General features: G+C 37.5%; 3 protein-coding genes and 1 long non-coding RNA gene across 19 annotated transcripts; 2 read left to right on the top strand and 2 right to left on the bottom strand.

Moving 5' to 3' along the window:
• The first annotated feature begins 16122 nt into the window (after nucleotides 1-16122).
• On the top strand, nucleotides 16123-54211 carry CPT1A (carnitine palmitoyltransferase 1A). 8 transcript variants are annotated; one of them, XM_084520480.1, is made up of 20 exons: nucleotides 16123-16248; nucleotides 19245-19433; nucleotides 28655-28807; nucleotides 29918-30104; nucleotides 30499-30670; nucleotides 33862-33963; nucleotides 34813-34950; nucleotides 35802-35879; nucleotides 36524-36631; nucleotides 37975-38062; nucleotides 40137-40332; nucleotides 41338-41526; nucleotides 41755-41860; nucleotides 43625-43741; nucleotides 44515-44679; nucleotides 45899-46033; nucleotides 48335-48487; nucleotides 49427-49531; nucleotides 50453-50545; nucleotides 51961-54211. In XM_084520480.1, the coding sequence occupies exons 3-20, from the start codon at nucleotides 28780-28782 to the stop codon at nucleotides 52045-52047; spliced, it is 2247 nt and encodes a 748-aa protein (XP_084376606.1). In that variant the 5' UTR covers nucleotides 16123-16248; nucleotides 19245-19433; nucleotides 28655-28779; the 3' UTR covers nucleotides 52048-54211. The 8 variants fall into 8 exon arrangements, with proteins under 8 accessions (XP_084376606.1, XP_084376602.1, XP_084376608.1 ...); XM_084520476.1 differs by having other exon boundaries at nucleotides 29965-30104; XM_084520482.1 differs by lacking the exon at nucleotides 16123-16248 and adding an exon at nucleotides 16895-17101.
• A 2431-nt stretch (nucleotides 54212-56642) lies between these two features.
• Nucleotides 56643-71651, top strand: TESMIN (testis expressed metallothionein like protein). 8 transcript variants are annotated; one of them, XM_084522337.1, is made up of 11 exons: nucleotides 56643-57893; nucleotides 59653-59770; nucleotides 60902-60960; nucleotides 61748-61868; nucleotides 63036-63112; nucleotides 65452-65537; nucleotides 66220-66291; nucleotides 66929-67031; nucleotides 68452-68589; nucleotides 69442-69617; nucleotides 70340-71651. In XM_084522337.1, exons 1-11 carry the CDS (start codon nucleotides 57411-57413, stop codon nucleotides 70494-70496), a joined length of 1590 nt encoding a protein of 529 aa, XP_084378463.1. In that variant the 5' UTR covers nucleotides 56643-57410; the 3' UTR covers nucleotides 70497-71651. The 8 variants fall into 8 exon arrangements, with proteins under 8 accessions (XP_084378463.1, XP_084378464.1, XP_084378468.1 ...); XM_084522338.1 differs by having other exon boundaries at nucleotides 56643-57878; XM_084522342.1 differs by having other exon boundaries at nucleotides 56643-57367.
• Nucleotides 71652-93290: 21639 nt separating this feature from the next.
• GAL (galanin and GMAP prepropeptide) lies at nucleotides 93291-100606 on the bottom strand. 2 transcript variants are annotated; one of them, XM_084520239.1, is made up of 7 exons: nucleotides 100386-100606; nucleotides 100133-100213; nucleotides 99389-99443; nucleotides 98262-98333; nucleotides 97732-97818; nucleotides 94464-94541; nucleotides 93291-93570 (listed from the first exon to the last, which is right to left on the bottom strand). In XM_084520239.1, the coding sequence occupies exons 2-7, from the start codon at nucleotides 100211-100213 to the stop codon at nucleotides 93518-93520; spliced, it is 426 nt and encodes a 141-aa protein (XP_084376365.1). In that variant the 5' UTR covers nucleotides 100386-100606; the 3' UTR covers nucleotides 93291-93517. The 2 variants fall into 2 exon arrangements, with proteins under 2 accessions (XP_084376365.1, XP_084376366.1); XM_084520240.1 differs by lacking the exon at nucleotides 98262-98333.
• On the bottom strand, nucleotides 100601-101117 carry LOC311437241. Its single transcript, XR_014693389.1, has 3 exons — nucleotides 101015-101117; nucleotides 100775-100885; nucleotides 100601-100680 (listed from the first exon to the last, which is right to left on the bottom strand). It is a non-coding gene; the product is annotated as an uncharacterized lncRNA (long non-coding RNA).
• Between the last annotated feature and the right edge of the window lie 27924 nt (nucleotides 101118-129041).

Raw genomic sequence — 129041 nt, forward strand, 5'->3', positions numbered from 1 at the left:
TTCAGTTCTGTTTGTGGGAAGTCAGCTGAGAATTTCTTGTAGTAGATAAGAATTGGATACATGCCCTGTAAGTCCTCAAACTGGCACTGGTTTGAGAAATCTAAATGAACCTTCATTTAGGGGTGTGGTAATGATGGTAAAAATATAATAAAGGTATGGGCTAATTGAAAACATGGAAAATAAAATTTTTCCTAGTTTTTGGAAAAAAAGCATGATTAGCTTAGACAAAAAAAAAATCTATAAATCAACTCTGCCTTCTGAATGGATTGCCTTCCACTCAGCTTTCCGCATTGGACTGAAGAGAAGAGGTTTGTATTACAGACAAAGGACTTTGGAAAAAACATGAGGTACAGAGATCGTCTGTTCACCAATCTTACTGCAACTCTGAGGATGTACAGGGGCTAACAAGGGGGGGGCACACTGAAGGCCATAGAGTATGTGAAAAGGTACATGGGTGGCTCTTAGGTGCATCAAAAGGCAAATCAACCTCTCTGGTTTAGACCACCAGGCAAAACAAAGACTCTGGGGAGCCAATAAAAGAGAGATTCTGGGATCCTAACCCAAGACTTACCAGAACCTTGGCTGAGGACCACCCCCTACCCTGATAGCATAGGGAAAAAAACACTTGGGGAAGAAACTTCCTTGCAGCCTTGCCCTTCTTCTGGTAGCTCCTTTGCAGCTACACATCAGTGGGTGCTCTAACCCCAACCCTTGGCTGAGCTTTGTCCAGTAGTAGAAAAGAACTAGCTGGGATAAAAGATTTTGCAGTTTATCCTGTACTTTGGTAACTTGCAGATGGCTCCAGAGTCTCAAAGAGCTGTAAAGGACAGCACAAGGCAAAAATATGTCTGGGGTAAACTAGAAACTGCACAGAGGACTCTGGGTCTCTGCTGCTTTACCTGCATCCTCAGGGACAGGCTACCAGCACCTGCTGGCAGTACTGGTCAAGCAGGGCCAGAAGAGCTGCAAAAAAAAGTGGTGGAAAATGCCTAAAGAGTTGAAGTGGCCAAAGGAAGAAGAGGCAGCAGTGACATTGCTGGGGGATGGAAAAAATACAGGTGGTGCTGGCTGAAGGGAAACAGCTACCTAGGCTCCCTGCAGAGATAAAGCTCTTTGTGCCCCAAGTAGCAGAGGCGTGAGGGCTCCTGGTAGGCAGCAGCAGGACCAGAGATGTCCTGCTTAGATTGTTCAGCCCAGAGCAGGCTGAGGGGAGGCCTCATGGCGGCCTGCAGCTCCCTCATGAGGGGAGCGGAGGGGCAGGCGCTGAGCTCTGCTCTCTGGGGACAGTGACAGGACCGAGGGAATGGCATGGAGCTGGGACAGGGGAGGGTCAGATTGGATATGAGGAAAATGTTCTTCACAGAAAGTGGTCAGGCACTGGAACAGGGTCCTCAGGGAAGCAGTCACAGCAGCAAGCCTGACAGAGATCAAAAAGCATTCAGACAACACTATCAAACATATGATTTGATTTTTGGGTTGTCCTGTGTGGAGCCAGAAGTTAGACGCAATAATCATTTTGTGAATCCCTTCCAGCTTTGGACATTCTGTGATTCTATACGTTTCTTGCACTTCAAACAAATATTGGATCTTCTGCACAGCAAATTACTCACAAGGCCATGGAGAACATCTGAAGGAACTTGTGAACAACTGCAAGTGGGTTAGTGTTAGGATAAGAATGGTGGTTAAAGTTAGGATAATGGGTTAAGATTTAGGGTAGGGAATAGGATTAGGGATGGTGTTTGGTTTAGGATTAAGGTTAGGGTATGGGTTATGACTGAGTTTTGAATTTGGGTTAGAGTTTCAAATGAACATTAAAATGGGACTGGAGTGCACCAAAGGCATTCAGGGTGCCACAGTGCTGCACAGAAGGCCCTTGTAGAAGACTGGGTCTTGGTTATTTTCAGTCTGTGAGTCAGGGTAAGCACTGGGTATAGTGAAAAGGCTTCATATTAGGATAGGGGTTTTACAGTTGGAGTCAGGCATTGGCACTCAGAGGGACCTGGCACCCACCAAAGACATGCAAAACCATGCTGATCTGGAGCAGATACTTGTAAACCATCGTGGAGGGCAGAAATGTGCACAGATGCCCCTCCTGCAGTTCAGTGCCCTCTCACAGTCATGTGAAGCATACAAGAAAAATACTCAGAGGGCCACAGATGGCACTTAATCCACTGGAAGTGGATCAGTGGCCTAGTTTGGGATTAGGTTAAGGGTTTAGAAGTAATTATATTTGAGATTTTACATAGTATTTGGATTAGTGTTAGGGATATAGTTAGGATAAATTATAGGACTGGATATAGGTACTCTGAGGCACCTGGGGTGTATCAAAGGCACTTCCAGATTCCTTACTTCCGATAAAAGATATACAGAGCCCTGTTGGCATACCTAAATGCATTTGGAGATTCCTGGCATGCCCAGAAAGTCACCTGAGATCCTGGTGCACATTAGAAAGCACCAGCAGACCTCTCTGGAGCACAGAAAAACCCTATAAGGCCACACGTGCATCAAAAGATTCTGGTTGATCACAGTCCCCTTGCTGCAATTCAGAGCTCTCTCAGATTCAGGTAAAGCACACCTAAAAGCAATCAGAGGCCATGGTGCTCATGATAGAGATGAGGCACCTGGATTTGGTTTAGGTTTAGGGTTTGCAGTTTAAGGTTAGCATTAGTTGGGTTAAATTTAGTTTAAGTATCAGAGTTTAGTGTTCCCATTGAAGTTTAGGCTAAATTTTAGTATCAATTTAGGCTTAAAATAATTGTCGGGATTAGGTTTTGAAGTCCAAGGCACCTGAGCAATACCAAAGGCATTTCAGGGCTCTTTAATTCTAATGAAAGACAAACAGAGGGCTCTGTTCCCATACCTAATTTTAGATTCCTGGCATGCCCAGAACATTACTTTAGCTCCTTGTGAGCATCAACAAGTACTCATAGGCCTCTCTGGAGCACAGAATGTCCTTCCAAGTCTGCAGGTGCACATCACAAGGCACTTATCTGTAGCAGAGAATCAAAACAGATATAGATACCTCTGCTGCTCTTCACAGCCCTCTCAGATTCAGGTGAAGCACACCGAAAAGCACTTGGATGTCCACAGTGCTCATCAGAGGACACTTGAAAATTATTGTAAGTAGGTCAGTTTCTTGGACGCAGTTAGGTTTAGTAGACATTAAGGGTTTTATTTAGTAACTCATCTATTTTTAGGGTTAGGATAAATAGTAGGAGTAGGGATTAGTACTCTGAGGCACCTGGGGTTTACCAAAGGCACTTCCACATTCTTAAGTTCTAACAAAAGACAAAGAGAGGCCCCTGCTGGTATCCAAACTGCATTCAAAGTTCTGGTATGCCCTTAAAGTCACCTCTGCTGCACGTCAAAATCTCTCCAAGGCTCCTGGTGTCCACCAGAGGGCTCACCTTGACAAAAACAGAGAGACGTGAACACAGATTCTCCTGTTGCTCTTCAGTGCTCTCAGCTTCAGAAAGCACTCGGAGGGTCGCTGTGCTCATCAGATGGCACTTGAAGACTCCCAAAAGTGGGTCCATGTCTGGATTAGGATTAGGTTAGGGGTTTAGAAGTAGTTGGGTATTTGAGTCTCATTTAGGATTAGGGCTAGAGTTAGGGTTATGATTAATGACAGGACTAGGGTTTAGCACTCTAAGGCACCTGATTTTGGTTTAGGGGTAGAGTTTAGAGTTAGTGTTGAGTGTTAAGGCTAGTGCTTTGGGTTAGGGTAAATTTTAGGGTCAGGGAAAGTTTAGGGTAGTTGTCAAGAATGGGCTTTGGCATCTGGGAAATGCCAAATGCACTTCCAGGTCTTTTTCATCCAAACAAAAGCACACCAAAAGGTGCTCAGAGGACCATCACACTCATCAGAAGGCACTCAAAGACATCTGGAGTTGGTATCTCTCAGGTTACGTTGCTGAATGCAAGAACATGTGTATGCTGCTGCAGGTGAGGTGTCCAAGCTCCTGTCTCCTTGCCCTTGCAGCAGTGCTGAGGAGGCTGGTGTGTGGAATCCCCATGCCCAGGCCCTGCATCTGCACTGAGCGCACTGCAGAGGACGATGTTTCCACAGACACGCCTCTCACACAAGGCTGGGTATGTTACTGTGTCCGTTCAGGTGCTTTTCTGTGCAGTTCAGAGACTTCCCAGGCTTTCCAGTGAGGCCTCCAAGGCTCCTTGTGCCTTTCTGTGCTTCCCAAGGGCCCCCGAGTGTGTTTTGGTGCATCCCTGAGGACTCCAAGTGCCTTACTTTGCAGCCTAGGGGTTGTCCAAGGAAATTTCTCTTCACCTTTTAGTCGTTGGTGTTACTTTCTTTGTGGTCCCAGACCGTTCATATACCTTCCAGTGAGACCCATGAGCCTCCTTGGCCTTTCCTGTGTGGCCCAGTGGTTGTTGTATGCATCTCAGTGAGGTCCTGTGGCCTCCAAGTGCCTCCTGGTGCCTGTCAAGAACCTCCAAATGCTATTTGCTTGTCAGCAGCCCCTGAGTGCCTTTGTGTGTGGCCTGGGGACCTTCATGTGCCTTCCTGGGTAGCCCCTGGGACCTCTGTGCTCCTGTGTGTCCCAGGGGCCTCCAAGTGTGTTTCTGAGTGGCCCAAAGGCCTCCAAGTTCATGTTTGTTTGACCCATGATCCTCACTCAGAGTTTCCTAGGACAAGACTTTTGAATGGGAAGCACTGAGCATTTGGGCTGCTTGTGAGGACAAGCTGGGCATGCAGCTTGAGACTGCTGCAGAGTTGGCTCTAGCAATTTGATTCACATGCCAGTCTTGCTCTTCTCTTTTCTGAAGCTTATTTTGTCTTTAAACTGTTGGATTTTTCTGTTACAGTCAACTGAGTTTAGTTAAAGTAAACTAAATATTTCTGGGAAAACTTAAGTACTTCCAATAAGTAGATGTGCTACTAACTACCACCTGTAGTCCATAAGCACACCTTAGTTTACAAGAGATTCTTGCACAATTTTGTGCCTTTGGTGCTGACTATGGTTTGCTCAGCAATCTGCTCTGTAACTTACGCTGTGTTACTTCTTATCCCCATACCTTAATAATACATAAATTTGAGGAGAGGATTGTAATGGTTTTGACCAGGCTAGAGTTAATGAGTTCACACACTTTTACCTTTCTGATTCTCTCACTCATCCCACCTGGGTAGAGTGAGCAAGTGGCTGTGTGATGCTTAGCTGCTTGCCAGTGTTAAAATACAACAGTGAATTTTGAGAACTATCTGGTGGCAGCATCTATGAGAGAAGGGTATTTCAAATACTAGACATGCACCAAAAATACACTGTCTTGGACTTTCCTGTTTTATTTGTCACTCCTGCTTAGGTGGTCTTGGAGATTGAGCCCTAGATCACATTATTTGTGGCTGTGGAACACAGTAGGCTGCAAAACCTAGAAGCAATTTTTAATATAAAAGCTACTACTGAGTATGAATTCTTGAATTCTGGCAGGCTTGGTGCCATGACCACTTCCCTGGGGAGCCTGTTCCAGTGCCTGACCAACCTGTTGGTGAAGAATCTTTTCCTGATATCCAGCCTGAACCTCCCTTGTCACAGCTTCAAGCCGTTCCCTTGGGTCCATTTCAGCGGGTATCAAAACACTTCTGCCATGTCAATGGATAGTATTTGGTGGGATTCTGCTGAACAAGATGTGATTGAGCCACACTTGCCCACCCCCTCTGTCAGAAGTCTGGAGTGTAAACACCAGAATAGGTGATAGTGTCCTAGCACCAGTATTTACAGAGGGAGAGATAAATACATTGCTAAACCTTGAACCATATGTCTTGTCCAGTTCAGGAGTCCATTCTGGGCAAGGATACGAAGTGTTTTTGTGCCTGTGTCCTTTTTCAAAAGGACAGGCTATTTGAGAAAGACTTCCTCTCTCTATTTGTTCCTGCCATTTGCTTTCAAGGTCAGACTCAAAGGTATCCACCAACTCTTGACTGCAGCAAGCAAGTTTGGTAGGGAGGAGCAGGAATGGGAGACATACCTAATTTTACTCAGTAAAATCAGGTCGTGCAGCCCTATACCAACTATTTACCCTACACTTATACTACCTTATGCGTACCACACCTGCACAGGCCACATGCATTAATTAACATCCCTCCTTCAGCTAAGGAGGGTGGACAACTGACAGCACCCTACATGCATAATTCCAGGCAAGAACAGCCTTGCTCTGTGCAACGAGATGCAATACTGGCATCTCATTACACTACAGGGTGATATTTCCACTTGGAGGCTGCAGGTACAATGTGGGAAGGCCAATCATGAATTCACAGGGCTGGTAGTGTCCTCAGTGTAACCACCCCATCAAAAGAGGATTGTGAAAGCATGCACCCAATAGAAGAAAAACAGAGATTGTGCAAGCTCATCTGTGTTTCATTATTGTTATAGCTGTTGAAAAGTAGTGATGGATGTGGCCAGGAGCCCCTCTACAAAGCCTAGCAATGAAAGGGGTGAGAGATGTTACCAAATCTCCAAATATTCCAATCACTTCTGCATATATATTCATGTATTTTGGATACTTTCACAGGAGGTTCAGCAGAACCACACAATTTTCTCTTTGTAAGGCATGTCCAGCCCAAATCCTGGGGTGGGGTTGGGGAGAATGGGCAGTGGTTACTGCAGATATCTCTGGGGAACCTGCAATCTGTAGGAGTTTGTACAAAAATAAATGCAAACAAACAAAAACCTTAAACTTTCAAAGGGCCTAAGAGAAGTACCTTGCGAATAAGGACAAGAGAAGATCTCTGCATTTAGCTAGTTTCTCAAATACAATAATCAAAAACTGCTTAAATAAATTTCAGGCTGGTCTTTTTAAGAACATTGACCTTCCTAAAAGTAGTTCTGAGCAAATTAAGAAATAACAAAAGATTAGTCAGAGAAAACATTGGATGAAAAAAATGAATCCACAATTTGCTTCCTCTCTACAAACAGAGGAGCTAAATACCACCTCAGATTTAGAAGAGCACAGAAATATGCAATATAAAATTGCTGGGCCATCCAGTCAAGAGCTAGGGTACGACAAATCACAGCTGCTTCAAAGGCAAGATCAGGAAGTTTCACAATGAGAAAAATGCGCAGTCTGTGCTTTGTGAATGCATGCTTCTATTAGTTATGTTGGATTCAGTCCTGGAAAATAAATTTTCCAAGGCCCTTTTTTTTATCAATAGCCACACGAGGGCAGTAAGCTCTATTTTCTATTGCAGAAAGATTCTTCCCAGCTCGGGTACTGAACATGTTGCACAAAACGCTTGTTCAATAAAATAAGTAGCTGATATCTGTTCACTAAGGACCTACTGTGAAACAGTGAAATAACTCACTAAGTTTTCACAGTGATAATTTCAGTGCCTTGAAATTTTCTGACATTAAATTCAGCATTCATGAAAATTAAAATATTGACGAAAGACCTAATATTATGGCCTTTTAAAAAACTGCACTGTTTTAGCTGTACATGTAATTTTCCCACATGTGTTCTTTCCAAAAAGTCATTTTCATGTATTTGTTTCTAAAACCAAAATCTTCCTGCATAAAACTCACGATTCAAATCGCATTAACTTCCTAGAAAAGCCGCCTAAGATCAGTCACTAGCAGAGTCATTAACACTTTGCTACAAATATTAGGATTGCATTAAGAAATCCTGAGAAACACTGCCATTTTCATGCAATTTGGTAGACAGTAGTCAGTTCTTGTATTCTGTGATGTATAGAAATATTACTTTTCTCCACTCTTTGTCATTTAAAATCATTCTAAAAATATACTTTTTGGAGGAGAGGTTTAATTTCAGTCCCGTCTCTGACCAATTCAATAACTCGTATATTGTCATATAGGAGAACACTAAGACTTTTTTGCACTCTGTGCTTTTAATAATTCTTCACTCTAATGGCTTTCTAATCTTAGTGATTTTTCCCTTGTTACTTCTGTTCCTTCATTAAGGTACAGGAACATATTTATGTGTGGTGGTATTCTACTTATCCAGCATGTCATCTGTGCACTTCCTAAATTCATTAGCTTCCCAGGCACAAATGCAAGCAAAACTAATTCTCACAGATGATGGGAGTGCAAAGGCTCCAGCATGCAGAACAAGGGGCTTTGCAATAGTAATTCCCTGGCTGACAGTATTTTGAAAAGCAGCCTGGCAGATACAGCTTAGGTAGGAAGCTGACCTGCCTGCAGGTCAGTAAATAGCCTACAAAGTCATGTATATTATTTTTCCTTAGGTTCTGAAAAGCTTGTTTTCAAAACATGTTGATGATCTTTGCTTTCATTCACCTTTCTTTATTGTCCTCAGCTCTTCTAGTGATTTGGATGTGTATTTTAGATATGTATAGGTAGAATTTGTGCTTGGTGCATGATCACAAAACTCAGCAGTTCTACACTGAATTGAACTATTCAGTCACAAATACGGACAAAGTCCACTGGATGCTTACATCACTTCGAAAAATTAGCCAAACAGCACAGGAGTACTTCTACACTGCTTGGTTTACTTTCTGTTGCCCATCTTGATAGGAGCTGTAGTTAATGTTTTTAAATAGGTCAACCACTTTGCTTTCTGTAGCAGTTTTTATTACTTATTAGAATGGTTTGATGAACACAACAAGACTGTTAAACATGACTAAATACTTTGATGCCTTCGGAAACTGAAAAATATTAAGGTGCTTTTCTTAGCTATTTACCCACAAAGCCAATCTTTCACCAAAGATTACAGAGATTGGCCTCACAATCATGTCTGCCAGCTCCCTTAGCACCCATGGGTGCAACCCACCAAGGCCCATGCACTTATATATGTTCAGTTTGCTCAAGCATTCCCTGATCTGATTCTCTTTGGCACATTTTCCTTGCTCCAGCGTTTCACTCTGGTCTTGATTAACACCGCGAATCCACAAATCAGTAGTGATATTTGCTTACACAACAAGCACACGGGATGACCAGGGAAGCTAAGGCTGTGTCCCAACAGCTGTGGCACAGCCAACACACAGAGTATTATGGCACGTTGCTGCAGGTGAGGAGCTGTGTCTGTAACCTGGATGTGCAACATCTAGGTTAACTAAGCAGGGAGACTTTAAGCTGCTTTTCTTCCAACGCAAACATTGCCAATACTTATCTTAGCCAGAGTTTCTGTCTATTTCAAATAATTGAAGGCTTCTCCCTTCTGGGGCTGCCAGTGGAACTTCCTTTGAAAACTCAAAGCTTGGAGCTGTGCTGTTGCAATGCTGCTATCATTGGCTTCACCTGTTGCCTCTTCTATAAGCTGTCTGGCACTTGCTTTCTCCCATCTTCCTCCAACTACTGAAGGTTTCACCCCCCCACTTCTTACCACTCAGTACTCTGCTTCATTTAAGTTGGTGGTACTACAGAAGGTAAAGGAAGCATGTGGCAAGTACACTATGTTTTATTATGGCTGCAGGTATAGAAAGATAAGGAAATTCAATAGAAAAGGTACAAAGGTAGATTTTAATTGTATGTGTGCACTCAGCCTTGACTGAAGATGAGACTTGCATATGCTGCAAATCTACAGGGCTTGAAAATCTCTTGGCTATGCATTATACATCTGAAACAAGGGCTGTGGAATTGAGTTCATATTGAAGCCTGTTTATGGAAGCCTACTGGTGCAACAAGAGAGCAACTAAAGCACAGATAGTTTTTATGCTGGCATAAATACTATAATGAAATGGAGATGTCTTTGGGGACTATGCATAGTAAGAATATCCTTTTCTTTCCTGAAAGAGCGGTTGGTGAACAATCCTTGTAAAGGGCAGCACTGTGAATTTTAGTTGCTGACTGTGACTATGGTGTTCAGTACAGGATATTTTCTCTGGCTCAGTTTGCAAATATCACTGGCACTGGTAATAGATGCCAAAAGAGGCTTGATGGGAGGTGGGGTTGTCCTGGTCCACATTTCCTTTATTTTCTGGGAGGTATTCTGAAATGTAGAGCAATACAGTCACAAAGCAATGGGCAGAATGATAAAATGTGTCCTCACAAAGCTCTACTGGTCATTAAAGAAGACATACCTGAGTAGGCATGATAATTCATAAGGAAAATGACATGAGGAATTGTGGACGTGCTTCAGTTGCCTATGGATGAACTGCAAGCATTTAAAGGGAAAAGACTTAGACTGATATAGCCATGCTACGTAAGCAATAGTGGTCTACTGAGTGTTGCAATGCATTTTTTTTATTTTTTTTTTTCCAAAAGCTATAAACAAAGTGAAAGAATAATCTAATCCATTCATCTGGAGGCAAGTAGTCTGCATTTTTTTATCCTGTCTAAAATGGTATGATCATGGGAAATAAAGGAGTCTTTCTTCCCTGCTCCTCAGCTGCACAGATTATTATTATTGTTTTTTTGTTTTGTTTTGTTTTGTTTTGTTTTTGCACGGTGTTCCCATGGGCTCTGCTTACCTTGAACCATGAATAACATTGAGGAACTGAGCTGATGTGCTTTGTCCCTAAAGTCCAAAGTGCAGCAAGGAATTGAACTCCCTTCCTTTGATTTTGGCCTGGACTCTAAACAGCAGATCAATCTCTTTCAGTCTCTGGACACAGTCTGGGAATTACTGTAAGGCATATAACTGGTATACTAGAAATGAAGCAAATATTCACAGATACTTGACAATGCCATTGTCCTCCCAGACCTATGTGGGTAGCAAACAAGTAGAAAATAGTACATACAGTATCTCTTACCCTATGAGCCCCAGAAATCTGCAGTACAAACCCCTCAAGGTATGCCTAGTATTTGAAACTGTTAAAGGAAATTATGCTATTAATTTGCGGGTGAATGTTAGTCTGAGAGACAGATTTTCTATTGACAGTGGATTACTTTAAATGTTTTACAAGTGGACCTGATGTCTTCCAAAATGTACCTGCCAGATTCTTCAATTTGAACAAATAAACTTCTAAATAAAATTCCAAATAACCTCTAAATAAACTTCAAATTTTGCTAGAAATAATGGTATGTATTTTCAGGCCAGATGATTTTCTTTCTCAGAATTTTGCAGAATTTAGGGAGTGTCCCAAACACAACCACTATTAGGTTGCAACATTCACTAAAGCTTTTTCTAATTAATATACATGGACCTTTGGTATTGTGTTTTTGACTTTTCCCTTACTTTAGAAAATGCCTGCCTACATGCTTCCCTTTCAAAACTTGGCCAGGCTCCATTTTGCTACTGTCAACATAACCTTAGGCACATGCTGTAAGTAATGCCCTTTATACCTGGGATGCCATCCATTTTCTCACATCAAAGATGATATCAGGTGATCCATATTCCTCACCCAATGTGACTGTGGAGGACAAGTACTCAAATTCAGGGAAAAGAACTGAAACATCAGAAGGAGAGTTATGGAAAAACAGATAGTTTAAAAATTTCTGTGTGTGGCAGATCTAACACGTGCTGTCAATTCCTTCCAAATAGGCTCTTTACATATTTTTCTGAGCAGAGGAACACCTATGAGCTTGTCTAAAAGGACAGTCTCATCTGTATGGCACTGCAGTGCTGTTCATTTTGCTCTTACTGTTCAATATGTATTAAAAATATATTAGAGAAGCAGTGCAGTGCTTGGAATGTTGTGTTTTAAGCATGCAGATGCCACAATTCCTTTTGGACTTTTTCTCAAGTATGTTCAGGCACTTTTAAAAAAAAAATCTCAGTGGATTCTATCATCATTATTTGATCATAAATTTAACCCTTTCTGTAAAACTTCTCTAACTGACCTGCTAAGTTTAAGGACAATTCAGTCAGCAACATGTTAGGCTTATATTTATACACTTCTCAGTGGGTATTGATTAGTTTTTCTGTTCACTTGGTCCAGGTCATATCTTTGGAGGTTGTGTTGCAAAAGGTAGGAATATCTCATGTACAAAACAATAAGTCCAGGCACTGGGAGCATAACCCTGGCCATGGAGAATTCTTGGGTCAAATCTGGGGAAATTAGGTGGGTTTTCACCACCTGAAGTTATTATGAAATTTCTAAAGCAACACTGTATTGCTCGCTAGTTGAGCGGCATCTGTGAGTGTTGACTTTCCAAAGATGCCCTAAAGCCTAGTTTGACAGCCTAAACCAGGGGTTTAGAGTAGTTACTGGAAAGGTACACTAAACAAAACCTGTCATGTGTTCTGACCAACCATTTCACAGTTTGAATGATTGTAAAATCAGAATGCTCATTCCACTCCAGAATAACTAATACAATAGAAGTTCAGTTCAAACAGTGGTAATGTTTAAGAGAAGAACGTATTTATTTTCTTAGAACTTCTGCTGTTGAAGTCACAGATACACACAGCATGCCTTCCGCTAGGTCTGAATGTCACAGGATAGGCTGATATCCCTGTTGACAATGCAGTCAAGCCATGTCAGTAGTGACCTGTATCTGTTTTTGTTTTTAAAAAAAAAAGACAGGGTAAGACATGACAACTCTCTTTTCTGTTTAAATATCAATTGGACTGCTTCTATATCCTCATGAGAAAGTATTTAAGAATGAAGGAAAAAAACAAGCCAGATCAAAGTCTTCCTTTCCATTACTCTGCTGGTACATTTTGGCGTTAGTCAGTATTAACAACGGTGGCTAAGATGGTTGACTCATAGCAGTAAGGGCCTGGGAGTCAGGAGTGGTCTGAAACATGTAAGAAAAGAAGGATGTGGCAATGCATGGGTATTATTTCTGGTAGGCAAAATCATCCAGGGATTTTCACCAGTAAGTATATGTGCTGACTGGTGAATGCAGTTTTGCAATGGTTCTTTTTTGATTTTTGACATAAATTTGATTCTTGACATAAAATCCTGTACCTTTTGGCTATTGGGTTTTGTAAAGATCTCCGCTTTTCCTACAGATAAATGCATCTATTCTGTGAGTGTGCACATGTGTATGTGTGTATACTGTCAGGACCCTGAGCAGGCTCCTCAATGCCTCCGTGGCTTTTGGGTGCAAGGCCTCAGATACAGGGTGCAGCTTTCTAGCCTTGATAAGAGCTGTTAGGGGAGGATCTAAGGGCCTCAGCGGGGCTCCCTGCTTCACTTGGAAGGAGCTTTTCAGCTGAGGCTTTTGTCCTTGATGCCCTGGCCTTGCAGCCAGTCCCCCACCTGGCCACGCTCCCTGTTGATCTGGACCCTGACCCTGACTCAGTTTTCCAGCTTGACAACCTTGGACTTCCTCATTGCTGCAGACGTGTCAAATGATCCGGCTGACCCTGTTTACTGACACTGGACCTATTCTGCTCCCCTTGCTCAGGTGCCAAGGGATGGTGCCCTTGTCAGGGAGGGCACTGCCTTGCCTGCCTTGCTCTCACCCTTGACTCCTGGCATACAAACATGCGTGCACTTAGCTGTCTACAAAAGGTGTATTTTGGAGCTGTTCTTCAATTCACTTACTACAGATGTGTTTTGCCACTCAAATTATCAGTGATAAATTGCTGAGGGATGCTGGGTTACCAGTGGCTATGTGTCCTAATTATGAAACGGAAACCTTCATGTTCAGATATCACAGGAGATAATACAAAGGAAAATAAAATAAACTGTCTTGGTGATGTTTAAAATGAAACTGTCTGACTAGTAAGCAAACTGGGACAATAGCTGGTGAAGCAACTAAGACTACATCGAACAATTGTGTGCTGAAAATCCTGAACAATTCAATTCCAATAAGCAGAATAAATCAGTTTCAACACAATTCAAGATAGTTGGTTGTCTATATTAAAATTGCTTGACTTCAGCTATTTGAGAAACTGAATCAATGTAATAATAATAAAAACACCAAAAGAGAACAATGCAAAATCATGTTGAGGATAACGAGTTTCCATTGAGGATAACCAACTTCCAAACATGATCCAGGCTTAAGGTTTAGTGATGTGACATCATTAAAATCTGTCAAAAATAGACAAAAGCAAAAATAATGAGCAGTACTGGAGAAGAAAAGCTGCTGCAAAGAAGCCATGTTGCATGTACAGAAGAGAAGAAATCTTGAAGAACTGGGGTAAGCTGACCAGAAGGATTTAATTCAAGAGGTACATATCTATAATGCTACACTTAAACTATTTCAGTCTGCATAGTTGTCATTGATTATTTTGATTTCTTTGGATTGTAAGAATCAGAATTAATTACTAGGAGGTCTTATAGTACCAAGCACATATTCAGTATGTGAATTACGGTGGAAAAAATGACTTATCTTTGCTGGGCAGTGAAAGGTTAGAATTCCAGGCCACATTGCAGGCTTGCAGCTGACTACAGTTCCAGTCATGAGAAGCAGAATCACCTTATGTCCCTAGATGAAGAGAAAGCGTACTTAGCAGAGAGAATGGAGCAGTAGCCACAGTAAAAGGTGGTCCATGTTCTGATTAGGACGATCTTACTCGAGGAAGTATTTGACTTGTTTCACCTGGGTTAATGGGTGAATAGAGCCTGACCTAGGTGATAGTGGCAGGACCACTGGCAACTAGTCACAGGACTATCTGTAATGTTATGTTTACATCTGCCAGCAAAACAGAGCCAAGTCAAGTTTGGCTAAGACACAATCACACAACCTCATGTAATGCAATGCTTTTCATGTCCTTATGGAGGTTAGTTGCAGGGGGCTTAGAATCACAAGTTTATCTGGGTGTTCCCTAATTCATGAGAAGAAAATAAACAACACCAACAACTGTTCCCAGCTGACTGATTCCTTCCTGATTACCGTGTAGATGAACATGTTGGCTGGGGAGAAAGATATGAGGAAACTCCTGGTAGAGTGAGAGAAAGCAGACTTGCGTTGGTGTAAATCTGTGGTTTTTGCTTGTTTAATATTTCAAAGGTAAAAAGCACCCGGAAGAAAAAACATTCAACAACAAACATCAAGACATTTTAGGTTGTCTTTGTGCATAATGAAAAATATGCAGATGATTTTTTATTTTTAATCTCCTTGTAGAACACATACACCAAAGAGACAAAACTTATTAATTACTTTCTTCTAACTCTTCAAGTTACATTATACATTATTTAGCCATACCTGTTATGGCTAAATACATGTAAACATGGATGCTGCTGAACTTGGGCGCATAAATGGGTTTGTGGTGATTTATTTATTTTTATTTTTTTCCCCCCCTCTTACTAATACTAATAGACCTAAGCCTCCTCTCCTTGTTTTCTTCTGGGCTTTATGCTTCTTCCTGGAGTAGTAACATCTTAAAATCACATCATTAGGCATGGAACACTGGAGGTGAAAATTCTGACCAGTAGCGTTTCGTTTTATTGACGTTGCATGATCTTAAGGATGTGGGAGAGGCTCAGTCTGTAGTGTCCATGCTTCTGGATTTCATCATATGTTTGTGTGCTTTGGAGCCTTCAGGCACATCCTGGAAATTCCAGCTGGCAGGACTGTGGGGTTGGGTGGATCTGCCCACAAGGGAAAGATTATGAATCCCAAATTGTCCTAGTTCAGAACTGTCGTGTCGACACCACCGTAGTCTGACGTCATTTCAGACAGGACAGAGACTTCCTGCACCTGTCATACTGAAGTCAGAAGGTGCATCAGAGATATTCAAACTCCAAGATCTTGACACCCAAAGGCGACTGGCCCATTGCAAGCATAATATTTAAGCATTTCAACTTTTGCATGCTCTGGGACTGACACTTTTATTTAGATTGCTTCCATGATTTTGCATTTTTGGAAGCCTGCAATTACTTTTGGGAAGCACCGAGCGCACCTCCTTCGTCAGCCCCCTCCCTGCATTCGTTGCACCCTCGCAGGTCCCCCATGTGCTACATTACCCCAATTTACACCCATATCCCAACAACTCTACACCCCCACTGCCTCTCCTCGCAATCCCTGGGGCTTTATCGCCCGGGAGCGGCCACTTCCATGCCTCAGGAGCCCTGTGCGCCCCTTGACACCGCTCCCCTTCACCCCCACAGCCCCATCCCACCTCAGCTCCATCCCCCCTCCCCAACTCCCCTCAGGCCGCCATAACTCCCCCCCTTCAAACCCCGCCCCCCTGGGCGCTGCCCACCAATCACCCCTCAGCACCCCCCACCGCTGACCTATCAGCGCCCTCCTCCCTTCCCGCTCCTCCGCCCCGCCGGCGAATCCCCGCCCCCTTTCCCACCGGCAGCCAATGGCGGGGCGGGCGGCAAGCGCGGCTCCGGCGGGGCGTGTGAGGGGAGCGGCCGCCGCCCTCCTTCGCTCGCTCCCTCCCTGGCCGCCTCCCAGCTCCGGCGCCGGTCTCCTGCGCTCGGCCGGCTCCGGGCCGCCCCTGGTGGAGCCGCTGAGCGGCGGCGGCGGCCCTCAGCAGGTGGGTGGCGGCCGGCCGGGCCGGGGGAGCCTCCCGGAGCGGGGCTGAGCCGCCGGCGTGCCCCGTGAGGTGTCCCCGGTGCGGGAGGCGGCGGTGGGGACGGGGTTGTGGGGAGGGGGGCACCTGAGGGGAGCCTGTGGGGCTGCTGCCCCCTGGTTTGGGCTCCAGAAGCTTCCCCCCCCAGGGTTTTTATCCCTGCTGCCGAGCTCTGCGTGACATCGGGGCTAAAAGCTGTGAAACTTGCACGAAAATAGCGCAGTCACCGTAAAAAAGTGGTTTTTGAGGTGTGCTTGGGCTCGTTGCGGCAGGGAGAGGCGAGGGCTGGCAGCAGCTGCTGGTCCCCGGTTGCTCGCCGCGTTTTTACGCACCGTGAAGGTTTTGTGCCGCGTCTTGGGTTTTCAATGGGAAAAAGCAGCGTTAGGCGTGACTTTGGTTGTTTATTATAGCTGTGGTGCTGGTGGCGGAGCTGCAGCGTCAGGTGCCTTTTTTGGGGGGAAAGGAAAAAGTGCAAAGCGGGATGGAGAGAAGCGGCCCATTGCGCCTCTCACCTGGCAATTTGTCAGCGCTTGAAGGACGATTGTGTTGAAACTCCGCAGCGTAGAGGAAATTACTGTACGGAGGACTACTCATTTCCTTATCACGTGTGTAGGAGTGCAGCAGTGGGGCTGGGGAAGATGTTTTGTGCTGGGTTTCTCAATTCTATTTTCCTGCCTGCCCTCCTCAGTTTCTAGATCCATGTGCTCGGCTAACGCGGTCGCGTGTCCTCAGCCCAACGTGAGTTGTACAGTAGGCACCGGGAACGTGCTCTTGGTTCGTTGATACAACTAATAATTACTGAGCTGTGATGTTGTAGGTGAGTGAGGTGGCTCTCCATTAATTAACGCAGAAGCGCAGCTTCACCTGCTCACACAGAAACAAGGCTCCGACAGAGCCGTGACCTGCTGGGAGCTCGGGGATGTTCTGGGGGTGCGACAGCCTCAATCCGAGCATCCTGCTGCAAGGAAAAGCTACTCCTAGCTTAAAAAAGGACCGTGACATCCCACAGCTGAGGCGTGTGAGCTGAGGGCGCTGCGCTGCCTTCGGGGCAGCCCTTGGCTCGGGCTCGGCGCCGCGACCTTTCACCCACTTCCCGGCAGCGGTCACGTGGGCGGGGGGCGTGGCCTGGGTGGCGGTGGGTGTGGTTACGGGGCTTGGCCCCGCCCACTGGGGGGGCGTGGTCAGGGTGCGGGCTCCGGGCGCCCTGCGGCGGGGAGCGGAGCGGAGTGGGTCGGGACAAACCGGATCGAGGGGAACCGGATCAAAGGGAACCGGATCGAGCCGGCAGCGCGTGGAGCGGCTGGAGGTCTGGTGCGTGCGTGGAGGAGGGGTGTTCGCGTTGGCTGCACGCAGGGGTGGCCGGAGCGCTGCATCCCCAGCGTGGTGCGTGGCCGGTTCTGGAAAGTCTTGTGTAAAAAGTGACCTAAGTGGAAGCTTTTATTTAAGGGAAATACACTTTTCTCTCTCTCTTTTTTTTTTTTTTTTTTTTTTTTTGTATATATTCTGAAGATACTGACTTTGCCCTGCACTGTGCTGTATCATAGTCCCAAACTCCAGAAAGACAAGCTATATGGCTGAAAAGCATCCCTCTTTCCTGTGTCTGGATTAGCTTTAATTTGAATGGTTGGCTTAAATATTAGGAATATGCTTAGATGTGGCTCTTCGGTATTCCAGACTTTCATCCTTACACAGTAAATAATCATTGAACTACTGTGATAGTAATTCCTTCATTTTGTCCTTGGTCACCTGACATTGTGGTCATGTTTTTGGACTTCAGAGACGCTGGAAGATGGACATCTTGTAGGGCTGCTGAAAGGCCTGCAGTTCTAGAAACGTTTGTTACCACAGAGGGGATAAACATAATTCTTTACTGCATGAGCTTAGAAGCTAATTAGTGCAAAGGGATAAAGAAGGGAGACAACTACTGTAATTAAATGCCTAAGTGATGGCTTTTATAGCAGTATTTAAAGTAACCAGATCCTAGTGCTTAGGTTTTTGAGGGGGGAGTGAGGTTTCTGCGTAGTACAGTAGCTGTTCAGTGTTTTTTTTGTGTGTGTGTGCTTATCTCTTACTCAGCAAGATTATTGTGAATTTTGAGAAGGTCAGAAGAGGTGGCTTGCTGGAATGTGTACTGTGTAACGTATTGCAGTGGAGACTAGAATTATCTAAAATACCTAGGAACAGTGCAGTATGTGCAAACCTGTAATGAAAATGTTGTAAATAATGACAGCTATAAGAGTTTCGGTTTTGATTACAGTTGTGGAGTGTAGCAGTGGAGTTTTTGTTGTAGTTGTTTTTGATGGAGTGTACATTACAGAACCATGTTGTATAGCAACATGCTATTCAGGAGGAGGAGACAGGCTGTATGATCCATAAGCTGTAGGGATTAGCCTGGTAATTAGCGCATTGTTTGATATACTTTCCCGTCTTTGCCTGGCTGTTTGCTAGGTGAGAAGCCAGCTTACTATCTGTGGTCTTTCTCCTGGAGGTGTCAGTGAAAGCAATCTGTTCTGTGAACGTGTCTCCAAAACATCTTGATAGTATCTGGTTTGACTGTAATGGGAGATTAAAGCCTATAAGCAAACACTTGCATTTACTTGTCTTAAACTGCAAGATGAAACTAGCCTTGGAGTCAGGCACCCAAGATCACCTCTCTTACTGCAGCTAGCCAGCAACCACTAATTTCATCCCCCAGAAATAACCGGGAGGGTAGCAGAGTAGTGGATGAACTTTGTTCATCCCACGGTTCTTTGCCATCTTGGACCTGTTACATGCAGACAGATCAGGCCAGTGTATTCATCCAGTGTAGTAAAAACCACTGTATCAAAGCTGCTGTTTGTGACAATTTTCTCCTTTGGCATCAGTTCTCCCTAAATGGTTCCAGTCTGATCCAGTCCTGAGCCATTGAAAGCTGCGTGTGACTCAAAGTTCAAACTGTTTTTCTTGACTTTCTGTTTCAGAGCTGCAGTTAACTGTTTGCCATTGCTGTAGCTTAATGGATATTAGCAGCTGACAGCATTGGAATGAATCTGGCTCTGAGCGTGTCCTGACCTACCCAAGAGTCCAGCTGCAGTGAGCCTGTGGGGCGGAAGACTTCTGTGTGACAAGCAGGTTTCAAGTCCTTTTTTGAAGCAGACAGAGCTGTTCAGGTATGTTCACATTTCATTCATTGGTCTGTTTGTTTGTCTGTGGGTGTTTTGTTGTTATCTCATCCTTTCACATATGCCTGTCATTCCAGTTTCCTTCTTGGGAAGGGGATAAAGAAATTGGGCCAAGATTCCAAAGAAGTTGCCTGCAGAGAGTAGCTAATCTATACCCAGAAGTGATCTTGGAAAATGCTGGACAGGTCACAAACTGATAGCTTGGTCAGTGGGGCAGTACTGCTGAGGTGTTCTGATTTCAGTGTGCTATGGGTGAGGTTTGCAGTGTTGCTGTACCTGTAGAAGCACGTGTACTCAGGTCTTCTGCTAGGGTTAAACCATAACATTTGTTCATTTTTAGATGTAAGTAATTCTTTAAAACATTGCAGTGTAAGGGGACCTCAGCCATAAGTGAGGATGAGAGCGATCAGAGCCAATGATTAGCAATAACAAAAAAAAAAAAAAAAAAAAACAACAAAAAAACCCACCCACAACCACCAAAAACCACCCTGCAAAACTTTCATAATGGGTAGTGAGGGAAAAGCTCCTTTCTCTTTGATGCTTTGGTTAAGCCACTTCACACATTGGCCTACTAGTCATATTTTGGGAACTTTGAGAGAACTCATGCATAAATAAATATCACCTTCAGCTTCTAGGAGACTTAAGGTGATTTTAGCTTGTTTCAGTCACAACTAACAAGGTATGAGAGAGCCCGTCAGTTTAACTTATAGATTAACATCACATTCAGTCGATCATCATTTAATGCAAATTTTAAAGGGGAGTGATTGCTTGGTTTGTTTTATTTCTATGCTGTAGTCACCAGCTTCACCTGAGATGCCCTATTGAGTGACTTAAATCCTCGTGACTGTTTATTGCAAAGGCATGGCTTGGCTTTACTCCTCAGATTTCTCTTAATGATTTTGTGTCTGTAGACCCGTTAGAGTATGCTTAATCACTGTAAGGTGAGTTGTTGGTAAGACTAGGGCAGCAGCCTCAAGCATGATTTTTTATTACTGAAAATTGGTATGCAAGGAAGCTAGTTAGAAATAGAGATTCTTAAGTGAATAACACTGTTGGTTAATCTTTACAGCAAGTTCAGAAGTCAGCTACTTGCAAAATATCACATGGTTTATGAATAAGCCCTATACTCTTTCTGAGCTATCTTGTTACATTTTTGCAGAACTCTAATCTACACTGCAAGAAAGTGGCATTAGCTAGTAAAATATTCAACAAACAAATGTCTTTTTGGTCACGATTAAATGTTTCGGCTGTATATTTGATGCTGTTTACTGAAGATAATTATAGATCAAAAACAGTTTCCTTTGGGAGGCGTAGTGACCTTTTTGGAAACTTTAATGCATGTACATTCAGACAACTTTGATCTTTGTTTGGATTTCTGTTGAACTGGATGCTTTACGTGTTGGTTTGAGCTTTGTTCAGCTGTGCATCACAGGAGCACCAGATGCTTGTGAGTAAAAGTGTCTTTGGCATCCTCTGGTTAGCTGCCTGCCCTACCAAAATTCTGCCCTAATGCTAGAGGATAGGCTGTGTCAGGTACTGGTACAGAGGCACTCACATAAGAGCAGATTTGACTGAGTTACTGCATCGGTGCTGGATACTGCTGTACAGCCTATACTTCAGTGACTAAATCTGCTGTACTTGTAGCAAACTGTGAAAATGCCTTACTGAAGTCACATCAGCTTTGTTATTGAACACAGGCTCTTGGTTTGATAGGGCCAGTCGCTGTTTTCCTTTCCTCTAGCTATATACATGCAACAGTAAGTTCCAAGGGCTCACTTTGTAGTAGGAGTTAGTATTGTATCCCACCACTTGTATCAGAAATCTACCTGCTCTAGACTAGCTAGCTTTCATGCAACCACGTAGTAGTGTTCAAAATGACTACGTAAGTCCATAAACCTTGTATACTAACACACTGGTGCTTTCAGAGAGGACAAAGTTACTGGAATAATGTTTAAAAAAATCAGGTGAAGAATTGTCTGAAAAGTTCATGTAAAATCTACAAATGTACAAATCCTACTGCAAAATCCAGCTGCTTTTATTCTCCAAACTAAGGGTATTCTTTTGTCGGTTGCAGAGAACTTGTTCCACTTAAACATCTGTTCCCAATTTGACTTCCAAGGTGTGCTGTTCTTTTAAAGCAATTGAATTGTTTATGCCTAAGATTTCTTGTTCAGGCCTTATTTTTTTTGAAGTAGATCTACTTAAAAAAAAAAATTCAGGAAGAATCTGTGGTAGCTATGCAGTTAAATACAAAACCTTTCTCAAAAACAGAGCTTTATGTTCAACATGAGCAGCACTAATGATAAACTGGGAATTTTGGTCTACGTGCAGGCTCTACTGTAAATCTACAGATACTGACTGCTGGAGTTTGGATGCTTTGTGTTGCACTCAGGCCATCCCGAGGGACTTTTTGAAGGGGATAATGAACTTTGCACGGCTCAACTGAGAACTTTATTCTTCTTCTGTATTGATGTTTTGGTTTTTTTCTTCTGAACCCAGCATTGAAATTCTAAACTTTGTCATTCATTCCATGCCTTTGAAGGCATTCTTCCAGCTCTCCATGTATTCTTTCCTGAAATGTTATGCCTGGTACATAAATATGTAAAAGGAAGATTAAAGAAGAAAAGCATGCTGTTTGTAAGGCACTTTGTGCAATTGCTTCTTTTTTCTATTCTGCTCTGTGTGTAGCACTTGTTTTCTTCTCCCTGATTGCAGGACTCAAGATCCTTGAATGCCAAGTGTCCCCTTGCTAAAATAATACAGGATTTTTGTTTTATTTAGCTCTTATACCAACAGTCCCAGAATGGTTGAGGCTGGAAGGGACCTCTGGAGGTCATCTTATCCAGCTGCCCCACCACTCAAGCAAGATCACCTAGAACTGGTTGTCCAAAATCATATCCAGATAGCTCTTGAATATCCAAGGGACAGAGACTCCACAGTCTTTCTGGATAGGTAGTGCTGGGCCCCATCACATTATAAAATAAAAAATCCTCACATTCAGATGGACCCTCCTGTGTTTCAGTGCGTGTCCAGTGCCTCTTGTTCTGGTACGGGGCACCGCTGAAAAGAGCCCTCCTCCGTCCTCTTTGCACCCTACCTTTCCGATATTTATACCCTTTGATAAGATCCTTCCTGAGCAAGCCTCTTCTCCAGGCTGAACAGCCGTAGCTCTTTCAGCCTGCCTTCACAGGAGAGGTGTTTCAAGTCCTCTTAATCGCTCTTCACTTAATTACTACTCTCTCCAGTAGCTTCATCTCTGGTACTGGGGAGCCTAAAACAGAATTCCAGATGGGGCCTCAGCGGCCCTGAGGGCAGGATTACCTCCCTTGACCTGTTGGCAAGGCTCTTCCTGATGCGTCCCAGGGCTCTGTGAACCTCCTCTGCTGCAAGGGGCCCCTTGCTGGCTCCTTGTGCAACTCGCAGGGTTGATTTCCAGCAGGTCTCCAGCGTGTGGTAATGCACCGGGTTGTGATGCAGGACTTTGCACTTCTCTTTGTTGACCTTAATGAGGTTTTAACCTGCCCACTTCTTCAGCCCATCTGAGTGGCAATACAACCCCCGGTCTGTCAGCCACTCCCACCTGTATGTCCATCTGCTGAATGGTGGTTCCTTCTTTTTTTTTTTTTTTTTTTTTTTTATTTCATGCTTATTTAAAAGGTTGGAAAGATACTACTTTTTCTGCTAAACATCTGAGAGGGTGCCAGTTTGATAAGACCTGAGAACTTCTGCAGAATTCAAATAGGCAAAGACATCCTTGATGACTGTTGCCCAGCTATACTTAAAGTCTTGCAAAAAATGTCTTTATGTTTGTGTAAGAAGAAATCCTGCTGCCTAATGTAAGTGTAACTGACAGAGGAACATCAATGGCAGAAATCTGAAGAGAAATAAGGAATATTCCAGGAAGAGAATTAGGCACCTCAGTGCTCATGATTATCTTACTTTTAGTATCTGGTATGAAGTGATCAGTTTCGGTCACGAGCAATTATTGGTTTATATAAACAAAATGCACTCATAGTTTTGACTTTCCAAGGAAGTCGAAAATGCATATTTATATATTAGAGCTTAACTGGGAGAGACAAAATACTTGATTTGTCTTTTAAAACAAACACAGTGCAGGTGTTTTAGTGTTTTAACCCAGGGCTCTGATTCATTAAGTCTGTCCTTAGACTTGGCATTCAGTGATCTATCCTAAACCACCAAAATAATGTTAACAAATGAAGATGCAAATGGGATTTTTTTTTTTTTTTTTTTTTTGGATGACCATTTCTTCTAAAAGCTGTGGCAAGCTCATCTCCTGAAGGAAGTTCAAATTGTTTTTCTTCCTTAGAGATGTGTGCATCTGTGTGAGGTTTCCAGGTTCTGCTGAATCCAGTAGCATATTTTAACTCTTAGCACAGGGCTATGTGATGCTGCAAGTCTGCCCACCACCAACGAACAACAGTTTGGGTGTCAGAGATGTCTGTCTGAGAACTGTGGTAGTATTAAACCTCGCGCAGGGTGGTATGTGATGGCATTCCCAGCAGTCACTGTTCTTCAAGAAAAGAGTCAACCATTGACTGCCAAAGTAGAATCATTGAAGAGATTTGTTGGATGAACTGAGTTTGATTCTTGACAGATATATGCACCATATATAAAAGCTAATATACAAGTAGATGTCAAAATAGTATGAAGAGAGCCTCAGACTAAATTAATATTGCTTGAAGTGGGAGTCACAGAATTCTTTCACCCAGATTTTAGCTGTTCAGGGCTGTATGAATAAGATTTCTCTGTTTTTACTCTGCACTTGTTAATTTCCTTCCTTTGCAGGAGAAGGATCTGTGGATGTGAAAACTGCATTTAAGTAACGTCTCTTCCTGGTGACTGGACTATATCCAAGGAGAGATGGCTGGATTTTCCCTATTGCAAGAGGAGTAGGAATTAGAGAAAATGTATGAGTTGAGCAGGGGGCTAGGATGAGCTCTGAGATTAGAGGCAATATGGATATGGAGAGGAGTTGCTTTTTGTGATGAGGAGGTGCTGGCTTTCCTTAGCTTTTTTTAAACACTCTCGTTTTATCCATATAAAGCCTATGAAATCTGCAGAAACATATTAAGGCTTATACTCAATAGCATTTCCAAAAGTATCTGATTCAGGAATTAATAACTTATTTCGTTCAATGCACACTAATACGTTTAACTCTTTTGTATGATGGCCTGGTGCTTTTTAAGATACACATGAAAATTCTTTCACTGTCTTTTTAGACATTGTGTTCTGTATTGTATCTCTCAGAGAGGTTACCAACCAGAAGTGTCTTCTTGCATGTCTGACTAAATGTTTCCTGGACATGGGATCTTTTTTAGCTTCAGATTTCCCAGAGCTGAGACCAACATCTCCTTGGAAATAGGAACATGTAGGCCCTAATATAAAGCTGGCTGTTTGGGGGTTTCACCCTGAAATCACTAGGACTGTGGGCATGAGAATCTAAAAAGTTAAACCTTGGTCTTTGTCGTGACAATGTCCTGAAATTGCAGAAACAGCACAATGAGGAGGTTTTATGTGTAGTAGACAAACCAACATAGATTTTACATTTTACCATTTTCAGACCATTAGATCTATCAGGGCTTGAGCCTCACAGCATGTTTTGTGTTTTCTTGACCAAAAAATCTGACTTCCAACCTAGCAGTATTTTGTTTATAACAATGGAAAAATAATGTGGTAAGTTTTGATTGGCTCAAGATGCAGTATGAGAAGGGAGGAGGAGAAGCATTTGCAGCTGTTACAGCACGTTCAAATTGAACTAAAACCAGAAGAGAGCAGAGAACAGCTTTCTCCTTCAATAAAATAAAATTGAACCAAGTTAGGGGGCAAACGTGTCTGTCAGATATGTTAATTCTATAAAGGAACGCTCAAAAGTATGAAAATAACTGTTTAAGTTTACTTGTAGAAATTGTGTTCATCTTTCTCTTTTTTTCCTTTAAGACTTGGCCAAGCTGCTAAGGCCGTAAGCTCTTCGTTATGGCTCGCTGCTGGGAATAGGGCTAATTAACATATGCTGTACAGAAATATTTTGCTGACCAAAACGCCTGAAGTTAAAAGAAGTTATTGTTTCAGTCTTTGCTAGCTGATTGATGTGGGCTCTGCCTTACCAACAGTGGTAAGTGAAGTCTAAAATCTCGCGCATGCTCCTGCAGCCTGTGCTCTTTCACCTACTTTGTGAGCAAGCACGTGATGGCAGAGGAATGCAAAGGAGGGGAAGTGTACAGCAGCTTATGATTGAATTGGCCTTTAAGAGCTAAAAGAAGTGTTCAAAGAAAGGCACTCCAGGAAGTCTCTTTGGTACTTCGCCATCATAACTCAGAACAAACAAACTAGTCTTAAAGACTTATTTTCCTTCGGTAAAGGAAAAGGATATGAAAAGAAACAAGCCGTTTGGTTTTATATCTTTCAGGGTCAAGTAATACAGTCCTATAACCAAACCTGTCTTTGTTTTCAGGGCTTGTTTAATTGATTCAGGATTAGTTTTCACTTTTGCTTCATTTGGTAATAAGGAATATTTTCCCTATTGAAGCATATTTAATGATCATGCTAAATTTAGTGTCGTTAATATATCAGGTTGACGGTTTCTGATGAATGCTATTTATAACTTTTTCTACATTGGACAATAGAAACACATGCACTTCAGAGGGAGGGTTTACTGAAATCCTTTCTCTTCGCAAACCAGGAGGAGGATTTCCAGGTTGAGAAGCCATAGGGGACTTGAAGAGTAACAGAAACTAGTTCATCTGTTACTTTTATGTTCTGGGATGCCAGTGTCTTATTCTATGTGTGATCTGGAGAGCCAGATGGCTCTTTCGAAATGAGTCTGTGGGCCTGATTCTCCACATAGGGATATGGTGTGTGTGTGTGTCTCTTTGTTTTTTTGTTTTTTTTTTTTTGTTTGTTTTTAACCCTGGTCTTAATAATAGCACTAAACTTACGATGAATTCTCTGATTGCTCTCTCCTTTTTTGAGCCCTGTTGTGTCCAGGGTGTGCCATGTATTACTATTGCCTATTTCATCACTCTCACAATTTTGGCCTCAATGTAGAGCTGATGCACAGTTTACATGAATGAATACCCAGCTGACTGACTTCCTGATGCTTGCCAACAGCACGGCCCTTGCAAATGAGCGGTTGTTAGTGACTGAGTCATGAAGTGCTACAGATTGCAGTTGTTGCTACAGCATGCAGGACTTAAAGGTCCTGAGACTCATGTTAAAAGCTGATTTTGTTTCTTCATTGTCTTAATGAAATGCTGTACAAGCGTAGATCCAACTGCATTCTATCTGTACGGCATTGTGAGCTTTAGCTACTCTTCTGGAAGCCAAAAGTCTGATTCACCAGGATTTTGAGCCTCTAACACTTGAGCAGTGACTGACGGATTTGGGAGATCTCTGAATTACCATCAGCTGCTGTAGGAGCAGTTGTATTGCAGAGGCGGATCATTAGAGGCTGGCTGAGGGACAGGTACTTTACATATATTGCAGTCACTACTTGTTGGTCAACTGCCTTACTAGATATTGGGCAACAGCACTTATCTTGTTCTTCTGCCTAGTGCTCCTTCTCTTCCTATATTTATTTCCTAGGCCTGTTATTAATGTAGCATTCCCTTATAATCCTTACCATACACAGACCTTTTTACACCTTCTGTCCTCCAGATGGTTTTCACATTATAGGATATTTCCAGCAAAGAGGAGGAGCATTATAGCATAATAGACTGCTTTTGAATTGCCCAGCTAAACTGCACTGGTTAGCTCTGACTTACTGTTTTACAAGGGATGAAGGTCAAGCAGAACTTAAGTTTTGCTAAGCAGTTTAAGCTTCAGATTTGTGGAAGAAATGTAAATTTAAGCATTTAGGATTCAAAAGGTATGAAGCAGTTGTACTTTTCTGTTTAAAGACAAATGCCAGTGCTACTTTAGAGCGCTTAGTGTTGATTACATTGTATTTTGTACCAGTAAAATGTGAAGTTAAAACCTGCCCTTGAATCCTGACCTACAAATGGGAATACGGATTCCTTTACCTCCTTGCTGTACTTCTAAGGGGATGATGGTTTTAAGTTTATGCACAGAATTTCTGGTAAGCTAATAAATGCGTGTGTACAACAGACTTTGTTATCACAGTGGTCTCCTCAGGAATATATGGACTAAACAACTTCAATGCTATTCATAGAGCCTGCCTAGAAAAATCTGTGTTTTGTAGACCATCTATGATTGTAGATGCTCAAACAACATTACTGTGGTGATGAGTAGGGGTAACTTCCAGGGTATCTGTGTGGAAATGCTGCTTATGGAAAGAAAGAAGCTATGAAGATAAGTTGATAAAGAACAACTTAAAAGTTCAATTCAAATTGACAGTATCCTCAGAGAGAGTTAAGACATGTATGTGAACTGGATCTCAGTTGGGTTTCTATTCTAACTGCTGGTGGATTTTATTTTAGCCTGGTATGCCTGCCCGTTATGATGGTCTTTCTTCTGTACTTGTGTTATTGTTGATTTGTTATGTTGGCATAATTAGTTCAATTAAATTTCCTCTTTACTTAATTTCAGATTTGTTTATATGAAGGTTACTTTTCTGATAGTTGTGTTTTTTTTCCCTGCTTGGCTTTAATTTTTGCATTTATTTGCTGGTGAGAACTGGGGCTGTGCTGTCGTATTGTTTTGACCTCTCAGCTTAAAAGTCAGGGAAGGAGACTATTTCAGAAGAAGGCATGGCCCAAAGCTGCTTTGTTTTGCTAGCTGAGTTGAAGACTTTAAATACCTTTTGTTTCTAAAATTATGGAAGAAAAAAAATCCCTTTATTATAGCAGAATGAGGTGCTACTTACCTGCAATACACTTCTTCTAAATATTATATCTTTAACTTCCTGCTCTGTGCTGGGGATTTATATATTATGTGTATGCACGATATTCAGCTTACTGAAGGCCTGCCAAAACGCTGAAATTATATATGAGTGTTTTGTCTCCATTTTCAGCAGCTGTGGTTAGAAGTAGTACCTTAATTAACATACCGAAGGCTCAGAATGAAGTGCAAGCATAGCCTGTGAAGAAGAGGGAAGTTCTATGTGTAAATTTGTCATACTTTGAAATGTTTTCCAAAATGACTGTGGACAAGACTTCTTGACAGAAATGGGCTAGTTCCCAGTACCTTCGAACAAAGTCTAATTTTTTTAATCATTTTTTTTTTTTTGACAGAACTCTTCAAAAATGGCGGAAGCCCATCAAGCGGTAGCATTTCAATTTACAGTAACTCCAGATGGGATCGACCTGCGGATGAGCCATGAGGCACTCAAACAAATTTATCTGTCTGGTGTCCATTCATGGAAGAAAAAGTTCATCAGATTCAAGGTACTTAAAATTAGTCAAGCCTACTAAATGTGAAGGTTATTCAGTGTTTCATAGATTTATCGAAGTTTTGTTTAAGCACAACTTAATTTTTATGCCTCTGTGGCAAATAAAGTTCCTTATTGTGAATGACTTGTATGGATTTTAGTTAACAAGAGATAGTAAGGAAGGTAGCACTGGCTGATGCTGTGCTAAAATGACAGTGTCAAGACTGCAAGGATACATCTTTTTGATCTGTTCTGTGGAAAGCAAGACAAAGCAGGTGTAGAAATTAATAGTAGTTTTAGTTTACTTATCTTCATAAGAGATGATGTAATTATGTAACCTTTTAGCACAGGTCAAAAATATAATTGTGACTTTAAAAGTCATGTCGCTTAAAAAAAGAAAAAAAAAAAAACAAAAAACACACAAACAACTGTACTCTTGATTTACATCTTTACCAAAATTAAATTTTTCAAATTACAGAAAATGTGGGGTATATTCAAGGCAGATCTTCAGGTAATTTTTGAAAGAGTTATACTATGTAATAATGTTTCTGATCTGTATTATGGATATAAATGAAACTGATATTTGATACAGATTTCTATGAATTTATTTGTTCATGGGATCCTAAATGTATCTATCTTATTAATAAAAAGCTAGGTAAACTACTGGTTAATTTCAGCATCTTCTTAACACTCAAATTTATATATTTTAAAGTAGTCTTAATAAAGATTTCTTAAAGCTTTGAGGACTGCTTCCATGACAGAAATTTTCCAGTTTTCAGTGTATTGTTTAGTAGAATATTTTCTGCCATTTATTCATTTAGAGAGGCCTGATCCAGAGCTAAGTGAGAATTATTGAAGTGCCATTTGCTCCAAGGAAGTTTGCTGACTTCAGTATTTTTAGTAAGACTTGAAGCACTGTCCGTATCATCTGCAAAGAAACTTTTGAAGTTCCTTTAATTATTGGTATTGTTGTGACAATATTCAGTAGCAGTTAAACTTCACTAAAATCCATTCCTTACTCATGAGTTAAGCACGTGTAAGAAAATGCTGGATAATCTTAACTTCTTGTTTAAAACTAAATGACTTAAATGTGTTGATTTTTGTTTCTTTCCATGGTAATATGAAGTCAACCACTTTGGTATGAAAAAATTATGTGAAGGCTTTTCTTTCCAGAATGGAATTATCACTGGTGTTTACCCTGCTAGCCCATCTAGCTGGCTTATTGTAGTTGTGGGTGTGATGTCAACAATGTATGCCAAAATTGATCCTTCTTTAGGAATAATAGCTAAAATCAACCGAACCCTTGATACAACGTAAGTAGCCTGAAAACTTACTGTTCTCTAAACCAAATCAGTTTGACAGGATTTAGATTAAGAGTATTTATATATAACTGTGTAAGTTTTTGAACAGTATGTTTGTGATAGAGTAAGCATAAATCTTAAAGCAAAAGGGTATGAAACATGTAGGTTGTTGTACCAGTATTACTGCATTGTTTTATGAGTGTTTGGGAAGCACAGTTGGTAACTTCTGTTGCCTTTGTTCTTCGTGTATGAGAGGATGTTTGTAAAGGAGTTTAATGAAAAGGGGCAAACAGGCTTCTGTAATGTCTGCCTGTAGTACCACGGGACTTAGGTTTGCAATATTAAGTTCTCTCTAAAACTTAAACTGCTGTTAACTGACAGATACTGCCTTTTTTTCTTAAAATAGTGGCTATATGTCAAATCAAACACAGAACATCGTCAGTGGAATACTTTTTGGCACAGGGCTTTGGGTTGCCCTTATTGTCACAATGCGGTACTCTCTCAAAATGCTGCTTTCCTACCATGGTTGGATGTTTGCTGAACACGGCAAACTTTCTGCAGGCACCAAGCTTTGGATGGTAAGGATATATTGTCTTTCTGTTTTATCTTAGTGTGCATCTGATTTGTTTTCAAGGCCCTAAAAAGTATAACTTTGTAGGTTTTTTTCATTCTCGCTTGCATTTCTGTATCCTAAGATGGGAGGCTGTTAAATATTTCTAATTACTATCATCTTCTTGATGCTATAATTAAACTGTTCAGTATGGCCTTGTAGAAGGAAGAGTAAACACTTTAAAAATAACTTCTAAATTTGCCAATGTCTTGGGATTCTGTGACTCAAATACCTACTTCTCTTGGCACGTGGCACCAAAAAATCTTGTTTTCCCCACAAAGTGCTACCCTAATACTTTGTTGAAGGTGAATGTTGGTGTTTCTAGTCATCCATTCCAAACTTAATCCCACGTTTGAAGAAAATAACATTAAATGTCCCTTCAATCAATTTTAGTGGTATGACTCCAAAAAGAGTTGGAGCAAAAACATGAGGTAGGTAGCTTGTCACACAATTTACACAAGATTTGAGTGATTTGGCTCCTCTCGATAATTGAGGTGCTTTGGAAAAGGATCTAAGAGGCTGTCATCTCCCTGAAAGGCAGTGATGAGTGTCAAGTGAGGGAATATACATATAGGTGCTCCAAAAATGAAGCGACTTTTGTTACTCAGACTTGGTTGTTTTAACTCTCTTTCCAATATTAATGTAGAAATAATTAAAGTGCTCTACTAAGATAAAATAAGTGTCTCTAGCCTCAAAAATTAACAGTTATGTTTAACAATATGTAATGATTTATTATGGAAGGTAATCAACAACATCCAGAATATAGATTAAAATAAAATTTCATTTGTAACAGATGAATATTAAATTTCTAATCACTAGTTTCTCCTGGAAGCACTGTCAAGAGCCTCATGACTCGAATTTGTACAGTACAGGCTCTGAATGGTAAGGCTTTCTGTCAGTTGCTTGAAGCTCCCACTGTCAGGGTTTTCAGCATGTCTTACCAAATAGATGTGTTAAAGCTCTTAATCTTAGCTTATAATGCCAGCCTTCAATAGTGTGAACTGTAATGCTACTTACCATGCCTTGTTGTGTATTATATTTATATACTTCCCTATATTATAGGTTGCATATATTTTTTTCTATTTTCTTGTGCGTTACATATGCTTTAGAAACAAGTCTCTATATAAATATATGCCCAACAGTGTCCCATCTCTCCTTAATATGAATCTTTATTTTAATTCCTTACCTTTTCTTCAGCTAGTTCCAACAAAAGAGAAGACTGGTTTCCCTAATGAAAGTACCAAGTACCTTAGCTTTCTAGATTTTTATCATCCAGGAGAGGTTTCTATGTGTATGTTTGGGGTTTTTGATTTTTTTTCAGCTGCTTTTCATGCTCATTAACTGCATGAAAATATTAGCATGGGTATATTGTTCTCTGTTCAAATAGTCATGCAGATAGAAAACTTGAGCTGTGATTCAGTCACTGTATAAATTGATTTGCAGGCTGGATGAAAATTCCAGCCTCTAAATAAGTCAAATTTTCTGATCAGCATGAGGGGAAATTCCAAGTATTAGTTGCAGTTTAAAAATAACAAAAGACAAACATTCTTGGAACAGATGCAACATGTGCAAGAATGAGATCATTTGCTGTGTCTGGATATGAAAGTAGAGAAGTAATTATGGATATGTGTCTGTCAGTTCAATTTAATGGTCTCAAACTGTTAAATTCTCATTGAGTTTAAGAGAAATACTGTGAAATGTTTTCTGTCTGTCAGTTGAGCAGGTACTTTCTTTCTGTCTGAAGAAAGTGTCAGCCTTGCCTGAGTTCTGGAATAAAATTGTCTTCATGTAAGGAAAGTAGGTTTTTCTGTGAAAAGCTGAGTGTTTTTCTCATTCAGCTTTAAATTTCTCATCATGAAGCACATTCATCATGAAGGAATTCATATTTCATTGGGCTGATCACTTTGGCACATCTAACAGATCCGTTTGTTGCAGGGAGGTCTTCTTTGTTGCTAACACTGAAACTCTTAATGTCTGTGCTGCCTGAAACAACCTCCTGACCAAGGAAATTGAGAGGAGTGAATATTTTAATAATTAGCCTTGTCAGTTGTTTGTAATTTGGGTATAGAGGGCAAGTTCTTGCAATTAAACAGTGAAAGGAAATCCTCAGTTTTCTTCTGTCTTCAGACTATTAGACCATTTAGTATGTTGAACTGTGTGCAATGTGCTGTGTAGTCTGTTGGGCCCAGATTGGATTTCACAATAAAGGTTCCACTGGATCAGTGGTTTAATGCTTGTTTTTACTTTCATGCTGAAATGGGGTGATGGTTCCAATATCTTTCTGTGTATAATCTAGAAGCTGCATGGTCTAGACTTCCAGCCTAGTGCATGTCACAGCTCAGAGGCAGTCACAGATAGAAATGCTGCTTCTGTCTTCAATCTCATGGAAAAGTAGGGACTGCTCTGAAATCTGAAGCTGAAATGGTAACTGTTGGCTTTTGTCTGTTTTGTTTGGTTGTGGTTTGTTTTTTTTTGATAACAGAAGGACTGAGTATAACACCGGCATGCTCACACAACTTGATGTGTTCAAATTGTGCAGTAGATTACCTGGGACAGTCTCATGCTTAAAGAAACTCCCTGTAAATCTATAATACTGATACTGAGCTCTAACTGTGGAAAATACCAAATCATGATTCCAAACCATTATTATTATTTTTAATGATGCCTGTAGTTATCTAAGATCCTTAGCTGAATGAGAGGCTTGATAATGAATCCTGTTTTAAAGTACAATGTAGGGTGTTTCTTTTTACTGCCTATTATAAAAGTGAAATATCAACAGGTAGACTCGCTTCTTTAGCCTTCGCAGAGGAAATGTATGAAGAAACAAAGCACTAAGTAACCATCTCTGTTTTTCTTTGAGATCAAAGTGTGCCACACAAGAACAACAGTATTGCTTAACAACTAAAAGATTGTGTGGGAAGACAGGAAGACTCCATGACACAATTTCTGCAACTGACACAATGTTTTAACCTTTAGGAAGTTAGTTTCTGTCAGTGCCTTTTTAACTTTGTGAAACAATGATAAAGGTGGTAGTTTGCTAAATGTATCGCTTACTGATGAAAGGAACTCAGAGCTATGTTATTCCTTATTACTCTTGTCACTTTCCTTTGTGGAATCTAATAATTTGGGGTGTGTATTTTGGTTTTGTTTTTTCTTCAGTCACTTGTAAAGCTCTTCTCGGGACGTAAGCCCATGTTGTACAGTTTCCAGACATCTTTACCACGACTGCCAGTTCCAGCTGTCAAAGACACAGTCAATAGGGTATGTTGAACTTAATTCACTTTCCTTAGTAAGGTTTAATCAGTATTTAGATACCATTGTGATTTTGTTTGACTGTTTGGTTTTGTTTTGTTTTCCCATGTCTTTTAAAATCATTGCATGGTAGTATTAATGTTGTCTAATGGATTAAAATGTCTCCATAGAAATTAAAACAAGGCCTATGACAAATCACTAAAACCAACGACAGTTTGAAGCTGGCTTGCTTCATGTTGAACAATATGATATCAACTTACATAACGCTGTCCAATGAAATGTGACTTCCAGGGCTTCTGATACATCTTGGTTTTGTTGCATTCCCTAACGCATACAGAAAAGTGTTTTATGAAACAAAAGTCTTGCAGCAAAGTAGGGCAGTATGTCATAGAAGCTGAAGATTTGATTTTCTTGTTTTTGAGACAAAAAAAAAAAAATAATTCTCTGCATCATGCTAAAGAAGCAGAATCATTTAATTTCTAAGGAAGAAAAACAATTCCAAAAGTTTCCAACTTATTTTGAAAAAGGAAAAAAGAAACAAGTTAACGCTTATATACTGAGTTCTTCAATACAATAAGTACTTTAAGATATGTTCTGCTCTTGAGGGGAGAATGTATGTTAGAAAAGTGACCTTTTTCACTTGCAGTTTGCTGACAAATATGTAGAAAAGATCTAATTTTTGTACTTCACAGGCAAATATTTAGAATAGAGTATAGTCTTAACTGTAACAACATAACATTTGAAACCTTATGTATTCAGTCTGAATACCCTGTCTACTGTTCAAATATTTTGTGTAGAAATGATAAGAAGCTACATGTTGGTGACTACACTGATGCTGATTCTTTTCCTGTGTTCTAGTATCTGGAATCAGTCCGGCCACTTATGAATGATGAAGAGTTCAAAAGAATGGAAGGTCTTGCCAAAGACTTCGCATTTAATTTGGGACCAAGGCTTCAGTGGTATTTGAAGCTAAAATCCTGGTGGGCCACAAACTATGTAAGTAGATAAACAGGAGACTTAACTATTCAACTGACCTTATTTTATTTTTTCTTTGTTGCATTTTTGGCTTAACATTTAAAAAGGAATGAATGTTGCAGAAAGCAACTGAAATTGACTAATATTTGTGTAAAGTGGAGACCACTTGATTTGCACAGAAATGATTTGATCTGGGATTTAGTAAACAGTGTCGCAAATGGAACTTGAAAGAGCGGATCTTCATTTCTATGTTTATTCTTCTGGAGCTGGTAATTTAGCTGTAATGATTGCTTTTAAGCTGTTCATTACCGTGTTAAGATTTATAATTCAACACTGGGTGTGGCTGACCAGATAGAAGAGGGATTTAGGACAATTTTTTTATATAGAACAGGTAAAGCATGTGAAAGTGAAGTAAAGAATCATAACAAATATGTAGTTTTTTATCAAAAAGAAAATCCAGACTCCAATACCATAGTGAGAACTGTGCAGCATAATTCCTTCCTGAGGTATTATCTAAAATCTAGCTGTACGAATTAGTCTGAGGTAAATTATGATGTTCTACAGTTACCCTGGCATACTTCACATTCAGGAGATCTGATGCATTTTAAACATTATATGAAGATGATGCCTTCAGAAGCTTATGATCAGTGAGCTAGAGCTGAATTTATTTTTTTCAACCTTTGTTGTTGTTTTCCCCTAAATATTAACAGAATTTAGTGGAGGATTTTGGTTTGTTTGCGTGTTCCCTAAGTGAAAGGGCAAGCTAACAGTTTTCATGCTGCTTCTGTGTGGAGTGTTGTCGAGTCATTAACATAAACACAAACTATGGAAGTGATGAGGTCTTACTCATTTTCTTGTTCTTCATGCTGCAGGTTAGTGATTGGTGGGAAGAATATATCTACCTTAGAGGACGTGGACCAATTATGGTTAATAGTAACTATTTTGCAATGGTAGGTAAATGCTGTGAACATCTTGTCTGCCATAGAACCACTGTAAAATTTCTGCCAGTGATTTTTTTCATTTTTTCTGTTTTGGAACTCCAGTATGTGGTGATTTTCTTTCTTGAGTATAACCTGAAACTAATATCTTAAGTACAGTGCTATTTTCATAATAAACTTAGCACATCTGTCATTTAAGCAGACTCATGCAGTAATGAGTTGTTATCCAGTTCTGTACTTATTGCCACAAGCAATCTTTAAAATCTCAATGTAAAACTTTCATTAGTAACACAGCTGTATGTTCTTATTTACAAGTTTACTTTCTGTACAGACATTTGCAAAAGACCCTTATGTTAAAAACAAAATTAGGAAATACTGTAGTCTTGAATTTAACTTTTTAGTAATAGTATTTGGAATGACTAATAGCTGTCATGTAGGTTTTCAGACTGATGCTGTTTAAGGAGACTTTGACTACTGAAGAAATTTTAAATTTGAAGTCGTCAAGTCACTGCACTAGCATACTTCATTATATTTTAAAGCCTCTTCTTTACTGACCAGAATAAACTGTAAGAAAAAAATGAATGAGAAGTACTGAGTATTTTTTTTCCCAGTGTAGTATGGTGATAATTAACTTAAAATTCTTATTTGTTCTACAGGACTTCCTTTATTTAACACCCACAACCCTACAGGCAGCTAGAGCTGGTAATGTTATCCATGCCATCTTGCTCTACCGGAAAAAACTGGACAGACAAGAAATCAAGCCAGTATGTATATAAGTTTAAATGGCTTTTGATCTCTTCCAGCACAGCCAGTAAGAAGTTGATCTGTTTTTCTGGAGCAGGAAAGGAGAGGAATATCTTATGCCAGAACAATAAGTAAGGTGCAGCTAGATCTGTGATCTTAAAACATTTTGGTTGTCACCTGAATTGCATGTAGGCAGAAAGTACCAGCTATCAGAAACACAGACTTCAGTGTTCAAAACTGACGTACCTATTTGCCCAAAAGAAAATAGGATCTTCCACTTGTGTATGTTAATCGTACCACCTCACAAATTATTGGTATGTACCAAGCACGTAATGGTACTTCCAAGCCACTGAAGTCTGAAAATCTCATAGGAAAACATTTCCATATTTCTTGCTAATACTGGCTTTAAGGATGGATTTTAAGTGGAGTAGCATATGAAAGTTGTATGCTACACTGAATGCCATAATGCTTGCTATATTTTCATGTTGTTCTTTTGGATTTATGCTCATAATTATCTAGCTTAGTAGGTCCACCAAATATGATGAATGTATTTACTTAATTTATCAAGATGGGAAATAAAAATCTGCAGTGTATAGCTGAATTTATTCATTTCTTAACCTGATGAAACAATGATGCTAGAGAAACTAAAAAAAAAAAAAGTCTTTGAACAGAAGTGTAGAAACACTTGATTTCCACTAGATATGTACCTCATACCATTCTGACTCTGCACTCGCTGCCTGATGCAAGGAGTGGACCCTGAGGTTAAGAGTGGGCCAGTGGTAGCCTAAGTGTAGATGACATGAAAATCCTATGGAGAGTTGTGCTGAATTGTAGGCAGCAGAGATAGGCAAGATGAATCCCATTCTGAATTTCTATCCCGCTCTGTGACTGTGTGTTGTAGTGAACAAATATTGTTAAAGCAATTAAGGAGTTCTGTTGAAGATCATGGCAGGGGTGTAATTAGTTGTATGCAACTGCATGTCTGAGAAATTGGAACTTTTTAAACCTCCTTCTGGCTGTTTAGGAACAAAAAAAGAAGTGAAGAGGTAATGCTTGCTGCATGTGTATCTTTTGCATCCAGACTGACCATAGAGAGATCCTTGGATTTCTGATGCTAACTAGTTTTAGTTATGCCTCCTGAAGGGAGAGCTTTGGTAAGGTGAGGGGGTATGTGGAAATGCAGCTACTGGAATGTCAATGAAACTTTCCACATGTAGTTGAAGTCAAGATGAGGACCACAAAAAAACAGATGCATTATAAATCCCATTGTTCTACAGCCTGTTTTTTAACCAGACTGTTTTTCTTTCCTTGTTAATATTCTAACTGTATACAAATTACAATTTAATGTGTATTTGTGGTGCAGATTCTTCTGATGGGATCAACTGTTCCGCTCTGCTCAGCTCAGTGGGAGCGGATGTTTAACACATCCCGTATTCCAGGGGTGGAATCAGGTAAGCAGGACCATCCAAGGAGAAAAAAACATCATGGAATTTACAGTTTAGGGAGAATTTTCTGCTAAAATCGTATTTTCCCATGTAAGGATCTGAAAGACAGGACACCAATAGTGTTGTTTCTGAAGAAGTAATGAATTGCCATAAAGTGTATAGATGACTTCTCTTTCAGAGTAATTTTGAAAGTTTAGTGGTTTTCTGTCTCTTTCTTTATAAGATGACTTCAAGAAATTGTTTGCCCCATATTTTTAATGTGTACATAACCTTTACTTTTTTTCCATTCTGCTCTTTCAGGTTCCTTTTTGATATCTGTTTTTTTGTGAAAGTTGTGTTCCTTTATCAAAGTTATTTTAAAATATGTCATCTCTTGTTTTTTTTCCTTTCTGTTTATTATTCACAATAACATCATAATGTATTTTTCTCAATATGAGCAACAGTATTGTTTACGTGGTTTACAGGCAGTCTTAGTCCTGTCAGTTTCTTTCAATGCCAGTATTGCCTTGACACTTGGTATGCACTGTAAGATACCAGATAAGTGAAATCACCTGTAATAAGGAGATTGTCCAAAACTTTCTCTGTAATGCATTAAGAAAATGTATACAGTGTTGGTGGTGGTGAGCTCCTGTCCTACCCTAACTCTAGTAATGGTCTGATTATCCTAAGTGATGAGTAACTAAATTTTCACATCTTAGTGTTGAATAAAGGCAGGCAGCTGTTGAATTACAGTAGGGTCATTTTCATCTCAGTCTGCTTCTGCAACTTCTACGTACTGCGGAACATTACAAATACGTTTATATGATCACCACAAGCAATCATATTAGCTCAGCCCCAAAAACATTTGTATCTGCAAGTTAGTTCAAGTTAGTTACAAGATAGTTCATGTGTACATTCTCATTGTAGGTGTAAACATGCTCTCATTACAGACAACAGAAGTTGAATACATCTTGAGGGAACGCAGATGTGTGCATTCGTTAATAATGCCTATAGATAGAAAAGCAGGGTTTGTCACATTCTACTTTCGGTCCTCTCTCATTTAGGTCCTCTCATTTTCACTTTAGGTCCTATGCCTGTTGAAGTTAGTCATGTAACTCTGGGGTAACTCCAGCTCCTCAATTTTTATTTTTATTTTAAAATGCCTTCCATGATGTGATGAATCTGCATGTTCGATTGCGCTTTCCAAGTGATAGTGGTGCTCTTTAATAGTATAATAGGCTCACAGAAGCATGAAAATGCTTCTGATCAATGGATGGAGCATACCTGTCTAAACTTCATTAAGTGCTCTATACTTTATTAAGAGTTCTATACTTTGAGTGCTCTGAGCACTCTTTCCTGATGCAACAGTTCTCAAGTTCTCAGATTTCTCAGAATCATGACTTAGGCTTTTTTTCTTTACCATCTCGTTAACTGGTCTCCTCAGATGCATAAGAATGAAAACAGTTCTTTGGAGTAGTGAAAGAACTGAACAGTTTTCATCAAATGAGGACTTTTCCTGGCTGCTTACAAACCTTCACTTGAGGTTTGACACAATGCCTTCATGACATAAGTTTAGGCTTATCCCAATTGGATTTATATTTGTAAATAAAGTGAGGACAAACTTGCGGCCTAGGTTTCTTCTTCACTGACTACTGTAATGTGACACTTCATGCCTATAGAGGTAGTATTCTGTCTGCATGTGCCAGGGTAAGCATGAAAAAAAGCTTATGAACATGGATGTACCTTCTGCCAGACTTACCCAGCATGTTCTCTTGCTGACTGCTTCATCAGGCTACACTGGTACTGCTTACTTTTTGGATACAGAAATGCAGATGTAGTTGCTTTAGTTGTCTCCACCGTGGAACTGTTACGTGATTACCAAATCTGGGTATTTGACTGTTTCATGCAGCAATCTTTGTGTACTAAAATCCTGAATTAACGTGTGGGAGTGGTACCTCTTATTCTACATTTTATTTCTTTGTTAAAATAAGCAAGCTGTGGCTAACTGGTAATACATACAGCAGGCGTTTGATGTTATATACTGTGTTATTGGTATTTTGAAACTTCAGCTTTCTTCTCACGTAAGTGATTACAATTCTAGATACTCTCCAGCATGTGAAAGACAGCAAGCACATTGTTGTGTACCATAAGGGGCGTTACTTCAAAGTGTGGCTGTACCATGATGGTAGACTGTTGAAACCTCGAGAAATTGAACAGCAGATGCAAAGAATTCTTGATGATGATTCAGAGCCTCAGGCTGGTGAAGCAAAACTTGCAGCTCTTACTGCAGGAGATAGGTATGGTTATTATCATTTTTTTTTTAATTAATATATTAAGAAGTATATTGCTGACATGTAACGGCTGTACGGCCCTTTGTAATAACAGGGAGTTAAAAGTAATTTTGCAGTGTCAGTGCTGTATACAGGCTCCTTATACTTAGCTGAAAAGCTGGGGAACTCTGCTTTAATTGTTTGCTGTAAGAATAGTAATTTGAAGCTTTTCAGTGTTAAGCATATTGAACTAAAGCTTAAATCTGCTCTGAGGCTTCCTGGCATCTTAAAGAATATCCTAAAATTTAAGGTAGAGAATGTTAATTCAGTAACTGCTGTTCTATATTTATGACTTGCACCTACAAAATAAAGCAGCATATACTCAGTTCTAGGTGCAAGATCAGTTATTTGTTCAGTTACTAAATGTAGATCTATGCTATACGTTTGGGGTGCAGCAGACATGTTGAACTTCTGAAGAGTAAGGTGTGCATGTGTGATGATATCATTGGATGGTTTGGCTTGGAAAGGACTTCACAAGTTCATCAAGTTCCAACCTCGGTGCCATGGGTAGGGACACCTTCCTCTACACCAGGTTGCTCAAAGCCACATCCAGAGACAGAACATAAACTTCTCTGGGAAACCTGTTCCAGTGTCTCAGTGCCCTCTGAATAAAGAATTTCGTGCTGACGTCTAATCAAAATCTACTCTCTTTTAGTTTCTTTTAGTTTGAAACCATTACAATTGTCCTATCGCTATGCTCCCTGATCAGGAGTCCCTCTCTAGCTTTCTGTAGGCCCCCTTTAAGTACTGGAAGGGTGCTATAAGATCACTTTGGAATTGATAATGAATTGCTTCCTAGCTTTGCATTATATCTGTGTTCTTAGAATTTCCCCTTCTGATGTAGTTTAAACATAGTGAAAGTAGTAGCTTTGAATTTGATAAAAGTAGGAGAAATGTTGCGTAGTGATTTTAAGGGTAATAAAATATTGACTGATTTTTGTAACTTGGCTGTAAACCAAATTCTTTCTGCAGAATACCATGGGCTAAGGCTCGACAGACTTATTTTAGCCGTGGAAAGAACAAACAGTCTCTAGATGCTGTTGAAAAAGCAGCATTTTTTGTGACGTTGGATGACATCGAGCAAGGGTACAAGAAGGAAGATCCAGGGAAGTCACTGGATGCATATGCAAAGTCCCTAATACATGGCAAATGTTATGACAGGTACAGTATCGATTCTGTGGAAAACATCTTATTTTTAGAATTTTGCTAATACATGAGTTAGTGACTTCTAAGCCAATAAGTTTGTCTGTTTATTTAAAAAAAATAAAAATCAAACCCAAACAAAAAAGCATTGTGCATTTGAATGTCTTTTTGATAGAGATGAAGATACAGTGTAAAAATGTTCTTAAAGTATAAAAATCCATAACATAATCTCAATTTCTTTTGTAGGTGGTTTGATAAAACATTTACTCTTGTAGTATTCAAAAATGGCAGAATGGGTCTGAATGCAGAGCATTCTTGGGCAGATGCGCCTATTGTTGGACACCTGTGGGAGGTAAGTGTTTTATTTAAAAAAAAAAAAAAAAAAAAAAGGAACGTAAAAAATAACATTATTTGGTCCTCTGAAGATCATTGGATTTGTCTTCAGTCCCCTGCATTTATTGAGCTGATGAGGATTTACGGACCTCTTTCAGTTTTGTCTATTTTCGGTTTTACACAGCAACTACAGAATTTTTTTAAAAATGCTTAGGAAGTTGCTATGCCTTAAATTTAAGTCTTAATTGTATTTTAATGACAACAGATGCATTCACAGAAAAGTGATACAGCATTCCATCCCACTTGTTTATAGTATTCAGTATAAATACACTGTTGCCTGTTTAACACGGCATTTTATGGTGCATATATGCATGCTTCTGAAGCATTTAAGCTTCCTTGTGCTATCCAAACCCCGTGCTTATTTTTAAAATTTAGATATAGGCTGGAGTATAACTTTTCCTCTAAGCCATTTTTTATGAGGTGTAGACTGATATGTTGTTTTAATTAGCTCGTTTCACTGCAGTGAATGGGATGAAGGCACTTTTTAACAGATTTCTCCATCATGAGCATAGTTTATTGCCTGAAATCCTATTTGAATGTTTTTTTTTTTTCTCTCAAAGCTTAAGCCTATAAACAGTTATGTCTCAATCACTCATAAATATTAGCTAATTCTAATTTCATTATGTATTTGTGCAAATGGGACTCAGGCCTGAATGATGCCCCCAAGTCATGTCCTGATTTTATTATCTGAGAGCATCTATTTGTAAGAACAAGAAGTCCTAATTGCATTCGCTAACCAGGGGAGAATGTCAAAACTTGTTTGAGGTTGACTGGACTGTCTAGTTCAGACCAGCTGTTCTGGGTAATGGAAAAGTTACTTTTCAGTGAATATACTAAGATATACTTAGTTCATTTGTTTGTTCTTACTCTTAGATTTTCCCTTTTCTGCGAAGAATTACAAAGCTCAAAACAAACTGAGAAGAATTCAGTTTCCTAGGAAATTATCTATTGTTAGGTGTTTATACATGGTGTGTTTTGTAGATATGATTTTTTTCATAGTTGGCATGTTCTGTCATCTAAGTGAGAAAGTTAAATTAAGAGACTGGAAATATGTATGTATGTGTAACAGACTTTTGTCAAGTTTTTTTCTTTCCATGTTGAGCAGATTGAAATCTGCTTTGTGTTTTTACATTGAGGATGTCATTTGAAATCATGTGAGGTAGAAATTTTTTATCCTGTCGTTCAGGTTGTATTGTCCATCCTGAAAACATTCCACTTCCTCACACAAGAAGTCTAATGCACATATATAAACACTGAATAGGATGCAAATCTTAAAGAGAATTAAATATTTCTGATAAAATTTTTGCAAGGATATGCACTTAATCTGAAATAAACTTTTTTTACAAACAAATTTAGACAGATGATAACCTTGCAGAAACTCTTCAGAATCAAAATTGAACAAAGTTTGTGAAATATAAGACTCTAAGACTTTTTGTTACTACTGCTAAGTTGGAGGTGGGATTTTAATTAAAACACTGATTATTTCGGTACCATGTAACAAAATGTACTGCAGCAGTCAGGTATTTTGTACGTATCTCACGTTTTCCTGTGAAGAAGACAGACAAAAATCCCTTAAAGTAGTAGGAAAGCATCTATCCTCACTCTTTGAAAACAGACCGTGTACTATACTTCACTATCTATTGAAATTGTATTATGCTGACTTCAAAATTCTAATTTCATAGCAATATGTTATATTTACAATTTTGAAAATGTATCTTTGCAGAATGTAATGGCAACTGAGTACCTTGAACTGGGCTATTCAGAGGATGGACACTGCAAAGGAGATACCAATCAAAATATTCCTATGCCTACCAAACTACAGTGGGAAATTCCAGAAGAAGTAAGTACAGAGCAGATAATGCTCTGGGGAAGGAGGTCCTTAGGAGGTCCTTTTTTTTTTTTTTTTTTTTCTTTTCCCTGAGCAGTCAAATCAGTTTAGTAATTACTGATAACTTCATAAATAGCTTGAATTTCCTTGACCCCTGTAAGATATTATTTCACCTTACCCAGTTCACTTAAAATGATGTCAGGGTTTTTAACACCCGCTTTTTAAAATCCTGGTTAGGAAATTTCAACTTCTTACTAGAAACGTTCTTGCTTGGCAACATATCAAAAACAAGTGGCCATCCATTGTAAATAGAAACTGTACGGCTATAGAGTTTTTTGCTATGGTTTCATTATTGTGCTTGTGTAACATCTCCTTTTGATTAGCTGTCTTTAAGTATTAAAAGTTCTGTACAGAAGGCTTTTTTATTTTTTTCATGAGTTCAAGACAAACTGCCATAACCCTATTTCATTTTAATTTAAAATGTAATGGCTGGTGATACATTTAATTAAGTATGTTGTGTGTTTTTTTAAGCCCAGTTTTGGGCTCTAAATGAGTATTGGCTTAAAACTCTTTTAAAGCTCTTTGAATCTCAACTTTCAGGCAAAGATAGCTTCTCCAAAGGAAGAGTAATTAGACAATGATGTTCATGGCACACAGAAAGGCAACATTTTTTATGTGTCAGTTAAAAATGCGTGCTCTTCTTCAACATTACTCTTAGATGCCTTCTAATGCATGCATATGTATATATTTGCATATTAGTAAGCAATTTCTTTTTTTTATTATAGTGCCAAGAAGTGATTGAGAGGTCTCTGAGCACTGCCACGGCTCTGGCAGATGATGTGGACTTCTGTTCGTTTTATTTTGACGTTTTTGGGAAGGGACTAATAAAGAAAGCAAAAACTAGCCCTGATGCCTTCGTTCAACTTGCCCTGCAGCTTGCTCACTATCGGGTAAGAACAGACTGCTTCTGGCTTATAGAATCATAGAATCGTTCAACTTAGAAAAGACCTCCAAGATCATCTAGTCCAACTGTCAAGAATGGTCATCTAGATTATAGAATCTCATTAAATTGGGAATAGTATGTTTGCGTACTATTAGTACGCAACTGTTTGTTGTGGTTAAAACACGTGGCTGTGTAAAGTACGCTGTACTTTAACTTTGCACTGCTTGTGCAAGGTCATTCCTTGGAAGTTAATAGAAATGCGGAACAGATTACTTGCTGGAAATTCAGTGTCCAAAGGTTGGCTTATTGATGCTAATGCAGCTTTTTCTTTTCCCGTTAGTTGTTCTATCTCTGGATACTTCGTAGATATGAAAATTCTAGCATGTGTGTTTTCCAGTAGTGTTATTATCTAAATGGTATTAAACTTATCTTTTAGTTGGAAGTTCCCCTTAATTGGGTAGTCAGGGACATTCCCAAAGAAGATTAATAGAAGTGCCTGCCTGTTTTTTTTTCTTGTAGCTCACTTTTTCTGCAGTCTGTTTTCAGAAAGCACCAATATAACGAAATTTTAATTTCTTTTCCCTCCTTCCCCCCTTTTTCTTTCTTCTAACCACCTATCCTCTTTATTTTAAGCTGAACAGACTTGTGATCTGTTCTGATGTATATTTTGATCAGGAAGAGTTGCTAATGTGTTAGATAAGCTTTTACAACTTTTTTTTTTTCACTTTCAGTTTTCATATCCTTGAATCACATTCTTTCACATGCTTTCCATCCCCATGCTTCCATGCATCTTCATCCTATTAAACTTGGGGTTGAAAATATTCTTAAGGATGTCACAGTCTTCTAGGATGTCATAATCTTCTATGGATTATGTGCCATAGTTGTATTAATTAGGAAGCCACTGAACATTCTTACAGGTTTTTGGTAGTTTTTTAATTGGTTTCTGTTTATAACAGACTGAAAAAGACTGGATATAAAATGCATGGTGTAGTCCTTGTTAGTCCTTTCTTGTTTGGTTGTTCAACTAGTATTTATCAAATCCCATTATTAATCTTGTTTTTTTTTAATCATCTGTAGATAAGACTGTTAACGGTGGGCTACTAAAAACTTAACATTTAATTTGTGGAGTGATTCGTATCCTGTGTGCTTACCTTGAACCTTACTGTTGATTAAGAAAGGGGCTATGTTCGAATAAACCTTTAAGTCCTTATTTTTCAAATTTAAAGGACATGGGAAAATTTTCTTTGACATATGAAGCCTCTATGACGCGCTTGTTCAGAGAAGGCAGGACTGAAACTGTCCGTTCATGTACTGTTGAATCATGCAATTTTGTTCGAACCATGGAAGATCCAACTGAAAGCGTAAGTTTACTGTGTTGTTTCCTAATACAATTCGTAAGTCATATGGCTATCGCTACTTATTCATACAAACTCCTGAATTGTTTTAAAAGATTTAAGGAAAGATCTATGCCTTTGTTTTGAGGAATGAAGTGTAGCATCAGATGATTGTCTGCATCCTTCACTAGTATGACAGGAATTGAAGGCTATACCAAAGGTGAATGGCAGTAACCACCAGAATACCAACTTCTACAGACCCTGAATTCCAGAAAACCGAGATGATTTGTGACTTTTTATTATGTGTACAAGTAATGCCATGTCAGTTAGGCTTTCCTCCCTGATAGGGAAGCTTACATTATTCATAAGAAATAAGTAGTTGCTGTCATATCTTGATTTCAGTGGGCTTTTTAGTCTTTCTTGTGATCTGATGAGCAAACAAATGAAGTATGGCCTAGGGGAAAGCTGCTTGGTTTTGAAAACTTGGGCAATGCTGTTAAAGATGTTTGCTGTCAAAATGGAAGGATGCAGGACAGTCAGCGTGGAGGATGGTCATCTTGATGGCAGTCTGTTCTTCATTCTACTGATAGTCATGGTTTTCACTGGTAGAGTAGGCTAAATAAATCATTGCGTTTGCAGGTTTTTCTAAGCTAAAGGGAGTTTCCATCTGCATGGGTAGAGGTTCTAATGAAAAAGATGTAGGACTATAATAATCAGTAACTCAGCACTGATGTAGCACGCTCAGTGTTACACCATTGTGAAAGTGTCAGCACTCAGTTTAGTTTGTCTTGCCCTATTATTTTTATTAGTCCTTTTTCCCCTGTATTTTTTCCTTCCCCTACTATGGCCTTAGCTGGCAGGGTATGCCCAGCTTTGGACACCACACTTGAGGTATGGATGGACTGGAGAGAGTCATAACGAAAGTAACAAAGATCCAAACAGGATCTGTGAGGAGAACTTGAACTTCTTTATTCTTGCCTAGTCTAAAGAAGTGAACTTAGTGTAGTGAGAAGAGGTAGGAAGCCAGGTTGTCCTCAAGTGGGGGGAAAAAAAAGCTGATGGAAAGATGATGGGAACAATCTGTTCTCTTTCCCAAGAGGTAATGGACTTAAGTTTTGGCACGAAACACATTAGGGAAACATTTTCTGCTACTAAGGATAGATAATGAGTAGAAAAGTAAATAGTCAGAAGCCTCAAACAGATATTTTTTTTCTCTTAAAGTAAGTTACATAATGGTTCTTCAGGAACGACCTTTAGTTGATCTGATCTTAGGGAAGAGAAGAAGTCTAAGTAGATGAACAGTTCTGGTTCTTTCCAGCTCGGTGATTCTATGAATAAACGTTCATGCAGGAAAACACTATATTGTAGTTCAACTTTATTTTTTCTGATTAGCTGATGTGTATATATTTAGAAGTGAGTATTTCGAAATGACTGTTATACGTTGTCAACATTGGTAATAGCCAAAAATTACATGGTCATATACCACTTCATTAGAAAATTAATTTAAGAAATGCCAATTATTGCTACTGTGGACCTGGAATAAAAATAGTGATCCTGGATGATCTTCAATATGTAACTGTTCCTTTAAAATGAAATGAAAACACTATTTATTTATTTTGAATTTTAAGTTACTATGTATAATGTCCAGCTTATTGCTAGCAACCTACAGGTTTATGCTAATTGTTTTCAGGTAATTGTGGTATCACTTGGAACCTAAACTCTTGATTCCCATTAAGGAACTTTACTGGGAAGGGGGGGGGGGGGAGCGGGGTGAGGGTTGAATGGCTTGTGGCATAAAATACAGTGATGCTAGACATAAGAAGTGACAGGTTGCCATATTTTCAGCATTGCATTCCATATTATAAAAATCTTAAAATAGCTATCCAAAAATGAGCTTGGAACTAATAATTTCTGTCAGCCTCTGCATTACGTTCATATGTTGTTGTCAGTTAGCCTTCTAAAATAGCTGTTGAAGTTCCTGCTTTTCTTAAGTCATGTTGAGACTTGCTTTTCTGTAGCTAAGAAGCTAAATATACAAAGTAATAAACTACAGTTGTAATCATGTTTGTTTCTGTGGTTATATCACATTTAAAATATTGTTTTGTTTTCATTTTGCACTATTTACAGCAGGTAATAGCTAATACTGAAAGAAAATATGTGAGGTTGCAAAGTGAGTGAATTCTAGTATTTGGTCTTAGTTGCCTGCCTTGTCTTGTACTTTGTCCTTAAATGCTCTAGGCTCAGGAGCCATTGCTGTAACTTAGTTATTGTACCTCCCACCCTCAATCCAGTTCATTACCTGATTTTCTTCTTTATTTCATTTTTTAGAATGAAAATAAGCTTAAGTTCTTCCGGCTTGCAGCTACCAAACATCAGCACTTATATCGTCTTGCCATGACTGGTGCTGGCATTGACCGCCATCTGTTCTGCCTCTATGTTGTTTCCAAGTACCTTTCTGTAGATTCTCCTTTCCTTAAGGAAGTAAGTGATCTTTATTGGTGTCTATTGATTACAGGAAATAATCTGTGTTTACTTAGTGTCTTCTGGTATCTGCTTACATACTTACGTAATTACAATTTTCCTCAGAAAAAAAGGTAAGTGTTTAGGTAGCACTGCTTAACATTTACTGGTAGATTACAACTTGGTTTTGTTTTGCTTTATATCTACACTTACTAATGGGCATTTTAGTAATGTTATGTACAGGTTATAGAGGTTTACAAGAGAGATGTAATATGTATTAAAAAAAATACTGGCTACTTGTGGCTCTTAGCATATTTTCAAGGTATTACAGCCTTTCTCTTAAGAATGCTCTACTGGAATTGTGGCAAAAAAAAAAAAACTTTGTTATAAGTTAATGTGAGCTAAATCACTAATTATGATTTTTTTCCACGGCTTGTTACAGTGACAAATGCTTTATTAAACCAGGTTTTAAGGCTAGGATTTATTTTTAAAAAATTGTACATCTTTTGAAAATAAGAGTGTATTCCTGCTTTAAGTTAAGAATAAAACAGCCTTGTACAACTTCTGTAACCTTGCAAGAAACTTCTGTATATTGTTAGAGATTTTTCAAACTTAATGACTTACCACAGTATTTCACTGGGATTTGAATGCTGCCTTTCTTGGTCTTATTAACAAGACCTGGTATGCAGGGTTTACCAGGTTATAGACCAGATTTATCTGTTTTGAAATAACATTTCTTGCAGCAGAAATGCTATTTTTTGAGAAATTAACATCAAGACCTCATATATGGCCTGCATATCGGGATAGGTTCAGCTGTTTCTTTTAACCTGATTGATTGTTCCATTAACATGAACTGGAGTTATCTTTAATAATTGCTTATTGAATGTTTAATAACTTACCTTGATTATGTTCTTAAGCAGTATGTTGTACTTGATTGCATCCCTTTCTTGTCTAACAAAGGTGTTGTCGGAGCCTTGGAGGCTGTCAACGAGTCAGACACCACAGCAACACATTGATCTGAAGAAGAACCCTGAAATGCTCTCCAGTGGTGGAGGATTTGGACCAGTATGTTTGCTAAGTACAAGTGTCTATTTTGAAAACAGTTTCAGACTAAAAATTTCAGAGGTGTAATACCTTAGTGTTGCACATTAAAAGCACGTGCTGCACTTTTAAATGTATGTGTTTAATGTTTTCCAAGATATGGATGTGCTTAGAGGAAACATCATGTTTTTTGCCTTGTCCCAAGGGATTATGGAATGGATTATTCCTAAGGAAATGCACAGTTGCCAAATGTGCTACAGGGTTCCATGTTCTGATAAGCTGGGGGCTTTTATCACATCAGTTATGCCCAGAGATTGATTATGCCAGGCTATTATTACAGACAAATGCTTTATTACTTAATCTAGATTTTAAGGTTGGCATTTGTAGAAGTAATTTCACTTTTTTTTATTATTTCCTGATTAATTAAAAACATGTTCATGCTTTCTTTTTTTCCAAATTAAGCTAATTAAACTGGTATGCTAGCCCTCCTAAATGTGAGTAGTGGCTAGATTTAGGAAAAAAAAAAAAATCAAACTTTGTACAACTTTCATAGCCTTTAAAGAAACTAGTATGTTTTTAGAAATGTAAAGAGCTGCTGACTTTGCTGTAGTATTTTTTACCAGGATTTGAATGTGATAGTTGATAATATGTGTCAGCACTGTCTGTTAAGTAGATTTTACCAAGCGATAGACTAGATTTATCTGTTTCCAAAAGCATTTGTATTAAACGAACAGTCAGAGGGACTACAGGACTGCTCCTAGAAATTAGGATAGTTAGTCTATTTTGGTTGGTTTGTCAAGATGGAAGCTTACAGAAAGCTTATTTTTTGCTTCAGGAAAAACTGCAAGGGATGTTAAAAACTGCACAGTGAGAGTTGTGTAATTATGTACAAGATCGTGTAGAAAATGAAGGAAAAAAATAGCACTTGTTTTTGTCTTTCTTTAGGTGGCTGATGATGGTTATGGTGTTTCTTACATTATCTTGGATGAAAACTCTATCCATTTCCATGTCTCCAGCAAAATCTCCTGTTCTGAGACAGTAAGGGACAATTCTTTCCTGTATTTTAATAAATTTGACGAATATCTGCTTGTAAAACTGTTCTACTAAATTTTTTAGACAATGAGTAGGACTTACGATGTTGTTACACTGTGGGTTTTGACGCCTGTTACACCTGGTGTTGTGGATGACGTATGCTGTATGTTAATTTTTTTCTCAACTTCTATAAACTTAATAGCTTTATGAATCATGGAAACCATATGCTACTTCACTTAGGCTTTCAGGCATAAGGAAGGCCGTCTTTATGCAGGTATAGTTCCTGGAATTTATGTGAAATGACTCATACCTGTCCCATAAACAGTAAGATAGGAATCTCCTGGTTTTTGTTTTATATTTTCAGTTTGATTTGCCTCTGACTGTAGTTGTAAAGATAATGAAATGTGTGCTCTTTATTCTTTGAATTTGCTTGGTCTAAGTAGTTCTGAAAGGAAGTTGACCTATAAATTGTAACCTGTGCTTGGGAAACATAATTATCATAATTTATCAGAGTAACACCCAACTATTAGAATGTCGCATCTGTTCACTATCCTGCTGATTCAGAAGCGTTTATTGAGTGAGCTTTGATTCATCCTTCCTCTTTGTCTTATGACACGCTCAGTTTTGGCAGGATCACATAGCTGAACTAGTTTTCCTCTTTTGACCTTAACTTGTCCGAGAGATCTCGATGCCTTCAGTTAATCATTAAATATTAGAAAATACGACTTTGTTCTTACATAGGCACTTGAAAAACAATTTCAACTTTTAGTTTATACATTAGATTTCCCTGTAATTTTACTTATCAGTCAAGGCAAAAGTCCATACAGGGAAGGCAGCACTTCATGTGCTTGGCCTTGATACTAAGCTGTCTCTGCAGTAGGTTTTATAATGTAGCTAATGATTTATATTTGTAATTTTAGTTTCTTCCTTGTACCATTCATCTGACAGCATGAAGACTTTGTTTGCACTTAAGGAAATGTAATTTTCATTTTCAATACTTCATGTAATTCTTCAATACTAATAGTTTCAGGATTCTGGTAGAAACTCAACTGAAAAATGTTTTTATGCTTTTTCACAACTACTAAGTTGTCATACAATTTCTGAACATTCTTCTGTCTTCTAAAAATCAGCTTTTACAAAATCTTCATGTATAAAATAGTCGTCTTTTTTTTGAAGTCGTAATACATAGTTATAAGCACATGTTCTGAAAAGGAGATTCTCCCTTCTCTGTACGGAAACAAATACATAATGAAGAACTCATCAGTTAGTAACAGCATATACCTGGATTAATTTATATAGCATTAGAATTTCTGTGGTTTATATCCCAAAGTTTGAAAATTTTAATGTTAAAATTCCTTCTTTTGCTTAAAAGACAACCGTTGCCTGACTGTGCTCATAGTTCTTGTTTGTTTGTTTTTAAGGATTCTCATCGCTTTGGAAAGAACATCCAAAAAGCAATGGTTGACATCATGGGTTTATTTAACCACAGTAAAAACTGTACAAAGTGATTTGCCGTATTGGTGCAAAGCAACCTCCTGTTGTCGGAATGGGGACTCTTCTGAACAGTGAATGAAAGCAAGGCTTGTCAAACAATAGCTGGTGAAGAAGCTGAGTCACAATCTTATTGATCATCTATGAAAACCTTAGCAGTGGCTTGAATGTTTCATGATTTTTTTTTCCAATATTTTGGAAGAATTTATTTCCACAAAGGGTGTCTTTTGAAATCTTGTATGTTTCTAGGGATGAAGTATAGCATTATTGCATGAAGGTATGTGTATTCTAACTCCTGCAGTTTTCCCTTAATCTGTATACCCCTGTTCTTTTTTTTTTTTTTTTTTTTTCCCTTTCTTATAATTGAGTCTACTTCCCTCCCTGAATGGAAGGGATAAAACATATCAAGTCTTAAACTCAAGTCCTACGAAAGGTTTGATTTGGTATATATTGATAGTAGAATGTTCTTCAAAGTATCTGCTGCTTTATGTCAATGAATGACAAAACTTGTGGCTATTTACCTTCATTGACTTCCTTAAAACTAATTTCTTAAAAATGTTAAAAAAAATAAATATATTTATATATATACGCACACACAGTGAATCACACCTCACTATTGTAATATAAACCAGTGCATCACACTCAACTAGTGTAGTGGATTTTTTTCTTTTTTTTTTTTTTTTGGAAAGTATGTGCTACATTGAGTAGTAAAATACTATGTAAATTAGAAGGTATCACATTTTTCTTACTACTTACAAGCACGTTTGCCACATTGTTGATTTTTGTTTCCATATAAATGGACCTGTGTGCTTGTTCATGCCAGTGCCTTTAAAAAAAAAAAAAAAAAATCTAAACCCAGGAAAAAAATCTTATGCTGGGAGTCAGTTTTACATTATTTTAGTGATGGGTGAGGGGAAGTAGTAATGCATATCTAGTTCTGAAATTATAACTAGGTGGGTATGACATAAGTAGACTTGAATATCTTTGTGTATGGTGCAGCTAGGTTCAAAGCCCTAATGAAATAATTTCATATTAAATAGCAAAGATCATTCTCTATGAAATGTAGGAGTAACTGTTTCAGAGCTACAGATACTCATCAGCTTATTTTGCTGAATAGTGTCGGTGCTCAGCTGAGGTAAGTTTGAATCCCAGGGAATTGTAAAAATTATTTAAATGCAAGCCTGTTGGATTGTCTGGGAATCAGGGCTGCCTGTAGAGGTTGAGCAATTGCAGTCTTCCTTCTTTCAGCCTGGAAGGACCAATACTATGTATGGCCAGCTATCTACATGAGAAAAGCTGTGAAGGCAGTAGAAATCAACTCTAGAATGGGGAAATCCTAGCCTTATCAAATCCTTCCTGGGAGATGCCCTTGATCAAGCAGTTTCTGGAGGATACAACAAGAAATTAGGGTAGGGGAGTAGGGTGGACAATTTCACTGAAAAGGGGGCATAATATTCCCAAGTGCAGAAGTAAAATGGTTACTACAAAACCGAAGTAACTTGGTATGTGATGCTTCACTTCCGCGGGCTTTATTGGTGTCATTACTTTTTAGATCATGCAATGCAGTGTACCTGGTAGGGCAACAAATTTATTTTTCTGGGAATGTAAAGTACACGATGTTTAGTAATACAGTAAGTGCTGCTCCAGAGCTGTGCTAATTTTGAAAGCACTCTGGGGAATGATACAAAACTTCTCATTAGATTTTTGGATGTTTTCTGGCCAGTATTTCTAACTTTATATGCCTTTTCCTGTTTTTTGTTTTGTTTTGTTTTGTTTTTTTTCAATGTTCTAGATATTAAAACACTTCTGTGTGTATGTTTGAGGTAGGAAACCTTAACAAAGATCCAGTATGCATACTTAAGCAAATATATGCTTACATAAAGGACCCCCCATAGAAATTGGCCAAAGACTCATTATTCGATTGGGTACAGTGTGTGGGAAAGGAGACTTTGAAATAAGCCTTACTGCAGCTGACAGGCCTGGCATTTATCAGACTACTGCAACAACATTATTAGCGATATATTCCTTTGGAGCTGCAGAAATAATGCACTGTTTTTGTATTGACCACTGACCAATCCATACTTAAATTAACATAGGGCATATTAGCTTGTAGGTTTTCAAAAAAAAAAAAAAAAGTTTAGATTTGACTCTCAGGTGTTAAATGTTTTAAGTCTAATTATAGTTAGTGCAGTTATCAATGCAATTTTACATTCTTAGAGTAAGCATAATTGGCACAAAGTTGTTTTTGTAATTGTAAATGTTTAAAAGTGGTGTTAAATGTATCTTTTTTTTTTTTTAATTTGGGATAGATCATAATTCCTAAACAGATAGGATTTTATTTCATTCCTTAAAAACATCAACAGCGTGTAAATAAAATATGCTTTTTGGATGTAAATCTTAGCAATCCACAGTGAATGTAGGCTATTAATAAATAATTAATTTAAATCTTGATGTTTGATATGTGTACATACAGTAAAACTTACTTGCTTCTTTGCTCAAAAGCCATAGGAATGTAATTGAAATTACTTAGAGTTGAATGAACTTTATAGTACAATGTACTTTATTGTTGAAGTAAAATGTTTTGGAAAAATGATTCATCCATAACTAAACCTTGAATCCCTTGAATCACTTCTTGATGAGTGATAAGAGTTCAGGTTAGGATTGACTAGGTAGTAAAAGTCAGGTTGAATGATGATAAATTAACCTGTTTATTAAATAGCAGTGTGGAATTGATTGAATACCTCGAATATGCATTTTCAGAATTTCTTGATTCAGCTATTTAATGCAACAGAGTAGGAGAGCTTTGGTGCATTTAGAGGCTACCATTGTCCAGAATTAACACCACTCAAACTGAATATTCTTTTAAGGGTTGATCTTCTGAAGGACAAAAGAGGTGTGTGCCTGACCTTGAAAATCATGATTCTAATTCACCCTTTGTACCAATTGCTTTCTTGTATAAAATGTATTAAGCTGTTTTTTTATCTTGTTCACTTACTCTATTGTGGTTGGTTATTTACATTCAACACTGTGTCAATGTTCTACCCTCTTCTGTGACTTCAAAAAATAAAGTTTCACAATTACCACTACTTAGTAAAATGTTTTTGTGTCTTTTTTATCTTTTTTTGCTGGCTCCCTTGCTCCCATTTCTGGGCTTGTGAAATAATTGCTGTTAAATCCAGTTAGGAATGGTAGTAGGAGACTACTCAGCGTATTTTAGTAGTTACAGGGATGTTTTAGAAGTTCTGTAGATATTTTGCTGGGTAATGAACAATTTTTCAGGGTCAGTAGAAAGAAACAACATAAGTTTTTAGTGCAGATTTTTTTTTATGAGGTACAAATAGCTGCTGGAAAGTTTCTGTGAAACTGCCTGCAAGCCAATAAACAGCACTGTTTTTTGCTTTACAGTTAATAGTAATCCAGTATAGTAGTGAGTTGTAGAAAGGGCTTTAGGAGCAGAAGTTGGAAGCCAGCTATTTCACAGAATCACACAATCACAGGATAGTTGAGGTGGGATAGGGCCTCTGGGCCCATCTGGTCCCAACCCTACTCAAGCAGGATCACCCAGAGCAGGTTGCTGAGGACCATGTCCAGGTAGGTTTTGAAGATCTTCAAAGTGGAGACCCCACACAGCCTCTGAGCAGCCTGTGCCAGGGCTCTATGCACAGTACAGAAGGACTTCCTGATGTTTAGAGAGAACCCCCTCGTGTTCCAGTTCGGGCCCATTGCTTCTTGTCCTTGCATTGGGCACCACTGAAAAGAGCCTGGTTCTGACCTCTGCACCATCCCTCAGGTATTTATAGACGCTGGTAAAATCCTCCAAGCTATCTCCATACTGAACAGGCCCAGCTCTCAGTCTCCCCTCTAGGAGGGACGCTCCACTCCCTCCATCACTTGTGGCTGTTCTTCAGGCACTCTCCAGTAGCTCAATTGTAGCTCTTGTATGGGGCAGCCCAGAACTAGAGCCAGTATTCCAAGTGTGGTCTCACCACTGATCAGCAGCAGTCTTCTGCATAACAAATTATACCATAACAAATTATACCTTTTGGCTATAACAAACAATAGCTTATCTAGCACCAGGGCTTTGGGACTCTGACTTATTGTAATGTGAGATAATTTCCAAGAGGGGAGGTAGAGCAACTCCCATCTGAGAGCCTCTGGCTCCGCATTGAAGGATCAACTCTGAAACAAGAGTTGAAATTTAAATAGAACTGCCACCAATTAAAGTGACAGCCTTTGCTGTTCCCCCATATTTAACAACTTATTTCTTTTTAAAAGGTAAAGAAGAGCAATCTCTAATGTTTATGCAGTGTATAGTGGAAGGAAATGCAGTTGCTGGGTCATAATTTGTACAGCGGGAGAGTAACTACTGCTTTTCTCAGGACACAGTGGGAAATTGTAATGTGCCTGCTGTGTTTTGGTACCAGCTGCCCTAACAGTAGTGAACTAAGATTTACTCTTTCGGCATCTGCCTGGAAATACTCAATAGTTTTGGTTTGTTTTTCATTTCAAGCTGCCTTGGGCGCCCTGTGAGGGGAGGGAGGTTTCCCTGTGTGGAGAGCCAGCGGCCGTTGCCCCCGGGCGGGGCGTTATGGCGCGTGCGCGGCCTCCGGTAACGGCCGGGGGAGGCCGTGTGTGCCCTGCTCACTGAGGGGGCGGCGGCGGCCCCCGGGGAGGTGAAGTCCCTGGGGAAGGGGCAGGGGGCTCCCACGGCCCTGCAGGTGGAGTGAGGGGCGAGTCCTGCCCCGGGGGTGTGCCCGAGGGGGTCGTGATGGGTGCGTGTGGAGCTGAGAGACCTCAGCCGTCCCTGTCTGGCGTGTCCTAACGCTTGAGCCTCCCCGCGTTGGTATGGTCTGAATCCAGAAATAGGAGCGATGGCAGCTTAACGTTGGCACTGTGGTACTTAAAGGGCAGGGAGGAGCCTGGTCTGCCTCTGGCAGTAGTGGCACGGAGAGCATTTGGTCTCACCGGGCTGCTTAGGGCTATGAACCTGAAGCAGGATAATTATTGCTCTGCAAGCAACACCTCTGTCCAGGCTCTGTGCTAGGACAGATTCGATTGCTATTAAAAAAAAAAAAAAATGATTCTGATTTAAGCCTGAATGCTGTTAACATATTTAAAAGTTACAAGGGCACGTTCTTATGGTAACAAGCAGCTGTTTGCGTTGGAGTGGTGGCCTGTGTTTTCTAAAAAGCAGATTCAGGACCCTAACGACCACTTGCAGTGTTATATTTTTCAGTTTCATGTTAATTGAATCAATCTTTAGTATTGTGTGTACTTAGTCTATTTCATTCACTTCTAGATATAAAAGCTGTTCAGAAGAATACTGAAATAGAAAATGTAATTATCTTCAAATAAATGAGAAGGAGCTGATGGTCTGTCTATGACTATGGAGAATCAGATATTGCTCGATATAAGATCAGTTATAGATGGTGGACTTGTAACTGAAATATTTAGTCAAAATAATCCTTTTATTTCTGAAAATTTTAATCTGGAAACTGCAGTAATAAATAATCAATTTGAAGAAGGATTGTCATCTAGTCAAGGCAATCATTTATGCACTGTAAATGCGGGAGAGACTCTGTTGGATCACTTTAAGTATTCTCCTACCGCTGAAAATCAGAATGCAATAGCAAAAGTTGAAATATATCCACATGGAAACAACAGCTGTGGCAATGAAGATCTTGGAAATTACAAGGAATTAAATCTTCCAGAAGAAGATGAACATACATGTTCACCTTATCTGCCTTCAGATGGTGTCCATTTTCTTTCTTCTGTCATGACACAGCATAAAAATTGCAGTGTTCCAAATTCAAGCGTTTTCTCAGCAGAAGAAACAGTCGATCAAAATGTCAGAACTGTACCAGTAAGATTAAGTGAAATAGGAATTTTGTATGTGCTTATTTGTGCTTGAAATGTGGGGAACTACCACATTAAAACTTACATGAGATCCACATTATGTCTAAAGTTACATCATAAATTTTATACTATAACAAAATTCGTAGTAAATACAGCAATAAATTTATGTTTTGTATTACCATAAATAACATGAAGTGAACAAGTAGTTCTGACTGTTGTTTTATATACTACCATTGGTATTAGCAAGTATTAGGTAGTTGTACAAATTACAAATATTGTATTAATTTCTAGTTCTACAGGTGAGTCAGTACACATCTTAAAAAGTATGGTCCAAATGAGCTAACAATTAATTAATTTGCAACAGTAAATTGTGGCCTATATTGTTAAATCTCTGTAGAGAAAGTAGTTTTGTATGTGGTGTACTTTCTACATTTGGCAAAGTTTTTCTGTGTATTTTGAAGGTAATACCTCTGTTGCTTCAGTTACTATCTATAAAGTATTATCTATCATTAAACTTTCTGTGATGCTCACAGGACCAAATCCATGTGCTTTATGCAGACTAATCATATTTAGAATACTTTTGTGTGCTTCTATATTTCTTTATGGTTGTACAGTATCTTCTGCAGAAATCCCCTCATTTTGTTTTTGCTCTGTGGGCTGCTATTAGAGGAGCACCAAAGCTTAGTCTGAGAAACTATTTTGAAATCCCAGCAAGGTGCTAGGCTGAAGTCATGTGGCAGCTGTGAGGCTACCTGTGCAGGAAACCTCTCATCACAGAACCTATTGCTTACATTACCCAGCCCTTTGCATTTCACAGTGGCATTTCATCTTGAGATGCTCAAAGTCTACCATGATATTTACCTTATTTACCTTACATGTTTTAGGTTTCTTTCTGATTTCGGGTTATGGTTTAAAAGGATCTCTGGCTTGGGAGTTTCTCTATGCTCATGCTCAATATTATCAGTAGTTCTTTAATAATCAAAATAATCATCTTAAGTCTTTTGACCTTTTGATAAGATTCAAATTTCTCCAGAAAATAGAGATATCAGTAAGGCACAATGGTTCCTTTATTCAAAATCAAGCTGCAGGTAACAAACATTTGTTAGCCTTGGGTCTTCTATACAAAGGGTCTAAAAATAAGATTTAGAAAAAATCTTTCAGACCAGCTGCCTTCCTATTACCCTCAGAGTTTACCACACTAAATCTGTGTTTCCTTAATCAGTCCCGTTTCTTGAAGGTATTAGAACAAAATTATAATTGGGTTACGCATACTTTTAGTAAAATAAAAAAGCTGATTGGCTGTGTCTGTGCTGCTTACTTACCGTTCCAAACTGCTGTCTATATTATGTGGAGGAAGTAGGGAACATAAAGACTGAGAGCAAATTGTCCAATTCAAACAATCTCAATCCTAATTTGAGACTAAGAAATAGTTGGTTTTTATCTTTTCCATTTTCTCTTAATTTGCTTTATTATTGAAAATACAAAAGTAGATGTTAGGTATGATGCTATTATAGTTACAGGTATATTAGATCTGAACCATTACTACATGTTGAACAGAAAATGGAGAAATAATGTTCACATTTCAGTGGTATCTGGTAATGCTGTTTGCAGCATTTATGTGCTTAATTGTATCTTGAAAATGTAAATAATTTATAATTTTGAAGGCCACTATAAATCATTTTTGTTTATTTGTTTGGCTTTTTAAAAATGAGACATTTAATATATAAAAGTTATAAATTAAACATATTAAACATTCTGTTCTTCAGGTGTTTAGACCATTAATACCTCCAGTTGCAGGTGAGAATAACTGTATTTGTTATGACCAATATAAGGGAATCGAAACCAGCCCTATGCAGTCAAAAAACTTGCCAGATTGCTTAAATGGTAAGTGCCTCAAGTGGCTGAGTGGAATTTTTTTTTTTTCAATAACCTTAGAAAAGCATTTAAATAGCTAAATAACATACTTTCTAGATTTGGAAAATTGCATTATGAGCCATTGAGCCATTTCTGAAAACATTAGTAGAGCTAAGAAGGCTTGGAAGGAAACAAGGTTTGAAATGGATCACCATTTCTTTGTGTATGTTCATGTTGCTTCAACCATGTAGTTGTCTTACTTTTGATTTTTTTTTCCTTGCTCCTATACCCCTTCTCCATTCATTCAGGAGAGTGTGAAGAAAATATTCCTTCTTGCAAAAAAATTTCCCCTTTGGATTTTGTCAAACAATGTTTTTATTTCACTTTGAAGTCTGACAAGAGGTGTTAAAACTGTGGTTTGCACTGATACTACTGATGATAGTAAGCTCTTGAGTTGGTGTATTCTGCCTGTTCACAACCATGCTCAGGGTTAAACCGACTGCTAGATTTGGTCTGAAAGGATAGTTTTTCCTGAAGTCTGAGTGGACCAAGAGCACTGAAGAAAGTTGCCTTCTTTTTTGATGTGGAATGTAGTCTGCTCTCTCTAATGGTATTGAGGAGACTTATTTAACAAATATTCTGTATTTGCAGGGTGATACTTCGTGGCCCATGTTGTTTTTTGTATCCCTCAAAAGAATGATTGAGTTTCCTTTTTGTGTACCAAGCCTTGTATGTCAGTCAGTGTTAAACAGACAGCCTACTATCATGTAGATGCTATCTAGCAAAGCAAGTGTTCTCAAGTTGTTCTTTCTGGCATATAACGTCCCTTATAATGCATTTAGTCCCGCAGCCATCCTTTGTATGTTAGCAATATACAGTCTTTACAATGGAAGCTGACATATTCATCTGCCTTGCTAACGTAATGTCATTGCTAAATGAATTTTACCAGATGGGCACAATAAACCTTTTAGAGACATCAAACAAACCCATACTGAAGTCTGTTTTTCCCAAGTCTGTCACAAGAGAATATTAAATATTCTTTCATAAGACTGTAATGCCATAGTGACATGAAAATCTGCCTTTATTAACACTATAAATGATCTCTTGGTATAAAAACACTGATCTCTTAGTAAACAAAATATTCTTTATTTTATATACTAGAATCTTCCAGCGGTATTTGTGGCTTACCTCAGACTAATGCTTCTGCCTATGATGAAATAGTAAGTATGCATTTATTTTTTTTTAATTTATTGTATTTGTTTGGAATTCAAAGTAGATTTTAAAGCATGGCTACTAAGATGCAATACTTGATGTTTCAGGCTGAGGTAAGAGAGGCAATTAGAAATGTTATTGAGAATTACCAAGACAGAACAATTTTTCAGAGTTCAAATGTTGGCGAATCTGGCTGCAAGTTATTAGCATTGCATGGTGTAGTGGAGGAACCCAGATGTTTACACAGAAATGATACCAACCCTGTGGTGATTATATTCTGTAACTGATAGCAGAATTGTATGCTAAAGAAAAGGAATTCTTAGAAAGGATTCACAAAGGAATCACTTCTAAATAAGTGAAATGAAACCTTGAAACAGAATGTGGTGTTTTATGGTTAGGGAACTGAATCTTAGACCAGCATAGTAGAAAACTAGAGTAAAACAAAACAAAACAAAAACAAACAAACAAACAAAAAAAAAAAAACACACGCACAACAAAAACAAAAATGCATAACATGCAAAACACTCCCCATGCAACAATTTAGAGAACCAGGAGTCCATCTCAACTAGATTGAGGAGATACAGTACGGTACCTCAAGAACTGCTTCCAGAACCAAACAAAGTGAAAGGGTCAAAAAGCAAACAACTTAATGCATAATAATGAGTTTGTCTGAAAGACTCCAGTCTGTGATTATGCAGCTTTATGAAACGCATTGCCCTTATGAAAACCTTTATATCTTCATGTTAAGAATTAAAGTTTCTTAGACGAAAGCTAATCATTAGTTATTTATTCCAGGTAATCTGTCAGTTGGAAGGAGGTACTCAAATACTCTGCATAAACAACTCTGCCACACAGGAACTAAAACCAGTTTATCTATTGCCCCAGTATCAAGACCAACATAATTATCTTCAATCTGGTAAAATGAAAGTTAAAATTATCTCTAACATGTCAGATAGCAAGCACATCATGGTTAATGTGCAACTGCATGTGTTTATATTCTTACGCAGCGACAGTGGGAGATGAGCCACAGTTAGCATAGCTATCACAAGTTATTACATTATTTTATAACTGAAAAATGCTAGGCACTTCAATGTAATAAGAAAGATGAAATGAATATGTAGAATACAATGCAAGCATAAATATTTGCATACATTTGCATTTACCATAGCTTGCCACCAAGTGTCACTGTTTCTGTATAAAACAAGAGCAGCTTCGAGGGCTCTCAGGTATACTTTAGCCTTGGGATTTAAAATGTCCCACTGATTTTTGCATCATTTGGTGAACTTGAATTACCATCCATTTTTAAGGAAGGTGCTTTCTGAGGCCCTAAAATTAATGGTTTAGCTATTCTGATGTTTGGTGGAGTAATACATTTTCATCTTAGAAGCAATACAACACTTGAGAGAATATTTCTTTACTGAAATATAGCTTCCTCAGAAAGATAAACATGGCATATTTCATTATTTATCACTGTCATTTTATTTATTTAAATTGTTAATAATTATGTATTATTTTATTAACTTCATTACAGTGCTGTATGTTGATGTCAATGTGAAAAGAAAGCCTTTTAATATTAAGCACCATACATAAACACGTTTCAGACATTTTTATCTTATCAAAATATTATAACTCTATGCCATTATGCCATTTGTTTTTTAATGTTCTTGGTGTCATAGAGTAAAAACAACCTGTGCTCAAATTCCTAGCTTACAAATTGGCGATTTATTCTTCTTTAAGTTTTTGGTGGTGGTAGTTTTGCTTTTGTTTTGTGTGTGTGTGTGATCAGCTTTTTATTCTTGTTCTTTGCAATGAAAAAAAAAACATTCCTGGAGAGAGAACTTCTAGGCCACAATTCATTCATTCATTCATTGACACAATTGTAGAGTAAGTTTGGTTTCTAAAGTAGATTGTAACAGGAGGTGAAGAAAGAAGACAGACAGTGTCAGGGAAGTAATTTCTTTGTCAGTATAAGAAGTTCAAGCTACCTATTTGCAGGTATGCTTAATTAAAAAAAAAAAATGCAAAAAATAAACTGTATACATGTAGTAGTTCTGCAGTCTTCAGGTAAATATCTTCTTTTCAGATGTGGGCAACCCTGTAACAGCTGTACTGGGGCAGTATTTGCCTGTTTCAGGTAAACTGGATCTTAATGAGCAAGAGGTAAAGAAGCTTTATTCTTTGCATTTATCAAGTAGCAGCATACATTCTTTTTACTTTCCTTAATAAGGGTTATTATGTCTATGTCAGGAATAACAACCATGAATTTTCTAAAGACAGTTTAGTTAGTCTGGACAGATCAGTTTTGCATCCAATACAATTTCTGTTGTGGTTTAACCTGGCCGGCAGCTAAACACCACACAGTGGTTTTCTCACCCTCCCCTCTCCCTCTCTGGGATGGGGGAGAGAAACAGGAAAGTGAAGCCTGTCAGTTGAGATAAAGACAGTTTAATAAGAGAGAAAAATAATAATAACAACAATAATAATAACAATAATGATGATAATAGTACTACTACTAATAATGTATATGAAACAAGTGATGCACAATGCAATTGTTCACCACCCGCTGACCAATGCCCAGCCTAACCCCAAGCAGTCCACTCTCCCCCCATGGCTAGCCACCCCTATATATTGTTCAGCATGACGTCAGATGGTATGGAATACCCCTTTGGCCAGTTGTGGTCAGCTGCTCTGGGTCTGTCCCCTCCCAGCTCCTGCTGCACCCCCAGCCTGCCTGTTGGCAGGACAGAGTGAGAAGCTGAAACGTCCTTGGCCTGGTGTAAGCACTGCTCTGCAACAATTAAAACATCAGCATATTATCAGCACTCTTCTCACCCTAAGCCAAAACATAGCACCCTACCAGCTACTAGGAAGAAAATTAACTCTGTCCTAACTGAAACCAGGACAATAAAGGTATCACAGAATCATGGAATAGCAGAATGGTTGAGGTTGGAAACTTCTGGAGATCATCCACTCCAGCCCTCATGCCAAGCAGGGTGACCCACAGCACGTTGTGCAGGATGGCATCCAGGCAGGTTTTGAATATCTCCAGAGAAGGAGACCCGACAGCCTCTCTGGGCAATCTGTTCCAGTGTTCTGTTGTCTTCACAGTAAAGAATTGTTTTCTCGTGTTCAGATGGAACTTCCCTGTGTTTCAGTTTGTGCCCGTTGCCTCTTATCCCAGTTTCAGAATTTTCTGGAAATAATACCAAAATTATAAATAGTTTTCCCTGAGAAAAATAAATGTTTTCCAGTTTTCAGAACTTGAATTTTGAATTTAAATAGATTATATTATTTCTCAGAACTGTTATGCAACTCTTTTGTGGGGAGGAAGTAGGAAGGCATATTGGCTTTTACAGAAGAAGGGGACTGTTTTCTTCCAGTAAAATTCTTTACATTCTCCTCATGATTAGGATTTAGTAGTCATTATGTCTGATTAATTCATAATTCTTTTATGTTTCTTTTTTGCTGATGGAGTAAGTGGTAGAAAAGTATTTCAATTTATTTTTAAAAATGAAAACTGAACAGAAGACCAGAAATCTTTGCAGAAGTTTGATTTCTAGTGTGTTACTTCCAACAGAGCTGTTAGCAAAAATCACTGCAAATTTTTACCTGTTAACTTCTGATTTATGTGAAATGAATATGTGATGTCAGTACGAGCACAGCAGATGGGTTGTGAATAGCAATCATTGTCATAAAGGAGGGAACTGAAAACCCAAGGGCTAGAGGAAACAATCAACTATAGAGTTTTTCAGCACTAGAAGTAGTATATCAGCAAATTTGTGCCTAAACATTCTGGCATAGTGATATAGGCTGGACAGCTATTCTTTTCTCTTTAATTTTATCCTCAGTCTGTTGTTCCCTAAATTTCTTCTCTTGCTTTAAATATATTAATTTTCCTCTTCCTTATGGTCAGCTAGATTAATCACCAATTAAAATAACCATGATTTACAGTTACTCACAGCCCCTCATTTTACGTGTATTAACAGCATAATCCTATTTGTTCTTCCCTTCTCTCTCCATAACCAGGCTGTTATTAATCGCATATCTGAAGAGACAACAGATCTGCAGTCTGTTTTGTTGGCCTGTGATCTAATTCTTTTTTAAAAATTTGCTTAGTCTTCAACCAATTAGATGTCATATGGTAGATGAACATAATGTAAATTATCAAGTCACTAGCCAGTTTCAGTTGACTACTGGAAATAAAAGCAACTGAACATAGAATTATCAGTATGTTGAAAACAGTACGCTAATACTGCAGCACTGAAAGCTGTTCTTGGTACTTCACGCCAGGGGAAATGGGGATCCTGACATACCGAGCAGTTTCACAGAGGACATGCATGCAATTTTAATGGTTTTAAACTTCTATGAGTTTTATCACTATTCATGGCAAACAAAGCATCCTTGGAGCATTTTCTCAGTGTTACTTTATCTCTTCTAACTCATGAAAGTCTTTTTAAAAACTTAACATAAACTAGTTATATGAATTTTATCTTAAACAGTTTGAACATGGATCCTTACAATCGGCAGCTAGCACTGCCACATTCCAGCCAGAATCAAACGTGCAAGTGAAAGTGCCTTCAGCTGGGTAAGATGAGTGAAACATTTAGTCCATGATGACTTCTGCATTTTATACTGGAAATGACTCCTAGACATCTTTGTGTTACATGGCTGCTTCTCTCTTGTAATACAAATGCAGTTCTGTACAAATGCTTTCTGTGTGTATCTCAGTGGTCATGAAGCCTGTTGGTGGTGGTCAAGGCTGTCTAGCATGCTTCCAGGGTTTCTTAGGATCAATGCAATTGTGGTGTCCATGTGTCTGAAAAACATTTAATTTTCTGAATTAGTGAATATGTTTCCAAATGTAAGTAATGTGCTTTGCCCATATTTCTAACACTAGTGGAATTCTTTTAATAATATTTAATTGGAGATCATTGTTAAATACAAGGCAGATGCAACCCCAAGGTGAGAGGTGAGAATGCTTTGCAGTTGCTCAACTATCACTGGATTCTGTGACTGGGGGCTGATTTGCCCCAGGTAGAGACAGCTGGTTGGTAGCAGGAGATTACAGGTTATTTAGTCTTCTCTTTTTGTCACCTGCTCTGTGACTCTACATTTGTTAAGTAGCTCCAATAGTGCTGAGGGAAAAAAGAAAAAACAAAACAAAACAAAACAGGTTTTTATTGTTTTAAATGTATAGACTAAATTTCACAGTAGCTGTATTTGTATTTTTTTTTTTCTAATTTTTTTTCCTTTTTCAACCTGTGTAGCCTACCTTGTCGTTCAGGGTTTACAAAGTCTAAGAAACCATGTAACTGCACAAAATCTCAGTGTCTTAAATTGTAAGTAATAGTTTATCAACATTTCATAAATGCTAGTAGCAGTGTATATATGAAAGGACAAACATACAATAAATGTATTCCACTGAACAGTCCATAGGTGTCAAAAGTTACTCCTCTGATCCTGAGTTAAAAAGATCAACAGTTTATGTAAACTAATGTTCACACAAGCTCAGAATGTAGTGCAGAGTTTTGGATGACTGAATATAATAAAAAATACGGAAAATACAATAAGAAGCTAGAAGGTAAAGATCAATGTGTATCCAGAAAATAATTTATGGAATGTAATTGCTGTGTAGTGAAGCATCTATCTGGCTGCCGTGCATAATAATATATGCATAAATATTATGCACACAGTATTATTATGTTTACATGCATAAACATTATTTACATAAATAAGATGCATGGAGCCGTGTACATAATGATTACTATTTGATTCATTTGTGGAGTGGGCTTGTTTTACAAAACATAAAACTGAATGAAAGAGAGAAGGATTTTGTATGGTTTTGGGTATGATTATATGACTGAGGAAGGGGACATTTTTCATGAGTAGAAACTATAAATTCTGTCTTGAAATAGAATAACATTTAAAAGCAGTTAATCTTTTCATTTCTTATTTTGCCTTATATGTTAATCACAGATATTGTGATTGCTTTGCCAATGGTGATTTTTGCTGCAATTGCAACTGCAATAATTGTTACAACAATCCGCTTCATGAAACTGAACGATTTAAAGCCATTAAGGTAAAAAAAAATACAGACCAGTATCATCTTTGTGAAAAATACGTATGAAAAATACAGAAGTATTGTTTTTTCTCCAGTAAAATTCCTTGAAATGTTATTTTTATATTAAATAGCACTGTGGTGTCTCTATATTTTTCTTACATAAATAAATACCTATATATACATATTTAATTTCCTTTTATAGAACTTCTGATACTTTGGATTAAAACTGGTGGTATGATAACTGAATGATAATTTTCATTCTTGGAAGGAAGTATGGAACCCCAAGTTTAATTTCAGAAATGTTTTCACTTAAAGGAAAATTTATTGTGTCCCCAAATTAGAGGAATTTAAAGGAAAACAATTTATCATTATCCAAATTATTATTCTCATTGACAGATCTTCTGCAATTGTCTGTACCAGTCTTTCTGGTTGATTTATTCATGAAAGATAGAGTACTATGGGGGCTGATTTTTGTTTGTGTTTCAAACTTCAAAATCTGGGCAATAATTTAATCTTAGACGTATATATGTCTGTTATGTTTTGTAAAGTTTAGAGTGAAAATGAAAGGTCTTATTCTACTGCTGATACTTTAAAATTAGGATATATTAATGGCTTTGTTATTCTTGCATGCAACTCTCCAGAGCTCTTTTGTATCATTCAGATAATCTCTGGATTGTAGAAGAATTTGATCTAATTAGATTTATTACTTTGCTGAATTCGACCAGTGGAAGCTACATCGGTTTTTGGGATCAATGTGCAACAACTGGTTTTCAAATCAAGTGCTCTTCAGTAGTTGTACTGATGGGGTTGTTGACGTCTGTTGATGACTGTCTTTCACTGTTGCAGATGGCATCCTGGTAGAGAATAAGAGATCTTGTCTGTGCCTGAGGAAAGCATACTAGCTTCTGTGTCATCCATAAATATTGGACATAAAGTGTATAGAATCCCTTTAATCAGCCTTTTAGTAGTCCATGGCATTTGTGAGGTCTTAGGATGTGAAAAAAACTACATTTCCAATGGAATATCCAATGCTGATTTCATTGAATGTTCTTGTATTGGAACATTAATAAATATCATTAATACTCATGAGATGTACGTGACCATATATGCACTATTTTTCACTGGCAACTTTTTATTTCTGGTGAAAGTAGGGTCAGCAGCGAGACAAAACCAGCCCCAAGTGAATAGCAGATGGGTCATTTAGGATATTATTTGACCAATTTGAGTTGCTTTCTGTGATATAGCCCAGTCAGCTTAATATTCTGGAATCTTTGAATTTCTGCTTTCACATGCTGTAGAAGACTCTTTTATATATGTTCTTCATGTCACCAAGGATGAGTAGAAAGTAAGAAATTTGTAGTTAAATATTGCACGGCACTCTTCAAGTGTTTCAAAGTACGTCTTTGAATGTCTCATAATTTAACATTTTTTGTTTCAGGTCTGTCTCGATAGAAACCCAGAAGCTTTCCTACCAAAGATTGGGCAAACAAAACTGGGAGAAGTTAAACCTCACCATAACAAAGGATGCAATTGCAGGCGTTCAGGATGTCTCAAGAATTATTGTGAGTGCTTTGAGGTGAGTCAGGTGAATTTTCCTATTGTTGATTATTACTTTAACATTGATTTTATTTTGTAACTAGTTCTTTCTTTGAATTGTTGATCATAAAATTTTTTGAACATAGGAGTCACAGTCTCATTCTTGTCATGTCTTTGACTTCAGAGAACTGAATCTAGCTGAAGTTGATGAGTTAAAAGGCCAGCCAGCTTGCTGACCAGAACACTCTTGCCCCGCTTGGTCAGGTGCACCCCATCCTGTGTCAGCATTGCCCTGTCTCTTAAACGTATGTTTGAGATCGTAGAACCCAAAACCTTGAGCATGGCACCAGCCATGCAGCCAATTGTTCACTTGGTCTGTTCATCTCCTTCTTCTTTGGTCCCAGCCTCCAAATGGGAAGATGGAGGAGAATATTGCTTGTACTCCTGATCCCTTTAACATCTTTCTGAGGGAGATAAAGTCCCTTTTGATATTTTGGAGTCTCTGTGTTGCAGCCTCATTAGATCCTGCATGAAAGAGTAGGAATGGGTGGTAGTGTTCAGGCCCCAACAGGCTTGGAAGACTCTTCATAATATCATGAATGCAGGTAATGTTTTCTGCCAATCCAGGTAGCTTTAATGCTCAGTCCACAAATTGAAGGGGAGCAGTCTGTGATTTGTCTGTGTACAGAGCAAGGGAGTATCACTATTCTCCACAGAGAATCCTTGGAGGGAACTGACTTGCTTCCTCAAATTGATACCGACAGTCTCACTCTGAGAATATAGACCAGTATATCTAGAATAAGTCCCTGGTGATATAGGTCTAGTCGTTCTTCAGTTGTATGTTTAATTTAAGTTTTATATAATTTTTATACAAATATTCTGTATTTGCCAGGCTAAAATTATGTGTTCCTCTATTTGTAAATGCATTGGTTGCAAAAATTATGAAGAAAGTCCAGATAAAAATCCACAGCTGACTGCGCTAACCTACATGGACATAGGAAGTAATGAAGGAAATAACCCAGTTTTAACAACAGCATTGGAAATATTACCAAAATTGGAGAAAGACAGGTGAATAGTTGGAAATAGTAATGCATAACCCATTGGTCTATCTTCAGTAATGTGTCATGTAACCAGTATCATATTTACCTAAGAAATAATGACTAAAATGACAGGTGGTTTGTATAAAAGGAATTACCTTCACATAGCTTTTTCCCTCTTAATTAAATAAATACATAAAGGGGAGACTATTCCTACCCCTTAGGAACATATTATGGAGACTTCAAGGACTTACATATTAGTTCTGCTTTAAAAACAGAAGTTAGTTTTGTGTTGATCACATAATTAATTCTCTTCATAATCCCTTCCAGTCCATTCATTTCTAACAAAACCTTTCCCAAAGAAGTAGTAAGAAAATTGTTTTTATTATGTTTGTGGTGTTCAGACAATAATAATTTTGAAAATATTTGAATAATTTCTGCTGTGGATAATGTATAGATGGGGTAGATGATGTCAAATTATGCCTTTATTTGAATTGCATAAAAGAAAGAATAATGTTAATAATGTAGCCGAATACAATGTTAACAACTGGTAGTTTAAAGAGTTTATTCAAAGGAAGGGGTGGTAAAATGCCATTTCGGGAATCCTTGAGGAACTTGGTGCTGTTTTCTTTGCCAGCAGTAGGCTGAATTTACTGTTAGTACCTTAGTTAAGAAGTTTGAAGTTTGTCTTTTAAATTATTTTCTGTATTTAAAATGGATATATTTTATACTAAATTATTTTTTCTCTTTCAGACTGAGATATCTATCTTGGGAAGAAGTGAAAGCAACATGTACTTGTCTCCTGGTGCAAGCTGAAGAGGCAGAAAAACGAGGATACTCTGACTGTCTAGGTGAACGTATGATCATGGAGGAATTTGGGAGGTGTTTATCCCAGATTTTACATGCATAATTAAAACCTGCAAGACTGAAGGTTTTCAATAATTTTCCATGTATTACAAAGCCAATGAGTATTAATATGGATATATTGTCAGTCTCCACAGTGCCGCTGCTTAATGATCTTACCTTGATCTTTCATAGGACTAATTTCATCGACTTCTCATGAATTCTTTCTGGGTTATGCTGGTGTAAGTGAAATCCATGTAATATCCAACATTTTTTCAAGTAACTTAATACAAAAGAAAGTTTACTACATTTCCTACTAAAAAAGATTTTCTCTGTACTTATGATTTTCTGAAGAATTGGCCCAGTCTTTACCTAGACTCTAATTAAAAGTCAGTTTAACTTAAAATGACTTTGGATGTTTTTGAGTAGACATCCAGTAGAAACTAAGTAAAAATTTCCTGTCTTATTTTGGTTATTATGTGAATGGTGAAGCAATTTAATTTCCAGTGGTAGTAGGTAAATCTGCTGTGTTAAGCTTTGGATCTTCTCTGGTTTGGCAACTCATTTCTCCTGTCTGCTGATGTACTATTTTTGGAAAAGAGAGCAACATTGTCAATTGGTTTGGTGTTCATTGTTGGAAAAAAACTTCTAAAACAATACTGGCATCCTTTTCTTAGTGCCACTCTCCCTCCTCCTCCCTCACTTCCTACTCCCTCCCCCTAACTTTTTTCTAACAGTGGCTTTAGTAGACATAGAGCCTGTCTAATAAAAAGTAGGAATTTGACGTCCTTTTTTCTCCTATCTTAAAGTACAAGAGTATGTGACAGAAAAATCTTTTATGAATCTTTTAAGATTATGAAATCTTATGAAAAGATTTTATGAATCTTTTATACAGAATTAAAATTTGCTGAAACCTAGATTTGCAATCCAGTTTCCCTTAAAGTTTTGAATAACTTTTGTTTGTTTATTTATTTTTGGTATGTTTAAAATCTAAAATGCTACACACTCAGTATGTATAAAAACTAAAATGTGTAAAATTTTCATATCTTCTCTGTGATATGTTTTCTGTTTCTCATTCTCATTGTTGTTCAATTTTATTTTCTCCAGTAGGAGTAAGCTATTTGCTGCCATATTGTTATCTAAATGATTTGACAGATTATATCAAAAATAATGCTGTTTGGTTTTAGATGTATTTATGCTAGGTTAATAATATTTGCTTGAATATTTCTGACTTTTGTGCTGAAAAGAATAAAGATATTCTCCATGTCATGTTGATTCATTAAAAATAATCTTGCCAGAATAGTAGGTAAGAATTCATGCTATTTAAAAATAAATAAATAATAATAGCCTTTATTTTTGTGGGGAATATTGGAAAATTTTAGTAGACACAGGAAAACATTTGTGTCATTTTATAAAATGCTGTCAAATTTTCATTTGGAGTACCAAGTACAGTTCTGGTCATCTGTGCTTAAGAAAGATAAAAGTTAATTTGGAACAGGTGCAGTTCTGAGAACTGGGATCAATGTGTGTGTGTGGAATATCTATCTTTAGAAACAAACAAAGGAGATTTTCTGCTTTATCTAGGCAAATGAAGGCAGAGAGGAGATACGATGACTCTTTATAAATAAATCCAGTGTATAAATATCAAAGAGGAATAGAAGCCATTGTAGATAAAAGATGTGAGTACAAATCACACACATTTAGAATGGAAAATAAACTCTCGTAACCATTCAAGGAGAAAGGGGCAGAATACTCTTCTGGATATAGTGTGGGCCAGGAATCTGAACAATTTAAAAATAGAACCTCATAAATATATGGAAAGAATTGCATAAATAAAATATTTTTCCTGGAGACAGTATGTTATGTCTGTCCTACAAGAGTTTAGGTTCTTGTACATTGGCATATTCAAGAGATTTTTAAAAGCAGAGCCAGTAGATTATGTTATATTTGCCTTGCATGAATCTCATACTTAGCTTCTACTACTCAGCTTTGGGACCCAGAGAAACAATACTTCTTGCTATGTCATTCTTAGAACCCCTAAGTACTGAACATGAACAGATGCTGAGGCAAGAAGCAGACAGACTGTATTCACTTTCTCAGAGGTATTAGAATGCTAAATGTGCAGGCCTGAATTAATCACTTTGGGATCATGAAAGAATTTTCAGCCACATGAGACAGGAAATTCAGGGGAATTTGTTTTGTTGTTTTCTTATGTAACGTAGGTCTACCTAGGATTTTTATTTTTTTTAGTTTATTTTTAGCTTTAGTTCTTAATGTTCTGCCAGTTCAAAGTCATTTGATGTTGCTGGTGCCCTCAGTCTCTGACTCTTTCTGTGGCACAGTAAGTACTGTTTTGAATCTCTTATGTGTGAAATGTACAAGAAATTGCTGGCACATTTGGGAAATGTAACATGGATGTTCCATGGGCCCTTCTAAACCGAACACAGACAAGACTCAGCAGCAGCAAGGGACTATGTTTGAAGATCCAGCCCCTTGTGCCTACAAACCACACCAACGATATGCATGGTACCTCATCAAAAAGAGCAAACTAGCTCTTGTGACTGTAACAAAATTAGCCTATGGTCCTATTTGTTGCCCAACAAGTCCATAGTGATGAAGTAAATGAAATGTCATACCAGGAATTTAAATCAGTGAGTCAGCATCACCATGGTATATAGCTGGGGCCAGTTGTATCAGTGAAGTAATTCAGAAAGGAGCAAAGGCCTGAGCTTAAATTGAGCTCCTGAGTGATAATGGAGCCCCCATCAAGGATTCTCATAGCACTGGGGTCTTAAGAATACAGTCAGAACAATAGTTTTATTGTGCTGTTCCAGGTTGTTTTGATTAGGCACAGATCTCTTCAGCAGGGACCCATTTTACTCCCTCTCAAATAAACAGCCCACCACCATTTTATTCTTTTACCATTATTCCCAGTTTTACTGATTTTTTTTTCCATCCTCGTTTGATAGTTTCATCCTTGCCATTGACCCCACTAAGTCAGAACATGTCCTTTCACTGTCTTTTCAGTTTTCACCCAAAGGGAGTTCCTGACTCTGCACTTTCAGCATTTTACATCTAGAAATTTGTTCTGTTATTATCCTATTAGTTTAGCCCCAGGTTGAGGTTGGTCTGCTGACTTTTAGCCCTTCCCTTGTCTACAGAATCTGGCAATTTCTAACATTGGTGCCCTGTTGCGTTAACCCTGGACAGGTCTGGGCATCTGTATGCATACTTAACAAGTAATGAATATTACTGAAAGTGATGAACTTTGTACACACTTAAAATTGTTAGATTAATTGCATTGTATTTTACTGCACTGATAGCAATAGCTTACTGTGTGATAGAACTCTAGGATAGTGTCATCATTTGATCTCTGTCTCTAGGTGATTTTTCTTTATTTTTATTTTTTGGTTGCAGGAATTAAAAGGAAAAAAGGAAAAAAGAATTACAATAGCCGTTGCAGTGAGAATTGTATAAATGTTTGGTATTTGGCGCATGTCTGTATTTCTGTTTCTGAAGTAAAGCAATTAAGTCACTTCATTCTGCAGAGCTGCTTGTAATCAATGAATAGGGTACCTGTACACAGATGGTCTCCATCCCAAATATTGCAGCATGGCAACCTGCTGTAGCATACTTTGCTGTTTACTCATTAGAGTTCTTTTTTACCGTCCTAGTCAGTAACTAACGAAGCTATGTCAGACAGGCCTTCTGAGAAGTGCTAGTAGTTAACAAATGTTATTAATTCATTGCACAGCACAGAGCTCTGTGTTACAGAAAGGGCATGGTTTGTGGCTAAGGAGCAAAATGGAGACTTCGGGGACCTGAGTTCTCTTCTTAGCTCTGCTCTAGACTTCCTGTCTGGTCTTGAGAGAGATTCACTGAATTTCTGTGGCTGTGATTTAGGGAAAAGGGCCTTCTTGAATTATAGTTCTTGTCTGTTCTGTAAAGCAGGATAGCAGACCCCCTTACTGTTTTTCTTTAGTCTGCCAGTTATTTAGGTCTCAGTCCATAAACAATCCAAAGTCTCTCCCTTTACTTCAGTAGGATCTTAGGCCTTTAGAAAGAGTCAGGAATATCTGATCCGGAGCACGGACCTAACACAGTGGGGCCCAGATCCCAGTTGAGGTGTCTACTGTAGTAAAAATTACAGCAATACTGCTAACATGTGAAGGACAGGAAGAGGTATATGGTGAATTTGCAAAAAACAGTAGCATATCCTATAAGCATACCCCCCAAAATAATGCTTTCATAAATCTTCATTGGAGCGTGGATATTTGCCATTCAGTATTATCCACTTCAGAGACCAAATGTGACTCATTATTAAATTACTACAATCTGTGCTGATGTAGAAGCACCTCTGACACATCTCATTGTGAGTCATTTTTTCAGAGTAATTGCATTAGTAATAGCCGATTACACAGCAATCTTATGTTCCTACAAAATTAAGGTAATTACTGCAGCTAGAAACACATCCCTCTGTATTCTGTCCTAGCAAGGAGGCTGGTAAAAGGCAATGTAATGCTTCAATTCTTTGTAACAAGAGAAACATTAAGGTATAATTACATTATTTGGATGGGGGAGGGGAAGTTTTCACATTTGGACAGAACATGGAAACAAAGTCATAGTTTTTAGCCACAAATTCCTGCTACCTAAAGGTAAATAAATAAATAAATAAAAATAATAATAGTTAAATAATAATAATAATAATAATAATAAAAAGATCTTTTGTGTTTATGTTAACCAGTATGGAGGAAATGTATTTGAAACAAGTGAATGAGGTTCTGTTCTGTACTTTGAAAATCACAGTTTTCTGTCTTTGAAGTAGATTTATTATGCAAAATGTGCATTTTTCTTTAAACCGGATGGTCCAGAGAAGCTGGTATGGATTTATTTTTACACTGAGGTAAAATAGGTAAAAATTTGTTCACATGGCAGACCTGAATACCAGCCTCTAATTAGTCTGTGTGCTAGAGAATTTGTGTTTGAGTTTTTAAATTTCTTTGTGTTTTGGGGGGAAATGTGACATTTCACATTTTCTCACATTATTAGATGTTTAATATAACAGGTGAGGAACAATGGACAGGCCATTCCCTGTAAATTTAGCTAAGCAATTCAATCCTAAATAGTCTAGAAGGGATACTGAAAAGCTGGTATTATGCAGTGTCAACATTCATAGACAAAGGATGCCACTTGGTTGTTTGAGACCTGCAGCTTGGGTTGGTGATGCTTGATGCAAGTTCTGCCTGCAAATTTTACTTTCTCTTGCCTTAATATGTCATGTTTGAATTGCTGGATGCAAGCTGATAGCCGTGGAGTAAGAAAGAGGTGAAAAAGAAAAAAGAAAAAAAAGTGGTGGAATATACAAAGTAAAAAAATAAAAAGAACAATCTGGTGCTCCAAATTGCTTTGATTACAAAGCCCAGCACCTGAGTACAGATTGCTCAGTTAACACAACAGGTGGGAAAAGTGTCAATTTAAGCTAAATTCCTTTGATGCAAGCATCTTAGCAAATGTTGTATGTAGCTGTCATTTATTAGCCATATTTATGGTGAAAAGAATGGCTCCTTTGAAATGACTAGAAATCAAATAGGATCAAAGTAACTACATCAAAAATAATTTATTTTATTTATTTATTTATTTATAATGATGAGAAGTGATAGAAGAAAATACGATACCGCTCTGGTATAGGGCTTCTCCCAGCAGGACTGGGGACAATAGAAAGCTATTTCAGTGTGGAGTTGTCCCTGCTTACATGTTTTTCACTTTGATATCATTAATCCAGACTCACTTCATTGCTTATCTTTTCTTTTATGCCTTGTTTAGAAGCCTATTAAGATTTAGATACTGTAAAAAGCAGAAACAGGTAATTCATGAGAGATTCTGACTGCAGTGAGTAAAATAATAATAATAATAATAATAATCAGAGGTTGCTGCAGGTCTGCCATGATTTGAAAGCTGTCAGTGCTAGTGATGATATAATAATGGAAGGGCATAGGTTATGTATTGTCAAAGTCTGGTAATGATACCTGAATTGTTAATAGAGCTCTGTTAGTCACCATTATTTGTAAAAATTAGAGTAGCAACAAAAACATTGGTATTTGAATTTATCTGTTTTATTTATTTATTTATATTAAGGGGAGTGCCATAGTACTTCTCTGTCTCTAGGAGTAAGTTTATGTTGTTGATCATTTCTTTTGTTTGTTCCAATCACATGTACACACACATGTTTTTTTTCTAGCTTTAGTAGAAATGCATAGGCATACATCTTTTTTTGTCTCTTCTATGTTTTAACATTTTTCCTTCACTTAATAATTTATTTTTAAAAAATCCTGGCCTTAATCATTCTATTTTCCCCTAAATTTAAGCTGGTGTACCAAATCAGGAAATAGATCTTCTGCAGAGTATGTAATTCCATGGAGTTAGAACTACCGACACCAGCAAACAATATTTCTATTTTTCAAGGATTTTGCTTTTAATATGATGAAAAACATCAACAAAGAAGTAGCTATAACTAATATACACTTGTAAGTTATGAATGTTTTTCTTTAAAAATTACTTTTTAAAAATACATAAAAATTGTCTAGATTAAGTTTGTAATACCGTTCATCATTGTCAGTGGCATATCTCCTGCCATCTAGTGATAAACAAGAGAAACAAGTCAGAAAAACTGTTCCAACACAGCATCCAGTTCAAAGCAACAGGCATAAATTGTATGAAAGAGACTGGGTCCAGACAGAGGAATAATCATGCAGCTAGTACAGAACATCAATGCTGACTTCAAAAGACAAGGCTCTGCTCCTGTCTCAGATAACCTGAAGGTTATTGCAGTAACCATGAGTTGAGATTTGCATTGCTCAGGCAATTGATTAGATTAAATCACCCAAATTCTTCTTGTAGTGTTTTAAATAAAGAAATGACATGGTACGTGGGGTCTGGTCATCAGTATGGGACAGAAGATAACTGGGTAAGTGACTTCTATTTAGCTAAACTTAGGCAAGATGAATTCTGCCCCTACCTCAACTCAGTAATATCATTACTCATCAATATCATAATCAAAATGCATGTCAGTAATGCAATTAAATAACAATCTTAGCAGGCTTTGTGATGCTTTATAATGGAATTACTTATTTCCACCACGTGTATGTGGAGTGTTTGGAGAGTGAAAAGTACATAGTACAGGTAAAAGGATGATATTTCACATGAAAACTCACGTCTCCTTTTCTCTGTAAAATCTGCACATTCTGTATGGTGGCTATAAGAAGTGTGGATATGAAGAAGAAAGAATGTGAGAACTCAAATCACTTCTTGCAGAAAAATCTATTCTGGGAACTTGAAGTCAGCTCTGTAGTTTAGTGTGATTAGAACTAGAAGATGTCTGGTTTATGTTTCAGAGATTCTTTCCCTTCAGGTGCCACTCTCACTTGTGTATGTACAATAGAAATGAGTAACCCAGAATGTATCTTCCAAGATCATAAAATGAGCAACAGTTACAACATCCACCACAGTTATTTATTGACAGCTCCTTTTCATCTTCAATTCACAATCACTACTTTGTCTGATGTGGTTTGGAGAAGAGTCTTGGTTTGCAGGCTGTACTTAGATTGCAGATGAGGTCAAGGTAACTATTTGTCTGAAGGTATTTTCAGAGTCAGGGTAACTATTTGTCTGAGGGAATTTTCAGAGCGATGTATGGTGGGAAAAGAATGGTACTTAGCTCTGAGGGGCCAGGATCTTTAGCTGTTATTCCTCTGAACTGATTCAATTTTGGGAATCTGTGATATAGTTTCTTGTGAAGAAGTAGGAGGAACCATCGGCTGTTTACAGCTAGAAAGATGATGTGAAATTCTTTGGCTAGGAAGCATTTATGAGAGCAAAGTCTGTAGATGATAAGATTTTATGCAAGTTAAAAAAAACTAAAACTTTAGCTGCAAGTTTTTAGAAGGGAACATGCATATGTTTTTTGTTTTTGTTTTGTCATGTGGCTCTTGTGACACTAGATAAATAATTCTGAACCAAGCATTTTGTTGCAGGATTTTAAATGCCAGTTCTCATTATTTTTAAGGCTAGCTAGTGCTAGCCTTGCTTTAGTGATACTTAGAGGAATCTTCATAGTAAGCAATCATGTTATTATATTAATAATCAGGCAAAGACAAGTGCTTGTAAGTCATAACTGAAAAGAATTTGAAGTTTTCTTCTGTTTGCCAACAGTATGTCACTGAGTAGGCAGCCCCTCTAAAAATACCTTTGAAAACAAGACATTTGAATTAATAATATGCTCGAAGAAGAGAGGCTTAATCATCTACTCAGTATCTTTGGATTTGCTCCAGAAATTGAGGACTACATCTGACCTACTCTTTTGACTTTAAGGATTTATGTGCAGTATTTCAAGAACATTTCAGAGTGATTGATGGCCCAAGAGTTACTGCTATAATGCTACCTGCCCTTTGAGTTCCAATGTCTGAAGTTGGACTTGCTTAAGGAGTTTTATACTAGGCTAAGACATTATTAGAATGATCTTCAAGTGGTTCAGCTTGAAATAAAAACATTTCTGAGGTGCACACACAATATGTCTGAGGTAAATTTAACTGGTCATAGGATTATTCTTCAAAGTAGGATAATCTTGGGCTAGCATCAAGATGTCATAATGCCATATGCCAGTTGCCTCTCTCTGACTGGGACAATGAAAGGAAAGATGTGCTGCAACTGCATCTTCCACAGGCTTCCTCATCTACTATCCAGGTCCAGAAAACACAGGCAAATGCATTCCTATGCAGCAAAAACCTTGTTCAAATGTAATTTCCTGTGGTGAGGCAGGAGAGTGTTATTTTCAAATCTGGTATCAGTTCAAGGCCTAAATGTATCACTACACATGCTCTTTAGTTCTCAAACTGGTAATATCCTGACAAATTGAATCTGATGTTATTTTTCTCTAGCAGTGATTACAGTGCTTTTTAGGCTTTGTTTTAACCTAATGTTTGTCTTTATTATGTGTGTTCAATTACGATTTCAGAGAGTTACCAGGTATGTGATAAATAAGTTACTGAAACTGTTCCAAGAAAAATGGGCAGTTGTACAACTATTTACCACTCTGAAACAGTGACTTCATCTGAAAAGACCTGACTGTTTTAATAACTTCATATCTTGCTTTAAAACATTAAAGATATGCTGGTGTTTTGCTCTGCAATTCCAAACATTAAGCATATGCAAAATCCTGAACTTAAATATGAGCTGTTTTTAATTTTTATGTAAAAGCTTTGCTGCCCTAAGATTCATTCCGCCCACAATCTGCCCACAAGATTCATTCTGAGTCATCACACATAGCATTCTGTTGTTTATAATGGCTAGTTGCAGATATTTATAGAAAACCGTGAGGAAAAAGGCATTTAAGGAATTAGACTTCTCTATCCTCTGAGTCTCAAGAGGTCACCAGTGTTAAAGAATGCATCTAGATAAGCAGGTTTGGTAATCACACAGCCTCCATCAGGGATTAGATTTTAATCTGTCCATATATTTGATGCAGTCTTTTGTTGTAATGAGCTCTTCAATGTGCTATGACAAAGTATTTCCATTAGCCTAACTTGACCTCACTAACTTTTGCGTTATGAGAAATGTACAAATATTGTTCCATATTGACTTTTTCTCCCTATTTGTGATTTTGTAGAACTGTCAAATTTTAATAATCTGTTTGTATTCATTCTAAACAGAAGCTATCTATTGTATTTAATTTCTCCTTCTAATGGAATCTACTCCATACTTGGCTTTCTCAGTACCTGTTCTACATCCAGAACTGTATTACCAGTTCTACAAAGGGAATTGTTTCGCGATTTTTGTAATTTGGGGACCATTTTGGGGACTGCAGAAAACTTCAGGTCTGATTTTTAACATTTAATACCCTTTGTTTCGTCCATAGCTTGTAATGAGAAATAAGTAAGCATTTTGCAAATCAAGGCTTTTATTTTTTCCATGAACCAGTCTGCTCAGGCTATGAGATCTTTTCTGTTTCTAGTCTGGACTTTATTAATTAACTTATGTTTTCTTCAGTTAAAACAGACTTTGAGAAGCACTCCTCTTAATGATTTGTCTGTCTCACTCCACTGATCTGTGTGACGTGTTGTTAGGCAAAAACAAAACAAAACAAAAAAAAACAATAACAACAACAACAAAAAACCCTACCACAGAGGTTTTAATGTTTATTAGTTCTTTGCACAATTTCATTTCAGGAAAGCCTTCCAATTTACTGAGGATCACATCACACACACAGTGTTAAATGTGCTATCTAAAAGTTTATTCTTTGAGGGGAAAAGTGAAAAGGTTCATTTGTATGTCCTTCAAGGTCACGGCTGAGATAACTCAGTGCAAGAAATATCAGGGTCCCACGTGTGAGCACACTGCTTTGTTGACTATTAAATATCATACTTCCTATAGAGGATAGAGGGGTAGGGTAACTTCTCCCTGAGGAGGTTAGCTTAAGCTATCCATTTGTTTTATAGACAGAAACCTGCACTGCACTAATGTGAATTGTATTGACAATTGACAATGAAGTGAAATTAACTGTTCTCCCACGTTTCAGAAAAAGATGAACTCTAATGCACAAAATATCACTGTGTGCAGCAATGTACATCTTGCAAACAGTGAAAATAGGATTGCTTTCTATGTCTGGACTGTTGCGTGTTAAATTCAGCATACCTTACAGTTTAATTTTTCTGCTAGCAGATCTGCTAACACAGAAACAGTAATAAAGATGGTGGGAATACAGAAATAACTTTTCCTCCCCCAAAATGGTCTAGCTGAAGTTATAAAAATGAAAGAAAATAACAATTTTCCGCAGCTGATCTGCTCATACTTAGTGGCAATATGAATTCAGGAAATTTAAAAGAGAAAAATCATATCCCCAAGGGGAAACTTTGGTTCATTTTAACTAACTAGAAGGATCTACGTTTCCAGGAACTGGATTATGGACAAGAAACATAAACAGACTGACCCAACTCTGTTGTGTAGATAATTGTGTGTGTCTGCTGATCGGTTCTTTCTTATTTATTTATTTATTTATTTATTTATATATATATATTTTTTTTTAATTGAGCAAACCCAGGATGATATTTCATGAACTAATCTTCAAAGTGATGAATTCTGGCCTCTGACTTTCCTATATTAAAAAGAGTTGTTAAAAAGAGTTTTTATCAAAATAACTTTTATTAGGGTTAGCAATAAATTGGTTTATTCAATATCTAAGCTGCCAAATCCTGGAAAGTGGAACAGTGATGATTCTCTCTGTGTTAACTGTCTCTTCCTTTCAATTTAGCAGCAGGCTATAATTTTCCTTGTCCTTCTCTGTAAGCACAGTACTTTCTCTTTTTGGCTCTTGCGTTCTTTCCTATTGTGAACTCTTTCTCACTGCAGACCTTTTCCTTCCTGAACACCCCCATCTTTTTTTGTTGTTGTTTTGTTTTGTGTTTCCCAAATTTCAGGCACTTAAACTACTGAAGTAGCAAAAATGTCTTGGTTGGTTGTTTTTCTGTATAAATACGTTTCCCCTCTCTTGGGATAATTTGCTCCTGAGAGTTTAATAGTGTTTGTTACTTGCTTGCCCCTTATGCCTTATACTGTATCCACAAGTAACTCCACTTACCAGATCCCAGGGGAACACAATGCTATTATTCTGCTTGGTCTTCTGCTTCCTTTCGTTAGAAGAGTGATTGCTTTTACCCTTGCTACCTTCTAGCTGTATCAACCTACTCCACCTGCTAATATTTTTTCCCTTTTTGAAATTGAAGTCAATCTCCTCGCTCTCTAGCTGTCTTACAGATTGTCAGGTGTTTTCCCATGATTATCAGGTATAGGCCTCAATCCTTCAAATGTTTCAGTGAGGCACTGCAGAAAGTCCACTGTCCTTGGCCAAGTTTTTTAATGTGCTACTATATCACAGCTCTCTTTCTCTTCCTGTGCTTGCTTTAAACAAATTTTCCACCCACCTCCTGCTGACTTTCAGAAGGGGACAAATGAACTGTTGTTACAGACAGTCCCAAATCTCCTTTTTTTTCTTTCCTATCTTTTCCTAAGCAAACTGAAGCAATCTCTAACAATTTGCTCAAACAAGCTCTGATAATGTAATATCAGTTGTAGCTTTGATCTTTTATTAATAATTTAATCCCATTCACATCCACCTCACACACTAATGCTAGCCTAATTGTTAAAGAGAATTGGCAGGCTTTTCCCCTGTACCCGCTCATTAATCCTTTTCTGCCTACTTCAGCTCAGTCCTCTTTTGATACTCTTAATGCTGGATTGACTGGATTTTGATTATCTCTCCATGGTAAATACAAAAGGAGTATCAGATAAATTATGACAAATTAAGATGTAACTTTCTAAATTGGTTTCTGTGAACTAGCTATTTCAGAAGATCTGTATTGTGATGACCATTCGGGACAATAAGCACTCTAATAACACTAATAATGCAACAGAATATGAAATGTATTCACTGCACAGAAGAATGATGTGGCATTTGCCTATGCTGCTTATGTAAGGAAAGAGCTGAGGGGGCACCCACAGTTCTTTTAATCTCTGTCAGAATGATCCCTGAAGAGCTGTTAATCTTTTCCAGGTAGCCTATCTTGAGTATGTATAGCCATAGTGAGGAATAGAAAGCAGGCAGCTCTACACGTTTGGATTCTGCATTCATCTGTGTACAGCACTGATTTCTGGAGACAGAGCTAATTCTGCTTATTCCTCTTTAGCATACTGCAGGACCATGCTGAAATCCTTGGTCTGAGAAGCAGGTCCATTTGGCTTGTGAGGTGTGGATGTCTCTGTAGAGCATCCCATTGTACATTGCAGACAAATTTTTAGTATAGCAGGAGTTCAGGATCCCCTCAGAATGCCAGGGCCCAGAAACTACCTCCCCAACACCTCCTGGGGATTTGGCTGCTTAGATGTGGCACAGGTACTCACATGAATAGCATGTTTTTGAGTTCGATCCCTATGGTAAAGAATGTGCACGGAGCACTTATTAACCACAAATTCGATAGCTAGAAGACGAGTGAAAAAATTAGTCACATGATACAATCATTTAATTATCACAGATAATTGATGCAGTCATTCTACTTCATTTGGTCAAGTTTAAAAGGCCTTACTTATGAGTGTTTTTCTCTTTATTATTTCTCACTGAAACATAAGTAAAGCATCCAGACGGCCACTGCACAAGATTCTTGTGTTTTTTCTTACCTGCCTTTATTCCACTGATGTCTTTAATTTTTGTCACTCTAATACAGAGACAAAATTTTGACAATTTGCAGTAGATATGACATTTAGCCACTGCATTTCTCTCTAATAGTAAACATGCAATGCTTTATTGTCTGTTTTCACTTCCTAGTTTGTAAAGACTCTACTGGTGTTTGTAATTACAATTCTAAGTAAATCAAACGTTTGTATTGTTTAAAATCTAATGCATGGGTTTTCTCAAGTAGAACAACATTACCACCTTGTGGCTATTTGTTATCACACCCAGATGAACAGGATGTCCTATTGATTGCGATGTCTTCTAAACTGGCAGCTGTATCTTCTTTACAGATGTCTTTTGTTTTCACCAGAACACACAAACGTTAGGGTGCTAAAGCTTTAAGAAAAAAACTACCCTAATAAATTTTATAAATTGCTTCTTCAAAGGAGGAAAAAAAAAAAAAAAAAAAAGCTATAACCCTTGACCCTGCGAATACTTGAACCTTTTCTTCTGGAAACCTTTACCATGATTCCCTCAAATTTCAACAAGTTGTGGTTATTTAGCTTTAAGAACATAATCCAGAAGAGTTGTGAGAGAGGACATAGTAACTTGAAGCATTAAGCCTCTAATAGCTGAGGGAAAAATTATTCTTGTGTCCATCTGTGGTGTTTTTACTCAGCTGGGCAGCTGAGCTCCACCACAACTGCTCTCTCACTCCCCGTTCTCAAAGGGAAAGGAGGAGAAAATATGATGGAAAAGGCTCGAGAATTGAGGTAAGAACAGGGAGATCTCTCAACAATTACCATCACGGGTAAAATAGACTCAGCATAGGGAGATTAAAAAAATGTATTACCTATTACTAACAAGATAGAGCAGTGAGAAACTAAAACAAAATAATTTCTCCCCATCTACCCTCTTCTCTGTTCTCCCCCTGAGTGGGGCAGGGGAATGGGGGCTGCGGTCAGTCCTTAATGCTTCATCTCCACCGCTCCTTCACTGTGCCTCTCTGCCCCTGCTCCATGTGGGGTCCCTCCCACGGGATGCCGTCCTTCCCAAACTGATCCTGTGTGAGGTTCCCACAGGCAGCAGCTCTCCAAGACCTGCTCCCACATGGCTCCATCCCACGGGGTCCATCCATCCCCCAGGAGCAAACTGCTCCAGCATGGGTCCCCCACGGGTGGGCGGCAGCTCCCCCCAGACCCCCTGCTCCTGCGTGGGCTCCTCTCCACGGGCTGCAGCTCCGGCCCGGGGCCTGCTCCTGCGGGGGCTCTCCATGGGCCGCAGCCTCCTCCAGGCCACATCCACCTGCTCCACCGGGGGCTCCTCCACCCATGTGGGGGCTGCAGCGTGGAGATCTACTCCATGTGGGACCCATGGGCTGCAGCGGGACAGCCTGCTCCACCAGGGGCCTCTCCACAGGCTGCAGGGGAACTGCTCTGAGGCCCAGAGCACCTCTTACCCTCCTGCTGCACTGACCTTGGGAGCTACAGTTTCACTCCTCTCTCCCAGCTACAGGTTAGTTTGTTTGTTTGTTTTTCCTGTCTTAAATCTGCTCTTACAAAGGTACAACCAGCACAACCAACATGGCTTATTGGGTCAGCTCTGGGCAGTGGCGGGCCCCTTTGGAGCTGGCTGGAGCTGGCCCTTACCAAACATGGGGCAGATGCTGGATTCTCCTCACAGAGGCCACTCCTGCAGCCCCCTGCCACCAAAACCTTGCCAAAACTCAATGCACCATGGTCAATCAAAAAAATAAAAGTGCTAAGTAGAAAAGGCAGAAAGAGAATTCTAATTCTATATCAGAAAATGCTTTCTAATAGTGAAGGACAGTGAAGCGCTCGCTGACTACTTTCTTGTAGGGATTGTTGAACCTTTGATTCTGGAAATCTTAAAAGCAAGAACTCTTCAGATACGGTTTACAAGCAGCTGTCCTGTCCAACAATATTATGAGTTGAGGAATTACTGGACTTTCAAGCAGAAAAAAATAAGTCATTCTCTGAGGAATTCCTGATGTTTCCTGTAGGTTATTTGACTTTTGTCAAATAACAGGGTTGTTTGTTTGTTTTGTTTATTTATGTTTAGGTCAGGAAAGGATATGAAGATAGAAATAATCTCTTGCCATGTAAGAACTGACTTATAGAAGAAGTTTTGTCTAAAATTTTTCCATAGAATTCTTTTTCCTTGAATAAATAAGTAAGGCTACAGTTACCAAAGCAAGGAGAGAGAATTACCAGAGACGACCTCCTTCATTAAAGCTATAGAAAGCTTCTCTTGACACAACTGCAATAGAGGCACAATATCTCTTCTCTTTCTAACACCAGCATGTCTCTTCAGGATTTCTCTTTGGCTCACTTAAAAAAAAAAATAAAATAAAAAAAAATACAAACAGTCAGCCCAAAGGTCAGAAATAAAAAATAATAAAAATCTCTGCAGTCTAAAGCTTGTATGTGGCTTTGCTGTTGAAGGAACTATCCAGAAAGAACTATCCAGAAACCACAGGTATGGCCACCTGCTGTCGTGCTGTTGTTGATTCCCAAAATCCTGACAGGAGAGTGTGTCTTAAAATTTCAGCTATGGTGGCATGCCTCTGTTCAGAAAACAAAACAAAGCAAACAAAAAAAAATGATTTAGGTAACAACATGAAGCATCCTGTTTAACAGTTGTTTTAACTCACCTCTGCGCTTATATTACCTTTTTGGGTTGGCTTTTCTGGTATAAATCCCTGTTCTTTCCCAGAAATCAGTAAATTGTTTCAGTTTGTACCAGTCCAGCCTTTGGCCTTTTAGCTCAGCAGCACTGAGCTACCAAGCTCTTTTTCAAATAATGTTTCCAAACTGATGATGCAGTCATCAAAGCTTTTAAAGCCCTGTAAGGTGCAAATGCTATTGGGATATGTGAGGAATTCATGGCTGACTTAGAACCCTATTTATTAATACTGACTCAGAGCTAGCGTATTGAACAGAAAATGTTCCCAGGAAAATATGGTGTGCTGCCTCTGTGATTTTACAGGGAGGTGGCATGAGGGAGTTTAGAAGGAAAGTGCCATGATACCAGCTAAAGATGAAGGATTTACATATACAGTGTATCAACCCCAGGCAGCACTGCACAGGCTGCCCAGAGGCTGTGAGGTCTCCTCCTTGGAAATCTCCAAAAGCCACCTGGATGTGGTCCTGTGCAACCTGCTCTGGGTAGCCCTGCTTCAGCAGGGAAATTGGATCAGGTGACTCCAGAGGTCTCTTCCTACCTTCTGTTGAAACCTTAAGCATTCTGTGATTCTTTGATTCTATGGTTTTGATTTTTCTGAAAAAAAAAAAAAAAAAAAAAGTAAGTATTTCAGGTCTGTCTGCAGATGTGATGCCATTCTGAGTTTACAAAAGGTAAGATGTCAAAAAGGATATATATATATATTTTTTTTTTTTTTTTCCCCAGAGAAAAACAGCCTTTCTATGTATCTGAGGAAAATAATAATGCCTATACATAATAGTTACTACTGATCATAAAAGGAAAAAATGTGTTAAATCAGGTTCCCTTAGCCAAGAATATTTGGCTTGTCAACGCTGTCACAAATATGACTCACTGGTAATTGGTGTGTATTATGCCAATAGATAGGTAGAGTGGTGAGAAGGATACTAAAATAATTGTTAATACAACATTTTTTTTTATGTTTCCAAACTTAGTTTTGTAAATAAATGTTTGAGAGCAATGATGAGAGAGAAAGTACTCTCTAATGTGCACTGAAAAAGGAATTTAAATGAAAATGGTACAAAAAAAGGCAAAGAAAATATACGTATTTTGGAAAAAAAAAAAAAAAGGTTAAATAGTTTGAACTATATAAAATTATTTAGAATTTTATTGATATGAGGACATTTCTAAATAATACACAGCTATGGTATCACTTTAATGGTTTGAATCAGATGGTTCTGAAGACACAAAATGACAAAGATTTAATGAACAATCTACATTGCAGCAGTCAGGATGTAGGAGAACTGTTTATTGAGTAAGGATTGCTATAGATTTTACTTCTGGAATTATATTTAGTATAAGATATAAAATTTACAAAATGAGATTTTATTTATAAAATTGCTCCACTAGATGGGTCAGATCTTAAATGGTACAAATAAACCTGCTGCAAAGTTAGTATTTAAAAAACTTAGTGTTGCTATACTAAGTTTCAGTAGGTCAGATTTGGCACTAATAAGTTGACTTTGTAGAAATGCATTTTTAAACATTAACTAAGTAGGTAACCAGCATAAAAGCCAAGCAGGCACAATTTGCAAAAGTGTGCTTAGAATAGTAATACAGAAATGTAATGCTTAGCTTTGAAAAAAAAGATTATTTTTTCTGTCTGCTTCTGCTGATTTTCTAAGTGTTTGGACCTGGGTCCATCCTGCTTAGTTTGAAGAAGCTAGCAAAAATACATAATTTAAAAGGTATTCTGAATTCAGAGCCTGGACTTACCCTTTTAGCTACCTGAGAGCAGAAGGTGATTCAGATCGTCACTTAGCAGAGCTGCCCTCTTCACTTAAAGTGCTTGAAGTTTCTCTGAAGAATCCTAAAAGAAAGAAGTTGCCCAATATGAGTGTCCCCAAGTACTAATTTGCATAAGCAGAAAAGGTGCGTACAGTTCTCATGCAAAGTTTTGGAGTCTACATTGCGTAGGGTTTTAGTAGTTGCAGAAATCAGCTGGTGTGAAATCCACTAAAAAGAAACGATGATTCCTAAATATAGTATTTTTTAGAACAGGAATTCAAGGGGAGTAAGACGTCCTTCTGAAACTGCAGGAAAGCAGGATGTAATTCTGAAATCAGAATAAACAGCAAGGAAAGAATACTTGTGCTACAGAAAAGGCATAGGAACTTATCTTGACTTAAAGGACCAAAGTTTCACTTTTAAATCTGAAATACTACCTATAAGATTGATAAATGTAAATAATGTCAATAATGTTGATAAATCTGATCAATTATTATCTGATAGATCATTTTTTAATTAAATGAACTACTTCAAGGGAACATTACCATGTTCATAAACATTCGGAAAGGGAAACTCTTGGAGCAATCCATTCTGAACTAGTTATTTCAGTGTTTATGAGTGATAAATAGTCAATGCATATGTGGGAAATTATAGCAAAGGCAGGAAGGAAAAAAAATAAAATAAAATAACTTTTTATTCTGATTTGTGATAGAATGTATTTTAGAATTTCCTCTCAGACAGACATTCCATATGAGACTCATGTCTCCTACCACTCAGAAAGGTTGTATGATTTATACGTACTTAATCAGTGGAAAATCTGTTGAGATCAATTCAACTAGGAATACCACAGGTGGTGAAAAATACCTGAGTTGAATCTCAACTGCTCTGAAAATTAAGTAGTTTGGAATAATGTGGTGCTTTACAAGCAAGGAGATAAAATAATTCTCATCTGTAACTCAATCCTGGCTTTTTAAAGCTCAGTCGGTAAGGCCTGCAAGCTGAGTCCTGCACACAGTGACAAATGACCTGTGCTCTGAGATATTAAATATTGAGCCCTAAGTATCGCACCTTAGCATCTGACATTTGTATACTGAGTCTGAGTAGTCGATGGACCTGTGAGTTGCAGCTCTCTCTGTTTGGTCCAATTATGCATCGTCCATACCCAGCCTATACTCAGTCCTTGCAAAATTAAGTATCAGCATTATTATTTCCTTTTATGTAAAAATAAATGATAGGACACAAAATAGTGACAGTAAAAGAATTGTAATTTTTTAATGAACTTCATTAATGGGTGAAAGTTTATTTTTTCTGCTCATATAACTTAGTTCTAAGCTTTCTTTTAAACATTGTATCTGCCTTAGGAATCCCCTGAGGTAATTTATATCCTGGATAGATTGCAAACTGTTTCCCCGTGTCTATTTCTGACTTCTTTTTTTGTCTCATGTACTCTGAAATCACATAAAAATAGTTTTGTAGCTTTTCCTGTGAGTTATTAATGTGTTACTTCATGCACTGTCTCATATCGTTATCTCCTTGTCTTGCTTGAAAGGCAAATGAAGAGCAAAGAAATTGTCAGAATCCTTTGTGAACTAACTCACACTGAGGTTCTCCATTACCTTGGGAAGTTAGTGCGCTGGTCATGTGAAAAAGGGCTGTAGTTAATATTTTCAACTATTACAACACTAAACTTGAAAGCAGAGTTACGTCAATCCCAGTGTCAAGCTTCCTCCAACTTCGTCAGTATTCTGAGTCCCCGTCTAATTTTTGTATGCTAATTTTGCAGTCTGACCTTTGCATTAGTAGACAGGTGGGAAATGCATGGATCCTGTCAGCTGCTTAATGGCTTCCTAATCTGAATAGGCTGTTCCGTGTCAGCTGTGCCATCCCGAAATACCCTCTTCTACACAAAAGTGCTTTGCATTTAAACAAATGTCACTGAGACCATCTGACAGGTGTGGTACTATATTAAAACTACACCTTTTGGGTTAACTGTAGTAATCATTTCTGTATAATTGTTTAAAAAAAAAAAAAAAAAAAGTGGAATTTCTAGGTTTCTTTTGTAAACTAGCATCAGGTGCTGTGCAGATGAAGAATCTCTGCTTAATTAACCCCCAAATCATGGGTCGGGCTCTAAGGGTTGTATAACACATGCACACACATGTCAATTAAGTGTTCTTTATTGACAATAAAAAAACAATTCAGTTAGACTTTTTGAGCTAGAGGTTTCATTTGGGCCAATAGCTTTTGAAGGACTTTTCTTCTGAATATGGCTGTTTCCTTCACGAATCTATGGCCTCCACAATGTCCTCTGCCAGCCAGTACCACGATTTCACTATGAGGTGAATGGGAAAGGACTTCTTCTTCTGGGGTGGGGTTTGTAAATGTTGCTTGTTTATTTAATTAGGTAATCTTTAATTCCTGGATTACAAGACAGAATGAATTCACTAGGTACCTTTACTGTGACTCTACCATCTTTCACCCTACTAGTCTCTTTAGCTGAAGTGTTTCAGCCTATTTAGTCTCTCTTTTTATGAAAATTGCTCACTGCTGCTGAGCATAGTCATGGTATTTCTCTATAGCTTTTATGTTTCTACAGTAGCCTTTGTTTTTTGCAAAGTGACCAGAAATGCAACTGGTGTCAAAGCTGGGAACAGTGGTAAAATGATGTTTTCTGGGTTGTTTTGTCTACTTTTATCATGATTCCTAACATTCCATTTGCCTTTTGGACTGCTGCTGAAGTTTAAAATGACATTTTACAGGACCATGTACAATGAGTCTAAGCTATTTTGCTGGAGATAATTTAGACCGTTATTATGCGTACGTAAAATTAGAGTTCTTTCTCTGTGTATATTCCTTTGCTTGCATCAACATTTAATTTCATCTTCCATTTTATTGTCCAATAATTCAGCATGATGCAAGCCTTCTCTTCATTTTCAGTATTAAATTTTGTATGCCAAATAATTTCATAGCATTAGCAAACATTACAGCAAAGTTTTACTCATTTTCTAGACTTTGGCTTTTGACTTTGTGCAGACGTGGTTTCTGTGTACACAGAACCGAGATATGATATATGGAAATGAGCAAATAAATGAAATCTAAAGAAAATGGTTAGGATTTTTGTTTTCTTCTGAAGCCTGTGGAATCTTTTTGCTTTTGCTCTGATGAAACTAATGGTTTTCAAATGTTTAAGGGTGATTTTGTTTATCAGGTGTTTGTTTGAGCGGCAGATTTATGGAGATGCCGTTCCAACTATTTGCACAATTTAGTTCTGAGATGAGGAGATGTAAGACATGCTTTAAATAAAATAAGAACATTAATAAAATAAGAAAATAAGACTTACTGAAACTGACCACGAAGAATACCTTTTTTTTTTTTTTTTTGACCCTTTGTTTTTGCAAAGATTATGGTGTTATGGAGAGTGAAGAAACACTAATAATTTCACCTTTCTCTGTATTTTGGAATATTATTACCAATAGGTGTTTGAAAGTGGTAAAATTTAAGTGAAAATATGTTGTTTGCTTTAGGCAATTAAATGATTACTTCTTTATTTAATAATAAATGTATATAAAAATTCAGTGCGATGAGTTAGAACTTGTGGGCCTCCCTGCCTAGCCAGTTTTGGAAATCTTCCAAGATACTTGATTCAATGAGATTTTTTCAATATTTCAAATAATCTTAAATTTCAGAATTTCAAGTGAACATTCATTCCAACAAGAGCGTTCCAATATTAATGAGCCTGGCAGTATGCTAATTTAAGTAATATCTTCTAATTTTAAACTCATTTCTTTTGCTATTTCAAAAGAAAAGAATTTTTACTGCATAAATTATGTTCTTTTTAATTGACGATGGGTTCAGCTGCTTTTCCACAGAAAGATAGATTGTTGCTTTTGCTGCAAATAACTACTGGTTCTTGGCATTTCAGAGTCAAAGGCCATGGAAGTCAATGGAAAGAATTCTTGATTTTAGTGAGTTACAGTTCAGGTTTCTGACTGGAAATGTGGACATTACTACGGAAAATGAGTTTGAAATTACTGGATGATGTTAATGTACAGACGTTACATTTCACTAAGGTTTTTTTTTATGTTTTGGAAACCCATAAATTTTAGAAATAATGTCAAACTAGAAGCAATTTCAATGTACACTTTTTGTTACTTTCCAAAAAAAAAAAAAAAAAAAAAGGCAGTAAAGCAGTATCTGAAAGACTTGCCCAGAAGCCTGTTGAATCTGACGGGAAAAAAAATTGTATGCTTTGGAAACTGTACATCAGACATTAGATCAGAGGCTGAGTGACTACCATAAGAACAGTACAGATGGATTGAGAAGGTGAGAGAGCCTTGTGGTTTCAAATTAGCCACTAATGGCTTGGCATCTAGAATGTGCTCTGCTATGATAAAAGTGAAAAACAGATTATGTAATAATTCTGCGAAGTCTGTGCACTCTAGAAAACGGTGTTTTGAAAGGACAGGATTTCCTTGTGTTAAGCAGAGTGTCAAAGTCATCTAAATATGAAGAAACCTTATAAGATTCTCTATACTCTAAAACGTTTCTTCATTTCTGCCATGACATTCATCCTTTATGGGCCTAGCATCCTGGTCTTGCTACATCAAAACTCCTCAGAAAGAGTCAATCATGTCTTGAAGCTCTTTGCTGAACTCAAACTAAAGCACCTCATAAAATATTTTTTAATCTTGGAAAAGACAGTAGAGTCTCTTCATAAAAGAATACAGATCCAGTATTCTTGATGGCATAGGAATAGGAAGCCTACACATATAGTTTGTGTAAACCTGTGCAGAACAGTTAAGTTTGTAAAAGTAAGCTTCAGTCCATGGGCTGATGTACTACAGGTGAATAATATGAAATACCAGATGAACGAACATTCATGTCTATGAACATATGAAGAGTAAGAATGTTTACCATGAAGTGTAGAAGGATAAATAGGTCTGTGAGACCTTATAATGGCTACAGTCTGAAGTTGAAATTCTTCTCCTGTGTCTCAGTTAGCTAAAAAAACTCAATACATAGTATTTGTTGTCTTTTTTTTTTTTTTTTACCATATTTTTTTATGATTATAGGTGTAGCATAATCTTACAATTTAACCTGGGGCTTATAGCTGATACATGGTGTGCTGTTTTGTATTTATTTTTAAAATGTTCTTTAAAGGGAAATGAAACAATGTAGTTGCTGTTTATTTTTATTTTATCATTTACCTACAGAAAAAGTTCACCAAGGCAAAATTGTACACCATAACATTACAGTAGAGAAAAGAAAATCCAAGAGGCAAAATGTCATTTACCATTTTTCAGATTAATGCAAACAATACTTCTCATCTTCTGGTCTTTTGGATCTTTTGTTTAGAATTCAATCTGAATTTACACTACAACAAAATATAAATGTATTCTTCTTCAAGACTGGTTTGTTTCCTCTGGTGAAGGTAGATTGTCAAGTGCTCCCATCTCTTCAAAAAAGAAAAAAAAAAAAAAAGTATGTGTATTAATCTTGGAAAATAAATCATAAAATCCAATTTCAGCAGTACACATTTTTATGTTTTTCTTCTTTCAACTATAAGATGCAAATCTTTGAACTTTTGATGATTTAAATTATAAACATTTTTTCTTCTAAATGTTAAGAACCTTTTCCTGTTATAATTTTACTTTTTTTTTATATATATAAATATATATATATAAAGAAACTGCATATATATATTTTTTATATATATAAAAGAAACTGCAGGGATAGAGTGACAGAGTCAAAATTTTGTGGCTCCACATAGTTTTACTAGCAGCATTTTGGGCTGTTTGCTAGCATGCATTTTTATGATGCAACTTTATTGTAGAATACATGCATAAAGGAAGATGTTTTTCTTTTTTTGGTAACAAGAATTTCTGAATTTCAACCAACTGCTCTTGGTTGTAAACCGAGGCTTTATTTAATTTGTTATCAAACAGTTTTTTATAACTCCCATGTAATCAGACTGTATTTAGTTTGTTTTCAAATATTCTATATGCCATGTCCATAAAATTTTGGTATCAACAGTTACTTTTGTCACACTGCCTGGAGTAATCAAATAGTATTAGAACCCTGCTGTGCTGGCTATTCATTGACCTGCAGTTTGACAGGACATCCTTTGCTGTTAAAGTCAGGCATATTCCTAAATGCGTTAAAGTGGAATTGACGGTTCATCTCCTTCCACCGTTACTCCCAGAAACGCTGTCCAAAGGCAAATCTGTAGCAGGCTTATACATTCATGACTGGTCCTATCTCAGTAAATTTCAAACCAAAAAGGACAACAGAAGCAGGATCTTCAGTGATTCTGATAGGTATAGTCAGATTTAAAAAGTGTTCACTAACCTTTAAGATGCAAGTAAGTCAAAAATTCAATTACTGTGCGCACAATGTTTTCATCAGCCAGTGGTCTTCCAAGATTTCCTAGAAAACATGTTGATTGTTACTTAATGTTAACATGGTGTAAAGATCTATTCATTTTATGTTGTGGCTGAGTTTATAAGTACCCTGAAAAAGTTATCTGGAAAAAAATGAAATTAAAAAAAAAATACAAAAACACCTTGAATTGAAAGCCTCATTTCATGGAAAAGCAAAGCAACTTTGAGGTAAAAAGCTACAATTCTCAGAATCAAAAATTGCCCAATTTTTTATGCCATTGCTGCATAGGAACTACTTTGACACCTTAATGGTCATGATCCTTAAGACCATACCAGTCCAATTGCAGAAGAAAGATATCCTCTGTTCTCAGCTCACTTTTTTGTGTCTGCTAGCCTGAGAAGGAAGGGAAAGGTAAATTTAGCAAATTCATCAGCTTTACCAAACAGATAAAAGTTCTCTATGTAGTCTGACTTTGTTCCCATTAGTCTGCTCATGTGTTACAGAAGTGATGTGTAGTCACACGAACTAGGCCTGGGACTTGACTAAAGGCTCAGAAATATGTGCTTTTTCATATATATCAAGTGCAATATAGTCCCCTTTAATCTTCTGCCTTTTGATACTTCTTAAATGGCCCAAATTATCAAGCTCTCTGGAAGCTCGTTATTATACTCGGGGAAAATGAGTAATAGTTTTGCTCTGTCTGTAAATAAATGGAGACAGCTTGCTTTTTATCAACAAGGTGGAAGCTTGTTCGATATTGGAGAACAAACAGCAGGTAATTTTGCTGAGGATTTTAGTTCTGTGAATGTAAAAGAGATGGCTACCAGAATCTGATTCACAGTCCATTATTACGCTGGTGAAAATACCATCTCTTGATGTTATCACAGAGGACATGTTTCATCTCAGAATATAGTCTGAAAGACTGGCTTTGCAGCACGTGACTGTTGTGGGAGTTCTTCTGTGACAGAAGAGATGATTCAGGTCTGTAGCGATGCACAGATCAGACTGAGCTGTGTAGCCCAAATGAAAAATATTTAAGATGAATCGTAATGGATATAAAGGTTTCTGGTGTACAGAGAGTCAGCATTCATGAATTTATGTGGAAGTTCGTGTCTAGATGTCTTCTCTTCTAGTCTTTGAATGGTCACAAACATGCTAATTCGTATATTAATAATATTAGTGTTTTCATTTGAAGTTTCTTCGTTTAATTTTTATTCTGATCTCATTTGTTATGGACTTTTTTATTATTAATATCATTATACTTTTAGTTAATTGACCCACATTTTATTCATAATATGATAATTATTGCATAAATATTTTTTAGGTATTTGAGAATATTATGCATACATATTCCTATAAGTATATGGGTCCTTAAGTCTGTATAGCCAATTACTTTAGGGCACCAGTAGCGAAAGAGTTAGGCTCTTGAAATTTAAAAATTTTCCTAATTTTGCTCATAGATTTATTTATTTTTATTTTGATCTTGTGTTAAGCAACTACCATAGCTTACAAGTTCTAGGATATCGTGAGAGCTAGTGAATTTTGTAGTGTTCCTTTGAGGAAACAGAGTGGTTCTTTGCAATGAATTCTTCTACAGGAACACTGTAAGAAGTAGATCGCTGTTTTAAGGTACTTTTGTAAAGGTCATTTCAACTTCATTTAAAATAGGAGCTCTAGTTCCTTAACCAATTTTACATTCATATCTCCTTTGGATAGGAATTCCATCAGAAAGTTCAGCTTCAAAGGAAACTTTTGATGAGAGTAGAGCATCTAAAATGAGGTCCATAATAGAAGCAGTTGTTTAATATATATGTCCTATTCAGACTAGTTTGGTTGGTTTTACTTTTAAACGTGGAGATGCAGCAGTACCTGCAGAAGAGTTCCATAATTCCTAACCATCATACTCCTGTAAAGCAGCTGGCACTTTATCTGCAAATGGCAATCTGTTGCCGTCTGAGTTGTACTGTTAGATTACAAATGCTGTCTTCCTCTCACTTTGTTTATGACTAGCCAAACACTACTTTAATACCAGTGTTTGAGGAAATAGTGTTAGTTTTGTTGTTATATAAGTACATACCAGAACTAAAACAGCACTTACTCTGAAAATGCAAAAACTAATGTATATATTAATGCTGCTCTTCTATTTACAGAGTAATTATTTCCGTGAAATTATAATGAAGCACATTTCCATTATGTATGAACTTATTTACTGTTAGATAAACTAGTATTGTATTGGGAGGATTTAAAATAAACTGCATGATCTCTGGGGCTGGGACTTTATCTTCCTCCATTTGTGGGGTGATGAATGTAACAGCACACAAGTAAGTGCCATTTTCTGTGACTGGAGTGAGAAATGTGGCTTTTTGACAGTTTAAATATGAGATTCATTCTATCTCATTTTAGATGCCTGCAGCAGATTTAGTTTCTCATCAGGTGAAAGAGACAGGTTTTTCTAGAAATTTCTACATCTTATCCTTGAAATAGGTGTCAATTTCTCTTCATTGGTCAGAAAGAGCACGTGTTTTAGAGGCCCAGTTTTGGATGATGAGCCTAGACAGCCTAACAGAAATCTGGGCTGCATCCTTTTGATTCCCATTTACTAAATTTTCATACATGAAACCTCAAAAAAATACATTGACTGGACTTAGCTTTTGGACCCAATCTTTCAAAGAAAATAATTAAGGTTGTTCAAATACAGGAAATACTGTGAGACATGGAGAATTTTTCGTTTGTTTGAACTGGTGAAGAATTTTCTAACATAAATAGCCATACAGTGTTGATGTCTGGTTATAACTCTGTAATATCAGAATAAAAATATATATATATTTATACATATTTATATATATTTTTTATATAACCTACATATACATATATATATATATAGGTTTCCCTACTGAAAATAATTCTTTATGCTTTCACTTCTTTGCTGAAAGGGAACTCCTGAGTGTCTGAAATACTGATTTGAATATACAGAAATTAAAATAGGTTTAAAATATAATAAATGATATTACTTTTAAGTAAATATGATTATGGTACTTTTCCTGAGGCATCAAGTTGTTTAAGTATGAAAAGCCAAAATTTAAATTTTTATTCCTTACGTGTGTTTGGTGGGATTTTTGGTAGAGTGCAAGAGTAACCTTGTATCTAGGTAGTAAGTTAACTCAATGACAGTAAGTAATTACCACATAAAAAACTAAAGTCAAATCAACAATACTGGCATTCAGAATTTTGTTACCTGCTTTTATATCCTCATCAGGCTGTATTTCACGTTTACCAGTGAAACCATGTTTGTCGCTAAAAGATCTGTGGTTATCTACTGCATCTGACAAATAAATTAAAAATCAGAGGAGTTAATTGACTTGAAAACAACCTTTGTCACGTTGCTTGCCTTTTATGGATTTAAAAAAAAGACACAACAAACACTTTTGATGGATACATGTACAAAACAACAACAAAACAATTAACGTGTCACTAAATAAAATAACCTTTCTTCTGAATTAGTGCTTATGACTTGATCATTTAACCAGTCCTATGATCATTTAACCAGTCCTGTACTACCAGACCAAGTCCTGTACTACATACTTGTCAAAGTTATTATTGAATTAAGTGGAAGTTGTAAATAAATTGCAAGATTGTACATTCATATGTAATTTGGAAGGTTGTTTTTGCTACCATTTCTCCAGTTGTTAGAAAGTGCTGCCAATGAGCTTGCTTAAGAATAAACTGCAGGTAGTTTTTGAAGATTATTCATGTAAACTATCTTACATGCCCCTGGTGCATCTTCTCTCCCCCTTGCCATGGGCATTTCCTTTATCAGTAAAAGCTGATCAATACGACCTGCAACAAAGGATGATTCCTATTACCCAGTCTTAGATAAATGACACTTGAAAAGCACATTTCCATTCTAGCCGATTTGGTTAGATCTGCTTTGGGGCATAAACTTACAAAACTAGTTAATACATTTAAGATATATAAATCTGCTTTTATGTATCCTTAAGGCTAGTGGTCTATAAATGGAGAGTCACAGTAAATATCTGTAGTATCTGTCATATATCTGAGACTGACAGTATACAAACATCAGTAATGAGACATACTACATAAAGAAAAAATGATAAAGGACAGATATTTGAAACAGCTTAGCACTTTATTTCAATTTCCCTTAAAATCTATGTGTATTGAGTCATATATATACACGCATGTATGATCTACCATTTTTCTTTAATCTAATGATTCTTCATCTTTGTAAACCAATATGTGTTCCTGTATTTTAAACACCACAAACATTAAATATTTTTCACATGGTGAACTGCTTGTCAATACTTCGCAGTTTTATGTCATTTTAATTTACAGTTTTTTCCTTCCTATTTTTAAACAGTAGTATAATAAAGCCCTGTAGTAAAGGCATTTTCAAATAGATTTTAAGTGAAATCTGAAATAAGTTGAGTAGTGCCAGAATTTCACATTTTGTCGGTCTTCTTTTGACATCATAACATGTCCATACGTCCATGCATTAAAAAAAAAAAAAAAAAAAAAAGCAAACAAACAAAAACCACAAACACACCAAAAAAGAGAAGGAAAAAGACAAACACAGACAGACCCTAAAAAAAGTGGGGGGAGCTATTTGCAATATGAAAATTTCAGGTCAGTAGCACAAAGAGTGACCAAATGTGTACCTGGATATAAAGTCTCACAGCATGATTCTTCTTTAGAGAACATCTTTTGTCTAAGGCAACACAGTTCTATAATAGGCATGTAATAAATAACTAAACAAGGACCCAGTTTTTGCAGGTTTAATGTAGTCATCAGAAAAGTGAGTAGCATACGACAGTAAAATGTTTTACAACAAAAAAAGATGAGTTTTGAAATAATGCAAGAAAGAGTGCTTGACTTACGTGGCCCAAGTAGGTACCCAGCACTGTTCAAAGTCCAGCCCCTTTTTTCTTTTGCCTTGAAGAAAAAAGGCAAGTAGGTTAGTGCATGAACTACACAGTACTTTCTGAAGACAAGAAGCAAGCAGCACCCAAATGGATGTTCTTTTAACAGAAGCAGTCTTATGAAGCTTTGAAAAAATAATTTAAAAAAAAAGTTAAAAAAAAGGAATAGCATATAATAACGTCAAAGAAAATACTATTGTTGCACTCCTGCCCCCTTCCCATCTAGTCAGTAGATTTGCTGTTAGCATCCACCTACAGCAAAAAGCTTCACACCATATGAATGAAACTGCAAATCACACTTTGGAAGGAGCAATTTTGACTTTATACTCCAAGTTTGTATTATTAAATTAGATAATCACCTTAGCAGACAGTAATATTTCCATTTAATTGTTTGGATTTACATGAGAGCTTTACGAGGTCCTTATGCACACTACCTTTTCTGAGTCAGACGGGGATATCCACTGAATTTTGTCCTGTCAACTAGACCTTTTTTCTTTTAGTCCCAATGTCAGTTACATGGGAGCTATAATTCAAAAGTCTAGTATTCCAAAGTAAAAGCCCACTTACTGCCCAAAATATTTGAGTCCTGCATCCCGTACACCTAAATACAGGGTAAATAACTGCTGGGATTTCTGTCATTTGTCAGCTGAGGCACAGATGCTGCCCAATGGAAAGGACCCAGAGTGGGACATGAGTACTTACAGATAAAACCAGTCCAAATGTTTCTGACAGGGCGGCACAGAGGATGAAAGACAGGAAGAGGAAACTAGCGCACCTCTGCATCTGTAAGGAAACCGTACCAGGGTGAGTGCTCTGAGTTACCCATCGCCTCTGCCCCCCAGCTGCTGGTGGGAGCAGAGCTGAGCATCCTTTGGGAAGGACAGGGTGGTTGCAAAGAGTCTGGCACCCCAAATCCCCCTGGGGGGGAAAGGGCAAGGGGTAGGAAGGGCAGTACCTTGAGCCGGGGCGTGATGACCTCTTGCTCACAGCGCTTCACTGGGTGCTGGCAGGCAACGACGGGGTGGACGTGGTGGTCCGGGGGGGTCCTCAGTGCATGGCCCCAGGGAGCTGGCACGGCTCTGAGGGCACGGCACGGCACGGCAAGGCTCTGCACACCCGTCCCCACGTCCCCTCCGCTCTTTATGGGCTGCGGAGCTGCCGCAGCGGAGGGCCGCTCTCCTGGGAGGGGAGGCAAGAGCCGCCCACCGCCCCCCTCCGCCTCCCCTGGGTCATTTTCCCTCACCAAGCCACTGCATTAGGAAGGGTAAAAAATGATAGCAATTCAATTAGAGGCATTTGGAAGCACGACGCGGGCTGCAGGGAGATAACGGTCCCGGCAATTACCTCTGATTACGACAGCCTTGGGTAGGCTGGGGAGCTGGGAGAGGAGCTCTGCTCTGGGCAGCCTGGCCTCCCTCCGCTGCAGCTTTGCAAGGCCTCGGGTGCTGCTGGGCACTAAGGAAATATAACAAAATACAGCTCCCTTGTCAGAAAGGCTCAGAGCTAAAAACAAAAGTCTACATGGGATGCCCGCTAGCAAGATTCACGGTGCCTGAGTATTGCATTTGGGAATGCAGTGCTCACCTCTTCCACTTGCTCTCCCTTGAGCTCCCTGCAGTCCCTTAAAATCCCTTTGACTCTTATGCCCTTTGCTCTAGCATCACAGCAAAACGAGCTGAAGACAAACTCCGTTATTGTGCTGCCCTGCTGCTTCAAAGTGCTCGGAGACGCAGGAGTCCTTTAGAAACCTGCCTTGTTTGTTTGCTCGTTGCCTAGGCTGTAAGCCAGCAATGTTTTGACTCTGAAATATCTTTCCTTTTTTTTTGTTTTCCTTAAGGTCTTGTGTGAAAGGGTAGAATTGAAGCTCTCACCAATGATTAGACTAACCCTAGTGTGTTAATTACAAACAGAAAATTTTCACCAGTTTGCTTAGTTTAGCTGTGGTTACAGCCAGCATGGGGACGTGCAAAATCGAATTACAAGGCACGGGATCCAATATTGGTTCCCTTTAATCCCAGTCAAACTGTATTTTTTTTTTTTGCAATACATGAATTTACTTAGTATAAGTCCCCCTAATCCCTCTTTTAGTATGAAAAGCATAACAGATGTTGCACAGAGTAAATTATACTTACAGCTCCTTTTTCTGAAGCTGCTTGAGATGCTTTGCAAACTTTTATACAGTGTGTGTGTGAACCTGGATGTGGAGTAAAGGCTACTGGACAGTGCAATATGCCTCCCTTTCACTGCTTTTGAAGCAAATAGTAGTTTTATTTCAAGTAACAACTTCGTAATCCAGGCTAGAAGTGTAAACTGTGTCTTGTAGTTCTGTTTTCCACCTTCTTTTGTCAGGAGTCTTATGGCTGTAATAATCTAGCTACGTCACTGAATTTAAATCTGCCTGAATAAAGTTTAATTTATATGATCCTTAAATGCTAATGTACTTAAATGGGAAGCAAGCAACTTGCTTTGATATTTCGCATCATTCTTGACAATGTTCTGTCAGGCGCTGCATTACCCTTGCCGTTCTGACTAGATAGAACTGGAAAACAGCAAGGTAATTTTTGCAAAGTGTGGTTCTTCTTTACCTTATCAAAGATGCATTTGTGGATGAAATTTCCTAGCTTTCAGCTGTTAAATCCCCTGCAGTCTTCTTTGAAACCTGAAGCTACACTGTGACAGATTTCTTTTTTTTTTTTAATTTATTTTTTTTTTCTGTGTATGTATGTTATTTGAGTATAATCACAGAAATTGTATCAAGTGAAGTAAAAAATTGCATTCAGGTGGTATTATAAGAATGTAATCAATTCTGTTTTCATTGACTACAATTTATTCTTCAAGTTCCTGTAAAAAGTATTTAAAACAATGTATTTTAACCTGTATATTTTATTCCAATTTTGCACCACAATTCTTGCATTTTCTTGTCAAATTAAAGGGGAAAATGACCTCTTCATCTTCATTAGAGTCAGATAAAAAAAGGAAGCCTCTTTGTATGCTCAAACGGTTAATCCATCATTTGTCCATCATACTTTTTGTGTAAATCTATCTTTAGGTTAGTGTCAATTAAATAATTTTATCAGTCATTTCTACAATTGATGATCTCATTCCCTCAATTTTCCTTATCAAGAATGCTATTATTTTTTTATCTTCCTTAGGAATTTTAACATCACTGTTCAGAGAGAATTAGAATTTAGTTTGAAGTCTGCCTTTTCCAGCTTAGCTTGAAAAATGGCTACATGGCTTATTTTCCTGTTGAGGTGGCTCTTCAAGATACTAATTCTTCCGTGGATTTATTTATTTTATTTATTATTATTATTTTTGTTTAATTGGAAAACAACTTAAAGTTGTTTTTACAACTTTACTTAAGGTAGTTTGCAGTAGCTGTTAGATTATGCCCAGTCCTTACCAGAAGGCCACCATCAAGCTCACATTGAAATTCACCTAAAAGTTACTGAAGTCAATTGAACAATAAGCATTGATTATAAAACTCTCTCTAATATGTCTAAATCAATACTTGAGAGACACTTGAGAGACTGGAACACCGTTGGCTGTCTCACACAAGAACATGTGTTCTGTTCTATAATTGTAAATGCATTTAATAATAATTAAATGAAAACACCGGGGAAAAAACAGTTTTCAGCCAGAGTAAAATCCTTTAAATATTTGAGGAAATGATTATATAGATTTAAAAAAAAAAAAAAAAAAAAAAAAAAAAAAAAAAGTGTAGAAATGTTGGGCTTGGGGAATATATATACACACACACACACATATATATATAACATATATACGTATTTACTGCACTGAAGATTTCATTTTGAGAACAAGTGGTAAATCCTGAAATAAATCCTAAGGACTGTACTATGAGCTTAATGGTGAGAATTTCTGAGCAATGGAAATGAATTCTAGAGTTGTGAGGTGACTGTGAGGTAACTTACAAGATAAAATTGTCTCTATGCTGGAATAATTTCAGTGAATCACTAACATTACAGAAAGAAAATGCTTTGTTAGAGGGAGGTCATCATCCAGGTAACCAGAATTGATTCATTGTAGAGCTTTGGAGATACCTAGCTTTGCATCTGGTTCAATATTTACCAGGGGACTGCTACCATGCATTGCCACCAACAACTTGTGTTGCTGAGTTTTCTGCACTGGAAACAATTGTAGATTTTTAAGATCATCATTTTAACTCCAAACACAGAATTTTTCTTTAACTGAGCATGGAGGTCACAAGCTCAAGGCTTTCTGTGGCTAATCTAATTCTGAGTGGGAATGGCAGAAATTTCTTTCCAGTAGACTATGGACACTGGCAGCTCTGAGTATCCAAGCACAATGAAAATTTCTGGCTGCCAAGAAGGCTGTGAACTCTTCCACTGATCTAAAGATTTAGTGATAGCTCAGTGGCTAACAAAGACAATGACACAGAGCTGCAAAGTTCTCTAGAGTGTTTCTAACACTATTACCCCACGCTTTGATATTTGCATTCTAGTTGCTCATTGTTAACCTAAGAAGAGGCAAGTTGAACATGACACTGCATTTATCTGAAAATCACATAGAACTTCAATACACAACTGTATCATTACTAAAGTAGTTTGCTCTTTAAGTCTTCAAGAAACCTCTTGATTATTTTCCTTTTTCACGTGTATAGAACTTTCTTCTTTAATGGATGTAGAGCTGAGAACATGGTGGCTTTTTATTATTTTTTTAAAGGAAAAGAAAAAAAAGTAATAATAATTGAAGGGTCATTTTCTTCATCCTTCCAAAGCTTTTACTATTGTTTTCCTCCCATTTTCCCATTTTGTAATTCCTGCAAAATGTAGACAATTTTCACTGAGTGAATCTTTTGCCCATTTTACCACCTGCAGCTCAGTGTCAAATAGAACTAAATATTATAGATACTTTCTGAATGAAGGGCTATTTTCTGTTCTGAATTACCCTGATATCAACTAATAATTTCCTATTATTATATCAATCAGTGTGCTGCTAGTGCTATTATTCACACTACATATATCATTACAACAAAATTGTGATCATAGTATATCTTTTAAAATGTTTTTTTTTGGTTCAAGAAGCACAATGATCTTAGGCTAATTGTGTATAGAAAAAAAAAAAAAAAGAAAAAGGAAAAAAAAAGAAACAATAGAAGTTTTGGAGGAATATTCTAAAACTGAATTGCTACATACACCAATAATATTGTGAAAAATGATAACAAAGAGTCTTAATTATTCTTTCATAAAACTTACAGGGAAATAAAATATGTCAGATTTGATAAAAATAAGCCAACAGGTTCAAACCTATGAAGGACAGGTTGCCAGCCCATACTGCTGCATAAGCTTCATATCCTAAATAATTCAGACTAAAATAGAAGCTCTCCTGATGAGAGTTTTTCTGCTAATCTGAGAAAAGCCTTGAGAATTTGAAATATTCTAAGAAATACCATTTACCAGGGTTTCCTGTTCTTATTGTAGTGGATCAATATAGGTTGCACATTCTACTGCATTTTCTAGTCTCGTGCATCCACAGACCGTTTCTTTTTGGGCAAAGTACCTATATGCAGAAGCCTCACTGAAGTTCAGGAAGAGCCACAACTCCACCAACTTTCTTTACAGGACCAGCCATGCTGGGGGATGGCTTCAGAGAAACTCCCTCCCTCAGAAGCAAACATGATCTCTCTGATCTGTTTGTTTTATAGCACGTGAAATAATTCATTTATATATTACATATATATTAATGTTAAACAATCTGAAGATTCACTTCTTATAAAAAATGTTGCCTATGTTACAAATAATATTAGTTCCTTATCTGAAAACAGACTCATCATAACTCAATTGGAATTTTTGCAGGATAATATTGCATAGCCTTCATTATCCTGCTGTAAATGCACAGAATTATTCTTTTACTGCTTTGATAAGAGATAACTTCTTACAGAATCTGTGTGTAGTTCAAAAATAGGTTAGGGAAAATTTGGTGTTTCTTATTGTGGAAAGTCTTGAGCACACTTGATCTCTTACAGGGAAGACAAAGTGACAGCTGAACAGGCAGTTCTCCCACTTCTCAATGAAAAAAGAAATAGGAAAACAACTTTATTTTTTTCTCACCTGGAAGTTTTTTCACCTCATGCCCTGGTGGTAAGAACACACCAGGAGTAAATATGAGGTAAAAGTTGTTCTCCCCAAGCCTCCAGAAAATTTTCAAAAAAGCAAATCAAACCAAACCACTCCAAAACCAAACTAATTTGATATCAGGCTTAAAACAGTTCTCAGTAGTCCAGCTTTCAAACGTAGAACTTCATCTCCGACAAAAATCAAGATTTTTATGACCTGTTAAGATAAATGGTTCAAATGAGGTCATGAAAAGCTGAAAATTGCTTTAAAATTATCATTGTTCACACCTGTAATGCATATGGAGGCAGAACTCCTGTTACATTTGATAGGATTTATGCTGAGATTCTGATGTACACTGACCACTCACAACATTTCTGATTCTCAGTGGGATCACAAGTGCTGAACAGCTTCCAAGACGCTAGCATCTACCAATACATATATAAGGTGGACATACTGGCTTTTTTTTTTTCATTTCTTTTTTTTTTTTTTTTTCTAAATTTGAAAACCTTTTAATAAAACATTTTAAAATTTTCAGTGGAATAAGGGGGAGAAATGCCTGTGTTGCACATGACCTTTGCTGTGGCTTTGCAGAATAAAAATGTCAATGATATCATGCACAAAATAGGTTAAATAAGTTGCCTGTGCAGTGGCATGTATTTCCATTGTAAAATGAATGTTTATTAATTAAATACAAAGAAAAGGCTTTTTACTTTCTGTGTAGATAAGCTGTGGTTTTTTGTTTGTTTGTTTTGCCCTTTATAGGCACAAATAATGCTTATTCTTTCCAGTGGCTACAGAGGGAGCCCATGCTCTTGATTTAGACCAATATTGAGACAATACAAGCTCTCAGGTTATTTGCATTTGGAGACAATAAGAGAAGGCTGAAAGTCTGGGGCAAGCTTAATCCATTATCAAAGGTTATTAAGGTGTAGAAAATCTGGTAAAATGCCCTGGCAAGACTGAAGTAAATTAGGGTATGGGGAGGACACAATTTTCTGCGGCTGTTGTGCACATGCACACAGGGGGGATAATTCCCTTCAAACTCACTTCATTTATTTAGCAGTGCCCCCTAACCCCTGATTTATTTTATTACAGAAAAGGATGTATTTAAGGGGTGGAGATAATCACTTCCCCCACAGAAAAAGCTTGAGAATGAAGAAGTAAGGGGACAGATAGGATTGGATTCAGCTGCTTAGCTGTAGGAGCTTATGTAAGACTCAGGTATCAAGCTCCTATGGTAGTTAGTGGAGAGGGAATCAGAATGGTCAAGAGTGACTCCACTTAAACTGATACAGCCATCTGCATGTTGTTCCAGTTACTCTTGTGGCTAACTATTCATTGGCTGTTATGGAAGATTAGACATAATCACCTGTAGGAACCTAAACTAATATCAAATAATTGCAGCCATGATGACACTCTTTTAAGCAAACAAACAAAAAAAAAGTGTTCAGTTATTATCCCCGCCTAATGGTTAGAAGAAGGTAGGACTGGATTAACCTGTATGAAAAAAGTTGTGGTTAGTTATTAGGAAAGACATGGAAACTATATGATTAGAAAACGATTGTGATGAGAAATCTAATAGTAGAGGATATTTGTGGAAGCTTCTGTAGAGAACATGTTCGGTGAATGTGTCAGGAATAATGGAGGTACACTTAATACTCCAGAAGAGTAGCATGTCAAATAGATGATCTCTCCATTCTACCTATATGTCTCTATCTGTGTCAACAAAACCCGTGCACAGTGCATTTCTTAGAATTGCAGGCCTGCTTATGCTATGACATAATCTAGATTTTTTACTGTTGTGATTGATTTCACATTTAATCCTTCTGTACTCTCCCAGTGCATTCATCATTTTTACCACTCAGCTTCCTTCACTTCTTATATTTTTGTATGTCCCTTAATACTTCCTTTGTCATTCTTCTGCTTTGCTGTAGGATCATCACTCGTTTTCATATTCTCTCTGTCCTTGTCTCATGTTATTTCCACTCTTTTTATTCTGTTTTCCTGAAGAAAGAAAGCTTATAGTGTTATTCTGCTGTCTACTCTTCCCTCCCTCCCCTCCCCATGATTTTGGAAAATGCTAAAAATGAAGCATGTCACCAACCATAAGGTATAATTTCTATCAAACCAGGTTAAATTAACTTAATGCTTACCAAATAACTGATTTTCTTTTTTATTTTCATGCACTGATACAGTAATTAAATTGGAAAAAAACTCTCAAAGTCATCTAGTTCAGCCTCCTGGTGGCAGCATGCCTAACTAGATCTAGTTCTTCAGAGACTTAACCAGCCAAGTTCTGAGTATCTCCAAAGGTAGAAATTTCTGTGGAACCCTGCTCCAGTGTCTGACTGTCCTCAAGATGATGATTACGTTTTTTTCCTTTTTATCTAATTGGAATTTTCCATGTTGCAACTTGTGTCTGTTCCCTTTCATCCTATCATTGTACAGCACAGAGAAAAGTTAAATTGCTTCTAGTATTTTTCATGACAGTTTTCATGAAACACAATATACACTATACACTAATATACACTAGTAGTTTTCATGAAACACAATATACAGCCTCCATTAAACTCCTCTACTCCTCTTTTCAGATAAATCTAAAAAAAAAAAAAAAAAGTTTTGCATAATCCAGACATTGCAAAGACAGTCAGAAGTAGTCTGGTTTTTTAATTTTTATTTTTTGTCTTAGTTGGAACCTGAATCTGGACCATAAGAGGAGAAACCCTTTGATTTAACTCCGGAGCTCTTTGGCCTATGCCATTTGAACATTAGCAATTATCCTTATCCCTTCACTTTCTAACAACCAGGATTATATATGACTATAAATTAGGAGCCCTTTAGTGAAAACAGCAACTGTATTTTGAATTAGTGATACTGGATCAAAATTTATTCCAAACTATTATTCAGAATTTCACAGAACTGTCTGTCATCATGTTCAGCATTATGCCTTATACCTAATGATTACAAGGTGAAAAATAGACACTCTTATCTGCAGAATAAGATCTATATACTTAATTGAACAGAATTTTGAAGAGTTTATTCCCAGTGTAATAAAAAGTAAAAAGAAAAAAGGCCAAGGCACTATGCACTATTATGGAAGCTGGCTATATTTTAGCAGACGTCTCACTGCTTTGTGTGCAGCTCAGTAATGTGCATTAGCCTCTTAGAATCTACAGTTTATTTATTTATTTTAGGTTACAATCATACTTATATGTATACATCATTACTTATAAAATTGCAGCAGGTATAGCTTAGGTCTCTAATAATGATATAATAAACAGGAAGACAATTATGTTCGCAGCTCTTCCCTAATTGCTTTTCTAAACTCTTTCTCACTGCAGTACATACCTCCTTCTCTTTAATATAGTGCATGTCTTTAATAGAGTACATATCTCCTTCTCTGTCAAATATACAGTGAATATTCAGTAAACCTTTCATCATTATCAACCAATGATTATATGACCTAGTGGCACACAAGAAATAGAAATTCTTATTACATTAATTCCTTAGAACTTGTAATAGGTGCATGTTGCAAGTGTGCATACATGTTTCCAAGGCCTACATTTTTAAAATCCAGAATTATAACACTTAAATATGCATATTTCCCCATCTATGTTTGAAAACTATTCCTATCACGCACAGTGCAATTACTAATGTTTTTTTTTTTCCTAATCTACTTGCAAAATCTTCAGTATTAATAACTTTCAAAATTATATACTGACAGTCCTATAACACTTGCATTCAGTTCAGTAAGACTTGCAGTAAGATCGATGCTGAATTCCTTTTATATGTTCTTATGTGAGTAAATATGTCTTCTTACTTTCTTTCGAATTCCACTTGAACTTTTTAGCTAGTACCTAGTCATTGTTCAGAGGGCTACACAGTGGCAGGGGTCTATTTTTTTTCTATTAGCAGTGAAGGCATTCAGACCATGATGGTCCATTTTCTCTTACACAGTCAAGGAAAAATCATACGCTCTGTTCTTCAGCTTACAGATTCTCACAGATTTATACAGCTTGCTTTCTTTTTATCATCCCAAGAAACAGAAGTGAAAAGGCCTTCTAGGCCTTCTAGGCCTCTACTTTGAGTATTAGATGTCAACTCTTTAGTATCAAATAAGAAAGAGTTTAATGGAGTCTACTCATTTCTGCTGTGTAGTATCAAAGAGATAAGAGATTTCAGTCTAGTCTTAGATCTTCTGTAGCTCTTCTTTCATCAAAGGGAAAATTGAGAGAAGCAATCCAGACTGATAATCAGGAAACCTTGAGAGTTTATTGTACCTGGGGGATTAAAGGCCTCCCATGGGGACGAAAGCCTCATAATCCATGTATACATTATACAGAAAGTACTTGTGCACTGCTTTGGGTCAGGTACATTTGCAAAGTTTGGTTAAACTTTGGGTTTTAGGGAAACCCCATGAGTTTTTATAAACTTAATGTCAGTAATGGATTTATGTCAGTACATTTCATATATTTTCTGATTGAATTTGCAAGAAAATAAAGGAAAGCTTCCTTGTGACCTGTAGGTCATAGAAAAGTGCTGATATTATACATATTATGAAAAATGTTGTAGGGTTCTTTTATCTTCTGAATGTAAGGGCTCATTATGTTTAAGATCACATATTTGGTAGGTTGATGCATTGTGCTCCTTTTTTAATAAGCCTCACATTTCTCTAAACTCTTAGTTTCCACTCCACTTTGCTAACTTTTTTTTTATGATTACTTTGATCAGATAGATTATAGAAGTGACAGTTCTGTAAATACCCAAGGTTCTCGAATAATAAGAAGAGATAAATGGCTTCTCAAATTAAGATATTCCTTTTATATTGCTCAGAAAACTATCCCCATCAGTTTTTTTTTGTCTTCTTTTAAATTCTCCAAGAGAAGTTTAGAAAAGCACTGAATGTGATCTAAGAGCTGACTTCTTTTTTATAGAGAGGAAATCAATAAAATCAAACTTTTAATTAACTGTAATGACCTCAAAAATTTATAAAAGTAATTAAATGGTTTAAGTCCCATAAAATCTCTGCATATAAGACTGCTAGATTTTCTTTTACTAGGCAATGGACATTAAAAAAGTGGAAGATATGAAGGACAATTTCTCTTGACATTCTTATATATTATTTATTAAATTGCATGACTTCCTTGACCTTTAAGCCTCAGCAGATGTCAGGCTTTAATAGGTGGTACAGTTCAATATCATTTTTTAAAGGTCGGTCTCTTTGCAGAACCCTCTATGACCTATTCTTTAGAGGTGGCTTGTTGAAATTTTTCAAGTAGTTAGAACAGAAGAAATACCACTTTGGAGGGGAAGGTAAACCATTTCTGGAATTTATCACACAAACTTGTGAGTTTGGACATCAGAAGAAAGTCTGTTAGTCCAGATTTTTGAATACTTTATTTTGTATATATGAGGGTGTTGTTATTTCACACCTGTAGGCAGCCAAACGCCACACTGCCATTCTTTCTGTCCCCCTCCTCAAAAGAGCAGAGGGAGAAGAGGCAATGAAAAAAGGCCTGTGGGTTGAGACAGGGACAGGGACATCACTCAGCAATTACTGGCACAGGCAAAGCGGACTCAGCATAAAGGAGATTAATGAAGTATATTGCTTATTGATAACAGACAAGAGCAGAGAGAATTAAAAGCAAGCTAAAAACACCTTCCCCCCACCAACCCTCTTCTAGCTCTTCTCCCCACGTGGCACAGGGGAAGGGTAAATCAGGGTTGCAATCAGTCCACATGCTTCATTTCTGCCACAGCTTCACCCTCACTCTCTTCCCCTGCTCAAGCATGGGGGTCCCTCCCAGAGGATGACATCCTTCCTGAACTGATTCTGCACGGGTGCTTCCCACATACTGCAGGTCTTCAGGAACTGCTCCAATACAGGCCCATGCCATGGAGTGCAGTCCTTCAGGAACAGACTTTGCAGCAGATTTTCAGAGATACACAGAATTTCAAAAACTAGAGCTGTCTTTGTGAAAGTACTTATATAGTTTAAATGTAACTACAACAATATGAAGTGGAAAATGCATTATTTTACTATAAAGGTATTTTAAAGGTATTAACGTATTCTCATAGATTTGTATTAAATGAAGTCAAGAACTAATAGCAAGTAAATGTTACATTTTGTAATGATTTTGATTCAATATGTTGTGTTTGCAGTGGGTGGGTGGAAGGAAGCCTTTTTACTTAGGCCACCTTTTCTCAACTCCTCTCTCTTTACTGAGTGAGAATTATTCACAATTAATTCTACAGTTAAGAAATAAGTAAATGGCCTATAAAGGAAATTCTGCTAAGCATAGTTCGGAAAACAAGGGAGTCACTTGTCATGTTTAAGATTCTGTAAGACAAACTGATTCTAGTTTAAAAAAAAAATCCACCTGCTTGGCTATCAGCAATCCTAAAGCAAAATTATAGGATCAGATTTGGGAAATGTCTTAGATATTTGATGCTGGATGTAGAAAGACTTCAGCATTTTAAGAATCTTAGCATGAAGCCAACATTAAAAGATTTATTTTTATAAAGCAGTGATCACTGAATTTTCATGTTTTGTTTCCCATCTTTCTGGGCCTGAAGTCTTCCGCTCACAGAAGACCTTATGTCTAATGTCAATGGAAACTGGATAGAATGTGAATCAGTAGTCCCTGCTTGTCATAGCCTGTTGTAATAATCATGGGAAATTTACACCAAGTGTTTTATGAAGAATTAACCACGCAGCTTACACACCTGTACACAATGAAGGTGAGCAGCTAGAGAAGACTGCAATTTAACAGAGAACGGCATTGGTATTCCACAGAAAGGAGGCACTGCACTTACTAATGCTATGCACATTAACTTCTGCCCACTAATGTAATCTGTAATTGGTGCAGTGCCCTGGAACACAGAGAGAACAGAGTCCAGTGTTCAAAATGCAGTGATGATCACAGAATCATAGAATGGTTTGGGTTGAAAGCAAACTTTAAATATCATTTAGACCAACCCTACTGCCATGGTCAGGAACATCTTTAACTAGATTAGGCTACCAAAGCCCCATCCAACCTGGTCTTAAACACTTAGGAATGGGGCATCCACAGCTACTCTGGGCTAATATCTATTCTAAATCTACCCTCTTTTAGTTTAAAGCTATTACACCTTGTTCTGTAGCTACACTCCCTGACAAAGAGTCCCTTTCCTGCTTTCCTGTAGGCCTCTTTATGTACTGGGAGGCCTAAAGATCTCCCTGGAACCATCTCTTCTCCAGTCCTGTCCTAAATCCTGTCCTAGGAGTCAGATAAATAAAGATAGATAATGTTAGTGCTTCTACATAAGTAAATAAATAAACAAACACACTTGCCTAATAATTACCTAGAAGCTTAAAAAAATATTTAAATGTTTCACAAAAGGATATGTTTGTTCTTCAGAATGTCAGTCTCAAATGCCTGGTTTCATAAACCAGTTTCCATAGCAAGATTATACTTTTTTTCCTTTTATATAAAATATAAAAATATATTTATTATTCACCTGAATTGTAACACTTCAAGTCTACAAATGTTGAAGTAAAACAAAAGGGTACTTTTTTTCAGATTAGTTCAATGGTTAGGTGCTTCTGTCTGTGTTATCCTTTTTCCTTCCTTCCTTCCTTCCTTCCTTCCTTCCTTCCTTCCTTCCTTCCTTCCTTCCTTCCTTCCTTCCTTCCTTCCTTCCTTCCTTCCTTCCTTCCTTCCTTCCTTCCTTCCTTCCTTCCTTCCTTCCTTCCTTCCTTCCTCCCCAGCGGTTCATTATTACTGAAAATTTACAGGATACTTTTTACCTAAATAATCAAATAAAGCAAATTAAATAAACCAGAAAAATGCAGAAATATGTCTGGCAGACAGCTAGCCTACTAGTTTTCTTGTGTAATTGAATAATATTTATCAAATAAGCTTTGCATATACTGGAAAAAAACAAGTAAAATTATAGACTATTAAAATACTTACGCCTGTTTTTCATTAGATATCTACTGTCTTGAAAAGGTAAATGGTGTGCATTAGCACTTCAAGAAGAAAACAAGCAATTTTATAAATGTTTCTGTAATGTTTCTCTTCTCAAGGTGTATTTTCCTAGCATGATAAAAATGGGAATAATTATTCTGTTTCCAGTTTATTTTTCTTTATATGTCCAGAATATAATTAATACAACTTTGTGAAGAGAATTGATATAACTACAGAATATGGCATCACCCACACGATTCAACAAATAAATATTATAGGTGGTCAGAAGGACTACCTCCACTATTAGGTAAAGATACCCATAGATCCTTAAAAACAGACTATTAGTTAGCTATTTATTGCATAAATTGCTTTTTTTTTTTTAATTCCTCCTTACTATGTAAAACAGTGTCTTATTAGCATTTTTTCTTCTTTTTACATCACTCTTTTTCATAGACCTTTTTGTGCTTGTACTACCAAGTGGTCAAAAATGTATCTTGTAACATGCCAAATCCAGTCACTTTTATGGAAAATGAGTATAAAATTCTTGTTTATATGGAGAGGACTTTTGAGCTTCATCAGCTTTCAGTTGTCTGCCCTGACTTGTTTTAAAAGATGGGTTCTTTCTGGGACTTATACAGAGGTTATTTCAGAGGCATTTTTAAAATGTCTGTTGATCACAGGCAACTCTTTATATCAATCTAGGTAAAATCCAAAGGCTCAATAAGTTTCAAGATTCTTAATATCTGACTGGTATGGCAGATAGTCTGCATCAATTTTATGGAGAACTTTGTCAAATAAGTTCATTTAGTGTATATAAATGTAGTTTCCTTTCAAAAATTCTCCTGGTAATTGATATTCTGCTCCAGTGTAATATCCTATTGCTCCTAGGGGTCCCCTTAAATAGGACTAGTAGAGCTATCAACTGCTGTAGGAAGTACAATCTAATGTTTTATAAGTAGGCAGTTATTTACACTCAGAAATTCAATAAAATGTGAAGTTGAACTATAGCTAAAGGTGCAAAAAGACAATGGGTTATGAAATGTGACGTCTGAAAAGGATATTTTCAAAATTAGCTTATAATCTTTCAAGTTTTGTGCATTATAATCAAAACAGTATATAAAGCCTCACTGGCAAACAGCTTCCAGTAAGAACTTACTGAAATTATCGGTATTTTAAGAGCATAAGCAGTTGGAAAACTTGGTTGTCAGGGAACATTCACCAGCCAATATAGGGGAAACAATGCAAATCCTTCTGCTGCATTATTTAGCAGCAGACACCTTCTGACTATCACAGAAACTTCTTTGACCGTGCTGCAATGTAAAATAAGATATGTGCTTTCCATTTTTCATTACTTCAGATAAACTGAGATGCCTTATTTTTGAATGAGGTCACTCAAGGTTTGTTCCATATTCTATTTTCCCATGTTCCACTCAGAAAAATAGACACCTCAATAAAATGAACAGAACAGAATAGAAGAAAGATAAATGCCCCATATGTTAAAGGACATTTATGTATTTCATTTGATTCTATGAATGACCACTTTTTCCTTCTTTTATTCATTTACCCTGCAAGAAAAGTAAGACTGTAACAATAAATATATTTTCAAAATAATTCTGAAGAATGTCAGTGTTGACTAAATCTTCTGTTATAGACTTCAACCTGAAGAAAACAAGCTTGTTAAAAATATTAATAAAAAAAAAAATACAACCATGAAGGTGAAAAAACTCAGTTTGTGCTGTCCTAAGACTGCATTGAATTGCATCTCTGAAACAAATATCACAGACGTGGTTTCAAATTTTAGACCATGACTGTTAAAAATGTGATGTTTTCCATGGCCACATTTTCATTTGTAACTCAAGTATGAAAATGTCAGTTAATGAAAAAAATGCTGGAAGATTCATTGTTGGTCTGCATAAACAGCAGGGACTTGCCACATATTAGCTAATTCCTTTAATTGCAAAGGTCCTATAGATCCTGTGTGCATAATGCTAGTAATTACAGCAGTTTTAGAACAGTAAGAAAATAATCTTATCCTTTGAAGTGGCAGTTCTGCTTTTTTTCTGACCTGAAGATCAGATGTTAGAAATAGCTAGATCATTTTCTTTTCCATGCTTTCTCTCATAACAGAAATCTTGATCTTGGTTTCAGAAATTGTTACCGCATCTTTAAAGAGCATCACATTTATCTGTCAGTTATCACAGTGCGGTCTACTGTTAGAAAATGGCATTCATAGTTTATATAAATGAAATTTACTCATTTTATGTATATTTATGGTTAGCTTGCTTATTTTATTTGCTTTATATTCCTGCATTAACTCCTATTTAAAGAATGTATGTGATATTTAGGGAAATTTTAATGATTTCAAAACCATTTCAATATTTAGAGGCATCTAAAATGTTTTTTATTAGAATTCTGCAAATGAAGACCTTTAAAATGCAATTGGTGTCAACCATGAAGCCTTCTGAGTCATTCTGGGTTATTAAGAAGCATATTAATCTTTTCTCAAGACAGCATTTTTAAAACAAAGTACTAATTCATAGACTATTTGGAAAACATTAAATAGTAAATTAGTCCTCTTATCTGCAGACAAATTCCACTGTAAGCAAAGTGAATTACATTTGTCTGTATGCACATCTATGTATTCTTATCATTCTGTTTGCTAGATTCTGTTTTATTGCTCGGTCTGGTTCCTCAGCTAGTCTTCATATTAAATTTTGCTGAAATAGTTATAAAGTTATATAATAAAAAATATTTATGATAGTAAATATTAAACACGTTCGTGAAATAGTTTATAAAATCAGTGTTCTTCCATCACCTGGTTTAAGGATGCAATTAGAGCACCTTGGGCTCAGATAATTCTTCAGAAAAATGTGGGTGGTATTAGTACTTAAAAAGAGGGAAAAAAAAAAAAAAAAAAGGTAAAGGGAGATTGTCAGAATCTGTTAGATTGCCATCCCTGACTTCAAGATGATACAGTTTTCTCCATTCCTCTCTTCCCTCTTTTCTTTCTTCTTTCCTTTCTGCCTTCCTTCCCTCCTTCCTTTCTGCCTTCCTTTTCCTCAGCTGATTTCAGCACTTTACAGACCATAGGTCAAATGCTGACCTACTCTACTTTTTGGTTTACCTATCATCTGCTATTGTACCTGTTCTTGCTAGCATATTTTCTTTTCAGCCATAGATGTAACTGAAATTTTCCTTCTATTCTGTAGCTATGTCTTAAAGAATTATGGTCATTATAATAAATGATATGAAGGTTTCTAGAAACTTTTAGATTTTTTTTTTTTAAATTTGTGATTACACTTTCACTTAACACGAAGTTACACAGTATGTATGCTCTAGAAAAAAACATGACAAAAAAAATAAGGCCAATAATTCAAGCTGTTGTGGATGTTGAATTTTTTGATATGCTCTTGATATTAAAGAATTAGGTGTAATGTAGGCAAAAAAGAAATAGGCCTGATGTAGGTAAATATGAGTTATAACAAAATATTGGGGTCCTCTTGGTAACAGTGTTTGGCAGTTTATCATATAATAAAGAAATATTTAAAGTAAACATCAATATATAATACTCCTGTGGAGATTGCATCACAGATCAAAAATTAAGAAGCAATTTTAACACGAAAGAATAAAGAATTAAAACCTGCTTGTAGGGACATGCATTAGGGAAAAGTAAGGAAATTATTGTTGTGTAAAGATCAGCCTTGTGTAAGTGTTTTTGTAATACAGAACTTATCAATAGAAAAAGAAAACAGTTCTTGATGTGTGATTTGCTCTCAAGCAGGACTCTGTTATAAAGATGTAGGATGTGTAACCTATTCCAAACTCTAACCAGTATTTACAGTCTCAAAGAGGACATACAGAAAGGGTGAACTTTCTTAAGGGTCAGAATCAGTGTTTTTCAATTAGCTTTAATGTCAATATTTCCAGATTTTGGCACAGTTAACTTACTATCATAATGGTACTACTTAGACTAAGTAGCTATTAAACTCAAGTGTAAGGAAAGTGTATGAACTATTGGCAAGCTCCAATATTCCGACTAAAATATTTCTTCATCTGCAGTTGGCAAAAGCAACTAACTGGCATAAAAGGACTGTATCTCAGTGATGAATTAGATGACTCTGAAGTCAGTCAGTCTCCACTTTCAAAACAATTTTTAATCCCTGTAGACATACTATATGAAAATACAGTCATAATCACACACATTGCTTTGGGACTCGCTCTCCTTAGCTGGAGGCACTGCTGGAGTGCAACTAATATCTCATCTAACAAATCTGAAGCCAGCTGATAGAAAATTTCCATTTGTACTTTAAAATGTCTGATTATGCCAGTATTTCTGTGATTAATACATAAGTCTGTTTACATGAATGAGAAATGTTTTACATTTTAATACCTCCTTTTAATACAGATTTTGTTCAAAGCTTGCTTTTTCAAGCAGGCATCTACTACCGATCTGACTCAGAGAGACAGTAATAGATGGCTGGGGAAAGAAAGAAGAAAAAGACAAGTGCAGTGCCATTGCTCCTGATATCCCCCCTTTTACAACAGTCTGTGGCATGTGGACTTCCTGAGCTGAGGGGTGTTCCAATACACAGAACAGTCCTGATGTTTTTATTCTCTGCCATTAATTTCTCTAACCACTTTTGAACCTGTCCGAGCTTTTCCCTCCACAGTAATTTGTAGCAGTGTTCCAAATTTAGTTATGTAGTTCCTTTTTTTAAATCTGTGGCTTGATAATTTAGTTCAATGAACTTCTTGTGGTGTAGAAAACTGATCATTTCCTCTTCATGATTTTAAATCTCTTCATCATGTTCTCAGTCACTTTTTTTCAGCACAGAAAGCAAATTCTATTTATCTTATATATGCAAATGTTTCTTACCTTTGATCATCTCTGCTGTTGTTCTCAGTACCTTTTATTGTTATTCTATATTCTTCAGAACAGTATTCTTCAGAATATTATGTAGAATGTTATTTATTCTTTAGAATATTGCCTGTTTTTATTCAATTTTTATTCAATCATTTTGCAACATGGTGCAGATTACTTCCATTTTTGCTCTCCTATTTCAGTTCAGAGGACAAATTTTGTTGCCTTTCTATGTGCAGCCTTTTCCACATCAATAATTGATAACCATGTTTTAAAAGTCAATGGAGAAGTAGGATCCCCTTCATCAGGGTGAAGGTACCTTGAGACGCCCAGAAACACAGTCTAGGTTATAGGCTTGTATCCAAATGTTCTACCAATGATAAACTCCTTGTCTCCTAAGATGGGACTATAATCAACTTCTGTAATTAAATCAGGACAGTTAAGAAACAGAGAGAGAAGACAGAGGATGGGAATTTAGACAGTCTTACGGAACATTAACGTATCTACACGCTACAGTTAGATAGGAAATCTTTTATTGAGTACTATCTGGTGGTCAGGTTGGCCCTGTACGATACAGGCTGAGACAGTAGCTGCTGGCCCATGGGAATAGCAATAGGATGGTGCATATTAAGGAGCCAAAGAAAGTTGAACATGTATGTGAACAGGGCTTGGACTCTGTTGTCGAGCCAGCATGTTTACAAATAGCTTGACACTGACATGAAATGAGAATGGGATCACTGGATGACTGAACAGCTAGCGCAGAATTACTCAGTTGCTCTGAACAATATCTATATGCTTTACACTTAAGCTTACTTTTTAAATATTTTTACTGGGAGTTACATATTTTTGTTTACTCTGTGCTTCTAGTTTGCAAGCATTCCTCATTTTGCAGCTCCCCATGAAAGCTGCCTTAAGATATTTCAGACTGTTCTAAAACATACAGGCTTATTTAGATTTTTTACTTTAAGAAACTAGCCAAAGAAAATTGTATTAATAATATAAAGGGTTGCAGAAGACTCTAGAAAGATCAGCACAAAGGAAACATAAGAAGCATCAGTATTATGGAAATATAATTATGCTGAATGCTCCTTATTTGCTTCATGAGCATTGTGACTAGGTGTGATAGAGTAAAAAGCATTTGTGAGTCTCTAATGTGAGTGAGGTGGGTAGTTCACCACCGGGAAATGCATTCATTATAGAAATTATTTGCATAAGGTAAGTACAGAATAACGTGCTGCTGACTACTATAGTCAGCCAAAATAGAACCTCAGGTCATAAAACAAGAACAAAAACCAATTCTATCTTTTTACATTACTTCTTTCTATCAGTCTAAGCCTGGAGATCACACAGTGACTTCTGTCTTTGGAAGAGCCCCATAGTCTGTGCAAATGCAACCTGATAAAAATTAGTTAATTTATTTCTCAAGGCATGCCAAAGAATAATAGGATAGGATCAGGACTAGCAGAGTTTGAGCCTGTTCTCCACACTTAGCAGACAGGGATATCTAAATTTCAAACTAGATAAATGCAGCGAGAGGATCCTGCCAACAATTTGAATACAGTAGCTGGCAGGATAATGGAAAGAACCACCAGCAGTGACAGAGAATAATGCTTGCTTGGGATAGCTGTAATAGCTAGTCTTGGCCAGATCAGAGCAGAATACCAGTTGCATAGTAAATATGCTTTTAATTGTACCTCATCACAAAATATCAAAAACATTGGCAAGGTCTTCTTCCTCCCTATTGAATTGTGTATTTATGAACAACTTAAACTACAGCGGTATGATTGCCCTTTCCTTTCTTGCCTCCTCCACATCTTATCAAAATGTGAATTAGATTATTAGAGGGATGCAAATTAGTGGTCAGGAGGTCGCTGGATTCCTCACACACAGCATTGCATCTTGTGTGCAAATGTGTGCAACGCTGTGTTTCACGTCTGGGATGCTCACAGTGAGTGAAGAACAATGTTGAAATGAATATGCTGCTCCACATTTCTCTAGGGATTCTCTTTTCTCCAGCCAATGGCTCAATGCCCTTTCCTACACAGCAGCCTGAAGTGCTAATTCTTCCTCCTTTGGGCTTTGTTCCTGGAATAACACTGGCCAAGTCCTTCTTTCTTTGAAATAATTTCTGTGGCCCAGAATTGCTCACTGGCAATGCAATGGTATCTCCATGGCTAAGAAATCAAAACAACAATGGAAAATTTACTGCCCACCGATGTTTGCTAATAGGACTGTCATTGCAAATATGCCTTGTAGTATTCATACCCTTCAGGCTGCAAACACTGCAGGTGGTGGTGTTGTCGATGTTGATTTTTTGTTTTGTTTTGTTTAAGTTTATGCAAAGAACTCACGAGGAATAAAAATATATTTCTGCAGCCAGGAAAATACAGCAGCCTTCACATTCACTTTTCAACCTCATCCTTGTCTCATGACTATTTTGATAGTGTCATCATAGAGTACCAGATGCTATGATCGCAGTCACTGACAAAAGCACTGTAAATTTTCAGGTAATATTGCACACTGTGTGCACCCAGAGCAAAGAAACTTTTAAGTGGTGACCTTGTTTTAAAAACAACAAACAAACAAACAAACAAAAAGCAAAACCACCAACAACAAATCAGCAAGTCCCACATAAGCCAGACAGAATTTGTCAAATGCTTTCATTTTTTGAAATCTTACAATTTCACTTGGGTTGCTGCTGTGTATATACCTCTGCCCTTTAACACTTCGGTATGTATTGCTAGAAATCTTCACAGTATAGTCTTCAGCACAGAAATGAGAAACAAGAGATCATTCTGAACAGAAATATACTAATCCCGAGAACAACCTGTGGCAGTCTACCACAAAAAATCACTGCTCCAGAGAGGGGGAAAAAAGTTCTTCCATGTGCAAAGGAACTGAAGCATGTGCAGATGACTAAAAAAATGGAGTGAATCTTCATATGATAAAAGAGTAGAAAATAAGTTCTGGGTTTCTTTTTCAGCTTTTTTTTTTTTTTTTTTTTTTTTTTTTTCTTTCCTCTAGATATGTTCAGCCTTATTTTTTGCTGTACATCTTCACAAGATTTTTTTTGCATTGCTACCACCTAATGGTCATAATGTCTTGCCTTAACTCTAATGGTAGCAATTTTATCCCACTCGTACAGCTTTCAGACAGAAATCATACAATAGCTTTTGTCTTTTTATCAAAAAATAAAATAGTAGTAAAATACTAAAATTACTGTCAGACTTTCATCACCCAATTTTTTCTCTTTCCATGGTAAAGTCTTTCTTCCCTCAGTTTTCCTGAATTTCTAATGATGAAGAAGGTTATGATTAATTTGTAGATAGAGTAACCCTTTTCTAAATGCACACTACTCAATAAATGAACAAGCTGCTTACAGTAATTAAAGTAATGTCATCCTGTGCTCAAATTGCTTGTGCTAATAAGTCTAATTGGCAACAGCAAGCATTAACTGTGATTAGTCATATGCGTCTAATGTCATCACCAGTGCCTATAATTTTCTACATAGAGGGAATTTCACATCTGTTTTAAATCACTTGCCTGTTGTCTGCATTGGTGTTCTTTCCTATATTATTTTATCAAAGATGATTTTATCACAATAAATGATAGAAAAGTTTATTTTCTTTTTCAAAAATAAAGAACTGCACAGTAGAGAACATGACATCAGGTATTTCCAAATCACTCATTCTGAAATAAGTATTTGATTTCAGATAAATTTTAAAAAAAAAGGGTTTTCCTTCATTTGCATATAGTCTGATAACCCCATCTACAGGATGTAGATTATTTGCAACAGAACATTCATCTAATCAATTTAGACTACAAGCTGTATTTCACAGTAAAACAGATGACTCAAAGATCCATGTTGTATTTATTTTGGAAATTTGCAAGGAATTGTTATCAGGAAGACAAACTTTCCAGGCTTTTGCATCATTTTATTGTAGGCAAACTTTAACTGTAAGTAGAACAATAATTATTTTTTTGTGTCAATATAAGTGGACGGACAGTGTGTTATCAAGAATCTAGTGGATGAAAATGCAGCTTTGGAGACCAAGGTTTTCTATTTTCTTGCAATAGTCTTTTTCCTATCAGAACATTTACTTCTCACCTCAATTATCTACCAGCTAACCAAAAATTTGTAGTAGTGTTTTTCATAAGTTATACTTACTAGATCTCTATAATGCACATAGCTTTCTATGTTCTCTGTCCAAATGGGTACATTTTTTTAAAAAACACAAAGCTGCCCTCAAGTTCTACAGCTGACCTTTTCACGAGTACAGGAAATACTCTGGTAAATTTCCCAGTAATATGCTTGCTTTTATCTGACTCCTCCAGCTACTGATTTATGTTCAGCTGATGTATGACCTTATGCCTCACAGCTTCACTGACTATGTAAAAATGTAGAGCTTACATATTGTATCAGGATCAGTAAAGGACAACTCACCCCAACTTGCACACAGAAACGCATAGATAAACTAAAGGGAATATCTGGTCTTTGAACAGCTCTGGTGGTCCTTCTTGTTTTACAGCACTTCAACAAGCTTTTTCCCCTTCAGATTTCAGATATATTCCTATTATTCAAAAAGTTACCTATTTATTTTTTAATCCCATTTCAAATTATTATTAGGTCATGGCTATTGTTCGTCATTCTAAATTTTCTAAAGCTAAGTTTCAGATCTACTCATGAAAATCATAATTTTGGAGTTTGCCATATTACTCATTAATAATTATCAAAGTAATAAATTTTGACAATTTATTAAATCTATTAAATTAGTAAATTTCAATAATAATAACTTATATTACAATAATCACAAAAGAGCTTGTAAAAGATATAAAAAGTATTGTTCTTACTCATACTAAGGCATCAAATTCTGAATCAGATTCAATGTCTTAGATTATTTTTGTCCGTATGAACCAATAGTGTTTGTTTTTTAACCAGTAAAAAATCAAAGATCCGGTAGAAATTTGAAATCACATCTAGAACTGCAGGTGTTAACTTTCATTTTATCAGCTGACATCAGCTGATTTGACATCAACTTCATGACATGCTCAAAAGATCTGAGCGGCCTGACTGTGAGCTCAGAGGAGCGTTACATTAGCTCACTTTCACCTATGACTCAGTATGTCAGAAAATGTATTATTTTACTTTCAGATGGATATTTCTAAGAAGCCAGAATGGTCCAAATACCCTCTGCAGGTTTATTTTTTTGGTCAGCTTGGATAACTTGATAAATACCTAACACCTTTGCAATGGCAGCATTAATGTGTTTATAAGGGATGAGCTTCCTGTTTTCTTGATCGCATAAAATCAGCACTCCACCTCTAGGAACTCCAAATAAGCCCCAAGCTTTTGCCTGTGTATTTGTGAGATAAATATGTGGAGTTTTTGCTTGGTTGGTAAGTTGGTGTTGGTTTTGTTTTTTATATCCCAGCAGCACCACTAAAAAGTAGTTCATCTTCTCTAGTGTTTATGTTGAATTCAGATACTTGCAAACCCCTCCCAGATTGCACACACTTAAGTCTTCATTTAGGACTCCTACTCTTATGGATGTATGGGCTCGGATTTAGAGGAACGTTTACAGCTGAAGTACAAGATGATAAACACCAGTTTGTACTAGGGGAGTGGAAAACTACAAAGCTAAGGCCTGCTCTGGAGATTTTTTTAAAGAGACAAAGACAACAACAAGCCAGCATAGATTGTAGTAAGGAATAAAATCAGAAAATGTAGATAAATTTTATTTTTTGGCAAACACGGGAAATTTAAGTTAAATATACCTCACAAGTCCATGAGACAGCATTAAAAATGTGGTTTCACCCTGGAAAGTTAGTCCTAATAACTGAAATGGAGCATACTCTTAGAGGCGTGTTTCTGAAACCGGAACTGACATTCGTCTGAAGCACTTTGTTTATACAGTTCAACTTAGGATATTTACTAAGTCACAGGATAATTACTAAGTTCCTTAGCATTTTTCTTGTCTCTGCTTCTTTATGTTACCTTTCTCGGTTTGTATTTTTTGTCTGTCGCTTAACAGAGCTGCCTGTTGAGCTGCCTAAGAAAGAAATGGAACATACTGCTATCTATGTAACTGCTGTCCAAACTCAGAGATCACTTCAAATTTATTTATTTATTTATTTATTTATTTATTTAATTTTCTGACTAGTAAACAAGAAACTTAGACTTATGGATGTTGTCAGAATATGCAGGGATGAGATAAAGAAGGCCAACTTGGTATTAAATCTGGCATGTGATGTCAAGGACAGCATTAGGGCTTCTTCAAATACCTCAGCAGCAAAAGGGAGACCAGGGAAAACGCGGGCTCGATGCTGAATGGGGCGGGTGCCCCAGTAATGAAGGCAGAGAAGGCAGACTTACTGAAAGCTGTATTTGATCTGTCTTCACTGCTAAGATCAGGCCCCAGGAGTCTCGGACACTAGAGGAAGTCTGGGAAAGGAGGACTTTCCCTTGGTCGAGGAGGATCAGGTCAGACGTCATTTAGGTAAAATCAACATCCACAAATCCATGGGCCTTGATGGGATGCACCCATGAGTGCTGAGGGAGCTGGCAGATGTTACTGTTAGGCCACTCTCCATAATCTTTGTGAGGTCACAGAGAACAGGAGAGGTGTATGAGGATGGGAATAAAGTTGGTGTCACTCCGGTCTTCAAAAAGGGCAAGAAGGAGGACCCAGGAAACTATAGGCCAGGCAGCCTCACCTCCATCTGGCGTGTTTTTCATTTGTTTTGAGTTTCTCGCTGCTCTAGCTTATTAGTGAGAGGCAATAAACAATATTTATCTCCTTATGTTGAGTCTATTGCCCATGACAATAACTGCTGAGTGATCTCCCTGTCCTTATCTCAACCCTTGAGCCCTTATCATTGTATTTTCTCTCCCTTTCCCTTTAAGAAGGGGGAGGGAGAGAAGGTTGTGGTGGAGCTCACCTGCCCAGCTGAGTAAAACCACCGGCAGAGGGACTGATAGTTGGCTGGATGGCAGAGCTCAGAGGGTTGTGCTCAGCGGTGCAGTCTAGTTGAAGGCCTGCAGCGAGCGGTGTCCCTCAGGGATCAGTGCTGGGTCCAGCCTTGTTCAATTTACTCGTCAGTGACCTGGATGATGGCACAGAGCGCACCCTTGCTGATGACACAAAGCTGGGAGGAGTGGCTGATGCCACAGAGGGCTGTGTTGCCATTCAGAAGGAGGCTGACAGGCTGGAGGGCTGGGCCGAGAGGAACCTCAGGAAGTTCAACAAAGGCAAGTGCAGGGTCCTGCAGCTGGGGAGGAAAAACCCCAAGCGCCAGGACAGGCTGGAGGGTGACCTGCTGGAGGGCAGCTCTGTGGAGAATGACGTGGGAGTACTGGTGGGCAGCAGGTTCAATATGAACCAGCACTGTGCCCTTGTGGCCAAGAAGGCCAGCGATATCTTGGGGTGTATTAGGAATAGTGCTGCCAGCAGGTTGAGGGAGATGATCCTCCCCTCTACTCAGCCCTGCCGAGGCTACACCTGGAGCATTGCGTCCAGTTCTGGGTTCCCCAGCACAAAAGGGACATGGAGCTAGTGGAGTGAACCCAGTGAAGGCGCTATTAAAATGATTAAGGGACTGGAGCAGCTCTCCTGTGAAGAAAGGCTGAGAGAGCTGGTGGGCCTGTTCAGCTTGGAGAAGACCGAGAGATCTTACCAATATGTTTAACTATCTGAAGGGAGGGTGTCAAGAGGATGAGGCCAGACGCTTTTCAGTGGAGCCCAGCAACAGGACAAGAGGCAATGGGTTCAAACTGAACCGTGGAAAGTTCCAGCTAGATATGAGAAAACACTCTGTTACTGTGAGGGTGGCAGAGCACTGGAACAGGTTGCCCACAGAAGCTGTGGAGCTTCCTTCTCTGGACGTATTCAAAACCATCTTGGATGTGATCCTGTGCAATGTGCTCTGGGTCACCCTGCTTGTCAGGGGAGGGGGGGTCTTTAGATATGTATAAAAATGGCTTTTATTATTTCAGTTACATCTAACTCCCTAATAGATAAAAGATATGCCACATCAGAATTTTAGATCTATTATCAATTACAAACTAGATTACTACAATTTTGTTTTGTTTTGTTTTGTTTTGTTTTGTAGTTGCTAGTAGTAAAGCATGTTTTCTAGAACTATTTAAAGCAGCAATTAATATAGTTAATGTTCTTTATATACAATCAGAGGCAAATTACTGGGCTCATAAAGCAGTAGGAATGAAGTGAAATTCCACATCCTTTGGTGTACAGATTCACAGAAGAGGTCTCTTCAAGCTTTAGACATGCATGCTTTTACTTATCAGCTTTCACCTCTATTTAGCTTCTAACTTGTATGATAAAGGAACATTTACTTCACAAAAGCCTGCAGCATCCTGAACATGTCATTTTTGTAATTCTTACAACACATCACTGTATCTTTGTGCAGTGTCCTGAATCTTAGTTTTGTGCTATCTTCTATGAGACATCCAGCAAAAGAGCATGCCAAATACAACGTTGCCAGGATTCTTAATGCACTGAAAGCCAGAGCTACTTTTACTATAAAAATAATTAAAAGCTGGAATCATATATCTGTCACTCTGGCTGTAATTTTCTCCTTTTGAGTATAGAAAAATAGTATCTCTAGCACTGTTCTCTTTTCTTAAGTTCTGCAAGCAATTATCCTGACAAAGCCCTTAGACAAAAGGGACACAAGTCTCTTTTACACTGAGCCGTATTTAGGCAGTATTGACACAGACAGACAGTGCTGCCCCCCTCCTTTATGTCTTGCAGGAAGAAGTTTGTTTCAGGTACTCTACCAACTATTTACTGCAGTGTTTTATCAGTTTCATCTGCAGCCACTAATGAAGCTGCTTACAGCAAGAAGGTAATGAGCAGCCCTTGCTCATATGTTCAGTAAGCTTAAGACCTAGTAAGGCTGTCAGCTGAGTAGTAATCATTAATTACTCCCTTTATATCTCTTGAACAGAAAATTTGTAGCCAATAGAAAAGCCTATGTTTATTTTTGAGCTTCTAAACATTCTCCGGTTAGTAGAACACATTAGTGCACTACATTGGTTAACAAAAATCATTCTTGCCCCATTACACTTAACAGTCAACCCCACCAACAGAAGAGGATGAGGGTTTTATTATTACTATTATTGTTGTTGTTGTTTTTGTTCTTGATCCATGCAAAACAGAAAGCTGTAGGAGGAACGTCGCACTTCCATGGGAAAGTACCTTAGACTACACCAAGACTGAAGTGAAATTCCTCAGAGACTACTTTGATCAAAAAAGTTCCTGTCTAAAAAGAGTGAAAGGTCACAGTACTCAAGCAGAGAAATACTAGTTCCAATGAAAACTGGAGTAAATGGTACAGAGACCATATGAAGTCCTACAGCTAAGACCTTTGGTATACCTTGCCAATATATAGTTGCATGTTATGACAGTCTCCAAAACAATCCTAAAAATTAACTATTTTTGGTCTCAAACATGCCACACCATCAGAGCCTGCATCCTTCAAGTTTAAACAAAGACTAAATGTGCAGTCTTTGTAAAAAGTCTAGAGAGAAACATTAGTTTCTTAAGATAGTATATGCAAATATAAAACTAAGAATTATTTTTTTGTTTTGTTTTGTCTAGCAACAAAAATATTTGAGTTTCTGAATTTTTACATTCCAGAGGGTCAAATCTCAGTACAAAGTACACATCCCACAGCATACAGTTCTGTATTCATGTTAGCAACTTAGAGGATTCAATTACTGTATGCTTTCTTCTTCTAATGCAACTCTAGTCATGCCCTAATTTCATCTTTTTCCCCCATAAATAACAAGACACAGCTATTAAGGCCATTGCCTATTTAAAAAAAAATATTCTCTCAGGAGTGCAGGGCCATCCTCAGGTTCTTGTTTGCAGCACTCCATTATCTTGCAGCCAGTTAGCCATGCAGAAAGATTTAATATTTTCTCTCTAGTTCAATTAAATGTTGCAATGACCAAAAAGAGAAGAAGAGATTGCCTGATCCTAAGAATTACAAGCCCACTTCCCCTCCCTCAAAACTTGTTAACTTTGTACACTTCTCTGCTTACTTCCTTCAAGCCAGTATTTGGGAATTGCAATAGAGAGGGACCTTCCTTTTTCCTGTTGTCTTCCTCTAACCTTTTGGTTACACTGCACATTTGTGAATATAAATAATTTCTAGCTCCTAGTAAATGTTCCGGTGTCACTGGGAGATCTAAATTCCATATGACCTTGTCACACTACCCCAACACTACTTTCCTCATTCTTCTCCACAGGCTTGGCACAAGAGTGTATTTTGGAAGTAGCTGCTTCTCCTTTTGATGAAAGAACTGCTAACCTAGTCACTTAGAAAAGGCAGTTTATAGTCCATACTTTCTCATGCCACAGAAAAAAAGATGTAGCGCATAGCTCAAATGAGAGCACCAAGCACCCTCATATGCAAATGTGACCATTAACTTTCACCTAAATTTTACAGTCAAAGCTTCTGTATTGTACTTGGAGATTCCCACTAGGTGGGCCTTACCACATGAAGGTTTCCTTCAATGCTGAGTTATCTGCGAAGACTTTTCTGAGTAACCTGCTCAGCTCTGATACGAGGAGGGGTAGAAGCGGAAAACGCACGTATGTTTATGCATGAATAGTTTGCAACCACTGTTCTCCGGACTTAATATAAATTCAAGGGCAATTTGTTCCTCCAGCACAGAG

This window comes from Aythya ferina, assembly GCF_964211825.1.
Source record: "Aythya ferina genome assembly, chromosome: 5".
NCBI lineage: Eukaryota > Metazoa > Chordata > Aves > Anseriformes > Anatidae > Aythya > Aythya ferina.

Excerpts from the sequence above, each read along its gene's own strand:
- CPT1A (XM_084520476.1), top strand. The coding sequence starts at position 28,667 with ATGGCGGAAGCCCATCAAGCGGTAGCATTTCAATTTACAGTAACTCCA. Across the intron at positions 30,671-33,861 it reads CAGGCACCAAGCTTTGGATG|TCACTTGTAAAGCTCTTCTC; the intron begins GTAAGGATATAT and ends TTTTTTCTTCAG. Across the intron at positions 35,880-36,523 it reads ATAGTAACTATTTTGCAATG|GACTTCCTTTATTTAACACC; the intron begins GTAGGTAAATGC and ends TTTGTTCTACAG.
- TESMIN (XM_084522337.1), top strand. The coding sequence starts at position 57,411 with ATGACTATGGAGAATCAGATATTGCTCGATATAAGATCAGTTATAGAT. Across the intron at positions 57,894-59,652 it reads AAAATGTCAGAACTGTACCA|GTGTTTAGACCATTAATACC; the intron begins GTAAGATTAAGT and ends TCTGTTCTTCAG. Across the intron at positions 59,771-60,901 it reads CTTGCCAGATTGCTTAAATG|AATCTTCCAGCGGTATTTGT; the intron begins GTAAGTGCCTCA and ends TTTATATACTAG.
- GAL (XM_084520239.1), bottom strand. The coding sequence starts at position 100,213 with ATGCAGAGGTGCGCTAGTTTCCTCTTCCTGTCTTTCATCCTCTGTGCC. Across the intron at positions 99,444-100,132 it reads CATTTGGACTGGTTTTATCT|GCAAAAGAAAAAAGGGGCTG; the intron begins GTAAGTACTCAT and ends TTTTTCTTCAAG. Across the intron at positions 98,334-99,388 it reads TGGGTACCTACTTGGGCCAC|GTCGTATTGATCAGCTTTTA; the intron begins GTAAGTCAAGCA and ends CCTTTGTTGCAG.